Source organism: Hyaena hyaena, unplaced genomic scaffold, assembly GCF_003009895.1.
Source record: "Hyaena hyaena isolate Hyena2069 unplaced genomic scaffold, ASM300989v1 scaffold_28, whole genome shotgun sequence".
Classification (NCBI taxonomy): Eukaryota; Metazoa; Chordata; class Mammalia; order Carnivora; family Hyaenidae; genus Hyaena; species Hyaena hyaena.
Genome location: NW_024080660.1, coordinates 4,640,034 through 4,779,632, shown reverse-complemented (window position 1 = coordinate 4,779,632; position 139,599 = coordinate 4,640,034). Strand labels below are relative to the sequence as shown.

General features: G+C 53.7%; 2 protein-coding genes across 8 annotated transcripts; both read right to left on the bottom strand.

The window, feature by feature from the left end:
* Positions 1–2,953: 2,953 nt before the first annotated feature.
* Positions 2,954–26,433, bottom strand: CNTN2 (contactin 2). Its single transcript, XM_039227639.1, has 22 exons — positions 26,301–26,433; positions 21,454–21,598; positions 21,164–21,339; positions 20,903–20,998; positions 20,307–20,516; positions 19,954–20,053; positions 18,555–18,730; positions 18,021–18,157; positions 17,418–17,547; positions 15,448–15,598; positions 15,196–15,323; positions 14,688–14,863; positions 14,030–14,150; positions 13,408–13,566; positions 12,844–12,993; positions 10,580–10,650; positions 10,075–10,309; positions 9,716–9,828; positions 8,587–8,773; positions 8,142–8,254; positions 7,518–7,686; positions 2,954–7,087 (listed from the first exon to the last, which is right to left on the bottom strand). The coding sequence occupies exons 1-22, from the start codon at positions 26,377–26,379 to the stop codon at positions 6,978–6,980; spliced, it is 3,132 nt and encodes a 1,043-aa protein (XP_039083570.1). The 5' UTR covers positions 26,380–26,433; the 3' UTR covers positions 2,954–6,977.
* A 32,997-nt stretch (positions 26,434–59,430) lies between these two features.
* Positions 59,431–129,823, bottom strand: NFASC (neurofascin). 7 transcript variants are annotated; one of them, XM_039227514.1, is made up of 30 exons: positions 129,671–129,823; positions 123,646–123,663; positions 122,763–122,868; positions 120,436–120,632; positions 119,838–119,960; positions 117,075–117,245; positions 106,569–106,680; positions 106,015–106,199; positions 104,584–104,715; positions 102,523–102,666; positions 101,715–101,826; positions 101,013–101,179; positions 100,398–100,545; positions 99,033–99,157; positions 98,089–98,133; positions 96,747–96,848; positions 96,257–96,454; positions 95,350–95,420; positions 93,858–94,080; positions 91,798–91,913; positions 89,974–90,178; positions 88,677–88,799; positions 87,493–87,666; positions 85,341–85,355; positions 79,667–79,891; positions 76,017–76,133; positions 74,614–74,766; positions 67,829–67,960; positions 65,738–65,807; positions 59,431–62,490 (listed from the first exon to the last, which is right to left on the bottom strand). In XM_039227514.1, exons 1-30 carry the CDS (start codon positions 129,759–129,761, stop codon positions 62,259–62,261), a joined length of 4,032 nt encoding a protein of 1,343 aa, XP_039083445.1. In that variant the 5' UTR covers positions 129,762–129,823; the 3' UTR covers positions 59,431–62,258. The 7 variants fall into 7 exon arrangements, with proteins under 7 accessions (XP_039083445.1, XP_039083450.1, XP_039083446.1 ...); XM_039227519.1 differs by lacking the exons at positions 89,974–90,178; positions 91,798–91,913; XM_039227515.1 differs by lacking the exons at positions 74,614–74,766; positions 76,017–76,133; positions 79,667–79,891; positions 123,646–123,663 and adding an exon at positions 112,815–112,865.
* Positions 129,824–139,599: the final 9,776 nt, after the last annotated feature.

The window sequence follows — 139,599 nt, the reverse complement described above, 5'->3', positions numbered from 1 at the left end:
TGACAGGGTAGCAGATGTTAAGACTTGGACTAGTGGTTCTCCAGCTATGTGTCCGAGTCACCTGGATAAGCTTTTGAAAAATAAGATTCCTGACCCCCAACCCTGAGGATGCTAACTCAGCTTAAATTATGGCTCATGGCTCACTGTTATTCTATAAAAACGATTTCAGGGGCACCTGGCTGGCTTGGTCATTAGAGCATGTGGCTCTTGATCCTCTGGGTCATGAGTTTGAGTCCCACATTTTAGCTTAAGTAAAAAAAGTTAAAATTTTCAACACCGTAGAAAAATGGGAAGAAAAGTTTGATGACAGTCCATTTGTCCTCTACTTAGATTCACCAGTTGTGAATGCTTTGCAGCATTTATCATTCTGAATAGATGCTGGTTTTACTGAACCACTTGGAAGTTAGACACATTGTGACCCTTCACTCCTAAATCACAGGTGCATCTGCTAATAAAGGTTTTTCTGTACAACTGAGGTATCTTCATCACACCTGAGGAAATGAACAATTCCCTAATCTTACATAATAGTTGATACCTCGTCGTGCCCACCTTCTAAAATCTGATGGCCTTTTGGTTTTTGATCCAGGATCGAATGAAGGTTCACCTACTACCTGTGGTTGTTTCTCTTAAGTCTTATTTCACAACAGACCTCCTGGGTTTTTTGTTGCTGTGTTTGTGTGCCATTGATTTTATTGAAAAGTCCAGCTGGGCCAGTTGTCTTGGATAGTCCCCCACAGTCCGGGTGTGTCGTCATTGTTACATGACCGGATTGCCGAGGAATGGGTCTTCCAACATTTTTGACAACAGCTCCACGCACATGATGTCCACTGCTCACCACAGGTGTGCGGTGTCAGGGTGGCTCCTTACCCATAAGCATGATGATCTGGTTAAGGTGGTGACTGCCAGGTCTCTCCAAAGGTGTCTATTTTTTTCTCTTGTAATTACCTATTTGTGGAACAATACTTTGTGATTATCTGGTTTCCTAGAAGCCATTAGTGCCTTGGAATCCATTCACAATCCTTGTTTATTACCTGCCGGAGACTGCAGAATGGCGTCTTTAATGTGCCCTTGCTGTATTTATTAGGCTGTGTTTTTCTGTAAAGAAGAGCTACTCTTTTTTTTGAGCTCTCCATAGGTTATTTTTTTTAGTGTATTATATGTAATCCATTAATGTCCTATTTTTGATGTTTAAATTGTCCCCAATTTTGGCCAGTGAGAGTCCCTTCAAGCCAGCTCTTCTCTTCCTTTTGTTGTGGTCCCATTTGCTTTGGAACGTGTCCTTGCTTTCTAGAACAACAAGATCCATATTGGGACCTTGCTTTCTCCAAGGGATTCTGGTTTCCTTGTGGTGTGGGGAGTAGTATTTAGAAGCCAGGGTCTGGGCGCTGAATGCGCTCACTGCCACTGGGGAGTCATTACACTTAGGTTCTTTCATTGTCCCAGGTACACATCAATCATGAGTTCAAAGCATCTCTTGTTTTTCAAAGCTTTATAGGTAATCCGGTATAGAGCGAAGATTGAAGACCACTGACGTATGGTCACGCAAAGTGTACAGTCTACTATCGCGCTTATTTTGAAAAGATCTTAAATTTTCCACGCACCCTTTCCCCCATTCTCCCTCAGAGGGGATGGGCTTCGGAAGACCTGGCGTGTGCTTCTGGCTCCTATTGATTGTAGTGGAGGAAGCGGACAGACTCACGTGTGTGTGAGGGTCAGAGGAGCGCAGTCCTGCGAGTAAAACCGCTGGAAGCCGCGAAGGGCCGGACGGGAGGGAGAGAGTGTTTCTAATGAAGCACGTTAGTTCGGCTCTGGGCTGTGGGCTCGGGCACCCGGGAGAGCGCTTGCTACCCTTGGCAAGACCATAAAACAGTACCTTTAGATCTAATGGACTCCGTATGATGTTGCTGAGGAGGGAGGAGGGCTCAAGAGGGACGTTGCCCATTTTACAGATGGGGGGCCAGACCAAGAAGAGTGGAGTGACCTGTCCAGCCCCTGGGTAAGCCTGTAGTCGAGCAGGGGATGGAATATTGTGCAGCTCTAGGCTCCCAGCCTTCTGTGCTTTGGGCTCTCGAATTTTGACTCTGAGGATGGGAAGGGATTGAACAGGGAAGAGGGGAGGAAAAAAAAGCCCCTCCGATGTGTTATTAAAGACCAGAACGCAATTCAGTTCATTAATGCTGTGCATGTCATCTGCCTCTGGAGGGATGGTCAAGGCCATGCTAAGACTAAAATTTGGGTTCTAGGCTGGCCGGTGCTCCCAGCAGCCCCTTTGGGTGCAGAGTGGAAGGGATTAGCCCATTGTACCACTGCCCGCACTGGCCCCTCCTGGGGGCCGGCATCCTGGGCTCATCGCGGAACGCAGAGGAGCATGCTGCGGTGCAGTCAGCATGGAGCCCTTCCCACTTGGTACGGAAAGACTTGAACACAAGGCTGTACAAGCATGTCACCGTGCGTCTCAGAGCCAACGGAAGCTTGACAAGTGTTTGTTGAATGCAGTAGAGAATGTTGCAGCTGCAAGCTGAGTAGGATCCCGATTCTCTTGGCTGCTGAGAGCAGAGACTAGAGGCAAGCTTGCTACGTGGGGCCACTGTAACCCTGCAGGGAGGTTTTCCTTTGGTACCATTGAGTCTGGAACTGTCAAATGTCTTAGAAATTGGGGAAGGCAGAAGCAATGCCATCACAAGCAGTGTTTGCTGCCCCGTGTCAGGTAAAGCCAGTGCAGCCTGGCCAGGTGCCTGCTCGTGCTCTGCTCAGGCCTGTCTTAAAGCCCCTTGGGTCAGTTCTTCCCCCTCCCAGGGATGCATGAAGCAGGTGGGACTCTGTCTTGTTCCTTCCTTGGAGCTAACTGTGTGAAGGGGAGGGCATCAGCTCCAAGCCTGGGGTTCGAGAACAGGTCAGGAGGCATGCTTCAGCCCGATGATAAAAACACCCGCAGCAGGTGCCAGCTGCCTTGTCAGGTTGAGAAATCATCTTTATTTAAGAACTGCCTGCTACCAGAGTCAATAAATAACTACCATTACAAGAAGTACAAGAGAGACAAACAATAGGCCAATGGAAGTGGTTCCATTTCAACAAAGATGGGGTCAGGTCGGTGGTCTGGAGAAGCCCTAGCCCTCGCCCAGCCACGAGACTAAGCTGTGCAGGCCCTGGATGGGGCTGGGTCAGTTGGAGTCTAGGGGCCAAGGCAGGGTGCACCCCAGCTAAGGATACTCGGCTTCCTGGGCCTTGGGGCAACATTATCTGACCTATTTGTTTTCCTCCCTGGCTTCCCTTTATTATCCTGCCTTCCTAAAGTCTATGACCCTATATACAGCTACCAGGCTCCTCTTTCCATGGAGCTTTTAGAAGTCCCTTAAACATGCCCACCTAGTCCCTCACACCACGCCGGGAGCCTCTCTGGCAACCTCAGTCATCACAGGATGACACCCAGGGTAGGTCTGACCTGGGAAAATGGGGCACCACACTTGAGCCTCAAAACGAAGTTTGAGAAGTCTAGCCCTCTGACCCGAAGATGCCCAGCTGGCCGTCACATGTCTGAGCCAGGAAGAGAAAAGGGGGTCCTCTGGGTGGGGAGGAGATGAAGGAATACAGTGTCCTCAGCCAGCTTGGGCTCTTGCCCAGGGTAGACCAGATGGCCCTGATACTGTTGAGAGACAATGTCCTCCACAAAATGCCTGAGGTGAGCTTTCCCCCTTGGTGACTGATGGCTGTCCCCACCCGTACGGGAAGGAGCTGCAGCAGAAAGGGGCTCCAAGACTTGGCGCTAGAGGGACATTCAACAGCATGCCCTCACACACCCAGACTTCACCTAACCTAGACCCCAGGCCAACAGCTGTCCAAATTCCTTAAAGGTCCCTAGAAAAGGAAGAAGCCTCTTAATTACTCACCTTAGGGCCTCATTGCAGAAGCTCTTCCTGATGTCTAATCTCAGATCTCCTGTTATTTTATCAAAAGAAAAAAAAATAAAAGCCCCTCCTCATGGCCTTTCCATCCCGTGGCCCATCTGTATCATTTCATGGCCCGGCTGGACCGCGAGACCTGATCTGGAGAGAACTCCTGTCCCCCTGAAGGCGAGGTATACAAGACTGTTAGAGCAATGAGGACTGAGTAGCCAAGACCAGGGCCACAGGGACCTGGAGGCTGAGCCCAAGTATACGCAGGACAGAGAGAGACTGTCTCCCTTGGCCCTGACTGCAGGCTGTCTCTGTCCCTAGTCCTCAAGGCACTTACTGGCCACTAAGCTGTGGGGTAAAGCACTTGTTTGTGGCTGTCCCCCTTGTCGCCGCCTCTGAGGCTTGGTGTGTGAGCGGGGAGAGATCCAAAATTGACTACTGACCACAGCAGGAGTGAGACTCAGCCCATCTGAGCAGAGACGAGGAACATCAGAGGCCCCTCGGGCAGGAAGGGGGGCTCTTTTGCCTGCATGCAAGCTCCTGTCCAAGCCTCCTCACCAGGAGACGAGTCTGTTTTATAAGCTTGCATGTCCTCAGGTCACCTACGGTCTTACTAAACCTTAATTCGTACTCTGCCCGAGCTCTCAGGCTGCAGGAGCCTGCGTTTTCGTACACAGCTCTCCATCTTCCAGACAAGTTCGATGGGGTCTTCCCGGGCTGGGTTTTCCTAGCTAAAAACCTGTCCTAGGCTTTCCAGGGGGTCTGCTTTCCTCCCCTTTGCCAATGGACCTCATTAGAACTAAGACTCTTGGTCGTAAGTGCCTTTTGACTCAAGCAAGCTCAGGGACTGCAGTCTCCAGCCTTACTGGTGACGTCCTGTGCGAAACCAGCTCATCCCTCTGGCCCCAGCATCTAGACACCTGTCCCCCTGTTTCCCCCGCTGCAGCCCAAGGCAGTGAGGCAGGACTCAGCTAAACCTTGGAAGCAGGTTTTGTACCCTCAGCATCCCCCTTGTGGTAGAGCTGGGGACAGTCCAGCGCACAGCCACAGGGGACCACCAGGAAGGGTGCTAGACTGCTTAGGGTCTCTGTGTTCAGAATGTAGTCACTTAGCTGAGCCCGCATGCACCTTGCATGGGGGGTGGGAGGTTATGGATAGGAGCAGTTGAGGAGGGTTTGGTCAGTGGCTCCAGGGAGGCGGTCCTGGGCCGGGGGGGTGGGGGGTGGGAGCAGCAGTAGCCCGGAGAAGTGGTGTGAGCTGATATTTTAAAAAAATTGTAGCGGGTAAACATCAACATAAGCCTGCCCTGGAAAAGAGAGCAGGACTTAAAAGTTAAAAACCCGTAACAAAATAGAGTTCTAACTGTAAACTACAGAAGCCAGGCTCTGGGGTCCTCGGTGGGCCTATCCCCTACAAGGGCCCTTGTGAAGGGCCACCTGTCACAGCATGGGCTGGGGGAGGGGGGGTGATTCCTGGTTGTGCCACCATTGCTGCCTGGATTTGTGGAATCCCTGTCCTTGTTTGGGTGCCTTTCCCTGGAGCAAGGGTAAAGGTGGCAGAGGGCTTCAAGCCAGCACTGTATGTTGAGGGCCCAGGCTCGAAAGGCGAAGGATTGGTATCTCCCGGCATTGGCCCGTGCCTTGGGCTGGGACCCAGCCATGCCGATCTCCCCACCTGAACCTCTTGAAGCAGAGTTTTCATAGCCCTTTGCCCTTCTCAACACTTTCTTAATCAGGCGGTAGCCATTCAGCACTGCCCTCTTCCTCGGGACAGACGGCCTGGGATAGGAAGTTCAGACAGGCTGTGTGACCGCGGGAAGTCCCTAACCCCTCTGTTCCCTCATCTGTAAGGTGAGGGGCTTCGGCAAGTTGGGCTCGAAAGCCTCCTCCGGCTCCGATGTCCTGTGACTGGTAATGTACCCAGAGCACATGATAGGACGCCCCTAAATTTATTAGTGCCTCTTTCTTCTGGGAAAATGCAAAAGAGCCGTTGGAGGCAGCCTGGGGGACGGGTCCTGCCAGGTGGTCCAGGGTAATGCTGGGAGAGCCAGGGCCACATGTATCCTTTGCCCTTCTCAGAAGACTCCCGACTCCAGAGCATACAGAACCGATGTCGCCTTATTGTCCCAGGCTTGAGCGAGTCAGTGCTGGAGGGTGGTGGCCCAGAGGCTGCAGGCTGAGCTGGAGGAAGTGGGTGGGCCCCCAAGGCTTGTCTCCTGTCTCCTGTCCACACCTGGAGGGACCGTGCAGGATGGTGGGGTGGGGAACCTCCCCGAGATAAGCCCTTTAGTCACTCTGCCACCTGTCGTGGCTTCTGTCACTTTGGGAGTGATAGGGTCAGGTTGGCAGTGATGGCTAAGAGGGCAGCGTCACCTGCATTGGGACTGTGCCTTTGGGCCAAGCCTGGTGCCCTTTTCCACCAGGTGTCCCCACTTCTCAAACCCTTTTAGCTCTTACCCCCGACAGTCTGGAATCTCATCCCCCAAAGCTCTGGCTTCTGGCCTCGGACTTTGAGGCACCGGTTTTCTGCCACCTGCGTAGGCTGTCATCAAGGACAATGTCAGGGTCCAGCTGTGCTGCCCCTCGAGGAAGTAGGGGAGTTCTTTGTCCCAGGTTTGGCCCTGTTCCTATGCTGAGGGACGCCGATATCTATGCTCTGCCCTACTGCGTTTGCGTCCAGTGTTCCCACCGCGCCAGACACTCCGCTGTCAGGGAGCAGAGTCCATCTCCCCGCATGTGCAGATGCACATTTCAAACCCCCTTCTTCCTATGGGCTTGTTGCTTCCATCCAGGCGCCCCGGAGGACCCAGGCATAGGGTTCAGTATCATCATGGAAGTCACTGCCTGGTGTCTTTTGACTTAAAGAAGAAAAAAAAAAATCCTTGCGCGGGTTTTATCCTGTGGCAGAATATGAAATATCCTACCTCCTACGAAAAGGGCACTGTTTAAAATAGGTATTGAAAACCAGCCATTGTCAGGCACAGTGTGGGGCCACCTTGGCATCAGGAAGGGACCAGGGCCAGCTGGCTGCGTCCATCAGAGGTGGGTGTCCGGCTGTGGCAGAGGTGGGGGGAGGGCGCCATGATCAGAGCTCCAGGTAGGCTACAAGGATCAGCATCGCCACGGACGGGGAGAGGATGGCGCCGGGACGCGGGGCTGGGCAGATCGCTGAGTTCTCCACCATCATGCTTGTGCCTGAAACCAGCGGGTGGAAGAGCGGGGACTGTGTCCAGTGGACTCGGGGCCAGCCGGCCCCGCCCTCCTGCCCCACCCTCAGGACAGGATCCAGACCTTTGTTAAGGAGACTCGGGGTGGGCCATTTTAGGGCCCAGAAGTGTTCTCAGGCCTTTTCCTACAGCGTGCTGTAAGGCCTGTGCTTTTGTGGCCTTCAGACTGGCCCTGCGCCCCATGAAAGGAACACACTCCTCTGTGGCCTTCGGGGATGTTGGGGCTGGCGGGGGGTGCTGGCTGGCAGTTCCAACGCTATTACACTTGGTTCCCGCCTACCTTCCCCTTCCCCCCAGGGGTCTGGCTGGGGTTGGTCTGGGTGGGAATGATTCCTTTGTCAGGCATCTAGATGGACCCTGATACTCCGGGGGGATAAGGTTCGGGGGAAAGACAGCACCTCCATTCCTCACGATGTGGACTTCTGCTGGGATCCCATCCCCTCCAGGTCCTGTGGTCCGAATCTGTACCAGGGCATGACCGATGTCTTCAGGAACTGCGATTTCTATCCAGTTCTTGCTGGTGAGGTGGAGCGTGGGAGCTGGGTGCAAGTCATTCTGGTACAGCATCTGTGGGATGGACGTTAGCCAGGGAGAGTTCACTTACACCCGCCGATTCTTCTCTCTCCCCCAGCTCTGGGCCCTGGGAGGAGCCCATCTGGTTCCGGTCCTTGCCCTTCCTGTTTCCCGTTGACCAGGGCCTGGCTCTTGAACAAGCTCCTCGCTGATGGGAGGAAAGCTTGCGAGCAGCTGAACCGTCTTTGCTGACTCCCTAGGCTGGAAGGACCCTTGGACTTCACCTAGTCCCGCCCCACCCCCTTGAACCCTGCCTTCCCGCAGTCAAGCCTTCTGCCCCCTCTCTTGTCTCTGCTACAAGCCATTCGTGTATTTTGTGGCTCTGACGATCACAAACTCTGCTTAAGTCGGACTCAGAGCGCTCTTACTATAAACTGCGGCTCCCTGTGTCCCCTGGAAATATGGATCGCTGTTCCTGTCGTTTAATGCCCGGTTGATCCCTTCCTTACCTTATAGCCTGTGACCGCAGACTCATTTCGGAGAGGAACCACAGGATCCCACTTGATACTAAGACCTGAGCTTGAGAAGGTCCAGGAGATGTTGCCAGGAGGCCGCTGTGGAGCTGCCGGGAGAGGGAGAAGGTTGGGAAACGTTCCAAATGATTCCTCACCAGCCATCCCCTGGCCTTAAGCCAGCCTTTTTCTAAGTGTCTGGCCCCAACAGGACCTATACCCAGAACCTTCTATCTCAGCTGCCTAAGAAACAAACCACATGAAAATCCAAAGGCTGGAGAAGGGAGAGGTGCTTCAGCGGCCCTGAATTCTACTCCCTCTTTTCATGTGTCTTGCTGCCTTGTCTCTGTCCAGCGTGGGGTTTGTGGGCTAGAGCATTTGTCTCCATCGCTGGGGAAAGAGTGGTGCTAGAGCCACCCGCAGCCCCAGAAGACAGACTCACGGGGTTTCATGGTGGTGGCATTGGCAGAAGGGCTGGCGGGTCCGGTGCCCGCTCTGTTGTAGGCCCGCACGGTCACGTGGTACTTGGTGTTGGGGTGCAGGCCAGTGACTCGGGCACTGGTGTCCAGCCCCGCTGTCCTCACTCGGTCAGCGGCTGCTTCCTTGTCCCCGGCTTTCCAGTAGCGGATCTGAAGGGGGCAGGGGTACCCTAGGGTCAGCAGTCAGGCCCCAAGTCAGTTAAGTGTCTGACTTCAGCTCAGGTCATGATCTCAAGGTTTGTGAGTTCCAACCCCACACTGAGCTCTGTGCTGTCAGCACAGAGCCTACTTCAGATCCTCTGTCGCTCCTTGCTCTCTGCCCCTCCCCTGCTCGCACTCTCCCTTTCTCCTAAATAAACATTAATTTTTTTAATTTAAAGAATACAAAATGCATATCTTTACTTACAAAGCAGTCCCCCCCACACCCTCTTGCCCCATGAGCTTATAATGGCTGCCCAATACATATGCAAACCATCTGTTAAATATTTGTCCACATCAAGGGCAGTTTGGTGTTACCTCCTGGGTGGGGCCTGCCTTGCCCACTGTGCTCCAAGCCAGAGCTAGGTATCACCGGGATCCCTACCGGACCCTTCTCCCTTACGCAGTGACGTTTCTTGCCCGTCCTTCCTTCCCTTCCTGGTGCTCCCCCTTGCTCTCTGTCCACCCCACAAGGTGCCCCAGTGGGGAGTCACTTGGGTCTCAGAGCTCGGTACAGAGTCTGCTGAGCCCCCAGTTCCCAGGAACAGGGCGACCAGCGGGCACAGAGAGGGGGCCATGCTCTTCTCTGCAGGCTGAGAACACGAGGCTAACCGGGCTTTGGCATGAAAGGGGCAGGCCGACTCCCAGAACCTCCTCCTCCCCCTCCCCTGGGCTCGCATGGCTTCCAGTGCTGGCTCTAGGCAAGCACTTCACTTCAAGGCTGTCCGTGGGTCAGTCTTTTGTGCTGGACATCAGCCACAGGGGCTTGGCTAAGGCTGCATGGCCAGGATGGCACAGACTGCATCAGTGAATGAGTGACCCCAGGACGAATGACTAGTGAGCTGTGAGGGGACCCAGCCCCCCTTCCTCCCCGGGCCCCAGGTCAGTGCTCACCTCATACCCCAGGAGGATGCCATTCATGTCTTGCTGCACAGGTTCCCAGGTCACGTTCATCTCTGAGGATGAGACCCCCTTGGCCCAGACCTTGGTAGGGGCCACCCTGGGCTCTGGGGATTGATACAGAACTGGCTTGGATTCCCCAGGCCTCCCTGTTTCCTACAGAAACAGAGCTCTTTCCAGAGACCCTCCCTCCTCCTTCTCCCAGGCCTGAGGGGGACAGAAGGGAGCAAGGGCTAGGAACACAGCCAGGTGCCGTTCCCCCCCCACCCCCCAGCGGGGAATCGAGCCAGGGTGTGAACAGCCTGCTCCCACCCCCACCCCACGGCCCGGCAGGTGCGGAGGGGGCCTCCCACCTTCCTCAGCAGAGTACACAAGCGCCACGAGGCTCTCGGGCCCATCCCCGCGGCGGTTGTAGCTGCGGATCTTGACCTCGAAGGGTGTGTAGGGCTGGATGCTGTCATTGCTGTAGACGAAGTGCTGGGCGTCGGCGCCGGGCACCCGCGCTGTCTGCCAGCTGGTGCTGCCCTGCCTGCGGAAGGACAGCAGGTAGCCGAAGCCGTCTCCGTTCTGGTACTCCCGCGACATGGGCTGGGGGGCAAGAGCGCGTGGCATGGGCGAGGGGCCGTGGTGGCTGCATCTCCCTGCCCATCCTCCGGCCCCGCCCAGCCTTCGCCAAGAAGGGCAGCCCGGGACACCATGTGCCACGGTGGGTGCGAGGGGAAGGGACGGGATGTGGCCTGCTCTGGGATGCACGGCGGCTCTGTCTGGGTCCTCTCTACACGCTGCTTGAATCTGGAGATGAGTCAGGATGGGGGAGGAAGGAAAGGACCATCTCTGTCCTCTGTCCCTGCAGCTTACCGTCCAGTTGAGGATGAGCTCTCCAGGGGCTCCACCCCCTCCGCTGAGTCCTGAGGGTGCCACTGAGGGGGCTGTCGGGGCCAAGGGACACAGATGTGGCTTGTTAATGGGCAGTGAGGGGGCAGAGGCCTCCGTCTGTGCCTGTGAAGCAGACTAGGACGGGGACATCCCTTCAAACTGGCTCTAGTTTTGTCCTCTGGATGTGGGCTCTGGAGTCAAGGCAGACCTGACATCAAATCCCATCTCTGCCACTTACTACCTGTGTTTCCCGGGGCAGCTTACTTAACCTCTCTGAGCCTCTGATTCCCCTCTCCATAAAATGAGGATAATAATGTTTCTCTCAAAGGTCTGTAAGAAGGATACAATCAAACAGGACAGTGTCAGGCTTGTATGACAGGCCATGCTCTGGAATAGCAGGTGCTCCATAATGATCTTTGTCTTCTCTCTAGTCAGTTTCAACTAAATAGCAGACAACTCCAATTTGCTTTAAAATAAGGGGAAGAATAATCCAGAGCTGGAGTTATTGCAAAAGATATTTCTTTGGGGTTGCAAAGTGTTTTATTATTATTTTTCCTTTCATGGCAGATTTCCCTAATTGTCTCTGTTATTCAACACAGCCGATATTAAAACAAGACCATTTAATTAGATCACGAATCTTGGCAGGGGGGTAACTTGGCAGAGGGTCAAACAGTTCTGCAGAGAACACAGCAGTGGGAAACTTATCACTCGATTCTGATGACTGTAGTTGAGGGCCTTGTAAGGGGTGCTTAACAGCTCAGAGCAATTAAGTGACTTGCCTGAGGTCACACAGCTAATGAATGGCACAGTTCAAATTTGAACTCAACTCTTCGGATTTCAAAGCCTATCATCTTTCTTTTGCATCATCGTTGTTTTTGGCTCACCAACTGGGATACCAGAATGGAGACCACTCCCTACCCTGCATTTGATTCTTTAAGGAATTCATTCAAATTCCTTACTCAGGAGAGGTACCAGCTAAAAATGTCGACTGACTGGAGAGTTGGCCTGGGGCCCATGGGAAAGCATGTTTAAGGGACACAAGAAGTTGGACCCTTACTACATATCAAGGGTGGGAGGCTTGGGTGGGTGGGCAAGGTCCTTGCCAGTCTCAGGCAGGACCCCAGGTCATCTGGACCTTTATCTGTGAATGTCTCAGAGGCAGTGTGTGGGGGTGTGTGTTCCTCTCCTGGGTTCTCTCCCTTGCCTCCCCCACTCAGGTTCTGACACCCACCTGCCTTTCAGGGAACTTGTGGGAAGATTGTCCATTGCATCTCCTCCCAAAGAAACAACCTAAAGGACTTAAAGACACTGACTGCTTCCCTACACACACACACACACACACACACACACACACACCTTCCGCATTAACTGATTTTAGCGGCTCATGAACTGCTAGGTAGGATACCTGCCCATCAGCCCATGGTCCTCAGTTAAAGTCCAGGCTCTGCCAGTGTGACACTTTCCTTCTCCAGACTTCAATTTTTTCCATTAAAAAATACTTAAACCTTTTATTTTGAGATAACTGTAGATTCACCTGCAGTGGTAAGGTTGGCTCAAATTTTTTTTTACTTCTATTTTTTAAAAATGTTTATTTATGTATTTTGAGAGAGAGGGAGCAGGGGAGGGGCAGAGGGAGAGAGAGAGAATCCTAAGCAGGCTCTCTGCTGTCAGCAAAGAGCCCAGCGTGGGGCTTGATCCCATGAACCATGAGATCATGACCTGATCTGAAATCAAGAGTCAGATACTTAACCGACTGAGCCACCCAGGTGCCCCAGGTTGGCTCATTTTTTTAAATGAGGGGTTTGGGGTGCCTGAGTAACTCAGTCGGTTAAGCATCCAACTCTTGATTTGGGCTCAGGTCATGATCTCACGGTTGTGAGATTGAGCCCCACATCAGGTGCTAAGCTTAGAGCCTGTTAGGGATTCTCTCTCCCTCTCGCTCTCTCCCTCTCCTCCTTGTCTCTCAAAATAAATAAACACACACAAAAAAATAAAGTAAAATGCAGCAAGGGGTTTGGACTAGAAGGCTCTTGCAGCACTCACGGGCCCAGGCTATGGCCCAGGGCCGAGTGTGTTGTGCAGAGCAGTAGCCCTGCCTGCCTCACGTCCCTTTCTCCTCTCTTGTGTTAGAGTCTGAAGCCTGGTGAGGAGGGTTGGAACTCCGCGTGGCTGTGGCCTGCCTGGGGCTCTCTTGGGTCTGTGCCCTGACGTTGCTGCTCTTTGGGACAGACACCTACAGCTCTGACCTGCTTCCTTGGTCCGGATTTTGCTGGAGGGCCCACTGGGCTCCCCGGTGCCCAGGATGTTGCTGGCTAAGACCCGGAACTCATAGTCCATCCAGGGGGTGAGACCCAGCACCTGGGCGGTCTCGGCGTTGCCCTCAATGTTGGCGGGATCTGCAAGACACCGAAGTCAGTGTGCCCACACTCGTTAGTCCAGACGGAAAGGGCAGGGACTGGGTCCGACTCACCTCATCATATCCAGCCCTCACGGTGGTGCCTGCCATGCACTCAGTGCTCAACACGTCTTTTAGAAATAATGGGGAAACTAGTAGACTCCCCTGCCGGGGAGCCTTTGTTGTGCTGTGTGCATCAGTGGGGGCCCCAGTAATGATCTGCCAATGCTCCGAGGGCACAGACGGAGACCCTCCCCTTCTCCAGTTCTCTTCCACTCTCTTGCCGGCCATATGACCACCTCCCCCAATGGCCCGGGAGCCCCTTGCAGGCAGAGGACCTCAGGTTGTACCCCTTTGAAGTTCCAGGCTCAGCCAGGCCTCATCAGCACCGGCCTAGGTGGAGCCTCACACTTACTGGTCCGAACCTGCTTCCACTTCCCTGCAGGTGGAGTGCGGGCTTGCAGGGTGTACTTGGCAATGGGGCTGTGGTTGTCAAAGCCTCGGCTCCAGCTGAGCTGGACGGTGGTGTCACCAATGTTCCTCACCACCACACCTCCCGGGGGACCCGGCGGACCTGCACCACAGAGAGCACACTGGGTCAGAAGTGGGCAACCTCAAAATTCGAGCCAGCCAGGCTGGCTTGGGCTGGTGCAGTACCAAGAGTCGGCAGCAGAGGGCGCAGCAGACACACATGAGGTGGGAGGGCGGCGAGTGGCAGATGGGGGTTGGAAGGTGGAAAAGATGTGTTCAAGGCTGGAGGGCATCACAGAGGCCTTCCCATAGAGATGTGTACAGATTTCCCAGCACTAGGCTTTGAAAACTGGCCTCAGCAACGTTCTTCAGTCTTGGGAAGTGGATTTTTACAATTCATTTGGGACCTTTGAAAAACCACAGGATAAGTTCGACTCCTGGAACTTATCTCAGAAGCCCTTCCCCCACAGCTTTTGGGGAGTGGAGGAGAGTTAGGAGTGAAGGTCAGAAGAGCCTTCTGAGGGAGGCTCAGAGGGAGTGGGGGGAGGGGTGGGAAACCCCATCACCTCGGACCAGGACCGTGGCCTCCTTGGATGCGCTGTCCACCACCGTCTGGGCCATGCACGTGTACTTCCCGCCGTGGCGCAGCTGCGCATTCAGGATGGTCAGATCCCCCACCGTCTCCTTCTGCACATGGGGGACAGGAGGGCGGGTGCAGGTCAGAGGAAGGAGCCCTGGCTGGTGCAATGAACTAGCTGTGAGCCATGAGGCAGGGCTCGGAGTCCCCTGCTCCGTTATGTCCGTGGACCCCTCGTCATCTCAGAGTCTCTGTCTGTTCAGCGGGTGGAATCAGCTAGCCCCCACTTAGTACCACGGGACTAAGCAACAGTTTGTAAGTGAAGAAAGGAAGCCATGGTCCAAGTTAACGAGGTCATTTGCCCTGGGCTCAGGATAACGAGAACAGTAGAGGGGAGGGAGTCTTGCTGGGTGCCTGGCATTCCACATTTGTCCCTAACCCTCTCCTAAATCCACAGCCTTTGGGTAGAACGCTGGGAACTGCCTTCGAAGGGAGGGTGGTTCTTCCGAGTCTAAGGGTAAGCTTGCCATGCATGGCATTCCTGAGGGAACGGGGAAAGGCTTTGGGGGTGGTCATGGTCAAGGACATCTTGGGTCCCCTGTCTGTCCAGAAGAAGGGAAGAACCCTTCTGGGTCGTCTGGTCTTACCATGCTGGCCCTCCGGTAGTGACCCCCAGGCTTGTCAAAGTCGATAGGGAAGTCGTCCAGGGTCCAGATGAAGGTGAGGTCCATGGTGGGGTCGTGGGAGGCGTGGCACTGCAGGGTCAGGCTGTCCCCCAAGTTGATATCAGCGCTCGAGGGGGCCAGAGTGATCTTGGTTGCGTCTGCCAAGCAAAACAGGGCCCCCGGGTAGATGGGGAGGAAGGAGGCCCGGGCAGGGGCAGGGGGCAGGGTGAGGGGGTGTGTCCTGAACGCCAGGAGAGAGAAGAGGCAGCGCGGCCAACAGGATCTTGACCTCCCGGCAGGCAGCCTGCAAGTGTGTGGAGTGGAGGCAGGAGTGGATTCTGGATGGTGGTGGGGAGATGGTCCCAAATGAAGCCTCAAAACCAAACCCAAGCCAAAAGGAAGGTGGGAACACAAGAACAGGGTGTCAAGGAGGGACTGGGACCCTGTGGTGGCTGAGCCCCCCTTCCCCCCACCAAGCCACACCCCTCACCTCGCACAGACAGAATGCCCGTGCTGTTGGCTTTGCCCATGAAATTCTCAGCAAAGCAGGTGTATTTGCCTTCATCTGACCGACTGATGTTTCTTATAATCAAGGTGCCATCCGGAGTCACGGTCACTCTGTGGCAAGGAGAAAGCAGGTGTGGCCGACCGAGGGCCACGCTGCGGCTGGCATGGGGAGGGGCCTCGCCTTCATGGTGGACGAGGAGGAGCAGGATTGCCCCGGGTCGAGCCGGGTTCGTACCTGCTGCTGTTGACCAGAATCTCGGTGCCTTTGCTCCAGAGCACCACAGCCTTTGGGGCCGCCCGGGGCTGACAGGGGATGACAATCTCTCCCCCGCGGGCTGCGGGGATCAGGCGCTTCACGGGGTTCAGCCTGAAGTCAGGGGCCAGTGCTAGAAGGAAAGTGAGTGCCCTGCAGTCACCCAGGGAATCCCAGTACCTGTTGCCCTTGATGAAGGGGTCACCTGACTCCACGCGGAACATTTTACCTCTCCCCTCCCAGGCCAGTGCATGAGGGACTTCCAGCAGCACCAGCGCTAAAACACACCCAGAATCCAGCCCCTTCCCATCGCCCCGCCCCCACTGCCACCACGCTGGTCCAAGCCACCAAGTCTCCTGCCAAACTATTGAAAAGCCCCCTAGGAGGTCTTCCTGTTTTTGCACCTTCTTTCTATAATATTCTGCTCCACCCAGCAGCCTGGCATAGCTTTTATGAAACTTAAACATGCACTCAGGATGAAATCCAAGGTTGGCACACAAATAGGACTCTGCCTCCCCCTCACATCGCATGCCACTCTCCCTCATTTATTATGCTCCAGTCACCTTGGGCCATTTGCTGTCCTTTGAGGTTGTCAAGATTGTTCCTGCCTCAGGGCCTTTGCACTTGCCATTTGTCTTGCTTAAAAATCCCTGAGATCTTCACATGGCTGGCTCCTTGTTAACACTCAGGTCATACCCCAAATGTGACTTCCTCAGAGAGGTCTCCCCTGACCATCCCATCTAACTGGCCCCACCTTACTCCTACCGCTCTGCTAGATTTTTAAAAAATGTTTATTCGGTTTTGAGAGAGAAAGAGAAAGGGAGGGGCAGAGGGAGGGGTACAGAGGATCCAAAGAAGGGTTTGCGGTGACAGTAGAGAGCCTGATGTGGGGCTCGAAGGCATGAACCGTGAGATCATGACCTGAGCTGAAATCAGATACTTAACCAACCGAGCCACCCAGGTGCCCCTAGATTTTCTTTATACTGTATTTTTTATGGCTGTCCAAAACCAGCTTATTTAATTATTTGATTTTCTGATCATTCCTCTCTCTCAACTGGATTGTAAAATACTTGAAGATTACGTGAATATCTTTCACGTTCACTCCTTAGGAGCTGTTGAATAAATACTGGTCATATGAACAAAGAAATGCATGAGTCTTAGTTACGTTCACTCCAATTTGATGAGATAGGTATCATTATATCCATTTTACAGATGAGAAAACTGAGGCCCCATGAGCTCAAGTCACACAATGAAGGACACCAGCGGCAGCTGGCATCTGTTATGTGATGGCCAGTTCCTTTATGCTTTACCTCTATCTCATTAAATCCTCCAAACAGCAGTATCAGGGCAGGACTTTTATTGCCCACATTTTATAAATCAAGAAGCCGAGACACAAGGAGATTAAGTTGCCAAAGTTCACATAGCTGAAGGCAGTGGTTTAAATACACATCAAATTGACTTGGTTTCCAATGGCTTTTGCCACCTTTCTTTCACTGCAGCAAACACTGTAGCCGGGCCGGGATATGGAACAAGTAAGGGACTCCGTCTTCCAGAAGCACTCAACCTAGTGTCTCCTCTCCTTTCTTAAATCCCTGTCTTCTACTCGGAAGGCGCTGGAAAACTAAGGGAAGCCACCAGCGTGTGTTTAGAAATGCCACAGCTCAGGGGCACCTGGGTGGCTCAGTCAGTTGAGCGTCTGACTCTTGATTCTGGCTCAGGTCATGATCTCACAGTTTGTAGAATCAAGCCCCGCATCGGGCTCTGTGCTGACAGCATGGAGCCTACTTGGGATTCTCTGTCTCTCTCTGCCCCTCCCTGCCCCCAAAATAAATAAACCGAAATATAAAAAAGAAAAAGGAAAAGAAAAAGAAAGGAAAATACCAGCACTCAGAGCTCCTAAGCACCCGCCTGTGTGTCCCTGTGGGTGTCCCCTGCCTCCCTGGGCCCTGTACCTTGCACGGCCAGCTCAGCACTGGCATAGATGGTGCCATGCTTGTTCTCTGCCACACACTGGTACATGCCGGAGTCCTCCAGGCTCAGCTTGGAGAACCGCAGATCCCCAGCCACCACTTCCAGGCGGTTCTGTGCAGGAGAGGGCAGAGTCGGGGCATCAGGACCACTGGCGCACTAAGGGGGAGGGGCGGGTGCAGCAGAGATGCTAGGCGGCACCTCCTACTGAGGGGCTCATATGCCCTGTGTCCTCCGGGGCCTCCTGGAGTCCTAGGACTGAGCTTCTCCAGGCCTCCTGCACCCTCACCCCCCTGCATATCAGCACACTGCAGCCAGAGGGACGAGGTGACCTACTTAGGGCAGCACAGTGATTTTGTGACTGGGTTGTGCCTGGATCCAGGTCTCTGGAACCTCTAGTCAGGACCCTAGCCAGTTGACCAGCCTGTGGCCATGTGAATCTGGGGTGGAAAGAAGCACCTAGAACCAGCCACCCAAGGCGCCCTCGTTGTCCCAGAGAAGCTGCCAATGGTGGTACAGGCTTGGGTGGGGGGAGTCTGGAAGGTGAGGGGACCAGGTTGGTGTGCAGGAAGCCCCGGGTGTCCTACCTGGGAAGCCAGAGGCTCCCCGTTCCTCAGCCAGCGCACTGTGGGCCGGGGCTTGCCAGCCGCTGCACAGCCCCAACGCAGGTTGGAACCGATGTCAGCCTCCATGTCGGAGATCACCTTGAGCCACTCCGGCTGAGCTGTGGGGAGCAAGGGAGAGAAAGATCTGGGGATGAGCTGAGAGGAGCCCCCCTTTCACAATGGACCAGGATCGCAGGGCTACAGTTCCTGTAACAGACAGCAGAGGGCGCCATCAGCATTCCGGGAAAGGGTTTGGGGGCTGTGAGACGCAGGCTGAAGGTCAGCACTTCGTGTCTGTGCCAGTGGCTGTTTGAGCAACTTAAATCATTTTAAAGCCTTCCATTGCTTTCTGCAACCCTGACTAAAGCTCTAGCTTCTTCTGTTCCCACCCCCAGTGCAACCCTGGGGCAAGAAGGCTTAAGCAAGGGGCCACCCAGTCCCTCCCTGACTTTTGGATCCGCTTCCTCAGGGATAAGAGTGAAGAAGGCTGGGGGAGAGGGGACCCCAGCTCTGTACCCTGCACGATGATGCGGCCCTGGACGGTGTCGCGGCCCTTGGAGTTCTCTGCCTCACACTCGTAGGTGCCCTCATCCTCGAAGCTGACGCTGGGTATCTGCAGGGTGGGCTCGGCTGTGGCCCACTGGGGGGACAAGGAGCCGTCCACTTTACGCCACTTGATCTGAGGGACAGGGCTGGTGGGGAAGACAAAGCCAGAGCGGGTTTGCTATGCTGGGTAGACGGCCCTGTGCCTGCAGCTTCTCACACACAGACTCTCTCCTGAGTGCCGGGCAGGTGGGGATGTGGACTCGGGTCTGGACTCGGGTCTGGGAGGGGACAGAGGGAGAGAGGCAAGGGGGAAGGGAGGGGCCGGCCTCTTCCAGACAGGCTCAGAGCACAGGTGGGAAAGTGGCAAGAAGTAGGGCCCCTCTCTCTCCTCCTCTCCCCTGCAATAATTGTGACACCCGTGAACTTGGTCTTCTGTGTGGCCTGTACCCTGAAGCTGACTTGCTCTCCCCACTCCCACCCTGCACTGACCACCATGCTTCTTCTGGGACTGCCCTCCTCAGCAGTGGCTTGTAACTTGGGATTTTATGGGGTCCCCTCCCCGCTCTCCCCAACAAGGCCTTGCCTCTGCTTTTCAAAAGGGCTGTAGTCATTAGTATCCTGTGTACTAAAATGGACTGAATTATCAGTGACTCTTAAAGGGTTAACTTATTACCCTCTCATGTGCTTTAAATATGAATTTTCTGGAAATCCGATAACTATTCACCAAGCAGTGGACATCCTGGGTAACCACAGGAGATATTGGGGAACAGAGGACCGATGTACAAATCACATTAATTGTTCTACAGACATTTGTTTGAGCACCTGCTCTTTGCTTAGCCCTGTTCCAGTGAATCCTTCTTCTAGGAGAGGAGATTTCTATCCCAATTTTTAAAAAGATAACTGTCAGCACTCATAGAACACTTACTAAATCCAGGCCCTGTGCTAAGCACTTCACATAGAAGTACTATGATTATTACTATGTACAAATAAGGACAAAGAGGCACAGAGAGGTTAAGTAGTTTACCCATCGTCTCCCAGCCAGCAAATGACAGAGCTGGGATTTGAACCCAGCATGCCAGGTTGGGGTTCATACCCTGGGCTACCTGCCCTCAGCCTGGGGTGTTGCATTAGCTGTCTTGGCATGCATTGCTGGGAGGGCCCGCTGTGTGTCAGGCCCCTGGTGTGCATGGCGTCCTCACTCAGAGAGAGAGAGTGCTCAGTGAGTGGTGCTCACTATCCACTGTGGGTCCGGTGCTCTGCTAGACCCTGCGAAGGGTACCAGGATGACCGAGGGGGACCCCACCTGCCCTCTCCCGGGGGTCACCCATGCCCCTGAGGGGCTCTGACAGGGACCTCCTCCACCACTCACTTCCCGAAGGCGAAGCACTCCAGGGTGACCTGCTGTCCTACTAGCGCGTAGGTCTCTGCCGGGAACCGGGCCTTGATGCTGGGTGCAAAGAGCCTCGTGTCTGGGGAGACAGGGAGTCTGCAGATCAGGTGCAAATGATACAGGCTCGGTACTTAGGGTCTCAGCACAGCTCAGAGCTGACTCGTTCTTGACCCCCGTTCCCCTTGGGGGCCTGGCCAGGGGTCTGAGGGTCCAGGCCCCAGGCCCCAGCCTCTGCAAGCGGAGCCGCTCTTCACCTCCTCCAGGGGAGAACCCTCTTTCCCAGTGTCTGCTGACCCGTTCAGCTCCTCCCTGCCACGCCCACCAACCCTGACCTTCCGCCGCCAGGTTGAGCTGAGCGAACTTGCTGAAGACGCTCTTGGTGGAGAAGTCCATGTGGCTGGTGGCCAGGCAGGAGTAGTTGCCCAGGTCTGAGGCGTTGGTCCGGGCAATGTACAGGTTCCCCGTGGTCTGGGACACGAAGTGACGCCCATCCGTCGGGATGAAGTTGGGGAACTCGTTGAGGAGCCAGCGGTAGGACAGGCCTATGTAGGGTGTGGGGGCTTTGAGGAAACCGTGGAGCGCTGGGCTGATGGGGCAGCTATGGGGGGGGGCCCTCAGCGTGCTGGTGGGGATCCCTGGACCTAGTTCTGAGAGCCCCGTGCTTGGAGCTGGCGCTGAGGGGAGACCCAGAAGGAAGATGTGACTTTACTCCTGCCCTCGGGGTGCTCCCAGTCTGAAGGAGGAGGCAGGGAACCGAGCTAGAGAATGACAGACTCACAACAGAAACACAAAATCATTTTGAGTTGGGGACCCAGGGATCAGTGCGTCCAAGGTCACTCAGTACCTTTTCCTTCGTCCCTTCTCTGCTGAGTGGCTCAAAGCCCCTCCTGCGCCCTCTGTCCAACCTTGGGCCAGGGTCCCGACTCACCTGGGTAGTGGGCAGGTGGGTTACAGGGCAACATCACCCCCCAGCCTTCGTGGGTTTTCACAGGGTCCCTCTCCTCCTTGGAGAACTCCTGCAGAACTGGAGGTAAAGATCCGGCACTTGGGCACCGTCTCCGAGCCTGGGGGCCTCCCGCAGTTCAACCTCCCCGGGAAGTAGTCACCTGCCCTTTCCAGACACTTTCCCCGGCTCTCTATCCCCCGTCCCCCCACCCCCGGAGCATCCTGTCACCCCTGCAGGTCTCACAGCCAAAGCGGAGCACAGCCTCCCTGCTGACGATGGTGCCCACGGGGTTGGAGGCCAGGCACTGGTAGACGCCGGCGTCCTGGGCCTTGGTGGGGTTCATGATGACCAGGTTCCCCCCTACCAGCTGGTGGCGGGACCCTGGCTCCAGCTTCATCTCGGTGCCATTCATCTTCCACCTGCAGCAGGGACAGAGAAGACCCTCCTGGACCCAGCCTGGTGGCAGGGCTGCTGTGAGGCCAAACTTCCCGGCTGCCCAGGGCCTCCCAGCACCCACCATAGGGGGGTCTCACCTATAGGTGGCTGGAGGGCTGGCCCGGGCACGGCACGCTAGCGTCACCTTCTCCTCAGTGGACTCTTCTGGGAATAGCAGACCGAGGGGCTGATCTTCAAAGACAGGCCCAAAAGTGGCCGGGGATCCCCGGGCTGAACTCCAAGCTGTAGGTCGGGAAGGAGCACCAGTGGCCTCAGGCCTGGGGCCCAGCAGGACACTGCTGTCCAATAGAACTTTCTGCGATGATGGAAAGGTTCCATTTTCTGCACTGGCCACTACGGTAGCCACAGCCACCTGCTGTCAAGTCCTTGAAACGTGGCCAGTGCAGCTGAGAAACCAAATTTTAAATTTTACTTCATCTTAATTAATTGAAACTCGAATTTCAGCGGGTTGGGCTGGTTCCGGCTGGCCAAGTTCATTGTGTCAATCACCCATGCCACACTCAGGTATTGAGCACCTGCTGTGTACCCGGCACTGGGCTAGACTATGTTGCGAAAAGGAATAAGACACGGTCCCTCTTCCTCAAGGGGCCTGCAGCCCAGGGAGGGAGGTACTAAAGGATGGGACAGGATGGTGAGGACTGTAAAAGCTGCTGGGAGTTCTAGATGCAGGGGCCCTCGGGGTGGGGGCAGCTGGCCTGCAGGGTGTGAGGCGCATGGGAAACCACCGGTTAAGGAGGAAGAGAGACAATGTTTGTCCCTGGAGCCTAATTAATGCTCCTTCCGGCCAATGGCCAGTGCTCTGGCTCTTGGTCTCTTATCAGCTGTTATAGACCTCTTCTGAGCCTCAACATCTTCACCTGTAAAATGGAAAGAATACAAACTCACCTTCCAGGGTCTGTAGGAGTGTTCAGTCTGGTACAGCGTATGTGCTCTGAAAATGTCTGCTGGACCCAAACAAGGGGCGGGATGGAGTTTAGGGGAAGAAGGAAGGCTCTGGGTGGGTAGAGCATGTGTGGGTTGTTTTGGGGGCATTTTTATTTTTATTTAAAAAAATTTTTTTTAAATGTTTTTATCTATTTCTGAGAGAGAGAGACAACGTGAGCAGAGAAGAGTCAGAGAGACAGGGAGACATAGAATCCGAAACAGGCTCCAGGCTCTGAGCTAGCTGTCAGCACAGAGCCCAACACAGGGCTCGAACCCACAAACTATGAGATCATGCCCTGAGCGGAAGTTGGACACTTAACCGACTTAGCCCCCCAGGCACCCCCTTGGGGGCATTTTTATACAAGTCCTGTGTGATAATTCAAGAAAGAGAGGCCCAGAAAAGGGGACGACTTGCTCATGGTCACAGAGCAAGACTGTGGCACACGCAGATCTAGACCCCGGTCTCTCGAATTTGCTGAATAAATGAAGTTTTCATGCCTGCCTCCCCCCCACCCCCACCCCAGGGCAGATGCCTCTTTCTTTATGCACCAGGGCAGGGGACACAGGCACGGAGGCCAGTGTTTCACACCTGCCTTCCCACAGGGGTGGGGAGTGGGCTCTCCTTGCTGACTCATGGGGCTGCCGTGCTTCGCCTTTGTGGTATCACATAGGAGCCAGGCCACCCCTAATTGGCTCCTACCCCACAATCCAGCTGACTTCAGGCCCTCCTGGGTTGTGGGGGCTGGGATCCCCATTAACCAATTAGTGCCTCCTCTTCCAGTGCATCCGGCTGTCAGCCCTGTTCCAGGGGTGGGGGTGGGGGTGCACCCCCATGCCACAGCTGAGGCCCAGCCCGGGCCCCCCCCCCACCCCCAGGGAATGAGGGCAGCTGTTCTGCAGCTCTCAGAATGAGGAAGGAGGCAGGGCTCCCTGAAATGGCATCCCCCTCCCCCTCCCCACCACCCATCACTATCCCTCTCTGCCACCCCAGGGCCTCGGGGGCGGGGGGGGGCGGGGGGGGCGGCGGCGCCAGTATCATCTCAGTTGGAGAGCCCAGCTTAATCCCAAGTTAATGATGTGGTGGGGGGTAGGGACCCCTGCTCCAGCTGGGGCTGCCAGGATGGGGGGAAAGGAGGGGTGATGGGGGGCAGCCAGGCTGCTGGGAATCACCTTGTATAATAGCAGCTTCCAGTAACTCTGCAGGCATGGCAGGGGGGTGGCTGAATGGGCCTGAGGCACACTGATACTCTGAGACTGGCTTTCTTCCTGAAAAAGCTTTGTCCCCTGCACTCAGCCATATCCACACTCTCAGCCCGATATGTGCATTTCCGCACCTCTCACCGACACACACTTCCTCACACGCACACACACATTACACATACATGCATTCCTCTCTGAGCTACTCCAGTAGTCAGATACGCATTTATGCACACATCTGTTCCCAGGGACATCCAGCTACTCATGTCCACGTGTGCCTATTTACATATGTTCATAAGTTCATAATAATAAAAACAAGTGCTCTTTATCAAGTGCTTGTTGTTTATCGGACCCCATGCTCCATATTTCTTGCGCATAATCTCTTTATGAGACAAGTATTGCCGTTTCCTCATTTAACTCATGGGGAAACTGAGATTTAGGAAAGTTAAATAACTTGTTCCAAATCGCACGGTGAGAAGGAGCAGACCCACGGGTTTGGACCCTAGCCAGCCTCACCCACAGCCAGCATCCTTAACCACAGTGTCCATGATTCTTGACCTCACTTCCCTATCACAACTGTCAGAGGCCCTGTCCCTTCCCAGAGGTGCTGAATCAGAATGCGTTATGGGCACTCTGAAGGGCAGCTGGGTTCAAGAGCCATCACACTTGCTGTAAGGCTTTCCATGCACATTCGTCATGCCCCCAAATGTAGCACCCGGTCCACACAACAGCCCGCTCACATTCCCACCCTCTTAAACATCCACAAACATACTCTCGCTCACCCCACACCTTCTTCTGAGGCTGTGCTCATGCCCACCCATACATCCATACACGATGGAATGTTCCACTCGTGTCCCTGGAGCTTAGGGATGTGGCAGACCAGGTCCCCTCTCCCTGGGCTTTCCTGCACCTCTGGGTCTGAGAGCCCTGCGGCTGCCCACACCGCCTGCCTATGATAATGTGGTCCCTGGTCTTGGCACTGAGTCTTCCCCAAGGGAGGGCAGCACTGAGGATCCCAGGCTCCCCTCCACTGCTCTCTCTGGGGTGGCTGTCTCCTGCTCTGCGCATCTGGGACTCTCCATGCCAGCAGCTCCTCTGGCCTGGTGGGTGCGGGGCACTGGTAGCCAGGCCTGAGAATGGGGGTGCTGGGAGCCCCCCTCCAGCCTCTAGGTTGGCTCTATTTCCTAGTAGCCTCACTGACTTGGGTGTAGGACTGGGAGAGAGTTAGGACAGAATGAGAACATCTGAAAGTATGCTAGTGGAGTACCCCCTGCCCAGTGGGACAGAGAACCTAAAATGTGCTGGCTGCAACCTTGCAGGGGATGTGGCATGGGCAGGCGGAGTCAGAGGCTGCTAGACCTCCGGAAGGGTGGTGGGGGAATGGGTCCTCTTTCTCCCATGGAGATCTTTTTTAAAAAAAGGTTTTTTTAGTGTTTTATTTCTTTCTTTTTTTTTTTAAATGTTTATTTTTTATTTTTTGTTTATTTCTAGGAGAGAGAGAGAGACAGCGTGAGCAGGGGAGGGTCAGAGGGAGAGGGAGTCACAGACTGAAACAGGCTCCAGGCTCTGAGCTGGCAGTCAGCACAGAGCCCGACGCGGGGCTCGAACCCACGAATCGCGAGATCATGACCTAAGCAAAAGTCGGACGCTTAACCGACTAAGCCACCCAGGCGCCCCTGTTTTATTTATTTCTGAGAGAGAGAGATAGCATGAGCAGGGGAGGGTTAGAGAGAGAAGGAGACACAGAATCTGAAACAGGCTCCAGGCTCTGAGCTCTGAGCTAAGTGTCAACACAGACCTGACGTGGGGCTTGAACCCACCAACCATGAGATCATGACCTGAGCCGAAGTCGAATGCTTAACCAACTGAGTCACCCAGGTGCAGCCCCCCTCCCCTCCCCAGAGATCTTTAAGGAGAAAAGAAGCATCTATTGATCTGGGCTGGGAGTCAGGGCAGAGAGGCCCTAGCTGCAGTCCCAACAGGCCTCTCAGTGCAGCAGGAGGGGGTGGGAGACCCCCCTCCGGCTCTTGGACAGGCTGGGTCTCTGGTACCTCCTTCTTGGGACACTCTTCCGAGTCTGGCCAGCCTGCGATCTGGGCCTTCACTGCCCTCTTCTTCCGCCAGCCTCCCTCCTCCCCTCTCCCTACCTCGCAGCACCTTTGGGATGGAATCCTCTGCTTGGGTCCCTTTGGACAAAAGGTCACCCCCTGCTCTGCCTCATGTCTCCTCACATCCTGTTCCACACTAGGTCCCTTTGCCAGGCTGCAGTGTGGCCCTGGGGAGCCCTCCTAAAGTTTTGTGGTACTGATCCCCATCTCCTCAAGTTAGAGGACACTAGAGCAGTGCCATCAACAAAACTTTCTGTGATGATGAAAATGTTCTATAAATCTGTGCTTTCCATATGTGGCTTGTATAACTGAAGGACTAATTTTAAATTTTAATTTAATCCCAGTTTAATAGTTTCATGCGGCCACCATATTGGATAGCACAACTCCTCAGAGGCTGTGGCTCTGGGCTGATACCACAGAGATCCAATTATGTCATAATCTTGCTGTGTGGCCCAAGGCAAGCCACTTACCCTCTCTGGATTATGCTTCTTCTACCTATATTATGGTGGAGACTCATTCCTTCTAACCTCAAGGGGAAGGTAAGATCCACAAATGGGAAAAGTTTAGCAAAGGAATGGGTCTCAGAAACCTGAGTGCCGGGGCAGTGCAGAGTCCATGATTTCTGAAGTCATTGCTAAAATAACAGCCGTGATATAATGGGATAATCATCCTACTGGACTTTGGAAATCTCTTACCTGGAGAGGAGACAAGGGCCATAGAGACTAGCAGCAGCAGGTGTGACTTCCTCCTGGTGGGTGTCCCCATGGTGGGCATTCTGGGCAGAGACGGGGACCTGAGGAGAGGAGGCTCAGCTCACAGAAGGGAGAGTCCAGCTGGAGGCTGAGAAGGACCTGGGGAGGCAGAGGATGGGGAGGACTCTGAGTCGAGGAGCGCCCCTCCTGCCTCCTGGGTCTGCACTGGTTTTACCCCGGCCTGGAGAGAGGCTGGGATTGCTCTGTGTTCATCCTCCCCAGGGCACCTGGGCGGGGAAAGGGCTTGGCTGTTAGCGAGGAGCTCTTCCCAGGCTGAGTGCCTACTACTGGCCCCCTGGGAGTCTGGCTCTGCCATGTATATGCCCCCCCCAACCTCCCCTGCAGCCAGCGGGGGCTGGCTCAGGAAGTGAAATCAGTGGCTAATTGGGAGGCAAGAACCCATCTGCCCCTCACCCCAAACTAGCTCTTGTAGAGTCCAGAAGAGAGCAGGGGCGTGCCTGGGTGTGGGTGCGGGGAACATCTTCCAGCATTTGGGGCCCAATTTTCCCAGCCCCTGCCTCCCTCGGCTGCCTGGGTGGGGGGGCGAGAAGCCCCTCTGAGACCTTCCTTTTTTAATTTTTTGAATGTTTATTTATTTATTTTGAGAGAGAGCGAGAGTGAGCTGTCAGCCCAGAGCCTGTTGAGGGACTTGATTCCACGAACCATGAGATCATGACCTGAGCTGAAATCAAGAGTCAGACTCAGACTCTTGGCCCACTGAGCCCCCCGGGAACCCCCTTTCCTTGTTTTTCTAGCAGTCACACTGGTCCATTCCCACCCTCTCACCTGGGCCCCCAGGTGAGGCACTTATGTAGTGTGTTGCATGAAGCCATAACCTTGGCCCCCATCAGCGGTGCTCCCCTTCTAGATGGACTAATGGGCCGCCACAGGCCTTCTGGGATGGAAGAGTTACTGCGGCTCCCAGAGGGCACTTGGTTAAATCCTGGAGCTCTGGAGAAACTGTTCCCCAGGTGGGGGCACCCCTTCATTGGAAGGGGAGATGGCGCCTCATCCTGAGAGGGGCAGGCAGGGCCAGCCTTTCCATCTACTCCCCATCTCCAGGCTGACTTTCTGAGGTCTGAGCAGGAAGTGTGGAATCTCAAGGGTCTGCTTTTTGGTTATAGAGGGAGACTGGGTCACTGGACCCCCAGGGCTCCCTGTCAGAGCTGCTACAGGGAGCAGGGAACCCATATGCAGATTCTGCTTCTCTGCCCTGTGGCTTTTTAGAACTCACGGAAGGGGGAGGAGACTAGAACGTGGGAGAGGGGAAGGAGGGCGGGGAGAGCCTGTCTGGGGGCTCTTCCACTACCTGGCGGTAAGACCCACACCATCTCTGGGTCTGAGTGTCGTCATCTGTAAAATGGGCGCTCTAAGGTCCCTGCCAGCTCTGAGACTCCAATGCCCCCTGACTGAGAGTGCAGGGTGGCCTCTGGGAATGCTGTCTCCTGGATGCTGGGGGAAGAAGGCAGGCTGCAGGTCCCTGAGGCAGGGCAGGGTCTGAGGACCAATGCCAAGCTCAAGATCTCCCTGTCTCACTTCATGCTCTATTCCTTTGGAAAGAAAGGGCTCCCAAACCGTTTAAAAATTTTTTTAACGTTTTTAATTGATTATTGAGAGACAGAGCATGAGTGGGTGAGGGGCAGAGAGAGGGGGAGACACAGAATCTGAAGTAGGCTCCGGGCTCTGAGCTGTCAGCACAGAGCCGGACACGGAGCTCGAACCCACAAACCATGAGATCATGACCTGAGCCGAAGTGGGACATTTAACTGACTGAGTCACCCAGGCGCCCCTCCCAAACCCTTTTAAACTTCAACATCTGGCCGCCTACAACCTTTCTCTGCTTCTTAAACAGCCAGAGCTGTCCCTGAAGGAGCTGGGGGAGCGGGGAGGGAGAACTGGTCCTGGGGTTGCGGGGAGGGGCGGGGCGGGGGGAGGGCATCAGGGCTGAGAGCTGGGTGTCGGTGGGGGTGGAGATAGGGAGTGGTGTTTCAACATAGGGTGCTCCCTCCTCAGCCCCAACCCCAGCCTCATATCCACTTCCCTTTGTCAGGAAGCCACTGGGTGCCACCTCTCCACGACTATGCACCCCTCTCTGTCCTTGCCACTTTCACCTCCAGACTTGAACCCAGGAATTCTGAACTTGCCAGGAAGCCCCTAAGATGCCACCACGTGCACACGGCTCAATGTCAGCTCTGCTCTTGACTAGACCCTTGGTGCCCACCTGGGAGGTGGGTCTGCCTCCGGTTAAAAGCTTGTGAGCCCCCCACTGGCAGGCACCGGCTCCTTCCTCCTGGTGTCACCCCCGCCCAGCAAGGTGCCTTGTGACTTGTGTGTCCCATTCAACTGATGGAGAAGGCCTGGGGCTGTATCCCCCTGCAGCCAGTGACACACAGGGTCACACGCACGCTTGCTCACACAGCGAGCTCACTAGAGAGCCCAGTCTGGGCACACCAGTCTTTGGTGCCCCCTGAGGGCAACCCCGGGGCACGCTCACACACACCCTCACACTCTCTCATGGGCTCATGTACTCACAGCCACACTCGATCGAACCCTTTCTCACACACTTTCTCACATGGACACACATACTCTGCCTCTGTCTCACATACTGGCTCATATACTTTTACACACTTCACATGCTCCCCACTCTCTTCCCCACACACATTAACATACACACTCACGTATCTTTACACACAGATACATACACACACAACCTCAGGTCTCTAGGGTCAGCAGGGTGTTTAGTCATGGAAGAATCTAAAAGTATGGTTCTGGATATTGTACAAACGCAGGGAGCTGTCCTTGTGACAGGGAGCCCCTGGGGCACTGTGAGCCATGGCAGGCTTTGGAATCCGCAGGGGAAGTCAGTGATAGTGCCTCATCCCCCTCACGGCTTTGTGAGCCTGGACAAGTTACTCCTCCTGGTGGAAGCTCATTTTTCTCCACGGACCACTTATTTCACAGGGCTCTTCTGAACGGTCAGTGAGACAATGGCGCCCCCTGCAGGAAGTCTCCGGCTGTTGGACTTGCCTTGGGGGTTACAGTTTGGGTGGGGGAAGGGAGAGAGGATAGGGCTCCAGATCCCTTCTCCCCTTCAGCCAGAGCACCTCCACTGATATCGGCTTCATCTCCTGGAAGGTCCCTGTAAACAGAGGGTTCCACAGCCCCCAAAAAGTTTGAAAACGCCCCGTGGTGCTCGTGCACCGCGTCCTGACGTCTGGCACAGAGAAGGTGCTCAATCATTGTTTGCTTCCTGCCCTTTGTCTGCCTGCCAGTCCTGGGAGCTCGGTGAGGGGGCAGGGTGCAGACTCGGGGAGGGGGGAGGAGCTCGGCTCCAGGCACTTACCCTGCGCGAAGCAGAAACAGATGACCCAAGGGGGGGGGGGGCTGAGGCTGGAGACTCCCCAGCAGTGCTGGCGAGAGTGTGTGCGTGTGTGCGTGCGCACCCGCGTGTAGGTGACATTTATTTGCATCTATGTGCTGTGTCTGTCTATCTGCCCCTGCGGATATGTATGGTCCCCTCTTGTGTCTCTGTGTATTTGCACGTATTTGTGTCTGTTTATGGGTATGTCGTGTGTGTGTGTGTGTGTGTGTGTGTGTGTGTGTGTGTGTGTCCCCGCCGAGCACAGGGTGTGATGACCAGGTTCCTGCCTTGTTTCTCTGGGATCCACCAGGAGGATCACTCACCCTGGAACACTCATCACCCGTGGTGGTCAGAATATCTGTTATCACTCCCCATGGGCAGACATCATGGATAACACAATCTCACTGCTCACTCTACAGTTCACTTTAATACAGATGTGGGCACCCTCTGGGGACTGAGATCTGCAGCCTCAGAAGAGAGAGGGGATGGGGAGGGGCTGGGATCGGGGTGCTCCTGGAGTGGCCTTTGGGGAGCACTAGAGACCAGTCAGCCCAATCAGATGTACATTGAGCTCCACTGTGTGCCAAGTCCTTGTGCGAACACACACACACACACACACACACACACACACACAGCCTGGGTCACATACACCAGGCACTGTGCTAAGCACTGGGGAGAAAGTAACAAAAACACCGCCTTTGCAGAGCCTCCTGACCCACTAAGTGTGGCCCAGTCATCTCCCTATACCATCTGCCCTGTGACACATTCTAGAATGCCCAGGGTGGAGGGTGCCTTTCTGTCAGGAGCAAGGCAGGAGTGGAGCTATGCCAGGCCCAGAGCCGGCCCTCTGAGCCCTGAGCCAGCCAAGCCTGGCCCAGGCCAGCTGCCCTGGGGCAGGGGTGCAGGCTGGCACCAGCGGGCACGGGCTGGCACAGGCAAACACAGGCTGTTACCGTCAGGGGCTGGTCCCGTGAAGCACCGGCACACAGGGGTACGGGCTGCTTGGCGGTTCAGGGGCGCCAAGGCGGGTAGGCTGAATTGCTGGGTGTGGGAAACAAAGGGCCTGGGGGATGGTGACGGGGAGGCAGGCTGTGAGCGGGACTCCAGCCCACGACAGGGTTTTCTGAGCTGAGGACCCCTGCACAGAACCAGTCAGGAAATGAAAGATACACTGTCTCAATGCTACACCCTGGGAGCCTCAGCTCCTGGCCCTGACTCTGCCTCTCCTTCCCCTCTGGATAGTGGAGATTCGAGTAGTGAAGGATTTGGTGACTTTTAGATGGGTGGTGGTGGGGTAAGGGGGAGTTTGGAGCCCAGCTGAGGGCAGAAGAGACTAACCCCGCCACTCTCTGTCTTGCAGCGCAGCACGGTGGTTAACAGTGCCAACCGGCCTGGCCCTTACTAACTAGTGAAACCCTAGTATATAACTAACTGGTAGAACCCTAGCTCTAACATTCATTACTTAACCTCTCCGAGCCTCAGTCTCCCACCTGCAAAATGGGCTCGAGCTCGGACTCTTGGGAGGTCAGCCACATTCCTGGCCCACAGTAAGTGCTCAGAAAAGACCAGAGCTCACCAGGGACAATCCTCACGGAACCTCGGCGCGGGTGCCAGCACACATGGGTCCCTAGTTGCTGCCAGAGTCAGACTCACTCCCACACGGTCATGGCATCCGGGCTGCACTCACAAGTGTTTAGGACACTGACAGCCTCCCGCAGCCTCTCTGGGCAGGTGCCCCACAGGTACAGCAGGCCCAGGGAAGCACCAGCAAGCAGGTCACCCCAGATACGGGCACGGGGATTCCCAGAGTCACGTCCAGATAGCATGTGTGCAGAAGAGACCTGAGCCAGTGCTCCCAGCAGGTGTTTCCCCTCATCCACCCCCAGCTCCTGCCCGCAGGGTCCAGGATGGGAGCAGGGCTCTGCCTGGCAAGGGAATTGCCACCTGGGACGGGGCCCTTGTCCTCCAGGAAGCTCTGAAACACTCCATGCCTCTCTGGAGGGACAGGGGTCTGCGGTGGCCTGGTGGGGTCACAGGCCAGGTGGGCCAGGAGGGTTGTGGGGGAAAGGCCTTGGTGGGAAAGGCTGGTGCCCTGAGCTGGAAGAGGTCCTTAGGGCAGATTTGGGTGGGATAGGGACCTTCTCAGTCCCCAGTGGGAGACAGGGACTGGGTGGGGACGGGGGGGCCGTGCAACTGGGTCTCTCCCCCGCCCCCTCCCTTTCACCCCTCAGTTTTCTCGGCAGGCTCTTTATACTAGCAACTGGGTCTGAGGTCCCTGCCACTGCACCCTCTGCGGAGAGCTGTGACCCCGAGCTGACAGGTCTGAGCTTCCCACACCCGGAGTCTGACCCTTCATCCGTGGCCTGGAGTCTCTGGGTCTCCTGCCCTGGCCTTCTCCACTGGAGAGAACCCCCAAGGCAGGGAGTGGACGGAAAGGGGAGCCTTGTGTCCTCCTGGAAAGAGGAGCTCAGGATACCGGACAAGCCGTACCCAGACCCAAGTGTTCCCCGGAGTGGGGCAGATTGAGCGAGAGCTTTGGAAGGACCATCCCTTTTTGAGAGGCTGGGAGTCAAGGTGAGTGATTCACCTTGGTTCTAGAGAACCACAGTGGGGAGAAATTAGCAGACCAATTTCCACGTGTCCCCTGATGTCTGCAGAGAGGAGCCTCACCCCCACTCCCAATTTCCAGAGTTTCTGCTTCAGGGCCAAGCCTGGTGGGGGTGAGTTCGAACCCCCTCCACGCCAAAGGCTAGTGTCCGGTCTGGGGCCCAGATTAACTGTGGCTCCTGGGCTTCCCTGCAGGAAGGTTGCCCTCCAGCCAGAGGCAGGATGGGGCCCTGTTGGTCTAGGCAAACATCGAGAGGATGCGGGCTGGGGTTGGAGGAGACCCAGCGCATCCATTTGTCCATTTGTCCGGATGGGCAAGGTGGGGACTGGGGGGATGGGATGGGGTGGGAGGTGCTTATTAGATGAGAAGGGTGCTGAGGGGTGCTTGGGCCTGTCCTGGGATGGAGTGTGGTCATTTTTGTGGGAGAATGTCACATACCTTTCCATCGTCTTTGGGGGAAGCATGGAAATCTGGGTTCATTTTGTAGCAAGAGGACTCATTAAACCAAAGCAAGGATTTCTTTGCTCCAAGCTGATTACCATCAGGGCACAGAACCCGTGGAAACTCCCATGAATGTTCCAGGTTAGCAAAACCCCGGGCGAGGCGAGTCAGGAGGGTTGGTCTAGATTAGGGTGGCTCAGAAAAATGAGAGGTGGCTGTCTAGCTTCTTAGGAGCCACCCCCTGTTACCATTTGCAAGAGCATAACCTGGGGCTGGTTATGCCCTTTCCCTGTAAGTTCCCTCCAGCCCCACCTCTGCCTCCAGTCAGGGCTGTCTAACTGTGGACCAGACCCCAGTTCCCAGAGCCTTTGAGTCGCTGGGGAGGACATTGCACTACCTCCTCATGGCTCATCTTCCTGGCTAGGCAGTGCCTCGAGCAGTCTAACTTCAACCCTTCCTGTTTCACTGGAATATCCTTTGCTCTGGTCCTTCTTTCCCTTTGTGTCACTCACCTCTTGCTCAACCCCCTGGTTCTGCCCTGGGAATCTCTCCCCACTCTAGGATTTAGAGATTGTCTTTGAGATACACTTTTCTCACACCCATTTGGCTTGAGGACATTTCTGGGATTGAGGGTAGGACACATACACCCATCTACCCACCCCAAATATATTGCTTCTCTCATGGCCTCAGAGTCAGAGAGGATGCCTTGGGGGCACCCCCTTCTGTGTACTTGCTCCTGAGGACTAAGCTTGGTCAGTCAGAGACAATATGTCCAAGCATCCCGTTGAACACAGAGGCCCATCCTACATGCGTCTCTATTTGAACAACAGCTGGCAGAGAAGGTGCTGGAATGGAGTTGCATAAGTTGTGAAATCTGGCAGGGGCGACGGTGTGGAGGGCTGAGGCTGGCAGAGTAAACTCAGTCAGGGAAGGGAGCATGAGGGAAGAGCCAGGTGGGGAGTAGATGAACGGGGGAGTAAGAGTGGTGGAGAGAGCAGGGGACTCACCTCTTCCTCGGTGCACCCACCTCTGCTTCCCTCACCAGAAGGGTAGGTGAAAGTTGGGTGGCTATGATGACCCCTTCCCATCTATCTCACCTTCTGTCTCCCTTTTGCTGGCTGAAGACTCCTGATTGATCCCAGGGGAAATTAGGAATAACTTTGACCTTGTGGCAAAGCCCTGCTTGAGTGATTCTGTTGCCTGGCTAGGAAGGGGTTAACTGATGAGGCGCCCTGGGAACAGGCTTGGTTGCTGCTTTCTCTAGGGACAGAACTCCCTCCTCCCAAGGCCAGGGCCAGGGCACCATTTCCCTGCTCCACTCCCAGGAGCCGGGGCCCCATCAGCCTCTCTCACAGGGGGCCCACTGTCTGCAGCCCTTGATCTCCAGTGGCCCACCTGGTCTCTCCGAGTGGGAACGGGAGGCTAAGCGGACAGAGGGTCTCTCTGAGGGCTGGGAGATGAGACTGGGCTGCTGACCAGAAGGAGACCAGGAGCTCACTGAGGGGACTGGGTTCTTCAGGCCTCTCCGCCCCACTCTGAAGGAGGGAAAAGAATGCTGTCTGGGCTGGGAAGGGAGTTGTGGGGGGTGGAGGGCCTGGGGAGTCAGGCTGAAAGGAAGGGCGGTGGGGTCTGACCAGTCACAGAGAGGGGGGAGTGTTAAGGGCAGGTACTTTGGGGCCCGGACAACCTGCTTCTCCCACAGGGCCACCCCATCCTGGCCTGACTGGATCCCACACCTCCAGATAACCTTGACTGACAGCTTTTCCTCCGGGGACGTAGGCTCAGCCCCCAGTGGTGTGAGGCTACAGGGTCCCAGCGTTGTCCCCATGTAGCACCCGGACTGTCCCTTTCCACAGGCACAGTGTCACCTCACCCCCTTTCTCAGTTTCCCATATGTGGGAATCCCTCTTGGAAAAGGCAACCGGAATTCAGCTCTGGACACTGGCTGGGGCTCCCGCCGCCACCTCTGGTGGGCAGTGTAAGCCCCCTGGTGCTGGGCAGAAGGGTGGCCCTCTCTTTCCGGATCCCCTAAACGGAGCCCTCTCCCCTTCTACCCTTTCCCTGCAGGAAAGCCAAACTTGATGCCAATCCTTCCCTCCCACCAGTGAGGAGGAGGGGAGGGATCTGAGGAAAAGGCAAGGTTGGGGGGGGGGCGGTGGAGGGAAGAAAAGGAATTTCAGCCCTGGTGGTCCAAGCTTCTTACCCTTTGGGACACGACCTGCCTCAGTTTCTCCTCCCTAAGTCCCTGCTCCTGGACAGGCCTTTGCCCAAACTTGAGTTCCACTCTCCCCTCTCCCTTCCACAGCTTCCCCCTCTAACTGAAGCAAGACTTTGCAAAGAGGTCACCCTGCAGAGGCACACTCAGGGCCACTCTGGGGCTACTGCGCTCTGGGCAGTCAGGCTCAATTCCACCCAGGGACTCCCGGGGGAAGGCCAGTGTCGGGGGCTCAGCCTCCTGGACTACCCGGCCCTGGCCCCGGGGCCCTGGGCAGGCCCACCAGCTGCTGCCCTTTCTGCAGGCAGGTGTTACTGCTGGCTGGAATTCCTGGACACCACTGGGGTCCAGCCTCCTGGTCAGGCTCGGCCTGCTAGGGCCCTGTAGGATGCCACCCACGTAGACAGGGTGGAGGGGACCTCTGTCCGGTGGCCACCAAGGGGCTGGGGTGAGAAGTCAGAGCGTCCCCCCCTCCCCCCCCCGCTGGCTGGGGCTCCTGCCCTGCCCCTGCCCCCTCCCAAGTTACAAAGAATCTGAGCCGTAGCCCCTGCCCCAGGGGGCACCGGGAAGCCCCCCCCCCCCCCCCGGGACTGGAGGAGACAAAAGCGGTTGGCACCTACCTGGGGTGGAAGAAGGGTGTTGGCTGGGGCAGGTGGACGCAGCCCGGGGCGCTGAGCCAGAGCCGGCCCTGCCGCCGGCCCCCTGGGCCGCCCTGCTCTCCTCCTCGGCTCGCCTCAGCCGCTCGCTGCTGTCCTGGTGCGGCTGCGGTGGCCACGGCGGCGGCGGGCGAGGGCGCTTGTGTGTGTGCGCGCCCGGAGCCACTGCAGCATCTCTGCATCAAGATGTGCTCCTCCCTCTCCCAGGCTCCGCTCACTGGCTGGCTCCGGTCTTCAGCCAACGCTCGGGGACCCTGGAGATGGCTTCCTTCTGCCCCCCTCCCACCCGCTTCCCGTCCCCACCCTTTTGGCTTTACCTCATTTGCTGTCATTTAAGGACCAGGGAGCAAGCCAGGGCGCCCGCGTCTCCCATAATGCTTGGGTCGCCTGGCCGCGGGGCGCTGTCTGGCCTGCCGGCCCCTGCCAACCTCCCCCCCCTCCCATCGCTGCCCAGTGCAGAGCCGAAGGGGCTGAGAGGGGTGCGGTGGGGAGGGCAGAGAAAGTGGCTCTTGTCCCTCAAACCTTGGACACCCATGGAGGCAAACTCTTTGCTTCCCCCAGAAGCTCCTCACTATGGGAAGACATCCAAATCAGAAATCTGCAACCTGCTGAGTGGGGCAAGTGGGGGCAAGTGGCGGCAAGTGCCCTCCCCACACGTTCATCTTTATTGTTCCCCTCACTTCTAAAAGTACCAGGGCTCTGTCAAAATATCCAAATATCAGGGAAATTTAAAAACAGATAGTGAAGGGGTGCCTGGGTGGCTTAGTCGGTTGGCCTGTCCGACTTTGGCTCAGATCATGATCTCGTGGTTCATGGGTTCGAGGCCCACGTCGGCTCTGTGCTGACAGCTCAGAGCCTGGAACTTGCTTCAGATTCTGTGTCTCCCTCTCTCCCTGCTCCTCCCTTGCTTGCACTCTGTCTATCTCTCTCAAAAATAAATAAACATTAAAAAAATTAGAATAGATAGTGAAAGTCCCTTAACAAATCTGGGCCCCCAGGCTTATTATTTTCATGTATAGAATTACATGGGTTATTAGTATTATTTTATGAAAATGGGATCACATAATACAGCATGATTTGCAAAATATTTTTAAGCCGTAGAACAGATTTGGGACAGCTTTCCACATCAGTACCTACAGATCTAAGACCAGTTTTAATCAACCAGCCGTGTGATGTCATGAAAAGCTCACTAGATCGGGGGTCTGAATGTCTGAAGGGTAGTCTGGGCTCTGCTACTCATTGGCTATGTGTGCTTGGCTAAGTGTCCTGCCCTCTCTGAGCCTCGCTGGTAATCTGAAGGGGTTAAAGATGGCCAAGTTTCCTGCTAGCTCTGAGATGCTAGGTGCTCACCCAGGTCAGTGGCACATCTCTTCGTCTCTGTTCCTGTTACGTGGGGGGTGTCCCCGAGAAGGCTGGGGCCTGGGGGTGGAGGGACAGCCATCGGCGGCAGCAGTCCACGCTGTCAGGCTGCCACTGTTGTCTCACTCGCCCCTCCGCTCCACCTGCTGTCCAGCGCACACACGCAAGACTAGTGAGCGGTCCAGATGCTGAGACAGCTGGTGGGGGCCATACCTGCCCAGCCTGGAGCGCAGCTCAGTGTCTTCCAGAGCGCGGGGGTGGGGGTGGGGGCTCGGGACAGACCTGGGCTCAGTGAGAGGTCCCAGGAAAACGAGAGGCCATGGAACGGGGGAGGTTCTGCTGCCCAGACTCCGAGGCCAGAATGCCTGCCCAGGTCCCATCTGCTCTCCCCTCCCGTCCTTCTGTTCTGCTCCAAGGGTCTTTCCCAGCTCAAGAGCCCGTCTCCTTTGTTCCTGATGGAGGGACGTCTCATGGTGCTTCTAACCCAAGATGCTTCTTGGATAACTTGCTGTGCATCCCTTCCAGGACATCCTTCCCTTTCCTGCCTCTGCCCATACTGTCCTTGTCTCTCTGTCTGTCTGTATTGTCTGTCTGTCTCCCAAGGGCTGGTATGTCAGCCCTGAGCTTCTGAGGTGAGCCTCGCCCCCTGACACCATCCGGGTCAGCTCAGACTCTGAAGGGAGGGCTTCAAGTTCTCTCTGAGCAGAAAACGGCTGCCAAGAGAAGAGCTAGCATGTCAGCGGCCACGGGGCTGACGGGCCAGGGGATTGGCTGACTCCGGGGCCAAGGATCTGGAAGTGCTCGCAAAGATTGCTTTAGATTGAGACGGCTATCTTTGTGACTCTATTTTAGGACAGCTGCCGCCCTTGCCATGGGGGCTGGGTGCTTGGAGAGGACGCCGTTCCCTTCCAATCAGATCAGCGCAAGGGACCTGGGTCTCAAATTCTCTGATTCCTCTGCAGCCTGGCTGCCCTGCCCCGGGTGGGCTCTGGCCCTCACAGCAAGAGCACTTGCTAAGTACTTCCAAACAAGAGTACTTACTAAGCCTAGATGTATGTGGGGAGACAATTCCCAGTGTCATCTTCTTGACAGTCTGGAGCTCTCAGCTGGACGGATGGATGTACAGATGGATTTGGGGGGTTACCAGGAATCCTCACTACCAGCTTCTAAGATGTCCCTTTTCCCGAGGGGAGAGGGGGGTGGACATTTGGGGGTCCAGGCTGCATTTTGCCTGTGGGGTCAATTGGTTCAGTAATAACTGAAGTACTTCATAATATTATTATGAACTATTATATAAGCTGTTAACAATAATCTGAGTGTCTCGAATGGGCCAGGATCGGTGCTAAGTGCTTCACTTGTCTTACCTCCCCCCGCCCCAAAGGGTTCGTGTTATTATTCTGGTTCTCATATTACAGATGGTGCTCAGAGAGGTTAGGGAACTTGCTCAAAGTAAACAGTGAAGAAGCAGAGAAGCAGAGGCTGCTGATCTACCCGGGGTTTCATCACGATGCTGCTCCAGCCACCAGCTACTCCCCTTCCAGGGCGCGGGGAAGGTGGATGGTGGTCAAAGTAAGGGAGCAGGACAATTTGCCTGCTGGATCCTGGAATCCTCACTACAGTCAGTTGACTGTAGGGGGCGCCTCTCTTCTGTGGCTAACCAGCGTGTCTCCATGTAGTCCCGCGCAGGACACCGTATCCCTCGGGCCAGTCCCTGCAGACCCCCAGACGGGGCAGAGCAGGGCCACCCAAAGGCGATCAGGTGGCTAATCAAATGAGTCACTAATTTGCCTGTAAACACATGGTGGCCCCTGGGAAGGGTGCCTCCAGAAGGCACCTTGAGGACCACCCAACCTTCCCCAGACCATCTGCTCCTTCCCTTTGCTGCTCCACCAAATCGATAGCAGAGTCTACTGCATCTCCCAAGTGGCTACGAAAGGGCTGGGGCCCCGGCGCACGGCACAAGTGGAGAGGGAGCTGGGACCCGCCAGGGCCCTGGGGCTCTGATGGTGCTGAGGTCTGTGTGTCAGTCTGAGTCTTATTTATGCTTTCCTGGGCTCCAGCCACCAGCACCTTTACCTCTCGCTTCAGACTTCAGACCCTTGCCCAGAGCTGTTTACAGCAGCGTCTCTGCCTATAGGAGTCGGGGGTGAAAGAGCCATAGGATGTGGTCTGTCTTCAATGTGCCTGTGCTTTTCTGCAAGCAGTCGGCTAGTGGTCATAGACTTGGCCACGTGTAGCTCTAGGGGAGGGTGACAAGGCGGTTCGGACAAAGCTCTGAAGTCAGGCCATTTTGATGTGCAGTCCTACGGTTTACAAGCTCTGTGGTCACGGACAAGCCACTCACCACCTCCAAGCCCCAGGTTCCTCATCTGGAAAATGGGGATTAAGACACTAACCTCACTGAGTTGACATGAACGTTGGACTATGCATGAAGTATCCAGCATGGTGCCAAGCACACAGTCGGTGCTCAGTAAATGTCATTACTTCTCTTTGTGCTTTGTGGGGCTTCAGCCTCCCCATCTGTAACACAAGGGTGTGCACCTATGTGGCTGAGCCCTTCTCTGCTGCAGTGATTGGGGTGGCCCTGGATTGGCCCTCAAGAGAAGTGGACTCTGTCTCAGGTCTGTCACTCTTAGCCAGATGACACTGAGCAGGTCGCTGAAGGACACTTACTTGCTCTGAGAATCCATTTCCCCATCAGCAAAATGGGAATAATCCTCTTCCTAGTTAGGATGGTTGTACGGACATGTGGGTTAAACATAATGAGTTTTATTTTTATTTTAGAGAGAGAGCACCGGAGTAGGGAAGAGGGGCAGAGGGAGAGAGAGAATCTGAAGCTCAGTGAGGAGCTCAATGCAGGGCTCGATCTCATGATCCTGGGCTCACAACCTGAGCCAAAATCAAGAGTCAGATGCTCAATTGACTGAGCCACCCAGGTGCCCCAGCGTAATGATTTTTTTAATGTTTATTTATTATTTTTGAGAGAAAGAGAGCATGAGCCGGGGAGGGGCAGAAAGAAAGGGGACAGAGAATCCAAAGCAGGCTCTGAACTGACAGCAGAGAGCCTGATGAAGGAATCGAACTCATGAACTATGAGAGCATGACCTGAGCTGAAGTCAGACCCTTAACCAACTGAGCCACCCAGGTGCCCCACAACATAATGATTTTTTAAAGTCCTTTTTGGGGGCACCTGGGTGGTTCAGTCAGTTGAGTGTCTGACTTCAGCTCAGGTCATGATCTCTGGATTCATGGGTTTGAGCCCCGCATTGGGCTCTGTGCTGACAGCTCAGAGCCTGGAGCCTGCTTCGGATTCTGTGTCTCCCCCTCTCTGCCCCCCCCCCTTCATGCTCTCTCTCTCTCTCTGTGTCTCTCAAAAATGAATAAAAACATTAAAAATTTTAAAACATTTTTAATTAAAAAATAAAAAAAATAAAAGTGTTTTTCCTGTGGCCAGGTGCCGTACAAAATACTAATTATTGTTCCCTTGATTGTGCAGTGTCTAACGGTAGGGATTATCTCCTGACTGTCTCCACTGGCCCCCACGCTCCCGCTCAACATGGCGCCTGCCCTGCAGGCTAGGTTGCTGGCAGTTCAGATGCTGGGGAGGGAGGGTGCTGGGAGGGGGTGAGGGTTTGGTAGGTAGGGGATGTGAGCCTCTGGAAGCGGGCCTCAGTAGACAGAGGAGGTGAGGAGTGCATCCCTGGCATGGGGGTGTTGGGGCCTGGCAAGAACGTGGTTTTCGAGGGGCCAGGAGGAGCCACGTTGAGCCGAGCAGGGGGAGCTGGAAGGGAGATCTCAATAGTCTGTCTACATTTGCCTTCCTAATTTTGCTCGAGGTCCAGAAGGGGTCTGCGGCCTGGAGGGGCCTAATTATTCTCTTAGCCATTTCGACCCAGGGCTCTTGGAGCTTCTTTTTCAGGCTTATAATAGATGATGCTAATGTCCTTATTAATATTTAATCGTAATGATGCTAATAATGCCCTGCATTTATGTGGCCTCTCCAAAGAGCTCAAGGAACCCTGAGTTCTTTTTTTTAATGAAACAATTTGGCCAATGTGGAGAGAGGGGGGAGAGGCAGTGGAGAGAGACTGAGTCATGGAGAAAATGAAACACAGAAAGGTCAGATGATTGGGCCAAGGTCACAGAGCGGTGGAGGTGGAGCCAGGACTGGGATTGGGTGCTTGAGGCTCCTTGCCCGGAGCCCTGCCCCCACCTCCACTGGCACAATGGGGTCTGAGAAGGACATACCTGGTGAGGGCATCTTTTGGTCCTGGTAAGACCAAACTGTCCCTGGATGGGGGCAGCTGTGACTTTGGACATGGGCTGGGACACAGCCGTGGCCGCTGAGTACGGTTTACTACGCCTGCCTAGGCTAATGGGCAGCCACGGAACATGGGAGGCTGGGCAGGTGAGGACACTGGGAGACCTTAGCCAGACTCTATGGGCCTCCCAAAGCCTCCAGCCAGACCCTTGTTTCCCAGGATCCCTGGGTGTCTGATGCCTAACCTCTTGGAAATGTCTTCAGTTGACCCATGTCAGGGCACAGACCCTCTCTCTAATAGTTCAGCCGGCTGGTGCTGCCTGTGCTGTCTTTATACTCCCCACCATCATTTGTTAGGGCCCAAAACACACCCCAAATCTGCAGCTGTGCAAAAAGTAGGACATTAGAATTTTGAGACTGTGGCATCTCGCTGCCCAGGGAGCTGTATTTTATGTAAGACCAGTGAGCAGGGCCCCCTTGAAAGAGACAGTGCAGAGAAGAATGGAAGGCAACGGGTTTTGGAGTCCCACACAAATATTAATGCCAGTTCCACCCACTCTATTGATTGGCTGTGTGACCTTAGGTTTCCCTAGGTCTCGATATTTTCATCCGTAAAATGGGAAGACAAGACCACCTGCCTTAAAGGGTTGTATGGACCAGACTGCAGGAGAGGGGGCAGGGGAAGCTTCTAGCACCCTCACAGTGTGTGTCCAGTGTGGATGATGCCAAAGATGGCGTCCTGATCTGGCCGTTCCTGATACATGACCTCAGTGCGTCTCAGCTGGCTAGCCTCCCTCTGTTTCTGCCCGTTTCTGAGTTGTCTTCTTTAGCTATTGATTCTGTATCCACATGATAGGTGAAGTTGTTTCTGCTTTTTTATAAAAAAAAAAAGCCACCTGGGTGGCTCAGTCGGTTAAATGTCCGACTTCAGCTCAGGTCATGATCTCACGGTTTGTGGGATCGAGCCCCGTGTCGGACTCCGTGCTGACAACTAGCTCAGAGCCTGGAGCCTGTTTCAGATTCTGTGTCTCCCTCTCTCTCTGACCCTCCCCTGCTAACGCTGTCTCTATCTCTTTCTCAAAAATAAATAAAAAGGTTTAAAAAAAAGAAAAGAAGTCCTCTCCTTTAAAACAATTTTTTTAAGTGTTTATTTATTGTTGAGAGAGAAAGAGCACACGCAGGGGAGGGGCAGAGAGAGAGGGAGACACAGAATCTGAAGCAGGCTCCAGGCTCTGAGCTAGCTGCCAGCATAGAGCCTGATGCGGGGCCCAAACCCACAAACTGTGAGATCATGACCTGAGCTGAAGTTGGACGCTTAACCGACTGAGCCACCCAGGGCCCCCTGTTCTTTTCTGCTTATGATGACCAAAGTCTGCATCTGTTGCCTGCAACTGAGACCCTGGATTGATTTAAGACTTAAAGCTCCTAGCACAGTGCCTGGAACAAAAGAAGTGTTCAATAAATGATAGACAGAAACTGTTAAAAAATTGTATTCATCCATCTATCCATCCATCCACCCATCCATCCATTTAACAAGCAAATATTGAGTATCTCTTGTACTAAGCACTGTATCGATTGCCGGGGATACTGAGGAGAATATGATATGATACATACTTTTGAGATGCTCACAGGGTCATGGTGGGAGGACATGTAAAAATAATCAAAACATAATCCAGTAAGAGCTGTCACTCAAATTTGCACAAAATATCCTGGGGGGTAGTGAGGCTTGGGCACAGAGAAGGTACTCGAACCGAGTTCTGAAGGAAGTCTCTGAACTCAGCAGGTACATGCAGCATGGGCTGGGAGGAGGTAGGGAGGCTGTGGCTCCAGGAAGCAGTAGACCTGGAGGCAGGCAGGCCTGCTAATCAGGCATGGGCAGAGGAGAGGGGATGAGGACCTAGAAGCATCCTTGGGCATGGGGCTTAGACCTGTGCCAGCCAGCCAGAGTCCTCACTTGGATGCCTATGGGCATCTCCCAGCCCCACCCTGTTCCCCTTGACGGTCAGTTTCATGTGTCAACTTGGCGAGGCTATGGTAATGTAATTAAACACTGATCTACGTATAGTTGTGCAAGTATTTTGTAGGTGTGGTTAACATCTACAGTCAATTGACTCTAAAGAGATTACCTTCCATAAGGCAGGTGGGCCTCATCCAATCAGTTGAAGGGTACTAAAAGCCCAACCGAGGTTTTCCTGAGGAAGAAGGCATTCTGCCCTCCACTTGCAACGTCAGCACTTGCCCGGGTTTCTAGCCTTCTTGCTCATCTACAGAAAACAGAACCAGCCCCCACAATTGTATAAGTCACTTCCTCGAAATTAATCATATGTATGTGTGTCTGTGTATATGTGTGTACTGTACACACACGTACTCATATCCTGCTAGGTCTGTTTCTCAGGAGAACCTTGATAGATACACCTCCCCCTGTCCATCTGCTACTCCTCCTGGGGTCCATGCACCCTCCAGACCTTCACATCCGCACCACCACCCCTGGGTCCCGCCAGCCATCCAGGCCTGCCGCTTCTGCCCCGCAGAGGCCTCTCCTGTGCCGACCCCGCGCTCCCTCCCACGGTCTCAGCTCTGACCCTCACAGTCTTCATCTGAATTCTGGCCGTCTCGTCCATACCAGTCTTCATTTCCAGTCTCAGCCCCTCCTACCCACCCTCTGCAGGCAGAGCAAGTTCCCTGAAGTGCAAATCAGAACCTGTCACTCTCCTGCTAAAAATTCTTCAGCGTCTCCTGCCTCCAGGTTGATGCCAGGCTCCGTCCTGTGACACAAGTCGTTGTATCTGCCCTTCTCTAGCTTTGGCTCCTTCTCTTGCCTTGCCGCAGCACACTCTTACCACACAGATCTGCCTGCCCTTTCTGGAAGGGGCTAGACTCTCTCGTTTCACCCTGTCTGTGCTGTTCCTGGTTTGGAACAGGCATCTGTCTCCCTTGGGGATGTCTGCTTAAATCCTCCTCGCTCTCAAGAGTTGACCCAGTGGTCACCGACTCTTTCTTAGGCACTGGGCAGCCTTCACTCTTCGTAGAGGGGGTGCCTCTCTCTGATCCACCTGGGACAGTCGTCTCGACCCTGGGCCTCATAGTGTTCACTCTCAGCAGAGCGTCTGGTGTGCAATAGGTGCTTGCTATGTGGATTGATGAGTGGGACATCCAGTCCTTTGCAGTTTGGGATGGGGTGGAGGGGACCACATTGGCTCACAGCTGGCCTTCTCCTCTAGTCCTGGGTGCCCTGGAGGCAGAGAAGTACCAACCCACTTAGCACAAGTGCCTTCGAACAGATTCAGCACTGCTCTGGAGCACATGCGGGGAGCCTGGGCTAGGTTCACCACCCCCATCCCTGTCACCCCCTCAGCCAGGTGTTTCTGTGCAGGGCACAGTCATATGTGCCAGCCTCGCCTGAAGGCCTGTGGAAGAAGCTGCCCCCCAGAGTCAGAGAGCCAGCCTGAGGTGCCGCTCCTCTGCCTGGCAGAGAGGCTGCAAGGTGGGTGTAGACTTTCCTGGGAGACTGAGGTACCGGGCCGGCTGTGCAGATGTGCAGCCCGTGCGGCCGTATAGGCTCTGTGCTCAGACTGCCCATGCTTGTTTAATGCTCTGCCACTGTCTGGGAATTAGTAATCATTTTTGAAGAAAGTCCTAGCATTCTCATTTTGCATCAGGCCTTGCAAATTAGGTAGTTGGTCGTGTTGAGGTTAGTGGGGTTGCCCCACTACAAACAGTACCTGGAGTTATTGGGACAAAGGGACTGGGGGGGTGGCTGACTCCCTCCACCTCCTCAGAAGACCAGGACCCCCTTCACAACTTCAGCCTCTGTCCTTGGCTTTAATTTCATAAGAGAAGGTCAGCGGGAACCTTGGTGTTTTGGTTCCTTGGAGATCCTTGAAACCAGATGCATGTTCCATGTGCTAAAAAATGAAAGCATTTTACATAGTTATTTTTTATTTATTTTTAATGTTTATTTATTTGTTTTGAGAGAGAGAGTGTGTGTGCGTGCATGTGTGCACGAGTGGTGGAGGGGCAGAGATAGAGAGAGAGAAAGAGAGAGAGAGAGAGAGAGAGAGAGAGAAAGAGAGAGAGAGAGAGAGAAAGAGAGAGAGAAAGAGAGAGAGAGAGAAAGAGAGAGAGAGAGAGAGAGAGAGAGAGAGAGAATCCCAAGCAGGCTCCATGCTGTCAGCACAGAGCCAGACACGGGGCTCTATCTCACAAGCCATGAAGTCATGACCTGAGATGAAATTCAGAGTTGGCCGCTTAACCAAACGAGCCATCCAGGCATCCCACGCTATACATTTTTAAGTGCTTGAAAAAATAAAAAGACTATTTCATGACCCATGGAAATAATATGAAATTCAACTTCCAATGTTCACAAATAAAGATTTATTGGAACACGGCCACACTTGTTCATTTACGTATTGTGTGGCCGCTTTCAAGTCACACTGATGGTTGAGTCCTTGTAGACAGAGGAGGTTTGCCAAACGTAGCCAAGCCACCCCTTGGTGAGCCAGAGCCTGGTGGAGGTGACAGTCACTGGCGCGCAGGTGTCAGGCTTCTTCTTTGCCTTAGCTCAGTAGTTCTCAACCAGGGGGCCCCTGGCCGGTTCTCATGAAGGGTGTGTGTAGGGGGTGGAATGTGTGCATCTCGCCTCTACAGGGAGCCCAGGGAGACTGCTAAACACCCTGTGACGCATGAGGCAGCCCTACATCCAGGGGGTAGCCAGCCCTGGACGTCAGCAGTCACGAGACTGGGAATCTCCACGCGGAAGCCCAGGACGCTGACGTGGCAGATTCCTGGTAGGCCTTCTAGGCTGCAGAACCGGCCAGAACCTTCACTGCCCTGCGACTGAGCGCCCAAAGACTGTGTGTGTAGGTGTGTGCACGGGGGGAGGGCGATGAGAAGGAGCAAGAGAAAAGCTTCGCCTTCCTTGGCCCCTTCAAGCTCTTACAGCTGTTAGGGTTCCAGGCAGTTCTCAGAGGACTGGCCTCTTTCTCTGAAGTCCTCCGAGGACAGGGCAGGTGCTCATCTGCCCGGGTAGGTGAGCCTGGTCCTGGCAGGGGGGATGGTTATCGAGGCTGCCAGACAAGGCCAGAGGGAGGGGTGTCTGGGGCCAGGGATACAGAAAGGAACTGGAGGTTGCTCCCAGGGGACCAGGTGGGGGGGTGACGGGAGGGTGAGGTGCCGGTAGCCTCGGGGAAGGGGCTGGCACTGCTCCCACCCGGCCTTCTGGAGAGTGACAGGAACAGCTGCAGCGACTGTCAAATGAGATGCTCCTGGCACTTTGGGAAATTGCAGAATGAACAAAAGGAGGGTTGCTTTCAGGGAACACAAGCAGGGGTGCAGTGTGTACAGCTGGGCTGGCCTCTGAGGACTCCCTTTTCCTGAGGGGCAGGGGGCAGGGGTCTTCCTGCCTGGCCTCTGGGCTGTGGGGGGGTTGGGAAAGGGTGTGAAGGGGCAGAGCTGTCAGGCCCGGGGGCGGGACAGGGGCAGGTTAGAGCCACGGCCGGAGTCTGGCACGCGACAGGGCCGTCTGGAGGTCATCTCCTCTATCCTCCAGCCTCTGGGTCCAGCCTCAGCAGATGGCACCTTGCCAGGCGAGGACCCCAACAGAGTGGCCCTCAGCAGGAATGACAGTTCACCAGCTGTTACTTGAGAAGCCCCCAGGAGAAGCAGCCGGCTCTCTCTGAAACTCCACAGGCAAAGAAGCATGTGTCTGAGGGTCCGTGGGAGCCCGCGCCTTCTCCGGGTGGGAGGTGGGCAGTGGGAGTGGCTGGAACAGCCGTGGCCTCATCCCTGATGCTTACCTGGCCTGCCTGGAGCAGTCAGAGGCTGCGATTGGTGCCGTGTGGCTGGCAGCGACTAAGGAAGGTCCGAGGTAGGGCAGGTTAGAGGCAGGAGCCTTGGACTCCGTGCTCCTAAAACCTATTAAAAGAACAAGGAAAAGAGAAGGGCGCTTGACCATTTCCCAAGTGGGGATGGTTTTAATTGCAATGCGGAGCTAATTGAGACCCAAAGAAAACTCTTCCTAAGGCCGAGGTGTGGGATGCCAGATGAGTGACAGGGGAGCTGTGGCATCTGTCCCAGGTGTCAGGGACCTGCCTGCTTGGTCTGGTGGCCAGGGCTGGCTGAAGATCCCCCCAGCCAGATGGTCCTGGGGCCCAGCTTCGTTCTCGCTCGGCAATCGCTCTTCTCCTTGTCCCTGGGGCTGCAGCAGCTGAAGTATAGACGAGAGACTGGGAGCAGGGAACCTGGGGACTCCACACATTCTGGAGGCCCCCAGACATTGGTTCAGAGAGCCCCCCTCCACACGGGAAAAGCCTGCCCTGTCCATCCAGGAAGTGAGCTGGCCATCAACCGATGGCCAACCGTGACTGGAGGGTGGAGGAAAGCAGACAGATGCAAGGGGTCGTGCCCTTCATTTGCTAGAGTGCCATCCTTCTCCCTGTCAAAGATCTGGGTGAGGGGGGAGCCAGCCGACAGATGCGCTGCGGAGGAGGGGGGGCTGCTGGCCTCCCCTCATGGGCCAGCCCCCCTCCTTCTTCCCTCTTCCTTGCCGGTTCCCGGAGCCTGCTGCATTGTTAGCTTGTGCCCCTGGGGGACAGACTTCAGATGGAAGGAAGCGGGGGTGGGGTGGGGGGTGGGGGGGGTGTTTGGTGGGGTGGGGTGGGGTGGGGTCTCTGAACCAAGAACCTATTTGGCTAATGAAGTCGTAATTACTCCCAGCTCACTAATAGGATGAAAGCGAAGGGTGGGGGGGGCGCTCCGTTAAAAGCCACTGATGGACCCACACGAGACAGAGCTGAAAGCCAGAGGGTTGGAGATGACGCAGGGGGGTGGGTGGGGTGTGTCACGTTAGGGGGAAGGAGGAATGGGGCTGCAGAGGCTCCACCCTGGTCTATGGTCTGCCGATTTTTCGGAACTAAGGTTATACCTATGTGGTCCTCAGGTTAGGGTAGGATGAAATTCCCGAGAATGACCATACTGCTTCTTCCGGCCCCCAGTTTCCCCAGAGTAGCCCAGCTCCCAGCTGTCTGCTGGGACAGCTCTCAGTTGGAGGGCTAGAGGGCCCCAGAGAGTCCATGGCAGCTGAAGATCTCAAGCTATTTCTTATTTTTTTAAAGAAAAAAAAAATTTAAGTTTATTTTGAGAGGGAAAGAGTGTGTGCATGCAAGCATGTGTGAACATGGGAGGGGCAGAGAGAGAGTGAGAGTGACAGAAGCCCCAGCAGGCTCCAAGCTGGCAGCATAGAGCCTGACTTGGGATTCGAACCCATGAACTGCGAGGTCATGACCTGTGCTGAAATCAAGAGTCGGATGCGTGACTGATGGAGCCGCCCAGGTGCTCTCGAACTATTTCCATTGGCTTTGGAATGGGTACATTTTTAAGTTTGCGTGTTTCGCCCTACCCTGGGAAAAACTCTCAGGCCTTTCAGATGCAGTCTGATAGGCTGCAATTTGATATAGGAACCTGCTTTCTCCAAGGAAGCATTAGCTACACGGTGGAAGGGAGGCGCGGTGCATTCACTGGGTCGGGGAAGCCAGTTTGGGATTTAGCATCTGATGTAGGGGGATCTATGGAAGGAGGGGACGGACCGGGCTTCACACCAGCCCTGATGTTCTGTAGGTCTAGGCGTGCACATGTAGTTGAGAAGGGACTGGGCCTTCTTCAGGACCCTGCTAAAGACTGTCCCATGGCTCCCATGCCCGCACGGTCCACAGCGTGCCCTCTCCCCAGCAATTAGCCTGCAGCCTTGGCTCTCCTGGCGACACCAGGGCATGGCACTGTGGACAACATGGAAGGAAGCCCAGGTGGTTCTAAGGAAGGACTTTTTGTTTTGATTTTTGATTTCCCTGGAAGTTGCTGCTGGGCCTGGGGGTGGAGAAGGAGGGTAGATTTTAGCCCTTCTGGACCTCCAAGATGATGGCATGGATGGTTTTTGCCAAACTCCTCTTACCTGGAGAGAAGAGCTGCTGGCGTTGAGAAGGAGGGAGCTAAGTGGCCTGGAAGAGGTGCTCTTTCCTGCCCTAAGCTTGGGAGCTGGGCTCCTGAATCCGGGGGAGAATGCCCTCTGGGAGGTGACTAGTTCCCTGACCCACTCGCACTGGGAGTGGGGCTGTGAATGCCCACAGGCGGCGGGCACTGGCTGAGTCCTGTCATTCTCTCCTAGGACAAAGCCAGGCTGTCTGGCTGTCTGGCCTCATCCTCTCCTGCCACATGGATTGCCTGATGGGTAGAGGGTCGTGCTGTGTCTTAACAGCCAGACGGGAGCTACAGAAGGAGCAGGAGGGAGGGTGGGTGGTAGAAGATGGACAGTCCTTTCCGATAAATGAGAGAGGGCTCCTATGCTTTAAAAAGAGACAAGAGCACTTAGGGGACTTAGGGAAAGTTAATTAATGGGGCTGGAGAATGAACCTCTAGCTCTAAATACTTATCACCAGCCTTTACATCCAGCCACTTGGAACCTGGGAAACTTGCTTTTAGGATGACAAATACTGCCTGCCCCTGTGCCCCCTTGTCAATGCCGCACAGACTAAACCACGAGCTGGGCAGTAAATACAGTAATGCAGGTGGCTTGAATGCAAATGAGGTCTGCTTACTGTGCAAGGGATCGCAGGGTCCTAAGGATCAGCGGACCACCCACTGCGGGGGAGGGGCAGGGCCGGCGCCACAAAGGTACAAGCTGGCCTGAGTACTGGCCCTGCCTCCCAGAGTCTGTAGGCCGGCCAGGCATAGAAGAGATGAGTCCCTGCAGTAGCTGCGAGCTTATGCTGAAGGCCAAGGTGGGCAGGCGTTGAGCAGGGAATGAAGGTCAAGAGCAGCTCCTTGGAGAGAAACAGCCCTGTGGGCTAAGGTCATCATGAAAGGTGGGATCTGAGCCTGCCTAGAAGGATGGGGAGGGCTTTAGCAGGACGAAGTAGAGGCTGGGGAGCCCATTCTAATATGCAGCAGAAGGCGAAAGCAGAAGGGGGTTCATTCATCTATTTAAATTTAACCAATTGTTATAGAATACCTATTAAGCATCAGGCACTCTTCTGAGAACTTTCCACAGTTTTTAAATGTTCATTTATTTTTGAGAGAGTGTGTACCAGCTGGGGAGGGGCAGAGAGAGGGGGACAGAGGATCTGAGGTGGGCTCCGCGCCAACAGCAGTGAGCGCAATGCGGGGGCTTGAACTCACAATCCAGGAGGTCCTGACCTGCCCTGAAGCTGGCCACTCAACCTACTGAACCACCCAGGTGCCCTGAACTTTCTACATTTTAATTGATTTCATCCTTACACCAGCCTACGAGAGAGCTACAGTTATGATCCTTGTTTTGTAGGTGAAGAAATTAAGGCAAAGAGAGGTTATATACCTCGCCTGAGGTCACACAGCTGCCCCTGACTTCTCTTCAGCGTCCTGGCTCTTCACTTCCTTGTATGCAAGGCCGACCTGGAGCAGGATGAGGGCCTATGGTTTCACTGGCCCCTCATCACATAACCTCTGCGCTCCCCCCCCCGCCCCCCCGCCCCAGCCCTGTCCTGGGCTCTCTTGGGGCAGAGCTGGGAGCCTGCCTGTGCTACCAGGGCAGAGAGGAGCAGTAAGGGGCAGATCGTTAAAGCGCCAAGGGGAGGCTGCTCTGGCACGATGCCTTTGCAGCACAGACGCAATGCCCAATTCTTCACAGAGATGCCCATTCATAGCCGAGTGGAGCTGGGAAGGTGGAGGGTTTAGAATCAGAGAGGCCTGGCAGCTACTTCTGGCTTTGTCATTTACCCAGGGGCAAATTATTCAGCCCTTTGCAGCCAAAGCTCCCCCTGCATAACGGGATATAACTACCTGCCTCAGAGCCTCAGAGGGCTGGCTGGAGGGTCACAAGGGAGGATTTGCATAAAGTGCACATCACTCTCCGTGCACAGACGGCGGGCGTCAATGTCATTAGTTACTCTTGTCCTCTGAAGTCACTTAATGTAAATGTATTGTGACCCAAATGCCATCTGGTACCCTCTTGCCTCTTTGACATCAATGAAAATGGATCAGTTCCCTGCCAATTCCATGGTCTGTGAAAGTCAGAGGCTCTCCCACAATTTTCGCTAATTCCTGGGAGTTTGTGTTCTGACCCCTACATTGTCTCTGCTTTACCCTGCCTCAATTTGGATGTAGAGTTCATCAACTTTGCTAGTTTTTATAAAAGATCTGCTCACATGAAGCAAATCTATCAATGGGGTAGACTTGGCTGACAATTCAGGGGGCGTGGGGAGGGGCCACATCCCAGAATACCCAGCCTTGTCGCCGTCCCTCTAATCTAGTGGTCCTTAGACATTAGCTTGCATCAGAATCACCTGAAGTGTTTGTTAAAACACAGATTCAGACTTTCTGGTAAGCTGATTGGGGTGGGGTACAAGAATTTACATTTCTATAAGTTCCCAGGAGATTCTGATGCTGCTGGTGTAGGGACTATACTTGGAGACTATGAATCTTCCCTCTGCCTTTCTCTGCTCCTCATCTGCCCTCCACTCTTGCCCTGGAGTTCCAAAAGCTCCCCGCTCTAATAACGTAGGACCCTCCTGCTGTCCACCTGCAAGTTCCCTTCCCAGATCGGTCCCGGACCCTCCAATGAATAGCATGCAGCCTTGTTAGAGGGCAAGTGTGATTTTAAATATATACTAAGTCATTTCATTTGTTTGCTTCAGAGGGACTGTTCCCTTGTCTACACAAAGCCGCGCTTCTCAGCCTGGGGTCTGGGGCTAATCAGCAGCAAGTTCAGGGGCGGGGGTGGGGCGGTAGCGGAGGTTGGGCCGCAGCTGTGGCTCCAAATTGCTCTGAGCCCCACTGCCCGGTCTGTGCTCCAGCAAGAACTGACATCAAACAAATGGGCTCTGATGCATTAAGTGCGGAGGGGGAGGCTAAAAGGCCCTCCCCTACCTTCCTCCACCTAATATGGTTTTGAGCAGTAGAGGCTGCCTTGATGAGAGCTGCTATAATGAATTTCCAGATTCCTTCCCTTTGGGGGCAGCTGGGCAAGATGGGGTAAAGCCTTTATGTCTAATGAAGATGGGAAGATGACTTGTCCCCTCCCACTGGGTCAGTTAATCCAGCTCATGCTGGAGATTAGCATTTCTAATGGGCTGGGAGGTGCAGCCTTCAGGAGACAGGGATGAGGGATGACAGATAATCTGGGAATCCCTTGGGCCCAGAAGGGAGGCGGCTGCTTTGTTTGGCCCCAGTTGAATTGAGGTTGGCTTTCTTCAAATGAGACCCTTGCTTCATCTCCCCATTTCTGTCACCTTGAGTCAGGGGACTCCTGCTCTAAAACTGGGCCAGTGGACTCCTCCCTTCCCCCAATATGTCAAGTCCAAGTGTGGTATCCAAATATCCAATATACAAAGAGGATGACATGGAAGCCTTGAAGTCACCTGGCCACTTCTTTCAAAGGAACAACTGTCTCCATCGTTCATTCGTTCACTCGGCTGTTCACCTTTGTTCATTTTGTCCGTGCTGTGAACCAGGCACTGGCCTGTGGATGCACAGATGACAAGCTTCTCATACTCAGGATGTTCATCATTCAGTGAAGGAAATAGACAATACATGTAAGCAGACCCTCTGGGAGAGACTAAAATAGGTGTTCTGCGGGCAGAGCAAGGAGGTCTAAATTGGACCATGCAGCTGTGTGTGTGCTGTGTGTGTGTGTGTGTGTGTGTGTGTGCGCCCGCGCGCTTATGTGGGCTATGTTGGGTATTGGGGAAGACTTCCTGAGGCAGTGCTACCTGGGCTGATTGTTAAAGATGTGTGACCCAGCACAGAAGCCACTGCCTGCCTTCAAGGAGCCCAAGAGAGAGGATCTATATGGAAAAAGGAGATTGGCGGGGTTTGGAATGGGAGAGAGGAAGGAGCCTGAAATCAGGAGTTGCAAGGGCCAGTTGTGAGCCTCAACTTCAGTGATAACGATTGTCCAGAAGAAGGGGCATAGGGAAGGTCAGGCGGAGTATATATCAAGCAGACTCACCTTTCGGCCATCACTCATTTGTTGAATCCACATTTATTGAACCCTTGTCCTGGACACTATAACATTTATTTCTTTTTAAGTAAACTCAGGTCTCAATGTGAGGTCTGAATTCACAACTCCAAGATCAAGAATCTCGTGATCTACCGACTGAGCCAGCCAGATGCCTCTATAACATTGCTTTTGCTTACTTGACTGTCTCTTAAGATAGTCTAAGCTTTCCGAGGGCTGGAACTCTATCCTACTTTCCTTACAGCATTAACTGGCACAGAGTTATTAATAGGTGCTTTTGAGTGGAGTTGAATGACCAAAGCAGAGAAGTGTGAGAAACCGTCGCATGCTAGGGGGAGCAGGAAACAGATTGGAATGGCCAGAAATTGGGGCATATGTGGAGGACTGGTGAAAAATGAGGCTGCAGAAGGAAGGGTCAGATCACAAAAGGTCTAACATGCCAAGCCAAGGCCTTAAGATTCTATCCCATTGTAGGGACGCCTGGGTGGCTCAGTCTGTTAAGACTCTGACTTTGGCTCAGGTTATGATCTCGCAGTTCATGGGTTTGAGCCCCACGTCGGCCTCTGTGCTGACGGCTCAGAGCCTGGAGCCTGCTTCGGATCCTGTGTCTTCCTCTTTGTGCCCCTCCCCTGCTCATGCTCTGTCTCTTTCTCTCTCTTAAAAAAAATGAATAAACATTAAAAAAGTGTTTTAGAAAGATCCTATCCCATTGTAGCAGACTGAAGGTATTGAAGGTTTTAAGGAAAGAAGTGACATGATCAGATTTGTATTTTTTTTTATTTTTTTAAAAATTTAAACATTTATTCATTTTTGAGACAGAGTGTGAGTGGGGAAGCGCAAAGAGAGAAGGGGACACAGAATCTGAAGCAGAGTTCCAGGCTCTGTGGAGCCTGATGTAGGGCTCGAACTCACAGGCTGCGAGATCATCACCTGAGCTGAAGTCAGACACTTAACTGAGTCACCCAGGTGCTCCCAGATTTGTATTTTAGAGGATCGTTTGGCCTGCAGTTTTGCGCAGGGAGGAGGTAACATGAGTGTTAAGAACACTGTTGATTCAGGATGAGGCTTGGACTACTGGTGGGACAGGGCACATGGACATGAAGGGCACATTTCAGAGGTGGCTTGTGAAACTGAGAGAAATGAGGAAGGTTCTGTCTCGTATTCCAAGGAGTGAACAGGGAGGTTCAAGAGGAGCAAGACCCAGAAACCAGCCTTTATTTTATTCACTCCCCTGTGAGTGTTTTTACTCTTTCTTTCTTTCTCCAGCTACTTTCTGGGAAGTGATTTTTTTTTTTTTTTTCATGATCCTGATTCACTGCACTCTCTCCCTTTCTCTGTCCTCTTTCCACAAAAACAGCTCCCTACCCTCGGCTTTTCTCTCCCGGAGTTCTGTGGCTCAAGTTACGCAAATTGTTGTGTTGACCCTCAGATCAATTTCCTAGGTGTTCAGAACATTTGGTGCCGATCTAGCTGCATTTCAGGGACGAGACAAGCCCAGGGGCTCCATGCCCCTCCGCCATCTTTGCAAATATTTGCAAATAATCAGCCCTCATTTTAATCCCTCAAGTCACCGTCTATTCTGAGGGTGTGTGAAGGGAGAGTAAACACAGGTGGGGTGGATAGTTCCTTGGTGGTTCTCTATCCAGGAGAGTTGGACCTGCGTTTTCAGGGGAATCCTTTGCCCTCACTTCTATTACTGCCTGTAAACCATCAGTTATCTTTCTACACGACCAGAACCACCTCCCAGCCCGGCCCACTCTCTAGCCCCCACACCACCCTGAGGAGAGGGAGTTCCAGTGTCTGGGGGTCCCTGGCCGTTCATTCTGCCTGGGTAATGGCCGGAAGGCCACTCTTCAGTGAGATGGAGCACAACTCCTGGCCAAAGAATCAAGAAAGGAGGCATAACTGTTGAGCAGTGCCCCTCAACCAGCACAGCCCTCTCTGTTTCTCTCCCTCCCCATCTGCTTGTTGACTGAGGTTCCTTTGAGTTTACTGAGGTTTTTGGTGTGTTGTAGGCAGTATTATTAATTCTTTCAACAATATTAAATGTGCTGGTATTCTCCCTAAGGGCAGGGGAACAGAGAGAGGGGCTAAGTTGGGGAGCTTCATTGCACACCTCTCCCCTTTTCCCAGCATCCCCAGCATGGCACTTCTTTTTTTCTTTATTTTTTTTAAAGTTTATTTTTTATTTTGAGAGAGAGTGAGAAAGAATGAACAGCAGAAGGGCAGAGAGAGAGAGAGAGAGAGAGAGAGAGAATCCCAGGTAGGCTCTGTGCTGTCAGCACTGAGCTCCACGTGTGGCTCGATCTCATGAACCATGAGATCATGACCTGAGCCAAAATCAAGAGTCTGGAGCATATGACGGACTCATCCAGGCACCCCCACAACATGGCACTTTTTAAAAAAAAATTTATGTATTTTTGAAAGAGAGAGACAGAGCATGAGCAGGGGAGGGGCAGAGAGAGAGGGAGACAGAATCTGAAGTAGGCTCCAGGCTCTGAGCTGTCAGCACAGAGCCTGACGCGGGGCTTGAACCCACAAACTGTGAGATCATGACCTGAGCTGAAATCAGACACTCAACCAACTGAGCCACCCAGGCACCCCTTTATTCTAACATGGCTCTTCTTAAATGGGGCATAAGCACACATAGTCGTATTGAATCAGGATATCTCCACGGCTGTACACATCGCCATAACAGTCACTGTACATTTAAAGCACAAATGGTCCGGGATAAGACTGACTTCCAGATGGGGACTGCTATTGCAGAATTCCCTAAGTGTGTGCTATCTGGGGTCCGTGGAAAACCCTTTTGCTTCACTCTGTTAATCCCGACACCCCCTCCCTCTTTCCATTAACTGAAGAAAATGAACAAATATTTGGCCAGAGTCCATTTTGAACAACTTTTATTATACGTTTAGTGTTCTCTATACAAAAGAAATCAGTTTTTTTTTTTTACAGTGATTCAAAAAAAAATTCTGAATAATTTGGCCTTTTCATTGCTCATGCAGTCAGTTTATAAGTCCACGTATTAGATGGTCCTCCACGGCCCGGAAGTCTTCCCTGCTGAAGGTCGTGAGTGACACCCTCAGGTTCGCTTCTGTCGCTGACAGTGTTGGTTAATGCAAAATAACTCGCAAAAAGGAAAGAACGTGATGTGAGAGGGGTTAAAACAAGGTCTGCCATGGAGAGTTAAATATTCAACCAATGGAAAAAAAGATCAGACCAATTCGTAGGTGTGCGGGTGGGCGGGAGGGCATGGAGACGCTGGGAAAATATATGCCCGCTGGAAGGAGCAACTCGGAATGGTTGTGGGAGGGGGCGTGTGCTGGGGGAGGCTCGGCAAAAGGTCCTCTGGGTCCACTGTGGGCTGGGGGTGGGGCCAGGACAGAAGGGGAGGCCACGTTACAGGCGACTGATACTCAGCTCAGGAGGAGTGTGAGTTGGCAAAGAGCTGCAGGCTGGGCAGAGGGACAGCACTGACTGAGGACTTCGAATTGGGGGATCAGAAACAAAAGAAAAGGGGCAGGGCCATCCAATCGGCATCGTTTTTGAAAAAGAAACAGAGTAGGGCACAAAATTCTGGGTTTCTTCGCCCAGGTTTTTGTGTTTATTGCTTCACTGAAGTCTTTACGTGTGCTGAACTCCCGCCCAGCAAATCCCGAGTGACGGAGCCTCTGTGGCTGTCGCCCCTCAGCACCTGGTGGCCGAGGGCCGAGCGGACAGAGGGCCCCAGGGACACAGGACGCTGGGGGCCCCAAGTGTCCTGAAACAAGAGATACCACTCTAGAGTACAGTCTAGACTTCACAGTGACAAACACCAGTCAGCTCGTCACTCTCTCCTGGCCTGGTCTGCCCTTCACGGCACAGCTGGCTTCACCACAGGCTGCCACAGACTGACCAATCTTGGCCTTCGAAAAATCCTTTGTGTCTTTCTATTTGGGCGGCGTACGGGCAATGCAGGAGCAGTGATAAGAGGTACATAGAGCAAACCAGCAGGACAGATGTTCAGTTACACCTCGATTTCCAAGGAGGCAGCTGCAGTGAGATGAAGGAACCCTGGACAAGGAGTCAGAAGGCCTGAGTTCAAGCCCTATCCTCAGCCTAGCCACGTGACCTTGGGCCAGTGCCTTCCCGTCCTTGGATTTTAGTGTCCTTGTCTGGACAGTGAGTCCTCCCCATGAGATCAGCTCTCTGATTCCTTTGCACGCTGAAATCTGAAGCTACCAAAGCTACACTCCTTGGTACCTACTTCCTTTCCACCCTCATGATTCCAGAACTTCTGTTTAATACTACTGTGTTGATAGAGGTGCACTGATTTTGGGTGTGGCTTGAGACACTGTCTGGTGGGGTCTTGTGGCTTCCCTGCATGGTTGTCCTTTCCCTCTGATCCTTCTCTGAACCTGTCTCAGGAAGGCTGTTCTCAACAAGGAGGAGAAGGAAGGGTGTTACCCTGACTTGGGCTGGGCGGGCCAGCGACAGCTGGAAGGTTGGTCTGAACTCCCACAGGGTGGACCCTGCCTGGTTTAACGGACACGGCTGTCCAGGAGGTGGGCTCTGCCTAGGGGACTGTCTACTCCTGACATTTCAAGGTTTTTCACTGATTTATTTGACTCCTCTGAGTTTTTTCTTTTTTTTCTTTTTGTTTTCAAATCCAGGACCTCCTACATGCTATTCCTAAGCCACCAGGAGCCACCGGGTGATTTCTTTCCAGCAGAGCTGGGTGTGTTTGGCAGGGGCTGCAGGAGTGGTGAGCACAAGGTATTGGGAATGGGGAGCACGCTCTGTGCCCGCCTCCAGGGAGCCTGCTGCCCTCCCACTGAGAAGTGATTCTCTGGCCTGCTGACCGAGGGCCTGGGAGCCCCACCTCTTCTGTGTTAGTGAAGCAGCCGTGCAAAGACTGAGGCAAAATGTTCCACTGCTTCCGTCCGTGGGCTCTTTGTGGCTCTCTGTGGCTTGGATCTGGTCCTGCAAAGGGCTCCCTCCAGGAGCCTTAAAGAGCCGCTGCCCTTACTGTTTCTGGGGAAGGGTCCCTCTTCTTTGGACCAGACCCCTTCTCAATTCTGCCTGCAGGAATCACCCAAATGGGGTCCAACGTGGGCAGCCTCTCTCCCCCTGCCCTGGGTGGTGTATCGTACCCCACACAGCCCTTCACATCTCGTTTCAAGCAGGCCGGGGTGTGAACTCACCCTGAGGCAAAGCCATAATCCATACTACTCCCTCTGAAAGCACCGCCTTGCTGTGCGTGTGCGCAGGTGTGGCTGCTGGGTGCGGGCGGGGCAGGCAGCCCCTTAGCTGGAAAACCCACAAAAATCCTCAGATCTGTTTCTGGCCCTTTTCTCAGGCTGTGTTCAGGGACATTATGAAAGCCGTGTCTGGCCCAGGGCGCAGATGCCCCTTGCGGGGTGAACCGTGTTGGCACCGGCTGCTTCTTGGACAGGTGGATGCTTCTCCCTACGCTGGGACTGGCCAGGAGGGAGGTGGACCAGATGCCTCCAACCTCCAGGGCAAAGACAATAGAAAGGGAAAGAGCTAGTCTGGTTTTCCCTTAAGCTCATCTTACCCACCTCCTCAAAAGCAAGGTAAGGAAAGGTGGGTCCCCTTCATCAAGACCCAGGCGAGGTGGGAGGCAGGTCCCTCCCAGCCCTGCAGTGGTGTATTCCTCAGACACTGGCCTCCCTGCTCCCTCAGGTGGGCCCCTGGCCCTCTGTGGGGAGAGGTGTTTAAAGGAGGGACTAAATACGGGAGACGGAGGCACCAAAACACAGACAAGTTAAGCAACTTGCCCCCAAGGGGCAGATCGAAGAGGCTCAGGAAGCAGGATTGGTCCTGAATCCCACCCTGCGGTCTCTGATAGTCCTGTTCGGCCTTGTGAACCACGTGCTCTCTCTGAAGCTTCTCCCTTTGAGCCTGGAGCCATTAGTGGCTTAAGTGCTCACCAGGCTCCCCATCAGTGCCCACTGTGGACTGTCAGCCCTGGGGGGGTGGGCGCTGCACCTGACTATTCACCGTGGTAGCCTCTCCACGGCTCAGAGCCCAGCTCACACGGGATGTTCAAGACTATCTCCCGAGCCCACAAATGGACAAATGAGAGCACAGGAAGCCACAGCTCTCGTGGCCGAGCACAGCAGGTGGGACCACGGCTCAGGCAGTGGGACTTCTGGAGTCGCTGCAAGATGGTCTACACTCCCCCCCGCCCAACAGCCAGGCATGCAGACACACCATCGTGTCACCTGCATCACGGTTGGTGTGTTTTCAGGTGGTCGCTTGAGAACCCGGCTGGCAGGGAGGTGCTGGCCCAATACTTTCCTGCTGAGCTGGGTGGGCTCTGCCTTGGGCTCCACGGAAAATGGACTCTCCTCTCCCCGCAAGGCTGCTCCCTAACCCTGCAGTCCACACACCTCAGCATCCCTGCTCGGGGAGAACTGGTTCTCCAGGCTTAGGGTGGCCCTTGCCTGCCAGAAGGGCTGTGGCCGGCAGAAGTGTGGGCAGCGTTCAGTATTCCCAGCACGCGGCTGCCGGCGCTGCCTTCCTACATGGAGAGGGATAGCTCATTGCTGGCAGGACACAAATGAGGAGCAGACAGGCTGAGGAACCGCCTCTCCCCGAGACCCCGTGGTGGCAGAAGCCCTTTTGCGGTCACTGGCTGTGCGGTAGGGGGATGGGTGCCATGACATCTCACGGTCCTCTGGCCCTACAAGCCTGTTTCCGGTGCGCGAGTTCACTGGTGTGTTTGTGGTGTAACATGGAATGAGGGCCTGAGAAACTGACTACTCTGCTCAGATCCAGAGTGTTTTCTGGAAAGGCTGGTCTTTGAATTCAGTTCACAGGCACTCTTTCCTGACGTTCCCTTGAGGGACGCTGGGCAGACCCTGTAGGCATGCCCCGCCGTCTCCAGGCAGGTGTCAGGAGAAAGCCAGGGGAGGGGACCCCTGAGCTCACTCCTGGCCCCTCATTATATTCACCCTGTCCCCTTTCACCATGAGAGAGCTGCCCCTCGGGCTCCTAGGCTGCAAGCCTGGCCATGGCTTGGGCCAAAGGACAGTTACTTGCTCTCAAGTTCCAACAACATACTTGGCTCAGCTCTGGGCTGTGATTTCTTACCTGCAGACAGAAGACATGTGTCTATGGGCTTGACCCTCAACCGACTGCTTATTAAGTGATACAAGCATTGCTAATACCTTTGTGGCTTGAACGTGTGGCAAACGATGGTTTAATAAATTCTCTGAAGGACACAGCCCCGTTGCTGCCCAGGCTCCTCTTGGCCAGCAGCCGGATCTCTAATCAGAGGCTGGTGGTCCATTCCTAGCGGTCAGCTTCACCCTCCCAAAACCTACTCTAGCTGCCGTGACAGCTGCTCTTAGGCTCAAGATCTCTCTCCGAGGCTAGGTACCTTTGGTTTCAAAAACGGATTAGGTGGGGGAGGGCGAAGGCAGAGCCTTCGGTCTCTGAGAACTGTGGTCTGCGAGGGTCTCCATCTGGGGCGGCGGCTGGCGGGATGCGTGTGGAGCTGCTGCTTCCGGTTCTGCTGTGACGCTTGCATTGGCCGCCTGGGTCTCCTTGAGACAGACGTTGCTGGAGGCTTCAAAGCTGGCAGGGAGGGGCTGGGAGCCGGGGAACTGCGGGGCCGGATCAGAGCTGTATAAGGCATACGAAGGGCGCGGAGTCCCCAGGCCAGGCTCTAACAGCACGGTCAGCGCAGTGTTCCCGCCTGCTCCTGATATGTAAATACCCCAAGGAAAGGACACACGGGTTCAGTCTGGGGGGCAGCAGGGCCCCATCGACACACTGTGTAAAACACCAGTTTCAGCGTCATACAGAATTGAGTGAGGAGATGCTGTCTGCTAGAGACGAAAGGGGGGGGCAGCACCTTTCACCCGCAAACACACCAGCAAAGCCTTCGCGTCACACGGTCCATCTCTGCGAGGACAGCGGCGCAGATCCCCGACTGGGTGGAGGGGGGTCACCCTCTGCTCTCCACGCGGTGGGCCTGGTCCTCTCTCCCACACCCTGGGTTTCACCGATGGGGAGGAAGGAAGTTGAAACTCAGCCCTTGTCTTCTCTCTCGAGGTGAGCGCACGTCCCCAGGGACCAGACGCCCGATTTTCTTCTGCTTGAGGTACACAGTCACTGGAGTTGAAGTCCTGCCCATCAGCGCCCACTCCTGATCCTCAAACTCCTTCTTCAGAGTTAGTGCAGCTCTGGTCTTGGACACTCTGGAGGAAGGGGCAGGGTGGGAGCGAGGAGCAAGAGGTAAGCCCATCTCCCAGTGGGACCAGAGCAAGGCGAGGCGGCCTGCCCACTCACTCCCTGCCAAAAATACTGTCATTTTCCAGAAAGGCGCCAAGCCCAGCTCAGCAACTGACAAGGCCAAGGCGAACGGGTTGGGGGCAAGGGGAGGCATATGGCGAGAAAGGCATCCTTCGGAAATGCATTGGCCCAGTGGTGATTTGAATACTACAGCTTTTCTGTATGTTCTTTTACAGAACGATCCTTCTGCCTATCTGCATAGGTCAATCCTTCTGCCTATCTGGGGGAGAATTCACCTATTCTTTCCTTGTCCAGGGACATTTTTTCAACAGGAAAAGAAAATGGAGACGCTGGGTCTGGAGGGGAAGATGCACAAAGCAAAAAATAAAGACAACGCAAAGGGCCATCACCAACAGAAACCGGTGAGTGTGTATGCCAAGGTCAAGGCTGGGCAGTGGGGGGTGGAAGGCTCAAGGTGGCTGTGAGGCCGAGCAAAGGACTGGGGCCCTTCCAGCTGAGCTTAGCCAGGACTCTAGCTCTCCCACATGGCGGCACCTCAGGGGTGCGGGAGGGGGGCGGTCATCGGGAGGGGGCTTGTGGTTGGCTGGGTGGGGGTGGTCACCGGTCCTCACAGCTTGGCAGACCCCCGTGTTGTACCCTTGTCCCTGAAGGTGGTGGCGGCTGTGTGGCAGGTCTGCAGTGGCTTTCATCTCCCCCTCTCCCCTCCTCCCATTTGCAAAGTAGAGGCTGTGCTCTGGGCGGAGGCTCTGTTAGGCCAGAGAATAGATGGCGTTGACAGGCGACGTGGCCTCTGAGCTTTCATTGCCCTCCGTCTCCTCCTTGTCCTTTTTGACTGTGTACTGGCCAATGAAGGAGCCATCCTCATTGAACTGCCCCTCGCCACCCTCGCCATAGTCCACCAGGCTGTCGTCACTCTCCTGTTGCTTGATGGTGCCATCCAGGGACGTCTGGCTGCCCTGCAGCGGCTTGTTGTCCTCGTCACTGGCCAGAGAGAGAGACAGAGAATCAGGGCCCCGCCAGCCCAGTGCGCCTTGAACCCAGGCAGGGCGGAGCGGGGCCGCTGGCCTCTTGCCAAGCATATGTGCTACCCAGCTCAGAGAAGGTGGGACCTCAGTCAACCCCCCCGGCCCTCTGCTGCCTGGCTGGTTTACCGGAGGGAACCTGGGGTCTGGAGACGACAAGCGTCCCCCATGGTGAGGCAGCAAGTTGGTGCAGAGCTGGGCTTGGAGGAACCCACACTTTTTTTTCCCCGTGGATTATGATTTTAATTTTTTTACGGAGCCCATGCTTGTGGACTCCTGGTCTCTTCAGGAGGCTGCGCTAGTCTCTGGAGTAGGAGTGGGCAGGGGACTCCCCCGCCCCCCCATTCCCGGAGTGAGGAGAGCCGCATGTCTGTGAGAACAGGGAGGGCCAGAAGGTTCAAAGCGCTGGGGCACCAGTCCACGTGCGTCACCGTGTGGTTTGGTGGCCTTGGGAAGGCCTTTCTTCTCGCTGGGCTTCGGTCTCTGTCAAGAGGCACTGAACTAGCTTTGACTCTCTGTGATCTGTGTGGCTCTGTCTAGAAAGGCCCTGCCCTTGACAGAGAGCACTGGGCCCGGGCTGTTGAGAAACAAGCCTCTCCCCTGCCTCTGCCCTCCTCGTCTGGGTGTGGTTTCTGTCCGCTATCTGGTTTACCAATGAGCAGGTGCTCTTGCCTGGGGGCAAGTGAAAGAGGGTGCAACGCAGGGAGGGGCACGCGTGCGAGTGTGTGATGCCAGCAGCTTGGGACGAAGACCAGCAAGGCTCAGAGGATCCTACCCAGCCTCCCTGGAGGCCCCCGGGCCTGCCCTTCAGTCCGTCCTGTGCAGGGAGAGCTGTCAGGCTGGGGTTGGGTAAAGTGGCATCTACCTGCTGGGATGCCTGCTGTGTGCCCCGGAAGTGAGACACCCCCAGTGGCCAGTGTCCGCTCGAGCTCCACATCCCCTCTCTTGGCTGCAATACTCTCTGCCTTTTAAGCTCAGAGTGCTTAAGCCAGGTGCTGCTGGCTGCACTTCAGAGGGGAGACGGCCCCCACGCAGGAACAGCTGGGCCAGCAGTGGGAATCCGGGTCCCAGCAGGCGGGACCACAGCGGTGCCAGGAGGTATGGGCAGACACACAGCGTCCCCTCCCTGGCCTTCGGGGCCACGCTTAGCCCTTCCTGGATGTGTGTGGAAACTACCGGCTGAGTTGCCATTCGAGTCGGCAGTGCGCGGTGGCTTCTAGCAGCAGTGCTGGGCAGAGACAGCTGTCAGGGGAGGGCCTGGAGCCAGAGCCTGAGCTGCGTTCATAGATGGAAAGCTATTAGCCCACTCCCTCTTGCGCCCCATTAGCTCTGCCTGTGTTCCCCGCGGGCGGCGCTCTGGGAGCGGCAGGCCGAGCGAGGCAGGTGGGTCTGCAGGGCTACACTGAGTCTCTGTGGGGAGTGGGGCTCACGTTTTGAAATGAGCAGCTTCTAATTAGCAGCTTCCGGCCTCCACTCACCGATCTTTTTCACATGTACTCCTTCCCAGGAGCATGGGGATTAGGTCTACGTGATTCTAGAGGATTCCAGGCGCCTAAGCCAAAGGCAGACGCTAGATGGGAAAGGCCCAGCGTGGGTGTGAGCAGAGGGAGGGGTCTTTAGTGTGTTGGGTTCTTGCGGAGAAAGAAGATCTCGGTCTGGAAAGAACAGACCTCTTCTAAGGGAAACTTGAAAGGAACCAGAATGACCAAGGGGCCCGAGTCTAGACACCTGTCAGCCATCTTCCCCGAGACCCTGGAGGCTCAGGTGGACACACAAGGGAGAGAGAAGCAGACAGACTCAGGAGAGAGGTGCTTCGCTGCTGAGCCAACACTGAGGCGGGCATGTGTGTGTGGTGTGTGGGCCCGTGGATGCATCTGCGTGTGGATATCCAGCCTCAGTGTGGGTGGGGCAGGGGGTGGGTGGGCAGAAGGCAAGTGTTGTTGCCCCACAGCTTTGGTGTCTGGGGGAGGAGAGGCGCCTGAGGGAGTAGCTTCTCACAGCACAGGTTGCCTGGCCCTGAATTTAAAGAGGGCCTTACCCCTGCTCTGTGGCTGCAGTGAGGGTCTGGGGTGGGGGGGAGTTCCATGTCCTCTAGAACTGATGGCCAGGGAATAGCCCTCTCCCCATGGGGAAGATGGGCCCCACCAGGGGTGCTAAAGACAGTCAGGGGAGGGGCCTCTTGTGTTTGCCCTTTTGGGAGGCTCTTGGAGGTGTCGGGACTGGACGGATGGACGTACGTAAGCGTCCAGATGGGCTCTGGCTGGGCAGGGGCCCTGCTGCCTGTTGAGCTGATTCGGGCTCCCAGGCTGCCGCTGAGCACAGTGGAGGAGGCCGAGGATAAGATAAGGAGCCGCCGGGGAAGGCGGGGTGATCTCACCCCAGAGAGTAAGAGGGTGGAGGCGGGAGGTACGGCTCTGATCCGAGCATTTCCTCCTGCCCGCGTTGGTCTGGGAGGGAGACTCCAGGATCCACCCAGCATCATTCCTTAATTCAACATACATTTGCCATCAAAACGGAGATTACAGCTTTGGTTCGCCTGATACGAAGGCCTGTCCAGACCTGAGGGCGATCGTGAGGTTACCCATCAGCAGCAGCTGGGAGTCGGGCCCCTGCCTTCTCCAGCCGTGCCACCAGCTCACTGGGAGGCAGATGTGGGTGGGCATCCTGGGCAGGTCACTTCCCTGCCTGGGCCTCCGTCCTCTGATTCGGGACAGGCACTGACCAGAGGCCTCTTCAAGGCCTGTTCTGGGCTAGAGCCGAGAGAGATCATTCAAGTTCATAAGGAAAAGGTCTAGAACCTCCCCACCCGCCACATCTCACACAACCCCTCATCCCTCACAGAGTTGAGCCTTCAAGACAATACAGCCTCCTTGGGTCACTCTCTTCAGGGTCAGGGTCAGGTGTGGGCAGAGAGGAAGCCCGCAGCTCATTTCATAGCAAGGGGGTTCCCAGCCTTTGCTCTCACAGTAGAATGGTGGAAACATACAAACAAGGAGCTCAATAAATGAGTTGTGCAGTTGAATGAATGAAAGGCTTTTCCTCAAATCCGTGGGAGTCTTGCCTTCAAGGAGGCAGCCTTGTCCAGCACAATCAGGACCAGCGGAGGCTGTCAGAGAGGCAGAGGTGACAGCCCGATGGATGAAGAGGGGGCAGGGAGGACAGCCTACCCTACGGGAGGGGGACCAGGAGTCAAACAGATCACGCACCTGTAGTCAAAGGAGCCATCCTCTTCCTTGGGGTCTTCAGGGCCAAGGGGAACATCCTTCTTTTCTCGCACTTGGTCAATAAGAGAAGCAAAGACAGACACGATGATTATGCCTCTGCTCCTAAGGGCCCTGACTGTACATTCAAGACACCACCTCTGGGCTCGACGACACTCTCCCTCTCGACAAGGCACCATCGATGGCTCCCTTGCTTCCGTGGTTCAACCAGGAGTCAAGTTGATGGTGCCACTGCTTCCCCACGGCTGCGGTTCCTGCACATCTCCACTGGCAGCTGAAATGTCCTGCCACCTGGCTCCCCACCGGCTCTCCATGAGGTCGGCCGCAAAGACCCAATGGATGTGACCCTTTCTTTGCCACCTTTCTTGGTCTGCCCTCTATCATCATTATTTGTGCATGTTTCTTAAAAAGCCCCTAGCAGAGTGCCCTGGGCAGAAAGGATGCTCCATATTCACGTTCAGCATGGAAAATGCTCTCACGTCCGTGACCTCACTTGTTTGTGGGATGCCCTGTCCCCACACCTCCTGTGTGATCTGTACACACCCCTCCAAGGCCCTGTCTCAATGTGCTGTGACATTCCTTATTTGCCCACGGCACTGTGTTGAGGGAGAGATCATCTTTCTTCTGGTGTCCTGAGCACCCAGCACAGAGCCTGACACACAATGGGTACTTATGCAAATGGCTCTTTATGTATCCTTCCTGAGGTACAGGGCAGAAGAATTGCTCCATTTTAGGAGAGGGAAACTGTGCCCTTGGGAGATGAAGAACATGTCATATATAAAGTCCGGAGCCCAAGGCTAATGGTTTGCTCATCTTTCTGGTGGACCAAAGCCTTACCCTGTAGCTGGAAGGAAGGTGGTAAAGCTGTGAGAAGAACTTTCTGGAATGGAACACTTTCTACATGGGCAAAAGAGGTCTCAGAGTTTATCTGAGGAGTGGGGGGTGGGGGTGAGCTCAGTTAGGCCGCTCTTCTCCCTAACTCTAGGGTATTCTCTCTTACAAAAGAAAAACAATCCGGACACATGACAAAGTGAAAGAAAACATCATTTGCCAATGAAGAATTAGAATTTCCTGCCCTCCCTCACCTACAGACATGTCCCTCACTTAAAGGAGATTCCTTAAGAATCTTGGGGTCTGAGGGTATATGGGCAAAGGAAAGAAATAAAAGAATCTTCTCCCTGAGTTGAGTTTTAGGGGGACCCTGGAGGAGGACTTGTTTAGAGGCCGGGAGAGGCAGGCATTTGGGGAGCATAGCTGTGCTTTGGGGGGCAGAGAGTAATTTCATTCTGCAGCCCAGCAGGATTTTCACTCTCTGGGCCATCCATTATCCTGTCTCCTGTCACCCTACCCACCCCGTCACAGACAGATGGCTTTCTTGCCCCTGTTTGAAAAACAATCAATATTTCCAGAAGCAAGAATGCCAGAGGTCCTTGTCCTTGACCTTGGTTTGTCTGGGTGGGTGGTTCTTGAGGCCTCCAGAAGAGAAACGGCTCTTTAGGACTCTAGGGAAGCCGGAAGCTCCATCGGGACTGAGGGGATCTGTATCAATGCAAGGCACCCCTCAGCCTCTGCCTGCCCTTCATGCAGGAGCCCCCGAGCCCCTGATGGGGTATCTGTCATTACAGCCCAGTCACCGCGAGCCTCTCTCATGGGAGTGCTTCCCTCCAGACCTTCCCCGCTCCGTTCTCTCTCTCACAGAGAAAATACCTTTCTTCCTTTCTTGGGACACAGGATCCTAATGAGATTTAGGCTGAAGAAAGTCAATTTACTAAGCAGATAGATGGTGAGTCAAAGGGAGGGAAGCTCATTCTTATTAGGAGCCAGGGCTCCTTCCGGCCCCTCTCTGGAGCTGCCTGGACTGCGCCGTCCGCCCACCTCGGGCGAGCTTAATTACCCCAAGTGCTCTCTGGCACTTCTCAGATGCACAGACCAGGCAGAAGGACTGTACGTCCGAGCTTGGCAAGGGTTGGGCTCACGGGGAGAACAGAGTGCCCCGCGTCTGGGAGGGGACCTGGTGGTTCTCAGGAATGCTTGCCAGCCCCAGCCCCCTAAGCCCACTCCTCTGATGTGTCCTACCTGGGTACTTGCCGCCTCGACTCCTCTTGATGAAACAGACGATGAGCAGGATCAGCACCAGCAGGGCGATGGCGCACATGAGCCCGATGAACCAGCCCTGGGTGGCGATGTCTGCCTGGTTGTTGGTGTAAGCTGGTGGGGGAGGGCCGGAAGCAAACACATGAATGATTTCCCACGGGAGGAGGGGAAGAGGGAGAGGTGAGGGAAGAACGGCTATTTCACGTCGATGTTCCTCCTGGAGCCTCATGCTACCACCTAGCAGCCCTCTGGCCCAAACTACCCCGCAACAGGGACAAAGAGAAAATAATTAAAGAGCCAAGGTCAAAAGGTCAGAAAAGAGGCACAGGAAATGGGTACAGGGAGCAGAAAAAGCAGCAGAAGGCTAAACAGGTCCTTTAGGAAGGGGAAGGTTCCTAAGTACGGGGCATGGCATTCTTGCAAACCAGAAGGCTGGTCAGAGCCCGGTGGGGACTGAAGGAAGGCCAGGGATGGGCCCCAGAGGTACAACTCCCCACGAATGAGCCTTCGATGAGGGACTCTGCTACCCATCAGGGAACGGCAGTGGTGGTGGGGGGATGGTTAACACCACAAAAACCTGTTAGAAGAACACCTTCGCGGGCCTGCACAGGCACAGAACAGCAACCTTTCCCGCCAACATGGCCCCAAAGCCACCCGCGCTTCTGGGTAGTGGGTCTGGGCAGCGAGTAGTTCCAGGATGTACTGTGCTTTCTCACGCTCCCCCAACTGAATTGGGCGCTCCCTGACAGCAGAGACAATCCCTGTGCGGGTACCCCGGATGGGCTGGCAGCAAGGCTGGGGCTGGGGCCATGCCTTCAGTGTACCTCAGGCCACTTCCAGACCAACGCATGGAGACCCCCCTGCCTCACCCAATGACCGTGAGTCCCTCTCCTTCCCTGCCTGGAGCTCGTGAAGACAGGTCCCCATGTGGGCTGACCCCTTCACAATCCAAGGGACGCACGGGTGGGCCAAGAGACAGCAGCTCAGGTGTCATCTGATGGTATCCTGGATGACACAATGGTTGGCATTAGGGTTTGGGAAAGGGTGTGGAGAGGGCGGGACCCACTCACCCTACTCCTTTCTGTGGATTAGAACAACAGCAGCTCCCAGATTGCCATGGAAACAAAGACTTGGGACGAGAGGCAGGATCCAAGTGACCGAGCTGACCCCAAAGTAGCCCTGGGGCCAGCCGGGTGACCTGAGGGGCATCTCGCAGAGCCAGTTGACAGCAGGGTCCCAGAGAGCCCACGGAGCCTGGGCCAAGGCACAGGACCTCCTCCCGGCGAGGAGCAAGAGGAGCAGAGGGGTGACCAGGAGCCCTTGTGCTCCAGGGTCCCCATCACATGCTTTTTTTGTGGGTCAGGGGTCTGGGTGCGACCCTACCCTTTGCTCTTCTTGGGCAGAGAAACTGTCCTTATAGCCTTCTCCATGCCTGGGCGAGGGAATGCACCAAGAAGAGTCTGGACGAATGCAGAAGACTGGCAAGCAAGTGCTTTCATGCTGTCTGTGTCCTGGCTGCCCTGGGTGTGTTGTAGGGGGACGGCCCATCCCTCCCACCCCTACCCCTTCAGGCTGTTCCCTGTACGGCGTCAGAGAGATCCTCCCCAAACCCCACTAGGAGCAAATCACATCCTCGCGTCAACCCTTCAATGCTTTCCATTGTTACTGGGTGAAAACCTACATTCCTGCCCTGTCCTGGCAGGGCCCCCCACCCCCGTGCTGGCCCCAGGCACTTCTCCAGTCCTGTCTTCCACCCTCTCCCCTCGCCCTCTGGACTCTAGCCACGCTGGCCACTCATGTCCCTCCCTCAGAGCCTTTGCATCTGTTGCTCTTTCTTCAGATGGATGCCTCAGCGAACATCACCTCCTCTTAGAAAGGCCTTCCCAGACCTTTCCAGCTAAAGCCAAAGCCCCACCCCCAGCCAGCCACTCTGATCTCTCTCTCATTGCACCTGTTCCCACCTGATGTGGTGCCACTATCACAGCGCACACTCAGAAGCGCTCCTGTGGGCTAGTCACTGCTCTGAGTACTTCACCCATCATTTAATTCGATCCTCACAATCCCATCAGGTAAGCTTTATTGTCCCTATTTCACTGATGAGAAAACCGAGGCACGGAGATTTTATGTGATTTGCTCAAGTTCAAAGAGCTAGTAAGCTATGTGTACTTTGACTAGACCTTTGCTGCTGCCTGGCAATCCCTCCACTCCCCTCTCATCGTCCTCCCACACTGCTCCTCCCTCTTCTCACTGCTCCATGCTACCCTCTCCCCTTCCACTTCACCCCTTCCACTCGGGTGACCACCGAAACCTCACAGCCCCCACAGCTGTCCCTTCCTCCGTGGTCGTGGTAGCCCCTCTCCCTTCCTGGGTGGCTCAGTCCCAGAAGGATGTCGAACCCTCCAGCGTCTTCCTCTTTGCTGCCTCCTCCTTCTGCTATTAAATACATCACGGCTTCCAGCATCTTAAAAGAAAAACTCTACAGGAACCCACTAGTCTTTTCAGCTCGAGCGCAGGCACTGTCCTTCACAGGTGAACTCCTTCATCTTCCAAGGCCTCCAGTTCCCATCAACATCTTTCTACGATCCCGACGGGCAAATCTCAAGCCTCTCTCTACTCAGTGTTTCAACTACTATCACAGAGGGGGTCTTTCCCAAACCTGCCTCTATATCCTTGGCTCCTCCCTTCACCTGTCCTCCGGTCCTGACTTTCCAACTGGCAATCCCTTTATTCATGTCACATCGTCCCTTCAGCCAGTTCTTCAGCTGCAAGCCCAGCGCTCCCAGCTAACGTCCTCCCAACATCTCCGGTGGTCTGCTTGATACATCGTGTATTATGCTCCCAGTCATGCCTGGCCTTCCAGGCACTCGGCTCTTCCCCTCCCTGAATCTCCGGTCGCCCCCTCCATACTCCCCTACTCCTGTGTGCTTCTCGCTCCCCACTTTTCCACATTCCACCTACCTTCCCGAATCTCCCACTCCAGCTTACACCAATCTCAGAATTCACCCGTTTACTTCATGAAACATAACATTCAATCGCTCTCTTTCCCGGGTCCTGATTTCCAATTGTACAATTAAAGGCTTGAGGATAAGGGAGTCTTTGAGCCCCCTAGGGCTTAGCACGATGCTGGTCCCATAACAAGTAGGCAGTGACTACATAGGAACGGTCAGTTTAATCCATATGGTTAGCCTGGGATACCGAGTTCAGGTCACAGGGATATTGGATTGACCATGGGCCACACCCCGAGTTTGGATGGTGGTTCCCATCTTTTGCAGAGCATTTGGTTTGTAGGTCTGCAGTGACTGTTTGCTCCCCTTCTATGTTCGTGATGCCTGTTCTGATACATCCCGACAAGCCACCTCCACAAGACTCTCTTTCTCTTGGGAGAGAAAGTCCCAGTTCCAAGGGAAGTGGCCACATGGGCAATTAGGAAAGCAAATAAATGTGACTTTCCATTTCTGATAGGACCTGACAGCACGTGTAGTTCAAATGTTACCTTCAGTCCTTACCGAAAAGCTTACAGAATTTCTTGCGAGGCTTGGACACAGAAGCCTGCACAAATCCAAGTGGGTTTTGTAACTATGTTTAGTGCTGGATGTTAATTAAACTTATTGTGGCAGTCATTTTACAATATATACACATATCTAATCATTATATTGCACGCTTGAAAGGAATACGATGTTGTATGTCAATGATATCTCAGAAAGAACCCAAACCCAAACCCAAAGCAAGTGGGATCTGAGGTAAGGTGGGTTCAACTGGATCTCATCAAAGTGATTTAGTTTCTCAAGTACCAAGAGCAATTTATGGACCAGATGATCTCACTGACAACATGACCTGACAGAGTGGACTCTGAGAGGCAGAAGGCACAGTAGGGAGACGTCAGGCTATTACATTTGGCTGCTGACACCATTCTTAATCGATCTGTTCAAAGAGTTTCAAGATTCCTCATGGACACAGTAATGGTAACATTCAAAGACCAGGGTGTACTTACACTTACCACCTTGCGCTGGAACGGGGAGCCATAACAGCACCTGCTCATCCGGCCCACAAGGTCTGGCAAACTCAGGTCCAAATGCCTCTTATTCTAGACCAGAAGCCATATTTTGTGTGCCTTCCACACCACACCTTACAACACCGCTCAGAAACGGGGCCATTCATCTGCAAGGCAGGCAGTGCTCATGCCTCAAAGGCCAGTCACTACAAGTCCGTGGAAGAATTACATTTCAGAAATTGGGGGAGATGAACAAATAGACCAAAAGGGGCGGACTTCCTTCAAATGCATTTAGGCTCAGCTGTCATTACTTAAGCACCATCCGACGCCTTTATATCACCACCATGCCCCATCCCGGGTTTCTTCCAAACACAGCAGAAAGAGGCTGACCACAGTACGGTCCCCTAATGTCCCTCCTCCTGTTTCCCTGAGGTCTGAGGCAGTCTGCTGTCTGTCCTGCCAGCCCACCGTCAGTATCCGCCTGCTGCCGCCTCACCCCCTCCTGCCCACCCCAGGACAGAAGAGCTCATGAGCCCCTTGGAGTCCAGGGTTATGTGTTTGTGGACCCTTGGGTCTCTTTGACTTCAAGGAGGTGATTAACTTTCCATGTGGGATCTTTCCGGTGAGGGTCAGAAAGCCAGTTGGTATTCCTAGTGGTTTTCTTCTATTTCTCCCCCGAACCACTGCTCGTGTTTGGGTCTGTGGCCTAAAGTGATGGCCTGTGGTCACCTAAATGACCAGTGGTCAGACCCAGAGATGCTCATAAACTCTTGCTTTGATGAGACCCTGGGAATTATGTGAACTTGGCTCTGGAGTCTACCCGCAGGATACACAGTGTGCATTTTTGAAGAATCCGGACACACATAGGAACACACAAACTTAAGAAAGTGAACATATTTCCTTTCCCTGTGTGGTTTGCACATAGTAATTTCTAGCCAGCCAGTGAGGTAAGTGAGCAATATGGACTCAGAGCTTGGGTCACAAAAACGCCCACCCCGGCTTGCACCGAGAGGAGTCTGGGAAAATTCACTCACTCTGAAAGCAATCTATCAGGATCAGTCTCTCCAGACCAACCGTAGGAAAAGAGAGAAGAATATTGAGTCAATGTTCAGAAGTGTATTATCCATCATCTTTTTTTTCCCTCCCTGTACTGCATGTTTGATACCTAGAGGCAGACTGGGACATCCTTGAGGGTAGGGACTGGTCCTTTTCTCTCTGGCTCTTTTTCTTCAGCCTTCACTCACAGCCCCAGAACTTAGCCCTGGGAGAAGTCATACTCTGCAAGCAGTCTGTGCTGCCCTTTGTAGCCTTCCCCAGGAGGAGACTCCAGCCTCGAATCTTATCTGTGCTTCCTGCCTCTGTGCTGGACTCAAGTTGATAACAAAGCAAAATTAAATGCATGCACCAGTGAGCAGCAGCTTGGGACCCCAACTGGGTCAGGCAGAGCCCAGCCACCTGCTCTACTCGGTCAACTGTCCAGTTCCCTTGCCTGGCTCCCAAGCTGTCCCGGCCACTCACTCAGACATCCTGCCTTAGTTGGCTGGGCTGGCCTCAAGCAGGCAGCTGGACTCAGACTCCCTGAGTCTTGACGGCATGAATGTGGGCAGGATAGGAGGAGGCATGGGGGGGGGGGGGGAGGATGGAACGTCCAGACCAGGAGGGACCAGGCTAGAAGGGGTGGAGTGAGACATATATACATCAGTGTCTGTCAAGATGCAGACTAGCAGAATCAGCCTGGCCAGGAAGAGTAATCAATATCTGAGTCAACATTCATGAAGTCATACGAATCATTGTGTGTTTTCTTTCCCTCTATGCTCATATCACCTAACCGGCATCTGATTAGGACATCCTGGGGGCAGGCACGGGTCCCTTTCTCTCTTTGGCTCTTTCCCCCACCCTCACCCTTCGGCTCAGGACTTAGCATCACCACCTGCCTGGCTGACTGTGAAGATACACACAAACAGATCAGCAGGTGGCCTCAAGTCTCTAAACTGCCTGCCCGGCCTGACCTTTCACCATTTATTAAGCCCCTACTGGCCTGTTCATCTGGCACACGGAGGTCGCTTTTCTAGCTACAGCCAAAGTCCCTTTTGAGCCAGAACCATTGTCCTCCTGGAGACCTTCTTCCTCTTTCCTAGCACCACAGAAGACCAATTACTTTTAAGCCATGACAAACTTGGGACAAAAATTAAGCCAAAAATAAAGTCCCAAACAATGCGTGTCACACGCTTTGGAATTTTTTTTTTTTTTTAACACATGACAGTGGCAAGGCTGTGACATACATGCTGATCCTGGGAAGATTTCCTGGTCAAGACCCTTGGTGGCCCTATCCCTTAATTCCACATGCAGGAAGCAAGGTCCTGTGTGCATGGGGCAGGCTGCTGTGCACTCCAGCAGCCTCCAGACCCACATGTGGGGTCCACATTTGCACATACGTCAAGCCCTCTTGTCTTTGGCATGGCCAAGGGGCCAGGCGGCCTCCTCCGCCCTCATCCTAACATCCTATTTCCTTCTGACTCCCCACGCATGGCCACAGGGTCAGACGGGTGCTTTCCTTTCCACTGAGCATGCACTCTGGCTTCTCTGGCAACTGTGGACTGCCAGTGACTTTCTGGCAACTGTGGACTGACATCTAAGAAGAGCCAGGACACGCCATGCAAGGTGGGGAATGGGTGGGATGAGTCTTCTTTCCAAGGAGAAGAGACAAGCAGGAAGCTGAGAATGGAATGAAATGCCCCATGCTTGTAGGGGATGGCCAGGCCAGGTCCCCTCTCACCTGTACTGGTCATAAAGGTGATGACGGTACTGCTGATGCCCTCGTTGTCCCGGGAATAAACGCGCAACGTGTATGTCATCCCGGGATAGAGGTCTGTCAGCTGTATAGGCTGGGCCTGAGCCTTAACAGGGACAGTTTTTTTCGTATGGTTGCCTGGGGAACAGAAACCTCAGTCAGCCTAGGGCCAGGCAGGAGGAGCTGGGGAGGCAGTGCTTAGGTTCCTGGTCACCTGTCAAAGGCAGAAGCATGGGGGAAGGGGCTGGGCCATCGCGCAGACTAGAAGATCACCAGGCAGCTCCACCAGCCCTTCCACGCGAGGCTGACTCTCCTACACAGCAGCCCTTCAGCCAAGGGCACTATTCCTTCTCGAGTTTTCTTCCCTCACTACAGCCTTAGCACTAAACATGATGACCTACTTCCTGAAACCGGCAGAACATGTCAGTCAATGCTCTGTTACCCTGGAGGTGACAAACTTCCTGCCTAGGAGCTTTCTGGTGAGGCTGAGAGCCAGATAGCATCTCTTATGGTAAACGGAGGGGAGGCAGGACTCTACTTCTTGGCTCTCACTCCTAGCTTCCCCTCTCATTTCTTGCTGTGTGCAGAATTCGCACCTCAGGAGAAGGGTGGAGGGTGAATGGTGGTTGTAGGAAGCTGAAATAGTAAGGACCCAGCTGGGGATGAGAGTCGGTGGGTGTGAACCCTTCCGACCACAGAGAACTAAAGGCTGGCTTTGCTCTCTCCTTAGAGATCTTCCGGCCGGGTTAGCTGGGTTAACTGCTAAGGACAACAACATGGTGGGGCTGAGTCCTCAGCAACAGGGGCCGTCTCTCAGAGAAGGCAGATATCTTGACCACACACCACAACATAATGGATATGACCCTTGGTCCCAAGATCCAATAAAGAGTGAACAGCTCAGCTCAAGCCACCAGCTGTCTGCGATGAGTGACCCTGGTCTGTGCCTTGGACTGTAGGCCACTGGCATCCCTCTGTGAGCAAAACACAGTTGTACCCAGAGTCTGAACTGGCCTAGCCTGTCTAGTGGAGACACCAGAAACATGGATTCTGAGTTCAGGAAATGCACACAGAGCGAGATTTGGCTCTTGTGGGGACTATTCAGAACCCTCATCCTGGGCAGGAAATGGATGAAGGTCCCCATTACCCAGGTCCTCCCCAGCACATGCAACCCTAGACCTCCACTAATGGCTTCGGAAGCCCTCATCCTTCTCCTTTGACTGCTCTTCCCACCCCACTGCCGCCTGAGCGCGTATCGATTTCATTAAGTCATAATTAAGCCGGGCTAACAGGCCCCTCCGAGCCTGGGGGAGTTCACAGGATCTCTTTAATGGCATCTACGCTACCCGCCGCAGCTGCCGCCACCCCGCCCCTCGCTCAGCAATGCTTACTGTCGATGTACTCAACCACAAAGTCAGTTCCGGGCCCGAAATTGTGCTTCCAGGTGATGTTGGCCCATTTACTGTTGGGGAGCACCGTGACGTTCCATATGGACTGGCTGTCGGGGGCTGGTGGGCAGGTTAGAAGAGGGGTTAGTGATGAGGAGGCAGGCAGCGCTGGAGACACACACGTGCACACACACATGCACACACACATACACACACGTGCGCGGCTCGGAAAGGGAAGACTCAAAAGTGGCTGTGCACGGGGCCCAACAGCGCTCCAAGCTGCAGCCGTGGTGGCCAGGCCAGAGGTCGCCATCCAGGTACAAGCGGGCACGGACAGGAGGACTTGGACATGAGGGAGAGCTGGAAACTGTGTGTCCGCACAGGTGGGGGCAGGAATGAAAGAATGGGTCTCGATCCATGCCATTGGAGGCTCAAACCTGAGCTCTTTCCCTTTTTAGATCCTTTGTCATGGATTGGAAGGGTGCAGTAAAACCCGGAAGCTGAGAAAAGCTCTCTTGGCCATCATCCAGACAGAGGGGCAGAGATGTGCCAGCCTCTTTCCCTCCAACCCCAGACATTCTACAGGAAGGAGAGCAGGATCTTTGAAGCCCCTCGAGAGTCGTGATGTGTAGGAAGGTCAGGACCCAACGAGGGAAAGCCTTACAGGGCTCCTGAAACTGGAGAACAGTAACCCAGACAGGTGATTCTAGAGTCCCTGCAGCCATTCTCGGTCAGCAAGATCCTGGATTACGTGGAACATGGCCTCGGATTGTCTAAGGGGACCTGGGGTCAACTACCCCAGGGTCCCAAGTAGAGACAGTAATGAATCCCTCCTCTCCCTCTCACAGACTGGGTAGGAACCAGAGAAGAGAACTCCTTCTTTTTCACCCAATTCTCAGAGGTCCAGACACCGGAAGAATCCAATTCTTTTGGCTCCTTAGCACTAAATTGTCTTTCAGGCTTGATCTCCATGCAATACAGAAGACATTAATTATCTAGTTCCTATGAGCTGGGAGCCACTTTATCAAAGCCACCGCACTGTCTGAAACCATAGCCTGTGGACAGGCGAGTGGCACTAATCTTCAAACGTAATAATTTTTCAAGAGTCCCAGCAGTCTGATTACCCCATTTCCCAGCAAAGATTTAATAGTGGAGCACTAGCATGAAGCCTTGTATTTCAAAGACTTTACAAGTGTGGCTCCTGTATATTTTATTAGCATGCAAGGGGGCACTGTCACTAACTCACTTGTCAAAAATAAATGAATAGAGTACATTGGCGATGCATTTATTCATTATCTATTTGACATGTAACTGAATCTGCAGGGCTGGGGAAGTGATAAAAGATCTCCTGGTCTTCACTTCAGAGGGGTGCCTTCTCTACTACAGCCTTGTCAGTTGCGGGCTGCCCCAGGTGAATGAGTCATGTTAGGTGAGGGGCCAAGAAAGAGATCCAGTAATGGCACCACAGGGCAATCTCCATGGGAGGGCAGAAGACAGGCTTCTTTACTTCTCTGCCAGGTGTTTCCATTGTACTGGCGGCTTTAAGCCACCCCACATCCCAGCTCCTTGGGATCTCATGGCTCTTGCTAGTGGGAGTGAATTATGAGAACTCATGATTTGGGAACTTGAGTTTCTTCCTCCTCAGCTCTGGGGCCTGGAAATAGCCAGAGAATTTGGGTTTAAACAGTTTGGCCACCAATAAAATACAGACCCAAATCTGACTGTCTTAAAGGTAGTGGAGACTGGGGCACTACTGAAGTGGAATGACATGGAGGTGGGAGTTTGGGGGAAGGCAGTGCCACCGCTAAAGAACTGAAAAGTTCAAAGAAAAAGACCAGAAGGAGAGCTATCAATTACTATAAAACACAAAAAGCGTGAGAGGAAGCATGGATTGTTCTGCTGGCTCCTGGAAAGGGGGAATTGGGGGGTGTCCCTTGAAATCTGAAAGAGACAAGTTAAGGACAAGTAAAAAGTCCCATTTCAACCTAAAAAAAAAGTAAATTTAGGAAACATTTGGTCCTAAGCTATAAGACATGAAAAAGATGAAAGATCGTTAAAAAAATCGTGGATAGCAGAGCCACTCTGCTGCATCGAGGGAAGTGAGGATGCTTGAGGGGTGTCTCCAGGCTCTAAAGGTAAATTCGGGGGCACAGGCAGGTCCCCTGCAGCGTCTCAGGCAGTTGGAAGTCCACGGGGCTAGTCCCATGTGGCAGAAAGGCCAATGTTTCCAAAGGACAAGTAACTCTGCTGGGAAGCAAGATCCAGTCCCCTTCATTCTCTGTGCACCTGTTCTGTGACCTCAAAGCATTCACGGGGACACAGAGCCTTAGTACAACACAAAGATGCCTCACTGTGGCCCCAAAGAACACCCAGCACCAAACTACCAGTGGCAGCTTCTGGTAGCCTGCCAGACTTCTCCTCAGCCAATGTCTTCCTAAAGTCTATATTGCTTAAACTCTAGATATTGTATCTTTAAAGCAAGTCGGCGTTTTCAAGGCCTGAGGAACACCATGTCACCTACGTGTCACTTGTCTCCCCTTAGGGCTCACGGAACTCCACGTAATTGAATTAAAGGCAATACTCACACGTGCATTAAGCCTCCATCCTCATTCAGGTGCTGAGCAGGGAGGCCTCAGAAGGTAAAGGGACTTGCTCAGGACCCAGAGGGGTCTACAGTCCTACAGCTGTCGGTGGAGGGTTCTGGGTGCCCCTTGCCTCCCCTGCCAGCTGCAGCACACTGATTTTACAGCTGGCCTGTGGGCTCTGTAAGCTAGAGGCCCTCCCTTGGATTGTAAGGAAAGACTGTTTGATGCTTGGTTCTTGAAGTATGGCTAAATTCCCGAGGAGGTCTCCTCATGCTGGAAGAACAGAGCCTTCTTTCTGGCCTGGTGCATAGGGAGGAACAGCACATATTCTGGGCTCAGCAGGCCAGCCCTGGAATCAATTCTTACCAAGAGCCCCTTGCACTTGATCTTAGCCAAAAGGCTGAGAGGTGATGCAGGGGTGCTCGAAAGGCTGCGATTCTCCCTCCAAGTGGGCATCTGGGGGCATTATGGGGCTCCCTAGCAATGCTCTTTCCTGGAAACTCTTCTTTAAAAACAAAATTTTTAAAAAAGGCTCTAAGTGTGCTTTGTCGGAAGAGGATGCAGGGAAGCGCCGGTTCTGGGAACAGAGCTGCGCGGAAGGGTGGGCCACTCCCTATTCCTTAGCCCTCTGTGTAGCAGCGCTGGACGTGACAAGGCCGCGGCGGGGAGCCCTCTCGGGCCAACTCTCCAGTGTCAGGCCCCTGTCTTCTCTCCCTTCCAGAGTGCTCAGCCCTAAGCTGCTTCTCAGCGTGGAGGTGGAGGCAGCCTTCCCACCCGGGACCCAGGGGCCTGCCTGAAGAGTATGGCCAGCTGTTAACACGGATCTGAGGCTTGAACGTGGGGCGGGGGGGGGGGGGGGGGGGGGGGGGGGGGTGTGGAGCGGTGGCGAGCCACCCAAGGATGGGCGGAGGTGCTCTGTGCCCCTGGGCTACCAGGCTGAGACTCCTCCTCACGTGTGCCTTCAAAGTAGAAACAGAGGGCGGTGCTGGCCAATGGCATCCCAGACCCGCCCTCCCACGCGGGGAGCCTCCGGCGGAGGGATGGGCGCGCAGCGACAGTGTGCAGTACCGGATTCGGGGATCTTAGTCCCGGAGGTGGTGGTGGGAGGCCTCTCCGTGGTGGTGGCGGCAGTGGTTGTAGTTGTGGCGACGGTGGTGGTGGCGATGGTGGTAGGTGCGACACTTGGGATGGTGGGGACTGTTGTGGCTTCGGTGGTGGCAGCGGTGGCAGTAGCGTCAGTACTGCTCACAGCGCCCGTCGCACCCACCGGAGTCGGGGGCAACGTGGGAGGAGCTGAGAGGGAAATGTAAAACAGCCGGGTCTGGTTGGTTCCGGCGCCCCCAGGCCTGGACTCGCGGCCCCCCCCCCCCTCCGGTGCAAGGCAGGCAGCCCGGGGAGGAGATGGGGCTCGGTCACCGGAAGCCTCCCCAAGCATGACGGACCGGGTCGGACGGATCACGGTGAGAGAACACAGCCATGGGCGAAGAAGAGAATGAAGCCCTGTGTTTCATTTTCTTCTCATGGTCTGTGCGGCTCAAAGCACCCAGCATGCACCCTGCCGAGAGTGAGGATGAGGATGGGAAAGGACCCACACCGAATCACTCAGGCCCCAGACCCGGCTCAGGGTCCCAGGCCAGCCCACCCAGACACAGGCCAGGCAGCAGCACTTGGATCCAGCCCTGGAGCTCCAGCCTTGGAGGGGGGTAGGTGGCGGGCTGTGTCCTGCAGGAGCACAGGGAAAGCCTCCCATTTCCAACCACTCACTCCAAAATTACCCCCTCTCATGGCTGGTTTCTAACACCCCCAAACGCTACGAGAGAGAGAACAATCCCCACTCTGTAGCCCAGCCCCGCAGCGGGGTTTGCATCTCCCGCCTGACTGCCCGCCCCTCCCCAGCCACTCAGTGCCAGTCCATGGCCCTGCCTCTCACCCCTTCCTCTCTGCCCACTGATGGTCCTTCCTGCAACTACCCGGCTCCACCCCAACGTGTAGTAACCCCTCTCTTCCTAGGACATTTGGGGTTTCCCCTCACACGAGGACGTGGGATGGGCACTGATGCAGCCACAGCATAGTCTGTGCTCGGTAGACGGAGAAATCCCAGGACGCAAGTGAGATACATTTATGGGTTTCTTTTTTGCACAAATCTGCAGGGGATTGGTTCCGATCTTACGTCTTCATCTCCCATCCAAAGCTACCCTTGACGTTGGTCAGCCCAGGGGTACTAGGTCTGTCTACGTGACATCATTTCCATAGGCTCTCTTTCCTTTTCCAGGAAAGATCATGGCAGCTACCAAAGGGCTGCTCTATGACTCTCTAGTTCCGATATTGGCAAAGCCGAGGTATGAGAATGATGGGGGCAAATCAGAGACAGAGGCCCCCTCCTTTTTGCCGTCTCTTGTAATCTGATCAGGGTCGACTTTATGGGGCAGAACGCAGGGATGTTAAGATACAAGCTACCTGTAACACCAGAGAAATAGCGACATCCCAGCCCTATCTCAAATCTCCAGAAGTTTAGGAAGACAATATTCTTACTGCTCAGGAGGGGGCCAGGGCAGGGAGAGAGCCAGAGAGACAAGTGCCAGAGAGCTTTTCTCAGGGGAGAATTAAGACCCTGGGCCTTTTCAACAAGAGCCTGACCAACAAAAGCCCTTTCATTCCCCTGGGTGTCCAATATTACAAGTCCCCATAGAGAAGGAGGGGCGGTTCTGGGATCCCAACAGCTTCCCTACTGGCAAGTTCAGAGGCGGTGCCGGGCCCTGAGGCTGCTGACCACAGAAGTCACACTGGGTAGCTGAGTATGTCCCAGGCATTCCAAAGATTCCTGGGCGGGGTCAAAGCAGACAGTGCTTTATTCCCTATACCTCCTGTCAACTCAGACATCAAGAAGGTGTGGGGTGAGGACAATTCTGCCTCTCATAGTCACTGTCCAAGGAGGTATTAGTCCAAGGTGGCCCCAGGCCTAGAAAGCTCAGTGCTGTAAAAGCTCAGCATGAGGGAATTCACCTATGACACTCCCCAAGACAGACAGACACACAGAAAAGCCCGAGAGATCCACACGGCCAAGGTCAGCTCTCTCCCAGAGCCGGCCCCTTGCAGGTCCTGTGGCGGCAGACACACATAGACTTTTCCCTCTGCTCTGAGCTGCAGGAAGGAAACCTGGGAGGCTATCTTGCCCATCTGGGCAGGTCTCGCTCCGATCTGGTTCTTCATCAATAGTGTATTTTCTAGTAATTTCTGGCAAATACAGTGTTCGCAGGCCTCCTTTTCTAGGACTATTTAAAAGGCATCATCTAAAAATTTTGGGAAAATACTCCCTCTGAGTTCTAATCATCCCACTCCGTGTAGTGCAGACCTGCACAGTGGTATTGCATTTCCCGGGGCCCCCGAATCAATGTCCTTTCCTCCCCAAAGCTATATGCACTCATGTGCCCCTTAGTTCTCATGAAGTGGAGACACACACCACATCCCACAGACCCACAGCTAGGCTCGCACGTGCTTCCCTGGGCCTTCCCCCGAGCGGCCTTAGAGACAGAGATGCTGAGAGGCTAGGCTAGTGCGAGTGCTTTCCTGGGCCCTGCTGGTCGGACAAGAACAGGAAACGATTCTGAAGATGCTTCACCGTCTTGCCCCTCCCCTCCAATGGCTCCCTCTGCCAAACATGACAAGAAGGAAGCATTACTGATGACGGCCACCTAAACACTCTTCCTTCAGCTCAGCGGCAGCAGCCCCAGGGCATTAGTGAGAGGGGACAAGAGGCGAGGAGTGGCTTGCCAGGTGCCCTCCCAGAGGGTGCCCATCACTGGAGTCACCATGGACGAGGCAGCCCCAGCTGGCTCAGGTGACAGCCGGCAAGTCAGTGTTCTCTCTGGCTCACTCATTAGCTGCGTCTATTGTCCCATGGCTGGACAGGGAGGGCAGAGGCAAAAAGGAAAGGGTCTGGGTCCGGTGAGGGAGTTGTTGGAGGCTCATATAGGCGAGAGGGGGAGGCGGGTTTTCACGGGGAAACTGTCCAGTGCTCGGGTCAAAGGGGATCTAGAAGATTTCATCCCCCAGAGTGGGGTTTGGGTAGAGGACAGAAGGGGATGAGGGGCTTGTAGTCAGAGTGGTCCACAGGCTGGACAGGCATGCGGCTGGGCTGAGAGGGCATCTCCAGTTACAGCAGGAATCATGGGCTGGAGGAGCACAATTCTATACACTGTGTCAGTCAGTGATCGGTGGAGAGCACCAGCCTGGCAACTGAGAGTAAGGCGGCGGGGGGGGGGGGGGGGGGGGGGGGGGGGGGGGGGGGGGGGGGGGGGGGGGGGGGGGGGGGGGGGGGGGGGGGGGGGTCCAGGGAGGACCTAGAGCTGGAGGCACAGGACCCCGACCCAAAGGCTGTGTCAGCCTCGCAGGTTACCTACTGCACAACGGAAGGTACCCCGGCTGTGGCTGGGGGTTTTTCACCAGAGTGTGGGGCAACACCAGTAAGAGATAAGAAAAGTGAGAGAGGCCTAATCTTATTATCTTTCTGAGAGCAGAGCCTGCCTTGGGGCTGCCCAGCAAACATTTGCAGATCTGAGTCACAGACAAGGGCAGCAGTTTCCAGACATTCCATGGTGGAAGGTTCAGTCCAAAAACGTCCACATGGTGCGTGGGCTACCCCGGCCAGATCACAGATGGCCAGGGCAGATAGACGGCAATCCTTAGAGACTGCAGGCATGGGTGCACGAGAGGGGTAATTTTCAGGGGGTAAGATAGGAACAGAGCAGTCTGGCGTAAAACAAACAAACAAACAAAAACCACACACCCAGGTTTGGGGAAGACGAGAGGGAAGGGAGCTGTGGGCTGGACAACAGACCCGAGTCAAAAATGTGGAACCTGGGCTCCATTGCTTGGCACCTGCAGATGGTGCAGAAGGTTCTTATGGATTAAAGCTGAGAACAGCTGATGCCACCAGCACGTCTCATTTACAAAGAAGAGCAACATGCCTCTACCAGCATGTCCCGTGGAGGCTGGAGCCCAGAAAACACATTTGACAGAGGGACAGAGCCCCTGAGCTCATTGTGCCCACCATGGTGGGCTTGGATCTTTTCTAAAAGGGAGGCAGAGTGGGGCGGTTTGGAACGATCACTGTCCCTCGCATGAGCCACTCGTGAGAGGGGCAGTCCAGACTGGCACGGGTGCTCGCTGAGCAAGGCAGACCCCATGCTACCAGACCCGCCTGCTTTGGGTCCCAGGGTGCCAGACAGGGGCGCTGGGAGCTTTGGCCAATGAGCTTCAAGCTAATTCTCTCGGCGCCCTGGATCTCTCCTTCTATGTTCGCTAAGCCTGCTAGGCCACCCTGAGCACCTGCTAGAACACTTCCAGAAGACACCCTTGTGCAAAGGTGAGTCAGAAAGTCAGAACAACGCCCAGCTTACAAGGATGGCCCTCTCCACGGTCCCTGGGCCCAGGACCTCTCTCTGCCTCCTATGCCAGCAGAGGAGTTCCGACCTCGTGCGGAGGCCCTGGGACCCACCAGCCTGGCTGATGATGGGGAGGGAGGTAAAGGGGCCTGGAGGAGGAAGGATGATGGCTGCACGCCGCCCACAGATCTGGTAAAACCAACACAAACGGAAGGAAGCAGGTGTGCAACAGAATTAGAATCAACCTAAAATGGTGGTGGGGGATAAATGAGTGAAGGTGGGGAGGAAAGCAAACCCAGGAATCCTCTTCATAAGCCGACCCTCAGACTCCTCACCTGCTTCCGTCCTCCTCCCTCCTCCCCCTCCCTAGAGCTTAAGGAGGCTCTAGTGACCCCCTGCCCCACAGCCTTTGCTCCGCCAGGGTGAGCTGTGTCCTCAGCTTCTGTCCCCAGCCTTGTCCAAGCTAGCCTTGGGGTCCCCTGCCTAGCTTCTCCAGCTCGAGGGGAGTCCTTTCTGGGGTGGTGACATGCCCCTTGGTGTCCTCGAACTCACACCGTGAGGGCTCGAGAGGGGCAATGTGGTTAGCGGCTCATTTTCTAAGCTGGGCCCTGCCTTCCCGCTCCTCCCTTCTGCTGTGCACTGACCTCCCAGACCCCGAGAGTGGAGGCTGTTCTTAGTGCTGTCGACTCTGAGAAGCCAGTTTCTAAGGGGCCAGGAAACAGTCAGCCCGTGGTGCCCACTGAGACGCCGGGTCCTGGAGCACCTGGCCGTATCCAAGGAAAACTTGCTCGCTGTCACTGACCAGAACCCATGGTAGATGGCAGAGCTGGTGCCGGGCCCCCATGCAGCATGCGTGGTCAGCATGCACAGCGTGCTCGCCTGTAGGTCACCCTTTCAGGGCACGGCAGCCTGGCCAGAAAACGGGAGCCAGCTGCTGGCATTCATGGTACAGCATTCCTTTGAGGGCCACAGCTGGCCACCCAAGGACCGTGGACCCTCTCTCTGCGTTCTGAGATGTCAAGCTTAGGCAAGGGCCCAGGTGGGTCAGGGGAAGTAATCACTTAGCTTCTAAGAGACCCGCTGGTGCAGAGACTAGGTCTGGAGCCTGTGTGGGGGGGGCCCTTCCTAAGCCATCCCGGGAAGCCACGAGTAAGTGATGGGAAGAGGGGGTATTGGACCTCCTCTGACCCGTCCTCCACACACATCCTCCGTGACAGTCTGGCGGCCCAGCCACTGAAAGGGTGAGTGTAGAGCATGCTTTCCTCCCGAGCCTCTCCCTCCTTCTCCACCCTGGCTGGGCTGGGCTTCGCCTGCACCGTCCCGTGCCATGCCCGTTACCTCTGCTGCTGGTACGGTACCTGCGGTTGGAGTAGCTTCAGAACACAGCGCCCGAGATGGCCAGAGAGAGGGAGAAAGGATGAGAGAGGGAAGACAAAACAGAGCACAGGTGAAACCACAGGGCAAGCAAGCAGAGGAGCGTCTGGCTCAAGTCTGACCCAGACAGTGTGGCCAGGTGCTGGCTGCTGCCCTGAGGATGCCAGCTGGTGTCCTGGGCTCATGCTCAACTCCACTGGGGTCTGGTATGTGCCTCCAGAAAATTTCCACCTGGATCTTGGAGATCTTTCTAATGTACTCTGATTCCACCTCCACTCCCAGACTACCATCCAGGAGGTGGCAGTAGGGACCGTCTAGAGGGCTTTGTCCCCAGCTCTTTCCTCAAGGGTGCATCCTTTTCCCTGGCTGAGCTGATATTTCTGAGCAGGGTGACCCTCCATGATGCCAAGGATTGAAGGCATAAGCTGTAGGTGGCATAAGAGGCCCTCAACTGCAGTTGAAAGGATGGTTCCCGCATCTTTGGGAGAAGACAGTGTATAGCGTTAGGGTGGATGGAGGAGGGGTGAGCATATTTCACGAACCCTCCCCCACACCATCTCAGACTTGGAAGGCCAGGGAGCTGTCACAGATCGTGGCCCTGAGGCCCTGCCCCTGTCCTGAGGGTCTGCTGCTCTAGTTTTTCCCAACAGCTGTATTTTATGAAATAAGAAACCCAAGTGTGGGTTGAGAGCCCTAAAAGGAATTCCTGAATTTACTGCAAGTCCCTACATTGAGAAGAAAGTCTCTCTTTGTCATCGTGTCCCCTGAGGCTGCAGAACTTATCCTGTGATGGTCACTAGGGCTGGACAATGGGGCTTTGTTTATCTGAGGTTCTGTATTGGGCTGGAGATGGGGAGGTTACAAGAGGCTCTCTTTATGTCTCTCCTTATAGAATTAAGTAATCAGGAAAGTGCACTATCCTCTGTCTGGCCAGGCCTTTGGTAAGAGGAATACATGGGCCATTTGCCCAAAGCCCCCCAGCCCTAATAAACTGCCTGAGTGCCCAGAGGCTTTGGTGAACACACTAGGAGGGGGACTCATTGGGTGGCTCACTCCTGGTTTACAAGACCAGAGGGGGACACAGGAAGGATTGTCAGCCTTTCTCCAGTCTGTCCCCTCTCGGCTTGCCTCAGCGCCGGCCTGCTGGCCTGGGGGCGGGGCTGGGAGGAGCGCAGGGCCGCTGTGAAGCTGAGCTAAGAGCTAAGCAATTAGATATCCTTGTGGCTGTCACCCCTTCGAGGCGGTAGCCCTGGTTTTTGGCAGTGTCTCACATCTCATGTTGCATGTGCTCAGGAAATGGCTGTTGAATACTCCACTGCACCTCTGGAGAGGCAGGGGGTCCCCTCTTTCTGTAGGGGGTCTGCCAACATCGAGGTTTCTGCACCCTGGCATCCCTGAGGTTCCAGGAGCCGGCATGTGTACAGGTGGGCCTGGAGCCCCCTCTAGTGGACGTCTCAGGCAGGCGCACTCTGCGGCTGGAAGACGCCAGGAGCCAGGAGCTGAGAGCATCAGCCCTTCAGGAAGCTGGCCTGGCCAGTGGCTGCCTCCCCATGTCCCCCACGCTCCCCACAGCCTGACAACTCACTCAGCTCAGACTACGCCTCCTGCTCTGCTCATGATCCTGGAACGTAGCTTCAGTAAAGGCTGCTTCCCCTCCCTCCTTGGCTCCACATGCGTGCCCTTGGGAGAAGGTGTGTCCCAGAGCCTTCCCGGGGCACTTTCAGTGACACTGCTGCCCCTCTCAATGGGCAACACTTTTACCGTTCTCTGAGGTTCATTAGCGTGTTTACTTGCACGTGTTTTCCCTCATCTCATGTCCACTATGGACTCAGGCTCTCTTCCTGATCCCCCGGGAAAAGGAAAGATGATAGATGTTAAGAAGCTGAGAAAGTCAAGGCAAAGTTGGGGTCATCTGACTACAACCATCTAAGAAGATCTGAGTTTTCCAGATACATCGCCAGCACCTACCTCTCAGTACATGAGATGGGCTCTCTTGTATCCTACTGGGGGGCTGGAGAGCCTTGTTTTCTTTCCACCTCGGGAGGTCGGCCAGCCAGACGGCCAGGTCAGGGTGTTTCTCTAGGCATCTGAATTAGCTGGGACCTTTCATCCCCAAGGCTGCCGCAATGTACCTACCTTCATTCGGGGGTGCTGGTGACTCCTCTGTGACTGCTTCCCCAGAGCCCACCTGCGTCCTGGCACTGAGGGTAAAGCGGTAGCGCGACACGGGGTCTGCTCTTTGCATCGTGAACTTGGTCTGGTTGGGAGAGAAGTTTTCCACTATCTGCTTTCCTAATTTGGTTCCATTAACTGGGGAGAGATAGGTAAACGGAATTGAGCTTCTGCAACATTGACCGTGGTGGGTTATATAATCTGCAGCTGGAAGGAGAAAGCCTTCCCGACTCTGCTGGAAAGGGCATATGTGGAACCTGACCGGGAACCTTGATGACCTGGGGGACAGGGGATTTGGGTTCAAGGGCAGAGTGCTGGGCAAGAACTCTGTGGCTCTCTGATAACTACACCAGGGTTAATGCTTTTTCACTGATCTCATTATCTCCAGCTCACTGCAAAGTTATGTGGCTGATGCTGAAAGATTTAGTTTATAATCCCCAGGCCTTTTCAACAAGGACAAAACTTGAGTTCCTTTCTTCCTTTCAAACAGAACTAGGGCACAAGCACTAGAGCTTTTGATCATTAATGCCTCCTTTGTAAAAAGCCTATTCAATATACCTCAAAGAGGGACGGTCAGGTCCAGAGATCGATTCAGAGTAGCATAGAAGCACACAGTTGGCTATTAAAATTGTCAACAACACAACCCCTGGCCCTCTGAACTTCCCAATGAGGTACAACATCACCTACTTTAGAAGGCTTACAGCTTTTCAAGTGTAATGACACCCCTGTCCTTGCATAATGACACTGAGCTCTTAAGGCGAGGTCTTCCTTACTCAGGCTCTTGATGGAGTCACTCTATATACAGCTGCCTTACCATAAATGACACCTTGTTTGGTGTCCCCAAGTGTTGTGTGGATCCCTCGCATGTAGTCTGCCCCATCGGATGAGGTACAAAACTGTCTCTCCTAGCCTTTCTGGTAGGTATTGGAGACTCTAAGATCCCTGAGGGGCCGCGGTTGAATCCCGCGGTTGAATGAGACCAGGACTTCCCTTTGTCTCACCTGCCTCTCCTAATCCCACGGGGAACTCCTCCCAGGCGCCCCCATCCCTCTGCAGTGCCCTTTGCACCCATAGGCTTTTTGCCTCGATTCCTCAGTGGGTTGGTGAGAATGGGGTTTCTGACTCCCAGGTTAAAAAAAAGAACGTACAGGCCACATATTTGAGAGTGTATCCGATCAGGATCCCATTGGGGTGTTCTGGATGATCCCATTCCAGGTTGATTGTCTCCAGGTTGGGCTGTCGGACTCGGAAACGCCTGGGGGCACTGGGTACTTGGGGAAGGAGGAGAGGGCGGGGGGAGATGAAGGGGAGGGGAGAGGCAGGATGAGGAAACACACAAAAACAAAGCACAAGCATGAAGGTGTTGGCCTCTGGGCAGCCCCCATGCTACAGAGCTGCCACGCTGGAACCCACTGGGACCACGAGGGGGCCAGAGCCCACCGCCCCATCTGGGATGCTGCTGCCCCCAGTTTAAGACAAGCATGGCTCAGACTCCATTTAAATGGGGAAGAAGTCAGTTGAGTTTTCCTTTAACAACTACTGTGGATTCAGCACACGTTAGGCTCTGCTCCTACAAAGATACCTCCGAGCTGGCGGAGGACCAACCACGGCTCTGTCTGGCACAGAGGCCGCGGTTCCTACTCTTCAGATAAGGATGCTCACCGCTGAGTCCCAGCAGCAGGCCCAGGCTCCGTTGAGCCGGGCATGTGGGGTTCAGGGGTGAGGAGAGAGAAACCCAAGATGGGACCCACAGGCAGGGCACCAGGAGCGACGGGGAGAGGCCGAAAATCAAGAGAATATGAGGGGCCGGAACAGATAGGAATAAAGAAAACGAGAGAGAAGAATGGAGAAGGAAGAAGAGAAGAAAAATGGTGGAAAAAGAGCAAAGAAGGGAGGGAGGGGGGAGAAACAGAAGAGGGCAGAGCAAAGGCCCAGTGGATAAGCTTCGCAGGTGTTTGCCTCCGAGGAGCAGGTGGACAGTGATCCAGCGTCAGAGCTGCAGGCAGGGCGCCCTCTGCGGGGCCACTGCACACACAGGCCAGCTGTCCGGATGGAAGCTTCTGGATTTTCGGTGCTGAGAGAACTCTGAAGGTCCTGGGTGCTTCCAGTGGTCGGAGTGACAGTGCTTCGGCCTCTGAGGTGGGGGTAGCCAGGGCTCCCCCAGCGCCCTTGGGGGGGGTCAGTCTGCCAGCCCATCTGGAATGCTGTCAGCAGACGGCACAGGTCTTCTCTTGAGACTCAACGTCCTGTCAGGGCAGGCCACCTGGAGGTGTGCAGTGCTCTGGGAACGGCAGGAGCTGCTCGGCTCATGGGACATCAGCTCTTCGGAGTCGTGCGGTTGGCCCCTTGTACTGTCTGGCCAAGTCCCGCGAGGGCTGCTCCAGGCCCACCTGGACGTGCCACCCTGGTCCTGCCCCACCCTGAAGAGCTCCGGGTCACACCTACCTCCTTCTGGGGTGGTGAACTCCTTGGTTTCACTGCGAGGCCCATCGCCTCTCCCATTGACCACAACCATCTCCAGCTTGTAGTTACTGTAGGGGAAGAGGCGGGATACCACGCCACGGAGGCGGTCACCAGGGAAGCTGGCTTGCTGCCTCTTCTGAGACACCCACAAGTTCTTCAGCAAGCTGCTCTCCCTCCAGAAGTAGGCCTTCGGGACAGAGGCAGGCCGGTGAGGGGACGGTCAGGTGGAGTGGGTTAGTTGTTAGTGCCGGTGGTAGTGACCGGTCTTCCCTTTGCTTGCCACGGGCTCCGAATCCCGAATGCCCTCATCAGTCCCCCCTAGGGCCAGGGGAGTGGCCTTAGAAGCCCTGTTGATTAGCCACTAGCAAGTAGGAGTTGACGCCAAACAAGAAATGGGTGTTTCGGGTTCAATCATTTTCTGAGCCACATCGCCTCTCTGGGTTAGGCAAGTTGGCCAAAGTTACCGTTGGAACTCCTCCATCGGGAGACTTATTTCCAAGCTGGGAACAAGTTGCTCAGGGAGTCCGTGACAGAACCACAGATATGAGCCAAGGGTCCCGGCATGGAAAGCTCTCTTCTGTGCTCAAAGACCACATCACCTTGAGTTGGATTAGTATGGTTTAGATCGGCAGTAGGCAGGAGTTGAAAAGTAACAGGTTACCCCCCAAAGTCTGAATATGAGGGTTGATTTAATCCTTTGAAGTCAAATGGTTTCTTTAAATACTGTTTGAAGACCTTTAGAATGGGGATAGACACGTGTCCAAGTCATCGGACGCCAGGCTGTTAAGAGCTTGGATGGGACGGCCTTCAGAAAGGTGGTAGTGTTGTAAGTAGAGTCGAGAGAGTTTGGGACACAAGGAATGGTTAGCAGTAGGTAAGAAGGTCCAGGTCAGGCTGCCACACCAGCGTCACCCGGGCCTCCAATGGCAAAGGAGGAAATCCATACTTAAGAAAGGGGACCAATGGGAGCTTTAGCCAAGGAAACCTCCAGGCAAGTAGGTTAAGGGTGCAAGTCAAGTGCTGGGAAAGAGCTCATTCAAGTGTATATATCCTCTCGCCTTTCAAATTCGTGTCTGCAAAAGAGACTGATTACCTCCATTCTGCCCCCAACTGTCCATCAGCCAACTCTCAATGACCTCAAAGTCACAGAACGTGCATGGTCCCATGCCAACAGCCTCCTTCACTTCCTAGGCCACTTTTAAATAAAGTAAGGGAGAGCCTGGGTCTTCTCTCCCTTTTCCGCACCGCAGCTCACCCTTTCAAGGAGGAGAGGCATGCGAGCAGAAACTGCTCACAGGCAGGGAGACCAGGAAAAGCCAAGGACCTTCATAATCCATATGCTGGATAATCCAGAGTTGGCTGTGACAACAGGGAAGGTCTGTACCCCCTTTGGTGGCTCTGCCTGTTAGCTGAGGTTTCATGAAGGCAGACTGGGTGAGGCAAGCAGCCTAGCGGGGGCCATCAAGGGAGGGGAGGAGTGTAGCTCGGGGGTGCCTCGACACTAATCCTAAGATACATGTGTGCCTGCTCACACATGTATGACAAGCATAATGTGCTACGCAGGGCCCACCCCGACCCACCACCCTTTATGTGACTTTCTGCTGAGCAGAACCCGGACACACGCAGTAATTGATTCCTGAATATATTTTTGAACAGCTAACACTAGACATCATCTTCTTGAATCCACTCTGGATTGAATAACTATCCCTAGGACCCCTTCTGCGGATCTCATGGCCTGCGTCTGCTACCCCCTTGCCCTGGTTAGCAAGCTGGGTGGTTAGGCGGGCTGAGAGCAGGTTTCCTCACTCGGTACTCTCTGAGTTGGCCCTGCACCGTGTCCGGGTAGACGCGGTTCCATTGAAGGCTGATGGCTGTGCTGTTCAGGACTCGGATTTTAACATCAGTAGGTGCAGCCCTGGGATCTGCAATGTGTTGGGACAGAGAGCTGGTTATACAAGCAGGGCTGGGCCCTGGAATCTAGGGTCCCCTTGGACTTGTTCTCTGCTGGCCTGTGCCTCTACCCCGCTCTGGACACTGGGTACTCCATGAGGGCAGGGGCTATGACTACTCCATGAGCTTGAACTTGGGGGAGTGGGGGAAAGGCCAGGGCAAAAAGGTGGCCATCTGGTTAGGAGGGGTCTGCCTAGATGGTTAGAGGGCAATTGTTTGCTACCCTCACATGCTGGGTACCCCCGTTTGCCCTTTCATCCCATGTGCCACCCTTCCCCACCCTGCTCTGTGTCCCAGTAGGTTGCCCTCTCTGGACTGTGTCAGCTGGTCCCCCTGTCCCCAGGCTTCCGGAAGGGTTTGCCCTATAGGAGAGCTCAACAGGACACCCCAAGGCAGGCAGACAGGGAGGGTGGGTACCTAGTCCCCTGGCTGCCTCTCTGCGGGGCTCAGGTTGACAGTGTTGTACTTTTCTACCCAAGGGTAGTTCTGGTTGTGGGGACTCACCTGTCCCCTGCCCCTCCAAGGCTCAGAGTGTTACACTGGGGCCCTGTTGTTGCTAGCCCAGTGGGCAAGGTGGTTCCTGATACCTTGCAGCCCTCCCTCAAACCCTGTCCTCACATTAGAGACAGTCCCCTTTGAGTGGCATTCGTTTCCTACCAGGACCCTGCAGGAGACCTCACCCATAGACGAAGATGCCCTAACCTAGTTCAGGAGGGGATTCTGACCCTTGCCTACCTGAAGAGGAAGACCCCTCCCCCGTGACTGCCTCCATTTTCTGCCTGCTGCCAACGCTGTTCTGCGCCCCCCCACCTGGTCCAGCAGAGCACAGACCTCGGGGGTGGGCAGGTGCAATGGAAACCGTGGACAGGTCCATGAAGTTCACGACTAGACACTGCTCGTTCCATACTCACCAGCCAGTAGTTCCTGCCAGGCTCCTGTCTGGAAGTGTCTGCCACCATAGAGACGAGGAGCAGGATGGACAGAATCTGCTGATACCCTCCACGTATTCCCAAGTGGGTCCAGGAAAGTGGGACACAGGGCCCAACCCTCACTTCCTTCCATCTGACCAGGACACACAACACTGGCCCTACTCTTGAGCCCAGTATTGGCCCTTGCAACTCCCCAAGACTCTCCTCTTCCTATCTTTCTGGTCACCCTGTCCACCTACATGATCTTTTCTTGGATCAGACGCAGCCCCACCAGGGCATGGATCACTTTGACCGCCCTGCTCTGCTCCGCAGCCTACTGAACTGATGTGCTGTGGACAAGGAGGCCACTACTGTCTTAAAAGCCAGCATATACTTCATGTACATGCCCAGAATCTTGTTGATTCACTTCTCTTTGTAAGCCAATTCCTAAGGTTAAGAGCAACATTGAGGATGCCAGCAGGTAGCTGGTCTGCTTCATTCCAGACTGAGGGCTCTGGAGACCTTCTCCATTTCTTGAGGTCTGCCCTGGGGGGCCAAGAAGGAGTCTGGCCTGTGGCCCTGCTTCCTGTGGAGGAGTCTAATTATGGCTCTTTGGGAGGGAGAGTCCTGAAGTCTTGGCACTAGCAAGGCTTGGCAGTAAGGTAGATTAGAAGGCCTGGTTTCTATTTTTAGGCTTGATGATTGCTATTGTGTACTATCGGCAAGGTTTTTCCCTTGCAAGGCCTCAGTGTTCACATCCATAAGATGGGAGCATTGGACCAGGTGATGATGTTCAGGAATTCTAGCTAGCATTTGTGTGATGATATTTCTGCTCCTGACGAGCTCACCACAGGGGAGTTCTCTTTCTTGGGAACCTACTGTCTTCCCAGGGTGTTCCAGGGTGTTCTTGGAAGGCCCACAACCCACCCTGAGGTTCCTGGTCTGTGAGGCTGGCCTTGAGCAGCCTGGCTGGGAGGGCCCTTGCTAGGGGATGAGAAGGGTACTCACAATCTTCCCCGGAATAGCCGATGACAGTCTCTGGCTCCGGGCCCTTCCCAAAGTCATTTTCAGCCTGGACCCGGATCTCATAGGGGACGTAGACAGGCGTCTGGCCCACCACGTGGCGGGAGCCCCACACTGTGACATTGTTCCATGTCTCTCGGGTTTCTCTCCGCCGCCACTTGACGATGTAGCGCAGGTTGGGGCCAAAGGCGGAGGTGGCGTTCATGGGCTGAGCAGGGAGAGATTGAAGGCAAGGGTGGAGCCCAGACCCACGCACAGCCTGCACTCTCCTTCTGTGCCAGGCACTCTGCCCCAATCTGCACAGCAAAGGGTCCCTCGCAGCACCGGGAGAGCGTGCCACCCCCACACTGAGTCCCCCAAAGCCAGAGTCCTACGAATTCAGTGGCGTGTAGACTTTCTGTGATATCATACCCAAGATCGAGTCACTCTGACTCCCAGAGCCACTGACATCTGCAAGTGCACAGGGAGCCAAAGTTTTATCTTCAACAGGACCCTCCTGTTGACGGACCAGTGAGAACAAAACAAGAAAACAACATGATATTCTCTAAAGTTGGAGAGGGATGAGTTGTGAGTTAGCCACAGCTTGCCTGCTGCCAATGAACTCAAAATTCTGGAACTGACTTGGGTTCTACCAAAGCCATGCGTGCCCATCCTGTCCCTCCCAGCACTGTGGTGGGTGTAGCACTGTTCTTTGTTTCCTAAGGGCACAGTCCGGGAAGCAGTCCCCTGGGAGCCCATGCTACAGAGCTGTAGACCAGGAGCCAGTCCTTGCAAGGTCCTGCAGATGAGCCCCAGCGTCTCGAATCTGGGCTCAGCCCGGCCGCCAGGGCTGCTGTGAGGCCGAGCCCTCCGAAAGATGGGGATGGCCATGATCCCCAACGCTGTACTCCCTGCTTCTGTTACTCAGGGTGACAGCACACACATGTTCATATTTCAATGGCTGAACGCGCACCTCTCAGACTTGGAAGTGGTTTGGAAAAAAGTCGTTTGGAGACCACGTATCCCAGTTATAGTTTGGAGAATATAGTCAGTGAGCCAAGATGAAGATGGGATTTATTTATTTATTTTTTCAACCTTTGGCCTGGAGGGAAGCTTTTATGTCATCTAGTTCATTCCTGGACTGAAAGGAAGCCTGCACTGAAACAACCTTGGATGTTGGTCTCCCCTCTACCCCAGCCAGCTCCAACGGAAGGGCCCCAGAACACACCAAAACTAGGTACACAAATCTCTTCTAGGGTTCAACGTAAGCCCCTCCTTCTTCTAGAGTAGTCCATTTTATTTTTGCTGTCACTCTCTCTGATTTTGCCTGACGAGCTGTCTGTGTTTCTTGGTCACCCCTGCTCCTGCCTCCTGCCTTAAATCTTGCTCTTGGACATGTCCTGTCTGGTTTCTGGATGTCCAGTGCAGACAGTGGCCTTGGGGTCTCAAGCGTGTAGAGAGCAGGCCCATGGAGAGGGGAGCTGGGAGGGACCCTTACCGTCCACGTGATCTCCATGTTGTTCTTTCTGGTCCCTTCTCCCTTTACGTCGGTCGGATTGGACTCAGGGGCTGAAACCCAAATGGATGCAAAGTTCAAGTCCAATTTGCTTCACCAGAGTGCAGTGAGCAGCCTCTCTCCCTCCCCCCACCCCACTACCAGTCCATTCTGTGTTCCGTCTTTTCTTAGCATCACTCTGCACACTCTGTCCCACAGGCAATCGAACTCGCTCAGCTGTTTTCTCATGTGTCTGATGTGCCTTCCTAGCTAAGACTTAACCCCCTGCCCCTACAAGCAATGAAAATTTCCTATGAATTTTAATCCCTAACCAGACAGCATTTATCATAAGGCTTTCCATACTCTGGATGGTCCAGACAGCTAACTCAATGTGGATTATCCCCTTCATGGATTATCTACTAAATACGTTTAATACCAGACTGGGTTTATCCCTGGAATTTCACATTTTGGGGAAGCAGCTCCATTCTCAATGAGCTGGTGTATTTTCAGAAATCTAAACACGACCCAAGTAGGATAGGAAAAGAAATCTGACCTAACACTGGATTATCTATTTTTACTGCCAATCTCTGGCGTGGCGCTTCCCTTCAGAGCAGATCACCAAGAATTATTAAGGATATTAGTGATAATAAGGAATCGCAGCTAACATTCACTGTGTGCTTACTGTATGCCAGGCACCACGGGAAGTACCCAAACCACATTTTCAAACGAAAGCCTCACAACGGCCCCGTGATGGAGGCGATGCCGCTATCAGAACAGACAAGGAGGTCGAACCTTGGGGAGGTTAAGTAACCCGCCCGTGTTCGTTCGTGCGGCCCGGAACTGGGGGAGCTCAGTTTGGCCTCAGGGCACTGGGTCTCAGCACCTGGCCCGTCAGCCCACAGGTACTCACGCGCCCCACTGGTTCGGTAGCGCTCGGAGGGGAGGCTGGGGTGGCTGCTGCCCACCTCGTTGATGGCAATGACCCGGAACTGGTAGTTGACGTATGGGGACAGCTGGAGGACGGCGGAGTTGACGCTGCCCGGGAACTTGGAATGGTCATGCCAGACCCCTGGCTGGAACTGGTCCTCTTCGAACTGGACGACGTAGTCTGAGTGGGTAAGAAGACAGCGCTGTTTGGGAGCGGAGCTAGCAGAGCTCTGCAAAGCACTCCCTCGTGGTCTTTACAATCTCCCATGGGTAGGCAGAGGCACAGGCGGGATTCCCCCCAAGACACTGAGAGGGGAACTGAGGCCTCCGTGTGCTCTGCGAACAGCCCAGGGCACGCGTCAAGCGGGACAGAAGCTGGCCCAGAGACCCGGGCAAGGCGTCCGGCTGCTACCAGAAACCAGGCTGCCTTCCATCCCTCACTTCTGGATGGGCGCGCGGGGCCCCTGGCTGACCTGTGATGGGGCTGTTGTTATCGTCCCCTGGGATCCAGGTCAGCCTCACGCTCCTCTCGGCCAGGTCGGTGAGCTCCAGGTCCCGGGGTCGGTCCGGCCGTCCTGGCAGCAGGGGAAGAACACAGCACGCGAGACTCCCCAGTCAGAGCCGGCCCGTCCCCGTGCTGGCCCCAGCTCTGGACCCTGTCCTGTGACAGGTCCCTGACGGGCCGTGGTCACCACCAGCAGGAATCAACCAGCAGGGCCAGCACCGGGATCGCCCTGCTCCCTCAGGGTACCGAGGTAGAACAAAGAAGAGACTCCACATTTCACCTCGCCACCCCCTGCCCCTCGCCCCCAGCTCCCCTCCTCCACCAAAAGCATCAAAGGATGTAGGGCGCTGAGAGAACTGGGACTGACCCATCCCATTTCTGTGGATCCTCTTAGGTGCAAGCGTTTGGAAAATGCTGCCCTTTGCAGGAGACCTATGCTTGCGACCGTTAGGAAAGCTGGTGAGAAGTGTGAGATTTTGTCTCATTTTCTCAGGATAATTACTTCTACTTTGCCAAGGCTTTGGGGGGCAGGGGCCCGGGAGGGTGTCTGGAGTGTTGAGCAAGGCAGATTGGTTAAGAGCAGGGGAGGGACAGTCTAGAAGTGTCAGTATTGGATAGCAAGACAGAGGAGCCCCACAAACATCCAGACATGGGTGGGGAAGGCACCTTTGGGGTCTCCAGTCGCACTGGATTTCCTCAGTGGGTGTAAGGGCCATCCTGGTCTGGGGATAAAGCCACCTCACCACTGACTGGTGGGGTAGGCATGCTGTTTCCCCAGCCTGGCTCCTTGAACCAGTCATTTCCAGATTTGGGGGCTGGTTTCTGGGAGATATGGAAGGCGAGTCCACGTTCGTGTACGTATGCACACGTGTGAATGCAGAGTGTGAATGGGTATGTATAGCAGCCGATGTGGACAGGCCGCAGACAAGATGGGCCGACAGATAACTCAAAGCAGATGGGCTTTCCCGACGGGAACCTCCACACGTCCGAGGCCAAAGCCGTGGGGAGAGAAGAGGCCACCACCAGGAAGCGGTGAGCGTGGCCAGAAGTAGGGGATGGAGCAGAGCAACGGCCGAGGACTTCGAAGCCCGGCCTGTGAGAGGCGTGGGAAGCCTGGGATAGGGCTGCGGTGGGGCTGGGAGGTGCGTGCGGGACCCTGGGAAGGACTCAAACTTGGCAGTGAGTGGGGAGCGTGACCCACTTGCCTGAGCACCGCACACCATGTCCTGTAGCACCTTCCTCCTCGGACTCCACCCTCCCCGCTACCTATAGAAGGCTCTGGCGAGGGTCCCATGATTAGTACGAATTACCTTTGGGCAGGGCAGCCAAACGGTTAGTTGGAGTGGCCTGATCAGCTGCAAAGGTAAGACGGGTTATCCAAGTTAGCAAGTTATCCAGGGTTACAGGTGTTCTAGAAGGATGGGACTAGGTGGCCGAGGCTTGAACAGCTGCCCTGGGCTGAGGTGTTCGAGGCTCAGCTTCACCTTCCCTTCCACAGAGATCCCCCACGCCTTCCAGCGGTCTTCCTGTGTTTCCTCCACGGCTGGCGTGGGGACAGGGGGACTCGTCTCCTTCCCATCCCAGTGCCACTGTGTGCCTAGAACCTCCATCCCCAGCAACTGGGTGCCACCGCCACAGAACTGAGACAGGGTGTGCCAACAGTAATGGCAATGGGACGCCCAGAGAGAAGACAGAGGTGATTAGGGGACACCAGGGGATGTGCCTCCCTGGATGGGAAAGGCCACCTTCCCCTGGGGTTAGGAAGGCTTAGTATTTACAGTGTGGCCTGGACACAGGGCAGGAGGTAATGGAATCATTTTGCTCCGTGCAGAGCGTCCTGTGAAATCCCATAAGAAGCGGGAGCAGGTGAGAGGGGGAGGCAGGCTAGCAGAGGGTGTTGGCAGAATAAAGTCAAAATCCAGTCTTGCTTCAATGATGGATTGTTTTAACTGATGGGGTGGTAGAGAGGTAGCTATGAAGTCGGTAAAAGTGATCACAAGAAGAACCCCCCTCTCCACCTTCCCTCTTTTGCTCAGGAACCCTTCAGCTGAGGATTTGGGCGGGTTAGTGATCGCACTCAGGAGGTAAGGGGTCCAGCTCAGCTCGTTCTGAAAGGAGAAGCTTCCTAAGCCATAGATCAAACGGCAGGAGGTCACTGTGTCTAACCAGCCCGCTGACCACAGGCAGGGCCTTGGGAGCCGTCCGGTGCCCACCATTTCTCTGGCCTCAGAGCGTGAATAAGCAGGGCAGTTACCTAGCACAGTAAGGTGGGCCTTGGCCAGGTCCTGGTCCAGCTCAGTGCTGGCAATGCATGTGTAACTCCCCTGGTCGCGCTCAGCCACACCAAAGATGGTTAGGGAGTCATCTTCCTTCTTCATCCTGCAAGGGCACCAGGGTGGGGTTGGGAGGAGGGCGAGTGGGCAGGCAGTGGGGGCGGGGGGTGCTGGGGGAAGCTCTGGGCACTGTCTGCTTTCTTCCTGGAGGGGGGATGGCAAGTCAGAGAGGGAAGCGTCATGGGCTGGACTGGGCAGCCATAGCCCCTCCCAGGAGACAGGAGGCCCCCTCTCAATGCTGCGAGAGAGCCATGATCTTCATTGTCACCAGGAGCCTTGAGGTGCTTGATGGAGGGGGAAAGGGAGGTGGGCAGAGCAGAGGTGGTCCTGACCCAGGTTCTCTGAGCTCAAGTTCCCCCGTCTATAATCTCTGTGCCTTTCTTGGGCTGCGCTCCCCTCCCAAATCAGGACACAGTTAGGCTGGTACCCCTCCTCTTCCCCTACTTCTGGCTCTTGCTTCAGCCCAGGCCAGTCTTGGCACCCAGGCTCAAGCCAGGTGCCCCTCTGAGCTCTCTGCTGCTGAGGGAGGTGGGCACCACAGAGCAGGGTGGGCTGGTAAGCTGTGAGCATCCTCTGAGCGCACGGATGCCTGCGCCTGCCTGCAGGGTACACCCCTGGGAAGGCCGGACAATTGTGAAAACAGCTGTTCCCTAGGCTCGGCCTCAGGGCTCTGCACAACTGCCCCAAGATGTTAGAGGGTACAACATAGTGTCCCATGGAGGGAGGCTCAGACTAGCCATTCCCAACACTGCACCGTAGAGACACCTGTGGGGATTTTAGACACAATCAATACCTCCCCTCCTCCTGTATCACTTAAATCCGGCCGTGGGAGGCTGGTGTGGTCTAGTAAGAGTCCAAGGTGACTTTGGGCTTAGACGCCCCTAGCGCTCTGGTGGCTGGAGACTCGGGCCTGCCCTGCCCTCTGCTGGAGAACAGGGGCACTGCAGGCAGGCGTGAGGATGGAGCCGCCAGCCTTGCTGACTGTGGCAGCAGGGGAGGAGAGCACAGGGAGGAAGAAAAGGGGTGAGGGGAAAGTGGAAGAGAGGAGGGACGAGAGAAAGGAGTGGGGAAAGGAGGAGAGGGAGAAGGAGGAGGAGGGGACAGGCAGAGAGGTGGGGGGGAGGGAGAGAGGGATGCGGGGTGGGGGACTGCCTGATGTTGCCACGCCCCTCTGCACGCATGACACAGGCTCTCTGTCCCTGGGTTCCTCCGTGTGTCACTAAGAGCAAGGGGGAAGGAAACGGTCCCAGGCCCGCGGCAGGGTGAGAGAAGGAAGGAGCAGAAACCTGTTTCCGATGTAGAGGGGCTCGTCATCCTTCAGCCAGGAGACCGTGAGCTTCAGGGAGGGGTCGTGCTTCACTCGACACTCCAGCTGCACCGTGGTGCCCCTTTTGACGACCTGGTCCTCGGGCATCCGGTAGATCCTGGTGGGGTCTGTGGAGAAGCCAAGGGAGCCCGTCATCGGCATGGCCTCCACCCACCACCCCAGGTGGCCTCACAGTGTGGCGCGCTTGACCTCAACGTTAGACCGACCACGGAAGGCGGCGGAAGTAACATCTGGTTATATGAACGAGTGATTCCAAGTAGTGAACAATCCCCACGTCCTTTCTATCTTGCGTGGGGATAGATGATGCCCTTTCTGGGGTACAGGGGGTGCTGGTGGGGTCTCGGGCTTCCCTCTTTAATTCCACACGAGCCAGGCTGAGAATGACTTGATGTTGCCAGCGCCCAGGCCAGCGGGAAGCCCTGTGAGGACACACGGGCACACAGGGAGGGCCCCATCATGACTAGACATTACGGGTGGTACGTTTTCCAAGGGCGTAGCGCACGGGGACCACTCTGCGGAGACGGCTCCCACGCTTGCCCCCTCGCTGCCTCTACCTATCAACCCTCTCCTTTACCTTTGACCTCCAGGCGGACCTGGTTTTCAGCTTTGCCCAGGATGTTGGTGGCGACACAGGTGTAGATGCCTTGGTCCTCTTTGCGGATCATCTTGATTTCCAGACTGCCATTCTCGTAGACGTGGTAGTTGCCGCCATCCAGGTTGCTCCCTTGCCCGTTCTTAAACCTCACAACAGAGCGGCACAACACGCAGCACACTGAGAGAGGACCAGCCCAAGCGAGTGGGGCGGCCACCCCTCGAGAGGCTGTGCGGGCCGCCTGGAGCCTTGAGCCCCACGGGGTCGGCCTCCAACCACTGGGCGGCCCTGGCAACTCTCTGGTCCTCTCTGGGCCTTGGTTTTCTTCTCTGCACAATAAGGGAGGGCACCTGGGTGGCTCAGTCGGTTAAGCGTCCGACTCTTGATTTCCGCTCAGGTCACTATCTCATGGTTTGTGAGTTCAAGCCCTGTGTCAGGCTCTGTGCTATCGGCAGAGCCTGCTTGGAATTTTCTTTCTTTCTCCCTTTGCCCCTTCTCCCCCTCTCTCTAAAACTAAATAAATAAACTTACAAAATAAACAGGGGGCTGACTTCAGTGATCTGCCAATTCCTCCTGGCTTCCACCCTTTAAGGTTCCCAGGTCTTGCTGAATACCTACTGTGAGCCTGATGGGAATGAGTACGATAGAGGACCCCGGGGGGAGGCCTGGTCTCCTGGAACTTACCATCGGAGTGTGGGGATGGGGGACCCAAAGAACGGGCAGTCCAGCCGCGTCCGGTTGTACAGGATCACCCTAATGAGCTGGTTCCGGGGTGACAGCATCCGGGGTGGCACATCTGTAATTCCCAGAGAACGGGTCTTGGCTGGGGGGGCCCAGCTCTTCCAGCTCCCGCCACCCCCCCCGGCTCTTCTAGGTGGCTTGGTGGCACAGCAGCCCTCCAAGCCCTAACACCCCTTCCCCCGTTAACTCCCCTCCTTTAAGAAGTCTCTCAGGGTTGGGTGAGGAAGGAGGAAGCCCACCATCTGCCCTCAACCTATGCTATGTCCAGTCCAGCTTTCACGAAGGGTCTCCCCAAATTATCCAGCAGGTTCTATAACCCCCCCTCCACAACCTCCAGGCATCTCCCAGCCGCTTCTGCCCTCTCCCTGCCCTGGGGGTGACACTAACGTATTCAGAACCATTTCCTACCCTGAGGCCACTGAGAACGTAGGCAGAATTGGCTTGGAGAGTGGAGAGGGTAAGATAGGTGCCCCGCCGCCCCCCCCCCCCGCCGCCGGCCCTGCCCCGCCATCTGGAGAGGGAAGGGGCTCCAAACCAACTTCTAGTATGGAGCTAACTGTCCACACATTCAGCTCCATGGAATTGAAGTCCCCCATCCTCCCCAGAAAATTCATTTTCAGTGTCCATGCTTCCCCCACCCCGCCGCTCTTACCCCACCGGCCTGGCTGACCTCTGGAGAAGAGAGAACACCATGAGGTGAGCGAGCCCCAGGGAGGCTCCCCTGAGGGCGAGCGGCGGGGGGTGCACTCACCCAGCACACTGACGAAGGCGTTGGCCAGCAGGTAGCCGTGTTCGTTGGATGTGTTGCACTGGTACACAGCCCTGCTGCTGATCTGGGTGTCCCGGAAGATGATGGTGTCCCCAGCCACCTCACGGTTTGGGTTGGGCGGCGCTGCTACAGAGATGAAAGATGGTCCACATGAGCGACAGGAAGCGCAGACTGGAGGGCGCCTAGGGCTCCGGACCGGGTTCCCTAGGACGACCGGGGTGCTGTCTGGTGGCTGCTGGAAAGGCCGGCTTCTGGCTCGACTGCTGCCTAGCTGCGTGACTTTGGGCCCATCATCAAATCTCCTGGAGCCTGTTCCTCAGTTTGCCCCCCGGGACTGTGAATCTCTGCTCCACTGAGCTAGCAGCTGGGCAGATGTGGCTGACAGCATAAGCCGCGGCAACAGAAAGGGGTTTGAATTCTAAGCACCCCATCTGCTGGCCTTATTTAGTTTCTGTAAGCGCCAGCATCCTTGTGTGCAGAATGGGGATGACAGGTCACTTTGCGGGACTCTCAGCAGGGTGACCTGAGATTTGATGCATGTATAAACTCATCAGCAGATGCCCGGCACACACAGATTATTATGGTCACTATTGTTTTAATCCAATGTGTGTATACTTAAATGTTTGGAAAAGGACAGAGGAATACACATCTGGATGGGACCCACTGCCTCCCCATCCTCTGAACAGAGCATTTGTCAAATATTCGGAGTTAAACCTGTAATCCCACGCCAGGTGAAACTGATGAGTCCCAAGGTTTGCCAAAGCTACCCGATTGTTCCAAGAAACGTATCCTAACTGAGAGCATTTCCTCCCTCAGTTCTTCCAGGATGACTGGCTTGGGAGGCAGAGCGCAGGGGCTGGGGAGTGGCTGCCGGGGCTCAGTCCTGCTTTCATGTCAGTCTGGGGCTGGGACAAACCAATAAATCTTCCTGGGCCTCATTTCCCTTATTTGTCAAGTGGGGGAGAATTACTCCAAGCAGTTTTTAATAAATGAGAAAGATAATGAGCCGCGCAAATAGAAGGGTAAGGAATTGCCACTTTCCCATCTTTCCCTAGAAGGTGACTTTCAGCTCGAAGATTTCGGGGCTGGGCCGGGTGCCTTGGCTTGGATGGTCTGTGAGCCCATCCAGGATCGCTCAGACCTGCAGCAGTAGTGGGCCGAGGGCCACCCCGGGTCTGGCCCCCCAGGCGCCACTCCACAGATAGCAACTGTCAGCCCGGAACTGGGGAATCAGCAGGAGGTAAATGAAGACAAGGTCAGCATCTTTATCACCCGTCCCCAAGTCCCCACTCAGCAAAAAGGCACAAAGAAGTCAACGCCAGCAACTTCAATGCCTCCTTCCTTGGAAATTGTCATGGAGCCCACTTTCCTCTCAGTCACTCCCCTTCAGTGACTGATGACCTTTCCAGGGCCGAGGCTCAGTTGCAAGTCCTGGGCTCTGTATTTATTTCATGGGGCTGGGAAGTTTGGTGCCTTGTTCCCAAAGTGCTGTCAGGACACGACAGCAGAGGGCAGGCAGCGTCCGTAACTCTTCTCGGGCCCAGCAGAAGGACACCGACTGGGGGGAAGCTATGTGCTCAGCGGCAGATGGTGCAGGTGTGCTGCATTCTCAGAGATCCACACGGACCTTTTATAAAGTAAACGCAACTGGAGAGAATATGATGGCAAAACTTGACCAAGAGCCCCGCTGGAAGGGGTCCTGGAATCGCCTACCCCAGCCATCGGTCAGAACTCGATTTCCCCAAATCTGGGCATACTCATTAACTGCATTGGTGCATCTCTGCTCTCATGGAGATGTTCCACCTCTATTTGCCCTCAGCAGAGAGAGGGGGCCTGGGTAACTAACGACAGGTTTTCTGTTGTCTCACACAAAGATGAAGCAGATTTCCTGTCTCTTGAGATATCCAAAGGGATAGAATGCTCCAGAAGCAGCAGCCAAGGGGTTGTTCTTCTACTCCACTTCTGGTACAACTGGGGCTGGCCCATCGGGGTGGGGATCAGGAGCCTCTAACAGGAGACAGCAGAGTCAGGCTCATTACTTACATTGCAAAGGTTCCCCGTTCACCATCCACTGGACGGTGGGCTTGGGGTTCCCATTGGCTCGACACACCAGCCTCCCGTCCTCGCCAGGAGCCAGGATAAGGTTCTTGGGCTCGTCCAGCCAGTAGGGAGCAGCTGGAAGACAAGCACAGTGCAGGCAGGGGGGTCAGATGGCACGGGGCAGGCAGAAGACACCAGACCGGCTCCCTCTAGGAAGGCGGGAGCCCTGGGAGGCCAGCTCCAGGCCCTCACCACCTGCCCAGGGCTCGTCCTCATGGGATGACTCAGCCCTGCCTTTGGCTGGCTTGCTGCCACAGATGCTACCCGGTCTATTCTGAGTTCACAGAACAATAATAGTTCTAAACTGGGGCTGCTCGTCAGAATCCTCTGAAAAGCTTTTAACAAATATGGACACTGGGGCCTGTCTGAAACCCATTAAAACAGAATCCTCATCGGAGGAGGCTTGGGCAGCAAATGCTTTCAGAACAGGTGTTCACGACGTGCACCCAAGGGCATGAGCCAGGGAGGGTGGTAAAGTGCGCACCGGGCTGGCCCTCTGGGTTTCTACTGCGATTGCCGCAAGATCTGACCATTGAGAAAAAGACCTCATATTTATTCTTTTAGACACTGGGCTCTGGTTAGGGCAGAGCTGGCTAGCCCTTGTCATTGTGAATCTGTGGATATGTAGATTTTTTTCCCTGGGAAGTTCCTTTGCATCAGATTCTCAAAGATCTTGATACCCCCAACAAGGTTAAGAATACTTGGTCTGAGTGTAGTGCTGAGACCAAAGTCACAAGATCAACTGAGCATGTGCAGTAGAAGTTCTTGCACTGTTGGTGTCACACCTCACTGTCCCAACTGTCCGTTCGGCCCCGGGGCTGAGAAGTGACTGGGGTACCCCACCCCCTGTGGCTGGGACCCATAAAGGCATGTGCTCAACTGCCTGTGATAGCTCAGGTGGGCCATCTGCGCTTGGGGGAGAGGGAAGTGAGTTTTTTAAAAAATAAGTTGAGTCGTGATAACTCCCCATGCACAAGTACACAGACAGCACAGGGCCAAGACAAAACACCGTGAATTGAAATGCAAAATTAAAGAAAGAAAAGGCTCTAGGTGAAATCCAAATGGACCATGGGGGTACATTCTTGTGGAGGGAGCCTGGGGCACAACAGAGAGGTGGGTGATGGTCAGGGTGGGTCTCCTTCCCTTAATACCCACCGTGTACACGTGTACACACACACACACACACACACTCTCTCTCTCTCTCTCTCTCTCTCTCTCTCACATCCAGGGGTGACACCATCCCTGGCAGCTCACTTACCACTAACCAGTGTTGCTGGGTCGCCCCTGCTCACCCGGCCCGCCCCCCAGAGGGAAGGGTGGTCGTGGCATGTAGGACTGGCAAAACCATCATAATGAGAAATACACACAACGTACCCTTTACTCTCACCGAGATCGTGTGCCGGATGCTGCCCATCTTGTTGGAGGCCAGGCAGAAATACTCCCCAGAGTCTTCCTCAGAGACATTGGTGATACGCAGAGCTTTGTTAAAGTTCTCAAACTTGGCCTTGTCAGATGGGAGGTCCCCACCTTTCTTGTACCATGCGATGTCTGGTGTTGGGCTAGGAGAGGGACCAAGCAGGAAACACAGACTCATCACCAACTGTGGCCCTGCTGTTCTTCTACAAAACCTGGGACACCCAAATGACCTTAAAGTGTACTTGGGCCCAGAAGGACTGCATGTCCTCTGAGTGCCGACCTCTCCCATATGGAGGGGATGCAGAGCACTGAGCGACTTACGTAAAGTTACATGAGGTTCTAGCTCGCGTCCAGGATGCCTACCCATCTCCTTTCCTCATTACCCATGAAGAAGAGTGGGATGGAGATGACGATGTGTTGCCCCCAAACCATGACAAAAACAGAGCGTGTACAAACTCCCACTCGCGTCCTCCTGGAGGGCGGCCAGAGGTGGGGATGCAAGCTGTACGTACACCCCAGAGGCGATGCACTCCAGCAAGAGGTCCATGCCACGCAGCACCATCTGACTGCTCGCTGTGCCCTGGGGATACATGAAGCTGGGTGTTCTTTCTGCGACTCCTCGGGCTGAAATAGGACAGAAGGAGCTCTCATGAGCCTCCTGCCCAGAGGGTGGACCCAGCTAGGCCAAAGCGGTCAGGCTAGAAAGAAGTGTCATCAAGCCCCCTGCTTAATCCCTTACCCTCAGAGGCACCAAGCTCCAGACCCTCCCAGCTGAAACCCTCCCAAGGGCCGGGACATCATTAAGAGGGGTGTTAGGAAGCGCGGGGCTCCTTGGCCCCACTGGCACATGTGTGTGAGCACACCTCCCTGGTGAGGTAAACCCCTCCTTCCCGGGAAAGGAGGAGGGGGCTTCCTGGGCAGTGAGTAGCTTCTTCCTGGAGCATCTTGTGTTGGGGCCCCAGAGGCCAATGTGGTGGCCCCCCTGGGAGGCCGTCTCTGCAGCAATGGATGAACGAGAAGGCATGTATTGGGGCCACAGGACAGACAACCTGCTCTTTGTGACCCTGCAGACATGGAGCTGGGATGAGACCACAGAGACCCAGATGAACAGTCAGAGATGCAGGAAGCATTATTAATGGTTTAGCAAAGACATGGAGAGCATAAATGAGCAGAGATGACAGGAAATCACTCTGGGGCCAAGACCATTCTGCTTCTTCACTAATGACTCTGGAAGGGGGCTGGGAGGAGGGTGTTAATTGGATGTGAGAGACTGGGGGAGGGGGAGTGGAAAGTGGCAGCCAAGATGGAGGAGGTGATCTACAATTCAACGAGGGCTGGAGCAGCCATCAGTGATGTGCACATGGGTTTGGATGGCCCGGTGGCCCACAGAGATCAACACAGCCAGGATGGCCATTTGGCTGTGGACGGGGTCATGCAAGTCTGGGCACACCCCCAGCACAGCAGACCCCACCTTACCTGAACCTCACCTCTCCTGGGGAGCTCTGTGCACAGTAAGATGGAAGGGAGAAGAGCAAGGGTTTTCCCACCAGGAACCCCGAAGCAAAGGGACACTGGAGGATGCACCCCTGCTCAAAGGTGTAGGGATGTAAATAAGAAGAGTTAAAACTAGAAGCTGAGCCTCACCGTGGGTGTAATGGGTCTTAGATTCAGCTGGAGAGGTGAGAGGAAGAAGGCAGGCAGAGCTGTCAGGGGCTGGGAGCCCTCAGAGATGCCTGCAGGGGGGACAAGGCATCTTCCCGGCTGGGGGCTGTGAACGGGTGCCAGCAGCAAGGAAAGAGTAGTAGGGGAGCCCTGTCTCTGTGACACCGGGGGCTCCTAAAGGAGCTTTTAGGACAGGCTGGTGCCCAGCTGCATCAGCAGGGCTCCTGTCTTACAGGCACTCGGTTTCTCTCCATTAGCCATTGGGGAGTGCATTTCCTAGAGCTGGTGTCTATTTTATGCTTTTGTCGGGAAGAAATGATGAGAGTTAGTTAGGCAGCTAGCACACTATGTGGCACACAGCAAGCATTCAATCAATGTGGGATGAATGAATCCAAGGGGAGAAGGGAACAGCAAAGAAGGCAACAGTTCAACCCCACGTGTTATTTCTCTTTCTACAGATGTCCTCATTCGTCCCACCAGCACACACATATACAACAGTGGCTACTGAATGTGTTAATCCATTATGGGGTTAATTGGTTACCGTCTAGAATTCTTGTAGCAGCCGGCTCTCAGTCTCAAGGAAGCCTGATACCAAAGCAGCAGCTTCCTCCCACCCAGAACAGTCAAGACAACACAAGGTCAAGGGAACTTTGAGGAGATGGAGATTTCAGGGCAGGAGGCTCTGGTGTGAGGTTGGTGAATCTGTTGAGTGCTGGGAACCCCCGGACTATGTGGAAGAGCCAGGTCAGTTGGCATACTCCTTCCACGCGGGGACAAAACCTGCAGAAACCAGCCTGGGACCCTGTGGACATTTAATTCACACCATAGCATGCAGCACCACAAGCACACTTGACCAGCAAAGCAGTAAGTATGGGAAGGAGGAGAAATGAGCAGAGTCTCACTGTGGGGGGCTTGATAATTCTGGTAGCTAGGACTATAAAAAGTTTATAACAATACTTCCGTTTGTAGGATGTGGGCTAGCAACCATAGAATTATCCCAAAGGAGGAGAAGCTACTGGGATACAAGCCAAAGTTCAAAAACATAGGGAAGAACATCCTAAAAGTCAGAGGTAATAATCAGGGCCGCCAATTGATGAGCATTCACGATGGGCCAAGCCTGGGCTAACAGCTCTCTCTCGACATCACAGTCATGTTTCTTCCTCACAACAAACCTGGGGGTCCACCTCCATTTTCAGCAGAGGGAACTGAGACTCAATAAAGTCCATAGACCTGGCAAGGTCACAAGTCAGCTGTGTTTTGGACTCTGGACCTGTTGGCACCAAAGTGTATGCTCTGACAGCTACACTACATTGCCTCTTTAAAGATGGCTCTCCCATCTGTCCCTACTTCTGACGGTCAGCTTTGGGAGTATCTTTCTTACGCAAAGCAAAGAAAACTGAAATCCAAGGGCAAAAGAGGTAAGGGAGAAAGATATTTTTGCCTTAGTGAGCTGCTCTGGTGAACCTCTTCCACTATGTTTTTCTTAAATATTGTCGCCACTGTCTCAGCTAAGAGTCCATCCCTCCTCGGTGGCTGTTAAATAAACTCAAGCCCAAGATGGAAAAGAAGCTGGGCTGGGAATTAAGAGGCTTCAAAGGCATCTCAACTTGATTCTTAAAGCCACTGAAGTCTTGAAGAGGAGTCAGGGTGACACATGTTATCGTTAAGGGGTGGGAAGGCTGAATCTAAGGAAGAGGTAATACAGAAATGTAGTCAGCTGCAGCAGGAGGGATTTACATGATAATTTATGAAGGATAAGCCAGCTGGTGCCTTTGGGGGCCACTGCTCCCAAGGTAAGGTGGCTAATTTCTTTCCCTGGAGAAGTAGACCCAGGAAGAATCTCCAAGACACAGGTGATTATTACTGTATAGGACTCTAAATGGTGGAGGATGACTGTCCCCTAGGTTGTAAAAGGGTCTCACCTACCCTCATCGAGGTGGGGATTCAGATGATGCTTCTCTTATTCTCCCTGGGCTTCAGGGCTGGGGTCGGACCTAATGCTTGATCATACTCAGAACCCAGATGCCAATGCTCATGTCGGTGGATTCAGGAAGAGTTTCCAACATGGGCCCCTCTGACCTCTAGCCCAAGGACAGTCCATCCTTTACTGCTCTCCCAAGCTGTGGTTCAAGAGTGGGCTCATGGGTTTCTGGGGGGATCTGGTCAGGGGAAGGGTGGGGAAATCTGATGACACTGCCTCAGCCACCTTGGCTTTAAAGGGCAAATGTAGAAATGTTTTGGTCAACTCCTGCGAGAGGAAAGGTCAAGATCGCTGAAAGTCTGAGTTGCTCCCCGCCGTCAAGTGCTGTGGGTTAGCAGAAGACAGTTCAATGCATCAGATGCATCTGAGAACCTCTGCCAAAAACAGCGTTTAGGGGCAGCTGGATCCCACATTTGCTGCTTTCGATTCTTGGAATTAAGGACTTATGAGGTTGGATCTGTGGCATCTCATCCACTTCTCTGGTTCCAGGAACGGCTGACCAAACATTCCCAGAAGACAAGAAAAATTCTTTATCTAGGAACATTTGATACCTTCCACTGCCAGGAAATCTCTTCCATAAGTATAACCCAAATCCCTCATGCAATAGTTAGAGGCTTTTTTTTTTTTTTTTATAAAGTAGGCTTCATGCCCAGTGCAGAGCCCATTGCTGAGCCCAAAACGAGAGCCTAAACTCACAGCTATGAGATCAAGACCTGAGCTGAGATCAAGAGTCGATGCTTATCAGACTGAGCCACCCAGGCACCTTAGTTGAAGCTTTTTTCTATTCAGCTCTCAGCACAGCTGAAGATCTGAATAACTTTTGTTTTTCTAGTCTGCCCTAAAATTCCTCCCTCCATATCATGTTCTTCCCCCCACTTGTGCTTGCCTTTCTCCCTTTGGCTTCTCTTCAGGTTCTCAGTGTCCATCTTAACTTGAGTCAACACTAAACCATTCCTTTCAATACCAGTAATGTGTTAACACGTACTAATCATTGATGTGCCTGACACCATGCTGAGAACCAGATGCACATTACCCTGTTTAATATTTATGACAATTCTATGGGGCAGGTGACATACCCATTTTACAGACGCGGAGATTAAATGGCTTTCCCGAGGTCACTCAGTGGTACATCCTGAAACCTGCGTTTAATTCAAGGAAGTCTGTCTACCTTCGAGTGCATACTCTTCTCTTGCTTGTCTCCTTGCCTGGGTGAATTCTAAGTGGCAAGCTACAATCTCAGACAAGCTTCTTCCTGCCATTCAGCAGGTCAGTGAACATCTGGCTTATGTTCAGAGGATACCAAACCACTGTAGAAATCACTAGAACAAAATGTAGTTATGGGGTGGCCCTCCTGTTACAAAAGAGACACACCATATTTCAAAGCCAAGCAGACAGATGCACTGGGCCTTTTTCACTGCATTGTGTCTCTTTGTCTAACTCTGCACTCAGGAAGGACCTCGTCTTCCTTCCTTTTCACTTTCTATTTCTTTTTAGAAGCATTCAACCTAGCTGTCCTTTGTCCACCGTGTGCATTACTTTGACTTTATATCTCTTCCAGCTGGCTGCATACTTGGGTCAACCCCCTTCATTTTACCTTGGATTGAGGAGAAGGGGGTCAATCTCCGTGTGAGTTCTTGGGAGCTTTGCTTGGTTTCATAGCCATGGATGGTTCTTATAACTCCCACTCATTCACTTGTAATCATATCTACCACTAGTTACAAAATTTAAGTGGCTGGAATCACTCACACTTATCCCATTGACAAAACAATGTCTCCCTGAATAGTTTATCTTACACAAAGCAAGGAGCTTGGACCAGATGGTCTCTAAGGGACCTTCTGGCTCTGATATACTCTAGCTTCAAGAATCCTTCCATAATAGATTACCTGAAATCCAATTTAGAGAAAGGCACATTCCATACCAGTGCTCTGGGGCTCTTGACACAATGGTGGTTGGCCCCATTATTTTGAAAACAAACAATGCCCAGAATCCAACAAAGGTCCCCCGCTTCCTTGGGCAGTAAATCTCTTTGGCAGAATCTCAGTGTGGCTCTATCTGCTTGATGCCAAGTTAGAGCTTTTGCCTCTCTCCCTGGCTCACACCGCCCCCTCCCATCCCCCACGCCAGACCCCAATCATTGTTTATATTAGCACATCACAACGCAGACACTTCCTATCTATTTGAGCTCACAATGACCCCCCTGGGGACCTGCAGCCTCAGCTTCCGAGGCATAACTGATGATGGGGGGCCAGCTGCCTCGCCAAAACCAGCAAATGAGGTTTCCTCTGGCTGCTCAAGGAAAACAAGACATTCTTGAGCCATGGTGGGGGGTGGGGGCTCAGGTGTGGAAACAGCCAATTACTTTACTAATCAGCTTGAGCAAGCAGTTGTGTGATGAGTTAGAAATAGGCCTCATGGAAAGTGTCCCATGACTTGCAACAGCGTGTGGATGGGTGGGCACTGGATTTGCACACACTGCCAGAGGGGAGAAGAGGGACAGGCAATAGAGACTTGGGTGGCCCATCTTCATTTCTACTTACCTTAAAAGAGAACTCAGCGCTGGAGTTCTTACTCCTATTTTCCAGATGGATTTTAGAGACATGGGGCCTGTGAAATGGTACTAAGTAACTAAGTCTAGATTGCAAAGCAGCAATTCACATGCAGACACTCAGGAGTTAACTAAATATACTACAAAGATTTCTGTGTATTTTAAACCACTAAGAAGAACCGGACTTCCTGTTTCTTCCTCAACATGCGGATGCACCTATCCTCAGGTATTCTCCATCCATCCACCACTGATTCCTAAGGTTCAACTGAATCCTCCAAGAGGCTCTTCTGAAGTGCTACCCTGATCTGACCGGCCTGTCCAGACTTCAGCCACTGGAGGCTCGCACATTCCAGGAAACCACATCACCGCCTGAGCTACCTCTGACTCCCCTCCAAACCGGCCACCGTCCTCCCAGACGGCAGTGTCCCGAAGGCAGCACCTTGGGGACCCTGGTCTGGCCAACTGTCAGCCCTGCCGCCCGGTGTGAGTTAATGACACGGTATCAGTCAAGTTAGGCAAACTGGGGTTAGGACAGGCAAGGTTACTCCCAAGGTTACCGCGGCGACTCACCACTGTACATGTCAGGGTGGTTTCTTAAGGACGAGTCATTATAGGGGTTGTCTGCAATAAACAAAAGAGGGTGAGCAAACAGGAGGCCACGGAGAGCTCATGGAGGCATAAACAGGGAGAGAACAACAGAAATGCAAAGCCACATAAACAACCGGTGTTTTGTTTTGTTTGTTTGTTTGCAAAGGAAAGACATGGCATATTTGGAAAGGAAATGTGCTCGGTGAAGAACAAGCAACACAAAACAGCCCAAAAAAGGGAAGAAAAGGTTAAATCCTGCAAAAGAAGGCAATAATAAAATAAGTTTCTTTTTTAATGAAAGAAATTAGGCTTGACCTTTAATGGCTTGATCCTACTATATTTTCAATCAAATGAGAGAAGGATTAGTGGAATCCTGCGGCAGTCTTTTGAACAACTTCCCATCAAAATCCTCAGTTCCCAGGACTCTGGATCAGGCCAGCTCTTGGGGGTAGCTGAAGAGAAAGGAGTATGAGTGAGCCCTGAGAAGCAGAGCCCTCTTCGAGTAGAAGGTAAGGTGCAGGGGTGGGAGCCCAGTGAGAGAAGTCAGTCCAAAAGATACAGTTCATCAACAGAGAGAGAGGGATGGAGGGGCCCTTGGCAGCACCCAGCCTCCCCACCCTCCCCACCTGACCAGCGGGTACCACCCTGGTCTCTGAGACGTCGCTGTTGGCAGAAAGGCCTCCTGCTCCAGGGAGGCAGAGAGATCCAGGCTGCGGTTCAGATTTTTGGAACAGAAAGGGAGCCTGGGACAGGAGAGAGAGGGTATGGGCTGGGAGTTACACACTTGGATGGGAAAAGCCCACTGGCCAGCTGGAGATTCAGAGCTCCCGGACTGGCTTGGGCTGAAGTCCCTTCTGGGGCAGATTGGTGGCCTTCGTTCTGATGGCAGGTAATTAAGACCCTTGGGCATTTCACCCTCAGTGAAAGACATTTTGGAACAGGGCACTTGAGCTCGCCAAGGCTCTGCTTTTCATTCGTCTACCGCCATTCCCATCCAACTACTGGGTTCAAGTTTTGACGGTATCAACAGGGGGTGGGGTGGGGGGGTACAGCCGACTGGAAGCCAAGCAGACAGCCCTGAGAAGCCAGGGACACAGTCCAAGTGCCTGAGGGAGGCAAAGCGCAGTGCCAGAATATTTGCATATTTGAAGACAGATCAAATCCTGTTACAACTGATTGCAGAGGCTGTGAGCACTCTTCGCTGGGACCATATCGCATTGCTTCCCAAATGTGCTTAACACCCACTAGGGGAGGTTCGCATTATTCAGAACTATTCCTTAAGATGGGGTATGTGGAGAAGCCGGAATCAGTCTGGAGGGTCGGCTTGGGTTCATTTGGAGCTAAGGGTGGTAACCAACCTGCCGGGGAAGGAAAAGGCAGGGTGGCAGAGGGGAGGAGGGGCTGAGGCTGCCTCAGGAGGGGACATTCCTCCTCTGGAGGACAGGGGCCCACAGGTAAAAGGGCTCTGGCGTCATGCTCCGAGGCTCCCAGGCCACCAGGTGAAACAGAACCCATCTCTTTCCAGAGAAGTGATCCAAGCTCGGAACTGACCTCACAGTGTGTGGATTCTGAAGCACAGCTGAGAAATTCGGGGAGACTTTCTGACTCCTGAGAGTGTCACTCGGGCAACAGAAGTGTCACTCAGAGAGTGTCACTCAGGCAATTAGAAGGAAGCGGGGTTAGTGCTCCACTGTCTGCCTCAGCTGAGACGCCTCCTCCTTCACCATGGTCACCTCTTACTGTGGCAGAAGACACCCAAAGGGATCCATTCTGGTGCGTGCAAAGTAGGACATGCATATCTCTGTTAGCTTGACTCTGCTGTTTGTCTTTTACCGCCTCTCCAAACAAATGTGAAAAATGATTTCGGATCACCCAGTGTTTTGTATTCGATACCCTTCCCTCCTTCCTTTACTGTGGGTACTGCAAAATCAGGCATGATGAGACTGGGCTCTTCCCCAAGGGGCAAACGGTGCTGAAAGCCCATGGCGAGAAGAGACTTTGAAGCTGTCCTGGCTTGGCTAGTTTGCCTCCCACCCCCAGACCTGGTTCTGAAGGTACAAGAAAGAGCCTGTGTCCTTTCCAAGCAGGAAAGCAGAGAGAGCACAACTGTGCTATTTTAAGCAACTGTGCCCAATTCTGAGCTGGCTCAGATGCCCAGAACTTGCTCCCAGCCAAAGCTGCCCCTGGGAGAACTCCAGGAAGCAGACAGGGTTCTGTTCCCATCACCAGACGGGGGGAGGTTCTCAGCATTTGGAGGAAAGAGTTTTCAGTGGAGAAGGGGACCCCCAAAATGAAGCAGAAATAAATATCCTTTTCCTCCTCTGGTAGAGAAAAGGACGTTTCTGGAAAATCCAACATCTAAATACTGAAAATCTCTAGCTGCCTAATTCCACAGAGGAAGACTCTTGACCACCTCCATCTCCCTGCGGTGTACCCCATGTGACACTGAGGACCACAGAAGGTCACCTGACTCCCTCCCTAAACAGGAGGCTGACTTTCAGCATCGCACCAGGCCAGCAGAAAGGATCCAGGCGACGGCACTGAAGGCCGTCCGGGGACTGGCTCAGTGAGCATCTTCCTGCCCTTGCTGCCCAACGTGGCCAGCCTCCTGGCTCCAGAGGTCCTGGGCAGGCCACACTGTCCTCCTCAGCTCGGCCAGCTGGCAGCTGGTTGCTCCTGACGAGCACTGAGACACTTTAGACAACCCGACTTTCTTCTCTAAGGGTCCCCTCTGGGCCTGGGTCTGGAATAAGAAAGCCAGCGAGGGGGCAGCAAGTGGCATGAAGGTGGGTAGTCCCGGTAAGAGCATGCAGGGCTCTTCCTGGGGGTCCTGGCCATCCTGTTGGTTAGCAAATTATGGGCAGCCTGACGCCAACTTGGAACAGTGTCGGGAGCTGCGGAAGCGGGGATGGGGGGCGATGGGCTGGAGGAGGGGTTCAGAGAGAAAGAAGATGGGAGAGGAGAAAAGGAGAAAGGAAGGACAGAGGAAGGAAGCAAGAAAGCTAAGAGAAGAAAACGAAGAGAGAGAAAAAAAAGGGAAAAAACGTCCACCCAGGAGAAGGGGTTCCACCCCCTCCTCAGGGGTCCACCTTGATGCCCGGTGAAGACGGAGTGTGGGGCTGGTGGCCCTCACACCACCTACTTCCATCGCTGGCAGGGACTGCTGAGGAAAGATGACAGTACGAGGGGGCCGTGCCCCCCGCTGTCTTGAATGAGGAGCGAGCTCCCCCCGCCTCTCCCCGCACCCCTTGGGAAGTGCGTGGGCTTTGGAGAGCCAGGTTCAGGCTATCTTCACCGCCCTGTGGCAGCTGCCAGCACCTGTGTGATGCCATTTGCCTGGCCTCCCCCAAAACCACCGCCATCCATGGGGTGGAAAACAGCATTCCTAGCTGGGTCAGACAGATTGAGGTCTCCTCTAGGGAAGGCCTGTTACAAATCCACGCTGCAAACTAACACGGCCCCTTGAACTCAGTGATCTAAGCAGGCTGAGGACTTGCAGTCAGAGCTCCAGGCCAGCAGGTCCCTGGCAAGAAGCGTGTCTGCAGACTGACTAGGTTCCCTCCTCTGCCGAGAGCCACCGATGCTACAGTGAATCAGGAAATGCTGACTCCCTTTGGCACCAGCCAAACAGTGTCAGGAAATAAAAACGCAAACAAATAAAACCGGAGCATAAATCTGCAACTGTCAAACACAGTCCTTCTATGAGGTCAGGCGTATACATGTTACGGAATCAAGCACAATTCATGGTGGTGCCCCTACTCATTTGGATACTCTGTACTACGGCTTTATTCTAGAAGTACAGACAACCAACCAGTGACTAGACACCAAAGAGATACGCAAGCGGAGCGCACGAGAGAGATGCCCGACGGCCACTCGAAGCCGTGCTTCTCCCATGCCGGTGTGTGTCCGGGGCACCTAGACAGCTAATGAAGAACACAGAGGCCAGGACCATGGAGGCAGGTTGGGGCTGGGCCTGGGATGGGTGCCCAGTTGGCCAGGTGACTCAGACCGACACCGAGGCTTGAGAGGCACCGACTAAGAGTAGGACCAAGTCTAACTCCAGGCTTCAGAATCAAGAGATGCCGTTTAAAGTAGCTGAAGTGGCTGCGGCACAACGAGCCGGGAGGATTTGTGGGTCAGTCTCGGGGACAAGGCTTCCCCCAGACCCGGGTGCCTGGGGCTCCATGAGCTCAGTGGGCTCGTGCCCCCGGCTCCTGGCCCCGGGCAGGGACCTGCACTTACTGGTGAGGACCTTGAGGGTGAACGCGTTCTTCTGCTGGATGGTGTGGGTAAAGTGAAAGCGGGCATTGCAGCTGTAGTCTGTCTGCATGTCCTGCAGCATCACGTTAGAGAAATACAGGTCCCCGTTATGGCCCTGGGACACCCGCTTGTCTTGGGTGATGGGCTCCATGGCTATAAGGAAGCAGAGGTAAAGAAGGAGGTTAGCAGTAATGGTGACAGTAATACAATCGTGATAGTTCTGGCGACTGAGCACCGACAGGGCGCCCCGTGGGCCAGGAATCCACCATGACTTGGTCTAGTCCTTTCAACTCTGAGGCAAGGCTTATTTGCATTTCACACATAAGAAAGCAGTGGATTTAATGTGTCCTGCTGTTGCAAAAGCAGTGAGGGAAGAGCACGATTTAGATTCATACCTGTCTGCCCACCACACCCATGCTCTATGGCTATACTTTTCCATCTCCTTTTCAGTCCAGGAAAGCTCTGACTGGCCCCAAGCCAGAGGGTGGGGACACAGTCCTGCTCCCCAAATCAAGAACCAAATTCACTTGTTTTATATTTTAAGCATTTACTCCCACCAACACTATCAATTGTAATTGTAAGCTACTAACCAATGATACACACCATCAATTTTTGGGTGCCTCCTAATTTAATGATGGTAAAATGTGAAAATGGTGCTTTTCAGAATTCGTGACATCATGGAAGTGGCTGAGGAGGCTGACGACATTATCTATGATTTTTGAAGCATCAGGTGTAAATTCAAAAGACCAGGTTTCCAGGTTATGCGGTTTGTAAATGTATACTTAATGAGGCCGACTATTCATAGTTAACTCCTTCCTACCTACTCCCCCCACAATTGTTTATTAAGTCACTGTTTCTATTTTCTTTCTGAAGTTTATTTAGTTTGAGAGAGAGAGCAAGTGCAAGAGAGAGGGGACAGAGAGAGAGGGAGAGAGAGAGAATCCCAAGCAGGCTCCGCACTGTCAGTGCAGATCCCGACTGGGGACACAGTCTCATGAACTGTGAGACCAGGACCTCAGCTGAAATCAAGAGCTGACAGCTCAACTGACTGAACCCCCCAGGAGTCCCTTAAGACCATTTCTTAAGGCTCAAAGTTAATGATGCCAACTTTTCAACGATGGGCTGGTCAGTTCTACAAATCATTTATCAAAGCTTTACTGCAGGCCTACTGTGTGCCAGGCACTGTGTCAGGTATCGGTGAAAGACAGCCAAATCTAGTAGAAGGTGCAGCAGACAAACAAATCATCACAGCGCAGTGTGGTGGGTGGGAAGCCCCTGGTAAGAAGGGAATGAGCTGAGAAGATAGCACCCAGTTCCCTCCAGGGCGCCCCAATCTGAGGCTTGGGGGCTGCATGACACTTACCAGGCAGAAGAGGCAGGGCCCCTAAGAGGTTTCTAAGCAGCAGGACCAGTGTGTGCTAAAGGTAAGAGCGCACAGCCGGGGCAGGGGGTCGGAGAAAGGCTGGGGAGGCAGAGGGAGCCGGATCAGGAAGGGAAAGAGGTCTGGACTTTGTCCGAGGTGATGGAGGAGCCAGTCAGAGGCTCTGAGCATACACGAGAAACTATCAGATTTGTTTTTAGCGAGACCAAGGAGGCGGGTTATGGGTGATTAGGGGAGCCTGGGGCAAAGCAGATGGGGGCCTGTGTTGGAGAGATGCCAGCAAGGGTTGAAAGAGGAGGGTCATGAGATCCGCTCAGGAGGCAGCAGGGACATTAGTTGGTGACAGGAGTGATGCAGGGGATGAGGGGGTCTGAACCAGCCAACCCTCCAGCCCGTGGCCAGTAGGCTACCCCATGCGCATGCGCCATGGTGACGAAGAGAGAGAATGAATGAGCACAAAGTCTACTCTCTCCGCAAAACAACTCACAACTCTGCCTCCTTGACAGGTAGCCTCTTTTGGAAGCAGGACGGTAAAAACTCGGGATGGACAGACAATGGATGATAAGCAGGCAGGCAGGCAGATCTAGAGACTGAGTGATGGATGGATAGACCAGGGAGCAGGTATGGAAGGAGGTGGAGGGGAAGCCAGGAAGCCACACACAGACAGTGGTCCTCCAGCCGCCTTTTTAATGCATGCCCCCACTTATTTTGATTGAAAACATGGGAAGAAAGAGGTCCGGAGTGGTTAAGAGCCTCAGTCCAAAATAGAAGTGAACAAGCTCTTGACGATGATGCTCTGTCCCTCTGCTGCAAACACCCTGTTTCCCTATCGCTCCTTTATCAAAGGTTTCATTCCTGGCTGTGTCCTTCGAGAGCAGCGATCAGTAAATCCAGACCAACCACAGATTGAAAGAGGAGGCTTGCTGTCAACTCGCCTTCAACTGGCCCATTGACAGTTTCTCCTCTTCCTCCTCATTCCTTTTTTCTCTCTCTTCTTCTTCATCATCACAAATATTACTGAGCACTTACTGTGCATCCAGCTCCATTATAACCACTTTGGATGTATTATCTCATTTATCCTAACAATGGTCCTATTAAAGAAGTACAATTATTAGCCCTATTTCTTCCAAAAGAGGAAACTGAGGCCCAGAGATGTTAAGCAACTTGCTCAAGATCACATGGCTAACAGCAGTCAGGCTAGGAATAGCCTGAGCAGCCTCTCACTGTGTTCTCAGCCACGCGGCCCCTTTACACCTGCTTCTCACAAGTGAAGGTCTTCCAGCCTTGGGCAAGCCCCTCCCATTTCACACCCCCACCCCACTCCTTAAGATTAAAGGAGAAATCAAATGCCCCCCAGGACTTACAGCTGCTCATCCAGAAGATGACTGGGGACGGGAGTCCGGGTGGGGGGTTGCACTGGAGGGTCAAGGGAGCACCTTCTTGAACCACGACAGGGTCTAGGTTTTCCTTGGGCCACAGGGGAGATTCTGGGAAGAATCAGACAGAGGTAGGTAAAATGAGGGTGATGGCTGGGGCCAAGGCAAGGAGCAGGTTAGAGGCAGAAATGCAAGGAGGAGATGGACAAGGGGGGATGGAAGAACAAGGGACGGGGGAGAGAGGGCCTGTGGGTCTAGGCAACATGCACCAAGAGAAAAGAAGCCATTCGTCTAAATAAATGCACATCTTCAAAGGCTCCTCTCCCCGCCCCCCCCCCCTTCCTTGTGCCCAGAGGGCAGGTGAAGTTGTTCCAGACTCTGGTTTGGAAGCCTCCTTTCCGAGGAATCTTTTTGAGTAGGGGGAGGTGCGCTCTTGCTCAAAGGCAGAACAGCAAGCAAGATGTGCAGGGCACCGAGGCAACGATCCATTGGCCAAGGGCAGGGGAGGTCTTTGACCCTCTAGGCTCCCCGCCATTCACCCAGAAGCAGGGCATGCTGGTCCCCCTCCCCCGCCCATGCTACTCACTGGACACCTGCAGGCGGATCCTATTGGACAAGGCTGTGCCAAATTTGTTTCGGGCGAAGCACTGGTACTCTCCCTCATATTCCTCGGGCCGCCCCCCACTGCGGAAGTCGATCACCAGGGTCCCGGACCTCCTCCTCATTGACACCCGGGGGTCCTTGGCGATGTTGAAGAACCTGCTGTTTCGAGTCCAGTGGAAGCTGCATAGGATGGGAGGTAGGTGGGGGAGAAGCAGGGCCACAAAGAGGAACAGGGTGGGCTCCGGGTTCCAGGCTTGGGGCCCGGGTCCCTGACCTTGTCCCATAACCACCCCTCCATACCACTGCGTCCCGCCCTGGTTGAGCGGCAAAACTGACCGGGAAGCCTGATAAAATGCAGACTCCTGGATCACAGCCAGATGGCTGTGTGGGGGCAGGTCCCTGACATTAGTGCTCTTACATGGCCAAGGCTGGGAGTCATGGCTGGGAGTGGTAGATACCCCAGCAGGCACTGGGGGATTATGTTCTTTGCAGGAGCAGGCAGGGACTTTCACATTTTCTTTCTTTTATTATTTTTAAAAATATTTATTTTCGAGAGAAAGAGTGAGAGCGTGTGTGTGAAAGTGGGGGTGGGGAGGGGCAGAGAGAGAGGGAGAAGGAGGCAATCCCAAGCAGGCTCCGAGCTGATGGCGTGGAGCCTGACTTGAAGCCTGATCCCATGAACCACGAGATCATGACCTGAGCGGAAGTCAAGAGTCAGACGCTTAACCGAGTGAGCCACCCAGACACCCCTAGGCAGGGACTTTGGTTTTTGAAAACCAAATTCATATTTTACCCAAGCCAAGCACATTAGAGAGCTGGCTCTGCTCCCCATCTCCTTAAAAAAATTTTTTTTTAATGTTTTTATTTATTTCTGAGAGAGAGACACACACACAGTGTGAGCAGGGGAGGGTCAGAGAGAGAGGGAGATACAGAATCTGAAGCAGGCTCCAGGCTCTGAGCTCTCAGTACACAGCCCGACACGGGGCTCGAACCCACGAACCGTGAGATCATGACCTGAGCCGAAGTCGGGCGCTCAACCGACTGAGCCACCCAGGCGCCCCTGCTCCCCCCCCCCCCCGTCTCCTTATTCGATAACTGACTTGAAAGCCAAAGAGCAATGGCCCAAGCTGTCCGTGGATGCAGACGATAAAGCAGTGGCTGCAGTTTTTAGCCCAGGAGTGGTAGCTTTGAAAGAACAAGCACCCTTCATGAAACTGAGCCCAGAGGTGAAGAGACTAGAATCTTCCTCTGCTTCTGGGGATGTGCACAGCTGTCCAGGATACAACCTTAAAAGAAGCAGGACCAGGAGCAGCTGCTCACTGTCACAGAATCACTGTTACTGCAAAGGACCCATGGGGGGAAAGACCACACTGCAGAAGTAGGGCCATCTATGCCCCGCCTGACCCTTTGGGGTGACCCTGTTTCTTCCACCCTGGAGGAGAGAGCTCCTCCTTGTTCTCGGGCTCACAAAAACTAGGTGGGGGGTGGGCAGAAGAAGGCTGCCATGTACCCGAGGCTCTGTCCTGCCTCATATCTTCGGATAGACACCTGCATGGGGTCCTGTTGTGTTTGGTCTGAATCAGGCAGGAGGCTCCAGAACAGTCCAGGCTGTGGATGCTGCTTTGAAGATGGGGGACAAATAGCAGAACATCTCCACATCTCCAGCATTTTCTGTTTGGTAGAAACAAACCTGGCCTGGGTTTAAATCCCGGCTCTGCCCTTTTCAATCTGGGAGACCTTGGCAAAGGTGCATAATATCTCTGTGCTTCTATTTCATTTCCTCTTCATGAGGACACGGGCTTCTCTAAAGGGCAGTGACATGGTCTAACGAGACAGTGCAAGGAGCAATATCTAACTCAGTTTGCACACTATAGGCTTTCGGCGCTTGTCTGCTGGCATCTCATTTGATGCCAATGCGTACACAAGCAGAGACGCGCTCAGAATGAAAGATGCAAGCTAGCCCACAAGATGCAAGGAACTTTTTTATAAGCTAAGCATTGAGGGTGGGGGATTTCGGGGATGTAAGGCAGTGAAAAGAGTGTGTGACATGGACACCCGGACAGACGACTTAATATCTAGTCCTGGCTTTGTGGTGGGACTGTAAGCCACTTAAGATTTCTGGCTGCCAGTGTCATCAGCTAAATTTCCTAGTACCTGAACTGTACCTTCCACCTAGTAAGTACCCAGTAGGGGCATGCTGGATAATTTTAATTTTTTAGCTGCCTCCAGTATCATCAAAGCCAAGGCCAAAAGCATGGTTTCAATGCCCTCTTTGTGGGGCCCCTTGGATTTACCTGCCAGCACACTCACCTGGGGGCAGGGTTGCCCTTTGCTTCACACTCAATTAGGATGTTATCACGGGGATCCACGATGTGGTCCTTCACTGACTGCTTAGTAATGGTCGGCGGCTGGGACACTACAACAGCATGAACAGGGAGCTGTCACGGCTGCGGGGACCCGCCGCGGTCCCTGGCATGGGGAATGGCTGAAATTAAGACCTTCAGGAGCCCCACGATAAGCAGACACACCAAGGGCAGCCAGCGCCTCCGTCTGGGGACCCAGCTCCTTCAACGGGGCCGCAGGAAAGGGGGTTATGCCAAAGGCGAAGCATAAGAAGAATCCCTTTAAGATCTCATGGAATCCCTATGACAAACTTTTGTTTTACCCATTCTTCTATCCCAACACTTAGCATGATGCATCGTGCACAAGTTCTTGATATATGTTTCTTGAATGAATAAAGGAACACAGTGCAGGTCACTTTCCCGAATCTAGTGGCCATGATGATTCTGAGCCCCTGGAGGGTCAACAGATGGCCAAACTGTGTGGAGGCTGCAGCTCAGAGGTTTAAGTTCCCAGAGACTGGGGCCAAAGAGCCGGCTCCTCTCACGCTTGGTCCCCACCTCCAGTGTTCTCCGCGGTGCTCCCGTGCCAGCCACCAGAGGATGGGGAGCAGAGGCCCTTCTTACCCACTGCTCCTCTGCCCTTCCCGGCAACAGGATGCCCCAGGCGATCGGCTGCCCTCCCCGTGTGGTAAGGGACCACACTACAGGGCTCTGGCGTCACAAAGCCCCAGCAGCAGAGTGGAGAGGCAGCTAAGCCTCCCCGTGTCTCCTCACTTGGCCTTCTCCCACCCTCTTTACACCCCTCCTACCTCCCAGAGGCATAAGTGCACAGAGGCGCCAGGGGGACTTACGCTCATTCTGAATGCTTGCTGTTAGTTCCGGTGGGTTAGCATTGTGAAGGGGAGAAAAGAAGAGATCGGTTATAGGTTATCGTACATGACTGCTCGCCCAGGCGTCCTCGCACCCCAGCCTGCAGGGGGAGTGAGTGGGGCTGCAGAGCTTGGTGCGAGAGCCACCCACAGGCAGGGACAGATTCAGCAAGTGCATCATGGAGGAGATGGCATTTCCACAGGGAGCTCAAACCATGAAGTTGAGCAGAAAGACCGGCTTTTGATCAAATGATGTTGCCAGGAAAGCCCAAATATCAAATGTGACAAGGCTGCTTGAAAGAGGCTGGGCTCTACAGGCGCTGTCCACCCTCTCTGGACGCCAATGAGGAAAGTGGGCTCCCTGGCCAACGGTGCCAGGGCGAGGCTGAGGCTGAGAAGCCTGGGCGGCAGCAGATCTGAACCAGGGTTGTGGGGTGAAGCCTACGTGGTCCACAGGTCTCACTCCTCCCGCTGCACCTTCTTCTCTGTCCCAGCTGCAAGTACCTTCTTGCCTATCCTTTGGAAAACTCTAGGGACCGATGAATCACTGTTGCTCTGTTCATGGCAGAAATACACTGCCCTATGGAGATCCCTCTTCCGAACAACTGCAGGGATGAAGCAGAGCCCACTGCTCCTTTCTGTGCTTTTTATGAAAGGGATGAAGGGGCAGGTAGCACAAATCTTCCCCAGTCCCCACCTGGGATGCTCAGGTACTCGTGTACAGGTATGTGCATGGTTGAGGTTGGCCTTCTCGAACTCTGACAAGTATATGAATCACCTGCGTGGGTGGCGGGGGGGGGCAGGTCTGGTTAAAATGCAGATTCTGATTTAGCAGACCCTGCATTTCTGACAACCTGATGAGCTGTGTACCATGCTTTGAATAGCAGGACTTTTGACGGTAATGTGCTTTCTGGGGAGAAGGTCTTGGTTAAAATTTGCAGAAAGGACATGTAACTGTAACTTTGTGAGATGTCTCTTCTTTATGGCTCTATTGTGGAGTAATACGCCATTCGTGTTTCACACTGGTGCAGATATCAGATACGTGTTGGTGTTGTGGGCTGACTGCTTCAGAGTGGATGCCTTCCCAGGAAGCAAAGGCTGCGGGTGAGCCAAGGTGACCTCAAGCTCTCTGACTCAGCCACAGTGAGTTGTGGAAGAGGAGTTTAGGGGCCCCGAGAGGGGGCGCTGTGGAGAAGGCAGAGTTAAGGCCGCACCAGGAGGTACCAGAAGAGTCATGAGAGAGAAGACAGACATGAGAGAGGAGCGGTGGAGGGTGGCAGGAATGAGTCCCTGGCTATCCATGCTGTTGGTACATGAGAGTCTTGAGTTAAGATCCACATAAATGTTCAAAATAATTCTTTCAAGTGGGCCAGGGTTGTGTGGCCTGCTGGGGCACTGGAAGATTTTATCTGCTTTACCATTTGCCTGAGTGCAGGCTTGGCAGGAAACAGAAAGGAATGAAAAGTCTGGGGAAAAGCAGAAATCTGTGGTTTCTGAACACATGCTCCCTGGACCTCTCCACAAGGGCATCTTCACCCATATAAGATTTTCCTGCCAGGGGCTCAATAAAGGTAATTCTGGAAAGCCAGTGTGGTTGGGCATGGGGGCGGGGGAGGAGGGGAGTAGGGGCCATTTTCAGGAGAAGCAGGCCCTTTGACCACTAGCCCAGGCCTGCGGTTTCTTCATCTCTTGAGACATAGCTGATGTCTCTTGGGTCTTCACACACAGTGGAGGGTTCTGTCCGTGTCCTGGCAGGGGATCTGCTTGGCCCACATGGCCTTCAAGCCTCTCTTTTATAAAGTCAAAGGCTGGCTCAATGGAAAGAGCCCCCGACTTTATCTAGGGAATCTCAGATTCTTGGAAGGGAAGTCACTCAGTCAAGGTCATGTAGCAAATGTGCTGCAGAACTGAAAGAACCAGTTCTCCTCGAGTCTAGTCCAAAGCTCTCTTCACAAATCCATCCTTGGCCAGAGAGGTGGGTAGGCCAAGTAGGGCCCCAACACTCTCTTCTCCTTGACATTCTGGACAAAGGAGAGTAAGGAGGGAGGTCTGGGGGGAGTGGAGACCCTCAGAGCTGGTTGGATGTTGTCCCCAGCTCCATCCCCGACATCAGGCCAGGAGCCTCTTGCAAGTCGCTAAAGAGGTAATGACATCTGCAACCACCTCTGTGCCATCAAGGGATTCATTACAGAGACACAACCAAACCAGAAGACAAGCCACCACAGGGAGATGACCGTGAGGACCGCACGCCTGGGGACAAGGGCAACCTACTTAGTCCTGTGACATTCCCCCCGAACCCTCTGTCACACCACCTGCCCTTCTCTCCATCTATAGAACTTGCTGGTGATGTCAAGTGGAAAATGAGTTTGCTCTTTTGCCTTCCAAGGGGGAAGGAAAAGTCTTCCAATGAGCTCTGCAGGGGGTAAGGCAGATGCCTGCCCAGTCCGCAAGGTTCCTTTATCCATGCACTTCTTCTCTTTCCCTGGCTGGTATTTACAGCCCCTGGCACCCATCCCATTGCTGGAGGATGGAGTGAGAGTGAGTGAGAGAGAGAATTTGTGTGTCGAGGTCATCCTGTGGCACTATTTGGGATGACAGTGAGGAGGAAATGTTTCTCCCACCCCGCTGTCCCCTCTGTGGGCTCCCAGGAGAAAATGCCCAGTCCTTTGACGTGGGGAAGGGGACAGAGGGGCCAGCCACCAGTAGACTCACTTTTTGGCAAACCAATCTTGTTGATGGGGCGACCCTTTGCTTTCTTCAAAGGTCACGCTGTTCTCCTTGGGGCTGGAGGGGAGCGAGGTGGGTGCGTGTGACTCTGCTGGCACAGCAGCGGGGGCTGGAGGCTGGGGCTTCAATGAAGGATTGTGTAGCAGCCCGGGCTGTTCCAGGAAGCCCGCTGTGCCCAAACTCCCCAGAGCAGAAGCAGTGTCCTCAAGGCACAGATAATGTCCCCTGAAGGGGCAAGCGAGTGGAAGGGCACCCGTGACAGGCCAGCCTCTGGCCAGAGCCCCGCAGCCTCTCCCAGAAGGGTGCCTGGTCCCCACTTTCCCACATCTGGGCTATTGTGAATAAGGCTGCAGTGAACGTGGGGTGTAGGCATTTCTCTTGCCTTTTTTGACAACATGGATAGCCCTTGGGGACCCAATGCTAAGTGAAATGAAATCAGAGAAAGCCAGATCCAGTATGTTCTCACTCTACATAGAATCTAAAAATTTCAAACTCAAAGAAGCAAGGTAGAACAGTGGTTGCCAAGGGCTGGGGGGTGGGGTAGGGAAAGCGGGGGGTTGCTGGTTGAGGGGTACAAAGTTCCAGCTGTAAGGTGGATATATTCTGGGGACCTAGCGTACAGCGCACAACTACGATTAACAGTACTGTATCATATTCCCGAGAGTTGTTTAGAGAGTAGGTCTTCCAAGTTATCAACACACACACACACACACACACACACACACACACACATACACGGTAATTATGGGAGGGGATGGATATATAAACTAACCCATGTGGGAATTTCATAATATATACGTGTAGCAAATCATCAAATTGTCCACCTTAAACTTACAGATGTTGTGTGTCAATAAATACCTCAATAATTCTGGGGGAAGAAAGGAAAAAGAATGTATGGTCTTTCCCCAGCCCATCCCACAGGTCCTCAGCCCAGGGTTAAGGAAGGGTGGGCCCGGGTAACTTGGGCAGCACCTGGTGTGCTGGACCCAGCAAGAGGGGAAAACCTGGCTGAAGAGGACCTCTCCCCTGGGCAATTGGGTCCCCGCTGAAGGGCTGGCCTTCTCTTGTCTTGCATTCAGCTTCTGTAGGCTTATTCTGGACATGTCACCAAAGCCACTGAGCCTGCAGCCAGTAGGGATATACAGTGCATAGGGCACATGCTTCAAGCAGGCATCATGAGTTTCCTGTTGTGTAGCAGCCCGGGGCACCCGGCATGGTGTCATGAAAGGCCTCACCTCCTCATTCAGAGAGGCACTGTAGTCACATGCTGGCCCTGCCACCGACAAGCTGGAGAGAATGGCTTTATTTCTCTGCACCTCAGTTTTCTAACGAGTCAGTGAAAGATGAGCTGTGAGACTCACAGGAGATGCTTCTAAAGCACTTAACTCTCTGCCAGGCACATGGCAGTTGTCACTCTGGTGAGTTCCAAGAACTAAAAGAAGGTGGGATTCCCAGAGGTAGGGGTGGGGCATGTCGAGTGCCAACCTGGTGGGAGGTCAAGAGACCCAGGATCTATTCATGAATCCACCACCCATTTGCTGTGTGACCCAGAGCAAGCAAGGGACTGCCTTTCCTTCAATATGATTCCAGAAGAAGGGGACACTCTAGGCCCTCCTCACAGACAGTGAGGTGGGGAGATGGGTGAGGGAGCTTGGGGCACCTGTGGCTCCCTGCCCCACACACGGGACCTTGGAGAGTCTGCTAGGTCACCTGTCCTTGGCTCTGGAAGAGCTTTAGAAATCCAGATTCCTAACAAAGACGTCAAAGCCATCTATTTATAAGTTCTTCTTGCAGGAACCCCTCACCCACTAGCCCTAGGGATCAAAGTGGCAGGTGAATGAGTGAGGAGAAGCAGCAGAAGAGAAATGAGCCTTCACCACTTCCTTGATAACCCAATTTCCTCTGTACTCCCCTCTTCTCCAGGGCCATGGCCTTATCGTGCTCCTTATTAGATTGTCTGCCTGGGATTGTTAATGAGAGACTCTTCCTTGAGCTGGCAGTGGAGACGGTCTCCATGGGAACAGTTCCCTTCATATCGCCCCCTCCCCAGTGAACACACACACATGCACACACACACATACACTTGGGGCTATTGGGAGAGCAGCAGGGCCTTGCCCATCTCATTTCTGGGTCCAGCTTAGAGTTTCTGCTGGCCTTCTCTTACCCGGAAGTGCCCACTCCTCCGGGCAGTTATTATTATTGGTAGGGTCGGGTGGGAGGGGCTGAAGTATGTGTAATTCTTCTCTAGGCTATGCTGACTCCCGGCTCCAGGGTCTGGCTCTGGAGAGCTCAGTGGGCCCTTCCTGGAGGCTGTATCACTCTCCCAGCCCTCCCCAGGCATCTGTCTCCCGGACAGGGCCCAAGTCAGCACCAGCATCATGTGGATCCCATCTCTTTCTGGAAGCAGAGCACAGGGGGCAGAGGTGGCATGCCCACATCAGAGCATTAGAATGCCAAGATGTCCTGGTGGAGGTGTCAGAGTTGCGGCAAAGGGGGTACACAGCTAAATGCAGGGCCACGGAACATGGCTTCCAGTCAACGAGCCACTTATGAACGTCACAAAAGATAGGGCTGCTAGAGATGTGGCTGTTGGCATCCCAAGCCCCTTATTTTATGATCCTGATGGCCAAATAATGTCCCCACTAAGGGAAACAGAATGACATGGATTTTACTTTTCAACTTTGCCACGGGAGAGGTGAAAACAAACAGAAGAAATCAACGCCTGGTTTTGACATTGGCGTTAAAATGGAGCTCTATTTTAATGTTTCATTTAGACCCAGCCTTTTGCAAAATAATTCCCTTTCCAACCCTCCCCAGGCCATCCGTCCTGATTAGTCCAGCCAAGAGAGCCTAGGGTCCAGCTCAGATATTATAAAGGCAAATAAGAACAATCCACCTCGGTCCTTGGAAACTCCACCCTGATAGGCAACTCAAGACTGCAGAGATCTGAGGGAGGAGAGTGGAGGGAAGAGCTCCTGACTGACACGCTGACTTTCAAACTCTGCCACCTCCTGTCCTGCTCGGCAGGCTCCAGGCAGCCCAAGCACCAGCTCAGCCCCAGTCCTCAGAGATCGTGCCGCACAGTTAGTCTCACATTCCCAAACACAAATCTGCTTGCGTCAGTTCTTTGGAGGGAAACCCAGCTCTGCATCTGGAATCGCTTCCCCTCCCCACCACCTCTTCCAAAGTTGGTCTTAACTGCCCACTGACCTCCCAGCCCCTCTCAAATCCCCTGCCCCCAAATCAGGAGAATCAAAGAAGAGGATGGAGCAGGACTCACGGTCCATAGGGATCTCGATGGCCCCGCTGAGGCTGAGGAGGCAAAGCAACAAGGCTGCGTGGACCCAGGGCGGCGGCTGCTGCCTGGCCATCCTCGGCACTGGGCCCCGCTCCCTGCTCCCTGGCCCGCGGGGTCTTGCTGCCTCCAGCCGCTCTAAATGGGCCTCCTGGACAGAGTTCAGCTGTGGAAAGAAATACAATGTCAAGTGAGTTTTCCTCGAACTTGTGGTCTGTTCTAGCAGTCCTCTGGGCCTGAAGAACTCTAGGGTCCTCTTGGTCACAGACCAATGTTCTAGAATAGGATTTCCTAACCTTGGACTATTGACATGTAGGAGTCACAATTTTCTGTGTGGGGAATGGTCTTGGGTTTTATTGCAGAATGTTTAGCAGCATCCCTGGCCTCTATCCACTAGATGCCAGTAGAGCCCACTCCTGTCCCCAATCAAAAATGTCTCTAGACATTGCTGACTGTCCCCTGGAGGACAAAACCACTCCCAGTTGAGAACCACTGTTCTAGAAGGAAGGGCAACTCTGCTTGGAATAATCCTGAAAACAAACACTGTCCCACCGGTCCAGCACCTAGAAGATGCCATGCATTGCGCCAGTAAGAAACACACCAATCTCATAGCTTTTAGGAACACTGTGTGAGCCTGGGTTTGAATGGGTCTGGGGTAGAGCACAGAGAAAAGATCAAACTGATATTCTCTGATCCAGATGGTGGGGTGAAGGCGCTGCACTGAGGGTTAGGGGGTTAGACAGGTGGAAGCTGGTTGCTCAAAGGAGTTGTTTTTTTTTAAATGGATTTCTGCAGATATTTTGTGCAGCAAAGGTATGGTGGTCCCCGATGTTGTCCCTTTAGAGATAATGGCAGTGCTGAGACTATGACCCAGAAGAAGGAGCTTCTAGAGTGTGGGTAGAATGATTGATATTATGGCCACTCTATGTTCTCATTGTCAAGCACAATAAATCATCCCAGGGCCTTCAAGGGGAAGGATTAAAAATGGCCGTCCAAGGGGCCTGGAATGAGTCCTTAAGAGATAAACCCTTTTCCCCTCCTCCTGAGAGAGAAAAGCAAGAATGGCCTACAGAAGGTGGGTGAGAGATGAGTGAAATAGATAAAGGGGATAAGAGTATACTTATCATGATGAGCACTGAGTAATGTATAGAAGTGCTGAATCCTTAAATTGTACATCTGAAACTCATACAACACTGTATGTTAACTATACTTGAAAAAAAAAGAGTAAGATACAGTGCTTTAAGATTGCTGTGGGTTCTAGAACATCGAATCTTAAAACTTGGTCCAATTTGCTGGGAAAACTGGACAGTGACATGCAGAAAAATGAACTTGGACCACTTTCTTACACCATACACAAAAATAAACTCAAAATGGAAGAAAGACCTAAACATAAGGCAGAAAGGCATCAAAATCCTAGAGAAGAAAGCAGGCAAAAACCTCTTTGACCTCAGCTGCATCAACTTCTTACTCAACACGTCTCCAGAGGCAAAGGAAACAAAAGCAAAAATGAACTATTGGGACCTCATCAAAATAAAAAGCTTTTGCACAGCGAAGGAAACAATCAGCAAAACTAAAAGGCAACCGATGGAATGGGAGAAGATATTTGCAAATGACATATCAGATAAAGGGTGAGTATCCAAAAATCTATAAAGAACTTATCAAACTCAGCATCCAAAAAATGAATAATCCAGTGAAGAAATGGGCAAAAGACATGAACAAACACTTCTCCAAAGAAGACATCCAGATGGGCAACCAATACATGAAAAAATACTCAACATCACTCATCATCAGGGAAATATAAATCAAAACCACGATGAGATACCACCTCACACCAGTCAGAATGGCTAACATTAACAACTCAGGCAACAACAGATGTTCATGAGAATGCAGAGGAAGGATCTCTTTTGCACTGCTGGTGGGAATGCAAACTGGTGCAGCCATTCTAGAAAACAGTATGGAGGTTCCTCATAAAATTAAAGATAGAACTACCTTACGACCCAGCAATTGCACTACTAGATATTTATTCAAGAGATACAGGTATGCTATTTCATAGGAGCACATGCACACCAATGTTTGTAGCAGCACTATGGACCAAAGTATAGAAAAGCGCTATGGCCAAAGTATAGAAAGAGCCCAAATGTCCATCTATAGATGAATGGTGACTGGATAAAGAAGATGCAGTATAGACACACACACACACACACACACACACACACACACAATGGAGTATTACTTGGCAATCAAAAAGAATGAAATCTTGCCATTTGCAACTACGTGGATGGAACTGGAGGGTATCATGCTAAGCAAAATTAGTCAGAGAGAGACAAACATCAAATGACTTCACTCATATAAGGACTTTAAGATACAAAACGGATGAATGTAAGGGAAGGCAAGCAAAAATAATATAAAAACAAGGAGGGGGACAAAACATAAGAGACTCTTAAATATGGAGAACAAACAGAGGGTTACTGGAGGGGTTGTGGGAGGGGGGGATGGGCTAAATGGGGAAGGGGCATTAAGGAATCTACTCCTGAAATCATTGTTGCACTATATACTAACTTGGATGTAAATTTAAAAAATAAATAAATTTTAAAAAACACACAACTTGGTCCAGTTGCTCTTCTGCCATGGGGCCAAGTCAAAGCGGATGGCAGGAGGGAGCTCCCCTGGGACTCTGCTCTCACCTGCACACCACCGCCAGCTCCCATCCATCCTGACTGAAGCTGTCGGGCAAAGAAGGAGGGCTCCAGGGCTTGCTCCTGGGAGGCAAGGTTATGCTTCTGAAGACCTGGGGGATGAGGCTCCTCCCCTGTGCCAGGATGTGGGGTTAGCTAAAGGATTTTGATTCAGATTTCAGCACTTTCTGTCCTGGAAGCTGGGCCCAGCAGCCACCCCCAACCTCACGTGTGTTTCTGGACTCCATCCACTTCAACCTTGGCTTCCGTCACCATCATTTCATGACAGTGACCAGTGACCACAGCAGCTTCTTGAGTGGTCTCCCCACTTCCACTCTTTTTTTTTTTTTAAGATTTTATTTTTGAGTAACCTCTACACCCAATGTGGGGCTCAAACTTATAACCCTGAGATCAAGAGTCACAAGCTCTACCAAATGAGGCAGCCGGGCACCCTTCCCCACTTCTACTCTTACCCCTCTGACTCATTCTCCACCCATCACCAGAGGTGTTACTTTCTAAAGTGTAGATACAAATATGCCACGCCCCAGGCAACTCACTGGCTCACAGCTGCCTGACAGCTAAATCTTTGATGTGACTCAGACTTCCTCCCCAATGGAGTCCCCTCTGCAATCTCCCCTCTCATCACCCTCCCTCTGTGTTCCAGCCAGTAGTGGTCATCTCCCAGGTGCCTTCATTTGTCATGCTCTGTGACTTCTACACAGATTAGCTTCTGTCTAGAACACACTTTGAATCTGGCCTCTTACGATTTTTGCCAAGTGTAGCTTGTGTGCCCCTCGTCTGTACTCCTGAACACCATTTGTGGCCCCCTATTTTACAACACTTGTCCCTTTGTATTCATTGTATTCTTCCAAAAGCCACCCGTCTGTATCCTCTATTAAAAAAGGAGGGCTCCATAAAGAAGGTGCCTCATCTTGTGTATGCCTAGAATCTAATATAGCAGGCACTCACAAATATGTGATGGATGGATGGAAAATGAGCAAATAAATGACTGAATGGCTGAATGAATGAAATAAACCACACGGATCACATGGTGTATTTTTTTTAAACCTTGTGTCTCCCCAGAAAACCAACAGGCGGCTCAGGGGAAGACATGCCTTGGACCTGGATGGCATACTGTGGAGGCTACCCTTCAGTGGAGGAAAAACTCCCTCCCTCCCTCCCTAGGCACTGCAGAGATCAATCAGCTGGAAGAGGGTTAGGAGAGTAGAAATCTCCCAAGGTGGAAAATCTCCTGGCTGGACGGCATCACGAGTCATCTTCGGTTCTTCCTCCTAACCCTCTAAGATGGTCTTTATACAGATGCAGGAAGGGTCTGCTAACTCCCCTCCTTGGGTTGTACATCTCCAAAGACCAGACTCAGGCTACCTGGCTGACACCTTAGTGCTGAGAGAAGTAGCAAGGGGTGAGGCTCAGCACTCCTCATGTAGGACAGTGGGGATGGGATGGCTCCCATCTTGGCTTCATGACAACAGGAAGTGATGGACAGGAGAAGGATATCTTGTTCTGGAAATCTTGATGGGAATAGGAAGCCAGAGCTATTCATTAACTAGAAACACACTGGCAAAAAAAAAAGCCCAATTATTTGGGGTGCTTTTAACTCACAATTTCAAAACACAGTAGAGAAAGCTCATAGAGATGATCTATTAGCTGTTTGACAATTTCTCTCCCTCTTCTCTCTGGAACCCATTTCTTCCCCCAATAAAATCTTAAAAGAGGAAGAGACTTTAAAGATCATTTGGCTTTATGTAATCCCCTTACTTTTCAAATGAGGAAACAAGAGCCCAGAAAGGGGAAGTGATTTGCTCAAGGTCACACAGCTGGTTAGGGGCAAAGCCTGGAAAAGAACACAGCTCTGACTCCTCACCCAATTTCCCTGTCTCTCCATATGCAGGAAATTTTTTAAAAAATTTTGAGAGAGAGGGGGAGAGGGGCAGAGAGAGAGAGAGAGGGAAGGTGGAAACAGATGAATACGGAAGCAAAAGTGCAGTAGGTTCTTTCCATGAACTATCACTTGGCCACAGAAGGCAGGTACTGACACATGCTACAATGTGGATGAAACCTGAGAGGGTTATGCTGACTGAGAGGAGCAAGACACAAAAGATCACATATAGGATCACCTCACTGATTGATATTAAGGATCCAAAATAGGCAAATCTGTACAGACAGAACACAGATTGGTGCTTACCAGAGGCAGAGGGGAAGGGGGAGTGGGGAGTAATGGGTATGGCTGGGGTTTCCTTTCAGGGTGATGATAATGGCGGGGTGCTGAAAGGATTGCACTGGAGTATAATAAGCAATACTCGATGGGGGGATGTTGCAAACACTGTGAATGCCCCAAATGCCACGGAATTGTTCACTGTAAATCAGTTAACTTGATGATATGCCAATTTTACCTCAGTAACAAAGAAATGTAAGTATCGGTGTCTATAATGCGCTCATAAAGATTAAACAGCAGAAGAGGAGGGAGTGTGTTATTCCACATGGGCATATAGGCACCTTCAGCTCCTTCCCATACATTCTGAAGAAATTTCCACCCATGTCAAAGGAAGAGGAGCGTCAACTGGTGTCTGGGCATGTGGGTTCTAGTGCTGCACTCAAAGAAGCCAATGCAGAGTGAGGAGGGAGATGCCCTGTCTGGAGGCACCCACACATCACCGAGGGTGATGTTCCCCTATCCTAATAACCAGGTAGGAAGGCCAAAGGCAGGGATGTCTAAGAAAGCAGTTAAGTGCTTGCTTCTAATCAAATCTTATTTCTTATGCTATCTTGTTATATGGCCCAGTCACAAAGTATCTCAAGTTCCTCTCCCATTAGAGGCAGAGAATGACATCACCCAGGGGTGGGTGTGGGGGTGGGTGGAGAATGCCATCTAACTACAGAGCATCCTGGGGAGAAATAAGGAAAATCCCATATCTGGTGAGAGGGCGGATGGGGGCTGCAGAAGAGGGGCCATGATGACTGTCTTGGAATGCTGGGAGAAGGTGTGGAATTTTTCTATTTAGCTCCATGAGGGCAAAACTAGAATCAAATGGAAGAAATTTCCAGATAGGCTGCTGCCGCTCTGAGATGTACGGAAGAATAATCTGATGAATATAGCCATCCTACAATGCCATCCATGAAAGTAAACACTACCCACACACGCTACCAATATGATGGGTCTGAAGGATCCTTTCATATCAAATCAAACAGATAAGAGGTGGATTATAAGGATGCAGAATACATTAAAGGGAGGGCTATGGCAGGGGGAGAGAGTAAGGAAAGGAATAAAAATAAATAAAACCAAAAGAGAAATCTTGTGTGGACTGATGGTGTACTATAAGCCAGGGAAGATTAATTCGATGCTTGTGTTTCTGATATCCTCCTCCCTGCCCTGCAATCCCTGTGTGAAAAGAGAAGAAAAAAGTGAGAATAGAGTTACCCAACCATGAAATGTTTTGCCTTGTGAGCTACTGAGCTCACTGTTTCATAAAGAATCCAAACAGCATTTGGTCAGGTGCTGTGCTGACAATGTACCCACCCAGGAAGGAATCTGGATGCTTCTCGGAATCTTCTGGGCACTATTTAAATACACAGATCCTTGGACCCTCAAACTTCTAGGCAGGGACCAAATCGGGCTTGCAGATTTAAAAAATTGTTTTTTTAATTTGAATGCCCTTAGAAACTTTGTTATCTTAAGTAAGATGCTTCATTCTTAGGTAACCTCCCTGAACTGAAGCTTTAAAATTTCCAGAATTTTAAATCTGCAAGCCTTGTGGAAGATTCAGATTCAAAATGTCCGAGATGGGGCCCAGGAAGGGTACGGGAGTTGGGTGACTGTCAGCCATCTGGTGCGGACTGCTGGACATGACAGCCTCTCCTGGTCAAGTTCGAGAGCATGGACTGTGCAGCATGGCTGTCTGAGTTTGAGAAGCTGCACCCATTTACAAGGTGGGGGTCATGGGCAAGTACTGAACTTTCAGAGTTTTGTATTTCCCATCTGAAAAACACACATGATAATATTCCAGAGGGCTTCTGGGATGACTTAATACACAATTCCTATATAAAGCACTTGGCAAAGCATGGGGCCCAAAGGAATGCTCAGTAAATGTTAGCTGCTGCCACTGAGTGGGCTTTGAGTTCGCAGGGAAGTAAGGCTGAAGGAAGCATCCGGTTTACCTACATGACGTTACCGGTAACAGCGGCGAGAAGTAAAAATTATCCACCCAGAATGGGTCTGCTTTCCAAGTTTTCCTTCTTTCTGGATCCTGGGTTGCTTTCTTTCCCCAGATTGGGGGGCCCCTGGTGTTGATACCACAAGCTGTCCCTGGCAGACGGTTGAGAGGCCCACGGCTCCCGCAAGCTGTCATCATCGAGACACCACCACCCCCCCACAATGTTCCCGCAGCCCTGTTCTGGGCGGGGCTGAGCCAGTGGTCACAACACATCTGTGATGATGGGAGAAAAGACTGGCAGTGCTGAAACATGCCGCACCTGGCGGCACCCCGTCTCCAGGGGCAGAACCACCCCCCTCCCCGAAGAGACTGTTGGGCAGCAATCACTCATTTACCAGACCTGGCAGCAGGTGCTGCTTTAGAGAATAAATGCAAGGACAGGAGATAAGGTTTCTCTGCTCCGGCACAGCCTTCTGTCCAGTGAGGGGGAGAGGAAATCCGCACCGAACAAAAACAAATCAGGTAGCAATACAGACACTGAAGAAAATGCCATGTGACCTGCACACACGGGTGTTACAGCAGCCTCATTAATTGCCAGAATATGGAGGCGACCTCTGTGTCCTTCATCCTTCAGTAGGTGAATGGATACACAAACTGGGGTGCATCGGACAATGGAGTATTAGTCAGCACTAAAGAGAAATGAGCTATCAAGCTAGGAGAAGACATGGAGGAAGCTTAAATGCCCATTACTAAGTGGAAGAAGCCATGGAAAGGCTACATACAGTATGATTCTAACTATGTGACATTCTGAAAGAGGCAAAGCTATAGAGATGGTAAAAAGATCAGTGGTCTCCAGAGGTTGGTGGCGGGGTAGGGGGAGAGAGGAATGAATAGGTGGAGAATGGAGGGTTTTTAGGGCATTAAACTCCTCCGTGTGGGACTATGATGGTGGACCCATGTCATTACACATTTGTCTATTTTTAAAAATATTTTTATTTATTTCTGAGAGAGAGAGAGGCAGCGTGAGCAGGAGAGGGTCAGAGAGAGAGGGAGACACAGAATCTGAAACAGGCTCCAGGCTCTGAGCTGGCTGTCAGCACAGAGCCCGATGTGGGGCCTGATCCCACGAACTGTAAGATCATGACCTGAGCCGAAGTCAGATGCTTAACCGACTGAGCCACCCAGGTGGCCCCATTACACATTTGTCTAAACCCAGAGAAGGACAACATTGGCAGGGACGCCCAGTGTCAACTATGGACTGTGGGTGATGAGGATGTGTCAGTGTGAGTTGCATCAGTTGTAACAACTGCACCACTCTGGTGGGGGGTGGCTCTAATGAGGGAGGCTGTACCTGTGTGGGGGTAGCGGGTGTACGGGAAATCACTGTGCCTTCCAACTGCATTTTGCTATAAATCTAAAAGTTCTCTAAAAAGTAAGTCCTCTGAATAAAGAAAAAGAAGAAGAAAAGAAACCTCAGTAGGCTGATGTGGAAAAGGGAAGTGAATGGTCAAGGAAGGCCTCTGTAAGAAGGTGACATTTGACCAAGATCTAAATGGCAAGGGGGAGCCAGCTTTATAAAAGTAGGTCAGGAAAACATCCAGGGCCAGGGGAACTGCTTGTGCAAAGATCCTGCGGCAGGAAGTAGATGGGTAGGCGAAAGAAACCAGTGTGGCTGGAGCCCAGGGAACAACACGGAGGGCTCTGAAGGTCAAAGGAAGGAATTTAAATTATATTCTCAGCATATCAGAGGCTACTGCACGGTTCTAAGTTGGGGGTGACCTGATGAGAGCTGTTCTCAAAGACCACTCCGGCTGCTGTGGAGGGACGTATGTACACAGGGAGACTCTTTAGATCTCGGGTGAGGCCAACCTCTTAACTTTCAAACACAGAAACTTCACCACCATTTCCATGAAATCACCCGATGCAGCCAGTCTCATGCCCCGCCCCGCCCCCCCCCCCCCCCCCCCCCCCCCGCCGCCCCGGGGGTTTCACACCAAGCATTCAGGATAAGGAGGGTAGAGCTGAAAGATTTCTTAAGAACCTTTCAGCACTAGGTTTTCGCATTGGGTCAGAGGAGCCTGGTGGGTTCTTTGGAAGTGCCTGGGACCAGGGCGCCTGGGTGGCTCAGCCAGTTAAACGTCTGACTTCAGGGGCGCCTGGGTGGCTTAGTCGGTTAAGCGTCCGACTTTCGCTTAGGTCATGATCTTGCGGTTCATGGGTTCGAACCCCGCGTCAGGCTCTGTGCTGACTGCCAGCTCAGAGCCTGGAGCCTGTTTCAGAGTCTGTGACTCCTTCTCTCTCTGACCCTCCCCTGCTCACGCTGTCTCTCTCTCTGTCTCCTAGAAATAAATAAAAAAACATTAAAAAACAATTAAAAAAAATAAACGTCTGACTTCAGCTCAGGTCATGATCTCACAGTTCATGAGATTGAGCCCCGCAATCGGGCTCTGTGCTGACAGCTCAGAGCCTGGAGCCTGCTTCAGATTTCGTGTCTCCCTCTCTCTGCCCCTCCCCCACCTTGTACTCTGTCTCTCTCTCTCTCTCAAAAATAAATAAACATTAAAATAAGTAAATAAATAAATGGAAGTGCCTGGGACCTTCTCCAAGGAAGGAGCGCATTTGGAGAGGGAGGAGCAAGTGGGACTCAAGCCCCCACTCCCACTCTACTCTCACCAGGGTTGCTTCAGAGTCCCTGGGTTTATACTGGGCTTTGCATAAGGTTTTATTTGAAGAAAGGATTCTATTAGTGAAACAAAGGGGGCGCCTGGGTGGCTCAGTTGGTTAAGCATCCAACTTCGGCTCAGGTCATGATCTCACAGGTTCGTGGGTTCAAGCCCCACATCAGGCTCTGTATGGACAGCTCAGAGCCTGGAGCCTGCTTGGGATTCTGTCTCCCTTTCTCTCTGCCCCTCCCCTGCTCATTCTCTGTTGCTCTCTGTCTCTCAAAAATAAATAAACAAATTTTATTAAAAAAATTAAAACAAACAAAGAACTGGAAATCCTTGTGCAACAGTCTGACTTTCCAAATGCAGAAACCCATCAGCAACAATGCATGGGCGCAACAGCC

Coding starts and splice junctions, on each gene's coding strand:
- NFASC (XM_039227514.1), bottom strand. CDS start 129,761: ATGGCCAGGCAGCAGCCGCCGCCCTGGGTCCACGCAGCCTTGTTGCTT. Junction 106,200..106,568: donor GAGTGCATCGCCTCTGGGGT/GTACGTACAGCT, acceptor TCCCTCTCCTAG/CCCAACACCAGACATCGCAT. Junction 62,491..65,737: donor GATGGCTCCTTTGACTACAG/GTGCGTGATCTG, acceptor CTCTCTGGCCAG/TGACGAGGACAACAAGCCGC.
- CNTN2 (XM_039227639.1), bottom strand. CDS start 26,379: ATGCCCACCATGGGGACACCCACCAGGAGGAAGTCACACCTGCTGCTG. Junction 15,324..15,447: donor ATTCTGGTCAACAGCAGCAG/GTACGAACCCGG, acceptor TCCTTGCCACAG/AGTGACCGTGACTCCGGATG. Junction 9,829..10,074: donor TGTGTACTCTGCTGAGGAAG/GTGGGAGGCCCC, acceptor ATCAATCCCCAG/AGCCCAGGGTGGCCCCTACC.